This window comes from Rhinolophus ferrumequinum, chromosome 2 (assembly GCF_004115265.2).
Source record: "Rhinolophus ferrumequinum isolate MPI-CBG mRhiFer1 chromosome 2, mRhiFer1_v1.p, whole genome shotgun sequence".
NCBI lineage: Eukaryota > Metazoa > Chordata > Mammalia > Chiroptera > Rhinolophidae > Rhinolophus > Rhinolophus ferrumequinum.
The window spans coordinates 84,185,521-84,329,699 of NC_046285.1; the positions used below are offsets into that span (position 1 = coordinate 84,185,521).

Below are 144,179 nucleotides of genomic sequence, written 5' to 3' on the forward strand. Positions count from 1 at the left end.
ATCTTTATAAATTCACATATTTTGCCAAAAGTATACTAGCAGTCTCAATTCACTGGGACAAAAATGAGTACTTTTGTTCTCCACAGGTCACTGAATGATACTGTACAATTCAGAGAAGCTAGTCAAAGAAACTGAACTAGGTTGGAAAACAATACTGTGACATGTAAAAATGACAATTCACGGTTGAACTTAACCATGTGAATCTGTTAAATACCTGCCGTAAAACAACTCTTTGTCCACTAACAGCATTAACCTGCTTGCTAAATAAGGCTTTGATTTATAAGATGCACACATTTCCAAAACCATTGAACATCTCTACTTATAAATTAATTCACAGGATTTGTATAGTTGCCTTTTAGCTTCAGCTGGGTGTTAGCAAAAATAATACAAAATGATCCCTTTGCAAAGCAACAAATTTACCTTCCTTCCTAAATAAAAAACATCACATTAGATTAGATTACAACTTGTTAGCTTCTCCTCCACAAAGCCTGTGACACAAAAGAGGAGACAGACTTCTTGATTTACCAGGAGGAGAAATCTTTCGCTGTGGCCCATTGCTGTTACTTCATTGACAGACTGCTTGGGGCCTCAGGAAACTCAGGGCCTAGCATGTATTTTGCACCCAGAAATGTATGCATAGGGAAGGAAGAGCAATCCAGGGATGAGAAACCACCATGGTTCACTGTTGAGATAGCAGGATGCCGGGCGTGTGAGCTAAGCATATTTACCTCTGTACTACTAGGTTTCTGCAACTTGACTCAATTTGGGTAATTGGTTGGCAGACAGTAGCTGGGACATTTCACACAAAGATCTGAGTCTTGAATAACGTATCCTTTGCCAGGTTTTAATCCCTTTGTGGAAGAGAATGGAGTAGAGAGGGAACATAGCTGCCAGTAAAAATCACTTCACCCCCTCTGTCTTCTAAACCCTCATTCCCTGTTTACGAAACGTACTTTAAAAATGACTTTTCTCTCTTCTTGCACTAGTGGAAGAAATTGTTCTGCAGAAACCTGCAGTAAAGAGAGACTCCAAATCCAGCAAACGAGGCCTTCAGCGCAAAACAAAATGGGCTCCATCAAAGTCAAAATGTTATGTTTCAATTAAGTACCATGCTGGCTTTTTGATACCTTGTAAGACGTAATTTTATCTTCTTTGAGACAGTTAAAGTGTGTTTCAGTCCATTTCCCAGGAAATGGGACTAGGGATAGTCAAAAACCTTGCATTATTGAAGGCAAAGGAGCCTCACGTCAGTTTATCAGCTCAGTTGGGCTTATTTTTAAATATAGGACCCCTGTCCTATAGTCAAGATTTTCTCACACATGTGAACCATCTAAGTTCTATGTTGTTAGAGTAGCTTAGGTTGTCATAGACTACTTATCTAAGACAAACACGGGCTGAGATGGGCTTTTTTTTTTCTTCTTTTTTTTTTAATTAAGGCTCCTTCCCTTCTGTTGAGGAAAGAGGTGGCAAAGATTCAAGTGACCATTTCCCTTTCTTGGGAAGAGGTTTAGAAAAACTTAGCTCATCAGTTCCTTTTCAAATCAACATAGCATTATAATCAGATCTATAATACAAGAGGCAGAAAAATATTTATAAAACTGGGCATTCCTTAAAGATACAAAACCTTGCTAATACTAGGAGAACCGTACACAGGAGATGTTTAAAGAGGGATAGTACGTTCTTGGTTAAGTGAGGATAGGAAAAATCAGGCTACAGCATCTTACATGCTTTTTTTTATGTCAGACATGGTGCAGCTAGAAGGAGCTGAGGCCGCCGGATCCCTGAGGTGGACGGCTCAGCTATGCTGTTTGCCTGGAGGTTTGCAAGAGGCTTGTGGAACACAAACTGAGCTTTGTGAACTAACTATCCAGCAGCTGTTCTCCTGAGAGAACATAACTACCTGGCAAGCTTAAAGGCAAACGTTTTCATTCTTTTAATTCAATAGGCTGTGTTAAAATTAACAAAACCAGCCCAGAACCAACCAGCCCACCATGATGTAGTGCAAATCGCGCAGTAACAAAAGGCCATCAGAGAGGCTACACATTGGTCTCCAGTCCTAGCAAACGTCCCATTCTCTCCACATTCTTATCAATTGTAGCTTGACAGGTTATCTCCTTGGCACATTCCATAGGAAACCAGCCCCTCTCTCCATCTCGCAGTCTTTCCCCTTCATACCAGCCTGCAAAGAAAAACAGAATCCTCATGAAGCATTTGGATGAGTCTTGACCACGCTCGGCTCCGGGGAGGATATTGGCTACCACAGATAATGAAAGGTGAGGAGAGAGGTGGAACAGAGGGCAAGGTTTCAAGGGAGAATGAGTGACATACCAGAGACAGAACATGATCAGAGGCCCTGAAGTGAGGCAGCCGAGAGAGTGCATGAGCCTGGCTGAGCTGTGGAAGGAAGAACCTCTGGAAATGAGAACTAGGTCACTGCGGGAGCTGAGAAGGGAGGCTTTTCATGGTTCCTTTTGAATAACAAACCATGTGACTGTATCCCTATTCAAAAACATGTAAAAGCAATAAAGTGTAGATAGCGGAAAGGCACGTGCATAAGAAAACCGAAGGGATGTGGAAAATGAACATTAATAACAAAAAGGAGACTTCTCGGTTCTTCACACCCTGAATGCTAGACCGCCAGTGTCCCGTAAGAACACTTCCACTCACCATCACTGACACGTTGATAAATGAGGACCACGTCTGCCACCTGCAGGGAGAGTTCATCTGGCTGCTTGGCAGTAAATGATCTAATGATTTCCACCTGGGTTAGTGCTGCGGAGGAAAGAGGACATACTGAGCTTCCAGTAGCAAACGAAAAACAAAACAGGTACAAATCAATAGTCTACATTTACTCAGTCTTTCTGTGTAATTCAGGGCCAGCATTGATCCAAACAAGTCAGGCTTCTATCAAGGAGCAGAAAATCTTTTCCAAGAACTCTCTTACTTGGCTAAGAGCTTTAGAATTTTAGCAGCTCAGAATCGAAAGGCCTTTTATAATGTATGGACTCCCTCAATAATAGCCTGGAGAAGGAGTCATTAGTTATGTCACATCATGAAGCAGAAAACAGCCATTGTGCATTGGGGAAACCAAGGCAAGACAGAATAGGTAATGTGCCAAGGGCATGCAACTGGTGATAAAATCCGTAATATATCCAGTTCTCCAGGCTCTCATCCGGGATTCTGCCCCAACCCATCAGAAGCAGCACGTGGAGACTGCCGAAGAAGCTTAGAAATAAAGAGATCTGTAACCAAAAGTTAGGAAACATTTCAGGATTTCCCCAAAATGCTAACTCATAATAAAACAATTAACTTTGGGGATTTGGTAATGACTGATGTGACTTCATAAAACTTGATCCTCGGGAACTTTCACACCAATTACTTTAGCTTTGGCTCTAAGCTGAAAGCTATGATTTTTGCTCTAGCTAGGATAAGCAGTTTTGCTGCCCTAATTCTTTGAATTTGACCTTCCAGCTAGAATCAGCCAGAGAAGCATATCATCAAAGTTAAGGAGCCAATAATACCATGATACCACCCTGTACCACACCAGCTCCTAGCTCTCTAGAAGAATGAAATACATATTTTGTTACTATTATCACTTTAATAAAAAAAAAAGGTCAAAGGGAGTGATTATATTCTTTAAAGTTAAAAATGCATTTCAGCTTCGATTCAGTCAGTATGGAGAAGGCTTACACATGCAGCTAATGACCATGAATGTGCACCAGAGCTTTACAGTTCAAGCAGGGCTTTCAATGTATATTATTAACTTCATCCTCACAATAACCCTGTGTTGTACATGTAATGATGCACCTGACTTGCAGATTAAACAGGCTCAAGAAGGATATGCAACAATTCACCGTGTGTATACAACAAAGAACTGCACCTGGAATTTGAATTCAGACCCCTTGACTTCCAAAGCAGGGCTCACCCAATTCTGATGTAGGGTGGCAGGAGGGAAATCTTGAGGGAAACTTATAACGCAGGGAGGAATGTGGGATAACCATTAAGACGGCAGCGACCAGCAGAGGGCAGAACCCCTCCACGTTCCACCTTCCAGAGCAGACAGCTCCGACATACTTACAGGTTCGGTCCGGGGGCAGCTTCCCGCTGCTGTGTCCCAGCGCGGTTATCCAGCGGGCTCGATCACTCCTAAACACAGAGGGCATATCCGGTTGAGAGATTCAAGGTGTTAGACACAGCATGAAGCATGTTCTACAATGAAAAGCCATTTCCAAAACACAGGGAAGACATTCTCTATAGGGGTATGGGGCTGGCCTTCAAAACAAGGGTAAGAGTTTAAAAATGATAATCTGGGAAATCGAAAATAGGCCAAAAACTAGTCATTGTCAAAAAATACAGAATATGGCTAGTTATTCAGTGGAACTTCTTACATGACAGTTTAACATTTAATAAAGAGCTGATTACACTAACACATTGTAATCTCCAAAAGATGTTTAGTACACTTAGAATCTAATGTTTAACATTTCAAAAAATTAAATTTTATTTTAAAAATCTTCATCAGTCTCTCTCCACTCCCTCTCTTTCCACTCCCCACCCCCAAACTATTTTGGAAAAGATGAGAAACTTGACATATTTAAAGTTGTTTTGTTCCCCACACAACTAATATTGCCAAATATGAGCCTTATTGAAATAGAAATTCTTTGACCTTTTTTAGACTGTTCTCAAATGCTTAAAATGGTTTAATGAGTACAGCCAAAAATAATTCTTTAAGGAAAAAAAAGAAGGCATTTTATACAATAAGAAGCTATAGTTACATGGAACAAAGTAATAACTAAAGGATCAAAAGTTTCAGATAAGCAAGCACTACTCCATAATAAAATCACCTTCAGTTCTGACTTGGAAAAGTCAAATATTAGGATTGCAATTAAGTGAACCACACACACATCCATGCATACTTTGAGCTAGCTTAAGAAGCATTTATTAAACCCATATTACCTGGCAGATACAAGCACTTGACATCCATCATTTCATGTAATTCTCTCCAAAGCCCGTGAGAAGAATGAGAATACTACACAGAATTCCCGACATCTGCCATTCTAACCAACTTTTATTAGGTCCCTCTCCCTTCTTACGAAGGGATGCTTTTATGCCCAGGACTTGAACGCTTTTCTCCCTAAGAGCCTGCACCTAAAAGATGCTTCCCACTGTCACCTCACCATCACCCCCACATATCTCTATCCTTCCATGCAAACAGAGCAGACTTGTTACGGCGCTGGAACATGTCATGCTGTCCCACACCCTTTCCTCTTTGCTCGTCACACTCTCAAATATGACCTTCCCTCTGTTTTTACTGAGCTAGGCCCACTCATCATCACTGTTTCAAAATGTTCAACTGAAGAACATACTTAAAACACAGCACTGATCTTAACGTGTATACAGCTCTGTGAGTGTTTACTTAGGTATATCCAGGTATACACGCTGCCGGGTCAAGGGTTTCCCTTTTGCCAAGAGGTTCGCTTTTGTCGCTTTCCAATCAATCACCTCCCACAAAGGTAGCTACTGTTGGCATTTCCATCACCATAGACTAGTTTTGCCTATCCCGTCCTGATAGTGGAATCCTATAGTGTGTCCACTTTTGTATCTGGCTTCTTTGGTTCAACACATCCACTCCACACTGAAAACACAAGCCTCACCTCCTCCAGGTGCTTCCTGATGCGTGAACCCACACTTCTGTCCCATCCCACTCTGACACACCTGTTCCCACACACCGCTCTGCACAGCGCTTTCACACTCTGAGCCAACAGTCAGCCTCATGGAGGCAGGCATCTTGTACCGTTTCCCCGAAAATAAGACCCAGCCGGACAATCAGCTCTAATGCATCTTTTGGAGCAAAAATAAGACCTGGTATTGTATTATATTAATATATATTATACATTATATTATAATATTATATTATTTATATATTATATTATTTATATATTATATTATATTATATTATATTATATTATATTATATTATATTATATTATACCCGGTCTTATAGTAAAATAAAACGGGGTCTTATATTAATTTTTGCTCCAAAAGACACATAGAGCTGATTGTCCGGCTAGGTCTTATTTTCGGGGAAACACGGTATCTGTAAGGTTCACTGCATTATCGCCACTGTCTCTTACCAGGACATCACTCCCAAGAAGGCAAGAATTGGGTCTTGTTCTTAACACTTATGGAGCACTGATGTGCCAGGTGTGGTACTTTTTTTTCTATTTTGCAAGTATCATCTAATCCAATCTTTTCAACAATCGGGGAAGAAGACAGTACCATAATTATTCCATTTTTCCAGAGGACAAAGCTGAAGTCTGGAGTGTTAAGTGCCTACTCACAGTAAAACAGCCAAGTGGTGCAGTCAGTATAGAAGGCCTAGAGGTGATGTCCCCTAGCAGGTGCTTACAAAATAATGAGGGAAGGCAGGAGGCGTGGACACTGCAGTGTGCAGAAAAACAGGCTTCTTTTTCAAAGAATGAGGCTGGGCCTGGGCACGCTGGCGTGTCAAGGAGCAATACGCACAACTTACATAGGAATTGATGATACTGTCTTGCCTTTAAAAACTTTGGCTCTGCCTAATACAGAACAACAAAAGGCGTTAGGATGGTTTTAGCAGGAACAAGTAAAGCGCAACTTCCTTTAAAATAATCCCAAGCAAATACGCAAATATTTGATAGCATCTCTTTGTTGGGTAAGATCTATTTTTTTTAACTCAGGCTCAACTGGAATTTGCCAAGTATAAAGGCAACTGAAAACGAAAAATCATCTTACGGATGGAAGAGCTTTTCCCCAAGAGAAATCTAAGATGACCCATTTGCGTCTGTCTATACCCAAACAAGTCAGACTCACTCGTCTTTGGCTTCCCATGCCTCTCTCCACAGGCCTCACTGCTGTCTGCAGCCGTTCATTGTAAGATTTCCCCAGCCTGGCCCTTGTCTGGCATCGAGTGGCCAGTTTCAGCGGCAGCCTCACCCTGCAGCCAGTTTCCAGAAGTCCAGATGAAATCTTTCCCTCCTGTGGCATGCTGCCTGGATGCTAATGGCATCCCTTAGACACAGCGGCCCCTCACAGGGACTCCAGAGGACAGAACAAGACACTCCTTGTTGCCCTCGCTGAAAGGAGCCCCTTCTTGAAATGGCTTCAATTGAGTCAGAGGCTGTCAAAGCCGCACGACTTCCCCGGGGGCTTCCAAGAGCCCTGCCAAGGAGCTCCCTCCCGTCAGCAAGCAGAAAGCATTGCCTCTCTAAAGCAGGGAGGAGACTCGATATGAGAAGGCATTCTAAGAACAAGAATAAACCAGGCCACAGACATATCTATTCTTAAACTTAGATATCAAGTCCAGGGCTCACTCCAGACAGCTATGTTCTCCAGGGACGTTATGAAACAATCGACATGAAGTCACAATCCCCCCACACCCAGTTCATAGAATGTTTTTCCCTTTGTCCAAACAAAGCGATAGAATACACAGGGCTGCACTAATGTCGACCCGGGCATATCAACTTCTAAGACTCCACCGGCCACGCCTTTCTTCCGCGTTCACTGAGCACCTGCCTGGGCAGGGGCCCTGTGCGAGTCTGAGGCTGCAAAGTGAGCAAAACAGGATTTCTTGCTCTTCACAGCCCTCAGTGTGAAGGAGCAGACAGAGCAGAAAACAAACACGCCGCATGCGACGTGCTGGGATACAGTGCTCTACACAAAACCCGGGGAGAAAGACTGGGCTGAGAAGAGACTCTTTTAACATAAATATCTTAAAAGCAGTCCTTTCACAACCCCCAAGTTCTCTGTGCATAGCATGAAATGATGCATCGACAGTTCCCTACACAGGACTTACCTGTGGTAAACACCTTGCTCTGCCTCTCATGTAATTAATTAAGCATAGTAGATTTCAACTTAATTGCAGAAGGTCAGAGGTACAGCAAAGCTGGACTCTTCACTGAATAGCAGGTATTGGCTAGAAAAGATAGGTACCTACTGAGGAAGTGGAAAGCGAACTTTGAACAGAGCAGGACGGTGCATGAGAACGGAATGGAGAGCCCACTGAGGACTTCATCACTGACGGAATCTTCCTGATGTTTCAGTAGAAGCCAAGAGACCTCAGCTGCTGTCTAACCTTCCTTGTATCCTTCTTACAATGCCATTTGGTCGCATACCTTTTGTGTTCCTTCTCACAGCCTACAAATTTACCTGTATTCCTTCTGAAACTCCTATACCCATGGCCTTTGGGAAAAAAAGTCTCCCAAGCCTTCACAAGGAGCAGGAATGTGGAGAGGATGTTTGGTTCCTTCTCTCACACATTCAAAGAGATGAGTTCAATAAACTGATCTAGGAAAGAAAGCCCATAAGGTTAAGAAATGTCATCATGAACGCTGTGTGACAAAGCCTGAGAAAGCTGGACACCAGCTCAACTTACCTACTTTACAAAATCTGACCAAAGCAAAATAATTACTATAGCCCACTAAAAGAGTTCTCGAATTGAGACTTTGTGGCATGTAATAAAGGCAAATCAATCATTTCTTATTCATCATATTAAGTAGCTCTTGAGACCTCATCTGGTTCAGAATCCTGGAGTTCACCTAACGTGGGTCAATTATCTGTGGGATTTTCCTGGATAATGAAAGACCCATACCACCACCTGTCCTCCTGTTTTATCGGGGTCAGTGGTGAGGATTCCACAAGGGGAAGTATTCTGACAGGCTCCGTAAAATGTACAAGCCCATTACTGGGCACTGATTCCAGATTGAATGAGGAAAACACACTACAACTTGTAATAAACATATTTTTCCATATAAATTGTCATCTCCATATCGTGGGTTTTTCTTAAAGGATGAAGTAAACGAGTATGTCAGACATACTAGTTACAATTTTATTCCATCCCATTTACTTCCTGCTGGGAATTAAATCATTAACAGAAGCAGGAAGAGCGCAAAAGACTCCCTGCAAACAATGCCCCTTTATCAGGAAGCCCAGGAATCGCTTTGTCTGAATGGCTGACAGGACCAACCACATTCATTAGGCTTGTAGTTCCTTCTGTGAGAGAGAAACTTTGAGAAGAATCTTTGATTACACTTTAAGGTGATTATATCCGATAGCTAAATATAATGGGTGAAGAAAGTTTGCATTCATCACTGGACACGTCCTGATGTCCCATCACTGCATACACTGGACCGAAATGCTATCCAAATTCCACTGTGAATGCGAGATGCCAAGGACGCCACTTGCCGTGGCCTCTGGTCTGTGCCAGCTGCAGCTGTCTGTGCTTCATTTTAATGAAGGCAGACAAAGGGGGCTCTCTGGCTCCCACATTCCTCTTGAAAGACCCGGAGGGAAAAGAAATGACAGTGGTAAAACATTCTTCCTTTGTCCTTTTATATAAAAGGGTAAGCTTTTGTATTTTTCACAGACTACTGTCTCACTAACAGTACAATGACCTAAGATCTTCAACGGGCAAACTGATATAACAGAATATACATGGCTTCAATGTATATTCTTAAAAACACTTTAGCCACATCCTTAATAGCAAACGTTGAAAAACAAGTGGAACTTGGAGAAAACGTGCTCCAGCAGCACAAAAAGGATGGGAAAGATTGACATAGAGTCCGTATTTCCCTACATGTAGCTACTAGTCTACCTTACCTTGGATATGAAAAAGCTAAGTATATTATTAGTTGTAGATCAATTCCAAAACTATTTATTGGGAACTTGCTATGTACGAAGTGAGACGAGGACAAAACCAGAGCTGAGTGTGGGAATTAGTAATAAAACCGTGAGGCATTGACCGGACAGAAGGCCGCTATTGGGTGGGTCAAAAGTAAGCGATACATGGGTTGTTCTACGAAGGTGGTGGGATGGAAACGTGTGGAAAGCTGCGGCAGACTTGTGTGCAGGAAGAACTGGCCGATGATGGATGTGTTCAGACCCAGAAACATCAGAAATGAAACCAAGTCTCAAGACTGAACAATGCGAGCTGGTGTCGACTGTACCATTTGCAGAAATGTGCATGTTAGGGAGGCAGTGGGTAGCAGTGATGACTGGCTTTAGACAGCCTGCACGTCTGAAGGGAAAGCAAAGAGGAGTGGTTAGACGTGGCAGGAAAACTAAGGGAGCACAGGTAACAGGTTGAGACAGAAGTTCAAAAAGGGGTTAGCATGAGAGAGCTGATGGTCAACAACAGCCGAAAGTATTAGAGGTAAAGAAAGAGGAAGACTTGACTGCTGGATGTGGACACTTTGAAGTCACTGCTAATCTTCTGAGGGAGTGACCTCAACAGGGCGGCAGAAGAAGCCATACTGAACATGACTAAGGAGCAACTTGATATACGGTGACAAAAATCCAGAACGTCATCGACTCCTTTCATTCACTGTCACCCCAGCTCATCCAGTCCATGAGTCAGTCCTGTCGTCCCTGCCTCCCAAGTATACTGTTTCCATCTCCTTTCATGTACCACAGCCCAAGCCACCACCAGAATTCCCCATCCTTACTCCAGCGTGGCCCTAACTGTTCTCCCCATGGAAACTTCTGCCTCCACTCCAGTCTTCCAGGGAACTCCTGACTGAGGCTGATAAGGCTCTAGGTCAGTGCTTCTCAAGACATCTGTGGTGAAGAAACGGTCTTCATCATCCAAAGCCACCGTGAACCAAGCATTCGCAGAAATCCAGTAAAAATCAAATCCTGGTAAAACAATCCCATGCTTTGATGCTACACGAAGGTCAAATTACTGTAAGGTTACAACTGCTTCCCTCGTGCCAGGCTGGTAACGGTGTGAAGGCTGAAAGCCCACAGACTAACTACCCTGGGACAGCTCTGCTCTGAAACGCGCTGGCCTCTGCCGGCGTCTGGAACACCCATCGTCTCTGGACCACCACCCTCTCCCTGGTTTATTCACATCTAGCCACAATCACTACGTTCAAGGCCAAGTGTGACGACATCTAACACGTTTCCTTAGGAGTTCTGCACTGGCCGTGCCCTTTGCCTAGAGCATGCTGGCCGTGCAAACTGCTTCTTGTCACTCAGGGCTCAGTTCAAATGTCACCTCAAAGAAGTCCTCCTGCACCATCTAATTGAGAGAACACATCCCCATCCCCAGCACTCGGCATTCCCTCCAGGTCACGTCAACTGGCTTTGTTGTCTTCATGGCACTTATATATACATGTTTTTAATTGGATTGAAAAGCAATCCTTCCCCACTGGCCCAGCTCATTGCAGGCCATGTGCCCAAGCAGACTGGCAAAAGTTCACTGCCATGTACAGTCACTCTCCTTGAGAGGGGGAAGCACACAGGCATAAATGGCTCACTCGAACAGAAGCCCCCAAAGGGCAGGAATGGGGTCTCTGTACTATGCATCGCGGCACTTAGAATAGCACCTGAAAAGGTGCAGGTGCCCAATCAAAAGCACTGAATTAATAGGGAGAAATGAAGGCTGCTCTCTTGAGAAGTTCAGCTGTAACGGGAAGGAGATTCAGGGGTAGGTGGGGTCGGGAGCACTACAGTGGAGGACGGATGGGCGAGACAGAAAACATGAGAAAAATGAAGTAACCAGCGTGGCACACACAGCAAGCACTCGTAATTCCTGGGGACAAGATCGGCACTGAGAGGCTTCCTGGTAGAGGCAAGAGTTAGCATGGGCCCTGAGAAATGGGACACTGGGTAATTCGAGGAAGTCTGATGAGGGCATTCCAGGAAGTGGGGAAATCACAGGCAAAGGAACCAAAAGAGGTAGTTTTAAGTGGAAAATAATTTGGGGGATACAATATCTAGTTGGCATTCTATTATAAAATATTTCAAACCATATGATACCCTAAATTTACCATCTGAGTTTCTACAAACTACTTCCTTTTTAGAGTCTATGGACTTAAAAAAAAAAAAAATCCACATTTTAGTAGTTTCTCACGTTTAATGGCAACTGGTTCCCTAGTTTCCCTTTCAAATCCAGAACGGGGACAACTGAAGCAGCAAGATAGGGGCAGAACTGTCAATCGGCTGGTGGATTCTCAGTAACAAGGTTAAACTTTGTTACTAGGAAAAGAAACACTGGATTCAGAGCGCCAGGGTCTAGTCCCAGCTTTGGCAACAACTCACTTCCTGTGCAACATCAGGTAAATCACCTCACCTTTGTGAGTCTCGTTTTATATCAGAGGGGGAGGGGGGAGGAGTTGGACTAGAGATCTATTATATAATCAAGGTCACCATATTATTGTATTGTCCAAATAAGACACTTTTGAGAGTCAAAGAGGGTAGCACCCTTAATATTGCCAGACCAACAGAGATGATGTCAATCCTGGGGAAACGGGATTTACGATCACCTTACTCAGATGCTCCCTTCAGCTCTGAGGTTTTACCCTTCCCTAGAAACAGCCATGGGGTCCCTTCTTCGTGCTCTGTACCTGGCTCCGTGCCTGCGACATCCCAGATGCTCACCAAGTGTGTGCCCCATTTCCTTTGCGTGAGCTTTTCCACATTCTTTATGTCATCAAAGGGATCGATCTGTTCTTTCACAATGTCACTGTCGCGACTGTGGAATTGTCCTTGTACCAAACAGCTGTACCCGGTCTACTGCTGATTTTATATTTTGCGTATTCCCAGGTGGCCTCTACTAAAAATAGCTTTTCAAAGAAGGTACATATTTAAGTATGAACCCCATTCTTTTTCAAACCAAAGAATGTGCAGCCAAAGGATATACGTAGACTGGTGTGACATTCTGCAATTACTCAAGGCCAGCATGATGGTGAAAACCTTGTTTCCTTAACTAAATTGCTAACGACCCATACTAACCACATATAAAAAACAGAAAACCTACAAAACATATACTTACCCATGCATTTTGCATTCTACATAGACCAAAACTCTGACTGCTCAAAACCAGATAGACCAGTGGTGACCTGCATATTTCCAAACACGGCATCTAACAATTTGCTAGACTTTAAACAGCCAATTGTATGTTAAAGGAAAGTGCATCTTGGCTATATTTTCTTTCAATATCAGTTCTATTTTAGGCCTGGTGTGCTTAAAAGTATTTGCCCAGTTATTTCCTTTTCTCTGTAACTGAGATGGTGGTAGGGGAGAATGAGGGAATCACTCCTTCTGTCCGTACCCAAGGAGACATCTGCCCCCTGCCCCTTATGGAATGTTCTCTCGCTATTAATTAAGGAACTGCAAATATGAGTCATACCCATGGGGTTACGGGTGACATAACTAGACATTCTGAAAACATTTCTAACTGAGGAAATGAACATCCATTAAGCCCATGGCAAGCTTAAAAAGCAGGCGGGTAGAACAAATGCTACCGAGTGTCCCAGGAAAGGATGTTGCCTCAGTGAAGAAAGAACTGGGCATGTTGGCTTAATTCTTACTCTTTTCAAGTAATCTCAGACACAAGTGGTACGGATTACATCAATTATGAATAAGACAGTCAGGAAGAGCTCTGCTGATATGTTGGCAAGGTCTGAATAAGAAGCAAACAATGCTTATAAACACAGAGAAAAGGAAAACACAAAGCAAAACCAACTGCACTTTCACCCTTATGAACTGAAAATGACGAAAGAAAATCTCTAGTTTCTGAGAATTTTCTGGAACATCTGGGCAGCACTAATCTCCAAAGTGTTTGAACTTTTTCATCCTTAAAGTCATAGAAAATCCAAAGCTCAGACATAGCAACTTCTCAACAAGTGGTTTGATCACTTTTAGAGTTTGAAGAAATGCCTTCCTGGGCCCTGGTCTTGGGTGTGTCTCCTGCTGGTGTGTCACCTGCACACACGGGCAAGCACCACACCCACCCAAAGTCCCCTCTCCAGAGGGGCAAACACAGAGGGGCAGGCTTCGGAATGTGTCAGGGCTTCTCAGCAGTTTCATGGGAAGAACTCTGGGATCTTGAGGGAAAGGCATTGCTTTGTCTTATAAACAAACACGTAGGATGAAGCTCCTTTTTTTCTTCATCCCCTCTGTTAACTCTCAGGTTCCTTTGGAATACTCTATTTTGGCTGTTTTCAACCCTCAAATAGCTTTGCATTAACCTATCCTTCCTTGTTTTCTCCAGCTTTTGAAAAGTTATTTCTAGTGCCAAGGGATATAAAGTTTCTTAACGTTTTATATGAAGCCTTTTAACTTTAACCCCCACCCCCCTTTTGTTAATATATGTCTCTAATGATCCAGGAACACTGTTAGAATACTCTTAAAAAGTAGAGATATTGGTTGGGTTTACTTTCACTAAGATTTTATAGTCTCCGGATGGTTATTCACCAGCTGCTGATCCATTTTAATTACACCATGTGGGAACCTTGGAGGTCATGGGTGGGAGATGTGCCCAGGGACGGCAGAGGAGAAAGAATTAGGTAACCTCTGATTTCCTTCCGCTGACCCATTTCCTCACCCAACATAATACCTGCCTGTAATAATGGTTCTAAGAGCAGGTTTCCAGTGTCCAAACAAATAAATTGGTCAAGTGTATCTAACTGGACCAAATCACAATGCTGGACGTGAAAATTCTGCCCCCTTCCTTTCATCCAGCGTTAGGATGGAATGCACACTAACAGCTCGCAGAACTGCAGGCACAAACAGGATGACTCTTTAGCCTCTGCCTAAACTCTGGATGGGAAAGAGGATTTGTCAGCACGTTTCTCCAAACTGAGTATCTCTTTGGACACAAATCACTGAGCTTTTTGCTGTCTGCTTGAAAGGCAGGTGATGGAGAAATTACCTCAGTTCCATTATCTAAGAACACTTACGGCCTAGCCTCAAACTACCAATTAAGTCATATTACTAGGGCTCACGCATCATATCTTTTATCAACGATTAAAATAAAATAATTGTCAAGCCACACTCTGAATATAAAATTACATCACCTAAAAGACAGTAGTCCCCCCTTATCTGCAGTTTCGCTTTCTGTGGTTTCACTTACCTGTGCTCAACAGAAGTCTGAAAATATTAAACAGAAAATGCCAAAACTAAACAATGCATAAATTTTAAATTGCTCACTATTCTGAGGAGCGTAAAGTAATCTCACCCAGTTCCACCGGTCCCACCCTGGATGTGAATCATCCCTTTCACGTCCAGTAACTATCATCAGAAAGTCAATGTCTCAATGCCACATCAGTCACCTTCTTTCATCTCATTATACAGGCACTGTATCATCTCACAGGTCACAAGAAAAAGGATGAATGCAGTACATTAAGATATTTTGAGAGAAAGAGAGAGACCCCATTCACATAATTTTAATGACGGTATACTGTTATGACTGTTCTATTTGATCATTAGTTATTGTTGTTACTCTCTTATTGTGCCTAATTTGTAAATTAAACTTTATCATAGGTATGTATGTATAGGAAAAAACATAGCATATATAGGGTTTGGTACTATCCGTGGTTGCAGGATAGTATCCACTGGGGGTCTTGAAACATATCCCACTTGGATAAGGGGGAACTGCTGTACAATGCACCGTGCATCAGGATTCATGGAGACAAAACTAATATCCATCTCTCAAGACACTGAAAGGATCACAATGAAAAGCTGAGATCTATATAAAGCAGCTAGACCCAGGGCTTGGCACATAATAGGTATTCAACAAAAAACAGTGAACAGCTACTATGTACTGTTTCTACGGAGTCTGTAGACCGAGGGCAATTAGGTATGGAAGCCTGATACCAGGTACTCTGAGACCCTCTCCCTGTACATACTTACTGTGTCTCAGCCCCCAGCAGCATTTCCACTTTCTCGTTCGCATGGTTACTAAGCACCGTCAGCCTAAAGAGGTGACTGGCAGAGCTCTGTCGTGAATAAAGCATCGTGGAGCTGTTCTTCCCTGGAGAAGAAGTGACCTCTTCATTGTCACAAGACTCCACCAATAGCTGATCTCTTAAGGAATAATCATTGACGTTGTAACTTTCTTCACTATAAAGAAAGAGGAAAAGAACATGTCAATAATTCAGTGGATAAGACTGTGACATCGTCACTTTTCAAGTCACAGTTTGAGGGGTGATGGCAGGGGAGAGAGGGGAGCACAAGGAAAGAATGATTTATTTTAAAGTATGAACTGGAATCTGGAATTATAGCTACTGATCATGAATCAATATAACCCCCCAAATTAAACCTATTCATTACTATTTTTCTGTGATATACTAAATTGTATAAAAGCAATGTTTAAAAAAATAAGTGAGACACGCATGCATCATGGTAATGCTCAAATAAGGGCACATGCTCCCAGTCTTGCCTCCATCTGCAGAAGGAGGCGGGAATCCCAAACGTACCCATGCTCTGGGTAACAAGGCCTTGCTCCCAGCCTCCAAACCTCCAGGCACAGCAGGGAAGAAGAGCCCCTGAGGTCTGCTTGCTTCTGGCTGGACGCCCAACCCATCCTTCTCTTCAATGCGCACAGCCTTACCACCTGCTTCAGAGACCACAAGGACTAATCCCTCTTCCCCTGCTTATGCCCAAGACGCCCAGTTTTCATCATTACCCTGGACTCTCCTCCCCTAGCACTGTGAACAGAACTAATCAAGTCCCACCTCCCTGAGCTCCTCGCTGGTTCCTGAACCCCTTCCACTGTGTCCTCTGGAAATGCCCATCATTTAGGGCATAGGAGACTTTAGGGCAAACTCTCCTAAGTCCCTAGCCTCTTCTCTACACCCTCCCTTTACCTTCTTGCCTTAACAGAAACTTGGCTCTCCCTCGAGAACGCTGCCTCACCTGAAGGCTCTCTGCCTGCTTGCTTCTCATCGCTGCTTCCTGACAATGACCACTTCCTCCCCCCAAAATGCTCAGCTCTGAAGCTCATGCCATCAGTCTCCATCCCCTAATCACGGTCATTTCCAGGTCCAGGGATCACTTCTTATCCTCCCTCATGACTCAGTTGGTGGCTCACTGTCTCTCCCCAACACTACTTCTTTCTTAATTTCTATGTAGCAGATGCTTCCATTACCCTGGCCTCTCGGCTCCTTGATGTCCCCTTCTCTAACGATCTTGTCCTCTGCCTACTTCAGCCACCCCTCCATCATCATACCACAGACCTTGTGATCACCATCAACCACAACATCTCTGTAACCCCAATGTCAATAACCACTCTCTAACCAGCACCGTCTGTCTCTCCAACTCACCTCTTCTAATCAACCCCAATAAATCTTTTTTTTTTAATTTATTGGGGTGACAATTGTTAGTAAAATTACATAGATTTCAGGTGTACAATTCTGTAATACATCATCTATAAATCCCATTGTGTGTTCACCACCCAGAGTCAGTTCTCCTTCCATCACCATATATTTTATTCCCCTTACCCTCATCTCCCACCCGCCTTACCATCTGGTAACCACTAAACTATTGTCTGTGTCTATGACTTTTTGTTCCTTCATTTATTTGTCTTGTTCTTTTGTTGTTTTCAGTTTTATATACCACATATCAGTGAAATCATATGGTTCTCTGCTTTTTCTGTCTGACTTATTTCGCTTAGCATTATACTCTCAAGATCCATCCATGTTGTCACAAATGTTCCTATATCATCTTTTCTTACCGCCGAATAGTATTCCATTGTGTATATATACCACAACTTCTTTATCCATTCATCTATCGAAGGACATTTTGGTTGTTTCCATATGTTGGCCACCGTAAACAAAGCTGCAATGAACATTGGAGCACACATGTCTTTATGTATAAATGTTTTCAGATTTTTTTGGGTAGATACCCAGGAGAGGGATTGCTGGGTCATATGGTAATTCTATTCGTAATTTTTTGAGGAACCTCCACACTGCCTTCCATAACGAAACCCCAATAAATCTTTGTCCCACCACCGCCTACAAGACATTGACACTACCACCTTTCCGCCATCCTTAAACCCTTCATGTCCACTCATTCATGCTTATTCAATTATCCAGCTTGGATTTCTTGGTACTCGGGTATAATCACGCCTTGCATACACACTCATCTCCTTAAAAAACCCCAGCCCTGTTTCAATACATCTTTCCCTCTATTGTGAATCTGGACCCTTGCAGCTGAACATGGGAGAGCTCAGTAAATAACTCTTGAATAAATAGATGACTGTGCAATAAATCAGAATATATTTTAGGAACAATATCAGATAACTACTTTAATGATAAACACACATGTATGAACTAAAGGGACCTAAAAGAAATGAATAACCCTGTGCCCAGTCAACTATACTAGGAATTTCAGAATAGGCCATTTTGCTCAAGATTTCTTAGAATTTCTTTCATTATGTGGTGGACATCTGCCTGTCAACCACTCCCCTTGTAACTCTCCTTGAAAAACTTGATGATCTTTTCTAAAATTTAGTTTGATAGAGTCTCCCCTTGAAAAAAAAAAGCAAATACATTTATCATATATAAAAGCAAAAACTACCTTATGATCCCAGCCTTTTGTTGCTAGAGTCATAATCTATATTTATTGAAAGTTCACATGGCACGACCATTTCAAAAGACTCCTGAAACTGCCTACAGACCAGCACAGCCACACTGAGGATATATAAAGTATTTCTCATATCAAAATGAGGCTTATCAAAGCTCACAAGATTTTTATAGAAAGAGGAAGCAGGATAATAGGCTTTATAAACAAATAAGGTTATCTTTTTAAAAGACCATGTTTACCAGAAACAAAGCAGTCAGTTTTTGGCAGTGCAGAAAAAGTTTTTGATGTTTTTCTAGGTATCTCACATAGGGATTTGATAGCCCAGGACTCAAGGTAAAACAAACAAACAAACAAACAAACAACAGCAAAAATAAACAAAAGCAAAACCTCAACAACGTCAAAAACAAGAGAAAAAACAGTCCTCTCTCTGCACTTCTTGTTACTCTTGGTCCAATTCACAAGTTCAAAAAGACGACCTGTTAGTCAAAGACACCCATTTCCGGTGAAAAATAACTGTGCTTCAGAAAGAAAACCCCAAGTACCCTAATGCTGTGCACATGAGGTGGTTGTGTAGTGCTCTGAACAATGACACTGCATAGGCAGTCCCATATTTCCAAAGAAACAAAAGGCAAAGAAATGTTATGCTATAAAGCCATCACTCAAGATGACTCAAGTTCCAAAACATCTTCAGCATGAAGTGGTTTCACCCAGTACAATTCCAGACTAGGCATTCACAGGAAACTAAATGTAAACTAATATAAATAAACTACTGACGTCTCTTTTTTCCTCTTAATTTTCAGAGTTCACATTTTCCCCAGTGTCTGTCTAAATGTAAACAGTACCAGCTATTGTGTTTCATCCATGCTTTGAATCTTTGTCTTTAGGGGTTATTAGAGACGAAAGAAGCAGATAAATTAATAGCATGTTTTTAACTGTTCTCCTAAGTGGTAACAACTACTACGCCAGTAAGAGCGAGCGTGACCGTTGAGCCAGCGTATGCCAGGTTGGATGATAAACTGCAGCCACCTCATTCATCGCTATGTGAGTTCACCTCCAGGTGTTCATTCCTACACATCTGTACATCCGTCTCATTGAATAGGCCTGAATAAGGAATTTTCCGACTGTTTCGATTTCTGAATCCAAAAATAGGATGCAGGAAATCTGTCTGCCTTTTCTTAAAAAAACAGATTCAATAGCAGTCATCCAGTATCATTATTTTATCTAGACCTGTAAACTTCATCACGTAATAAATAACGTATACAACTTCTTCACTACTCTTAATGAATTTAATATTAACAAACTTAATTTAGCTCTAGTAAATTATTTATTCTTGTCCACTATTATTCAAACCCAATAAAACAAAAACTAAAAAGTAGCTCACTCTTGCTAGCCTGGTCATTGTTCTTCCTCTCTCACACACATACACATTTAGACAATCTCATAAAGTAAAGGTTCAAAACAAGCATACTTTCCCCTCTCCAAATCTGCTAAATACTGAATGAAATTCCTTCGCCTAGTGTGAATCAGCACCTCTCTCTCTCATGCTGATACCGAAGGATAAAATATGTGTTAAAATAGGTGCTTACGCAGAAGGCCGACGGGACAATCTACAGCCAGATGCAGCTATTCCCAACCCTACGTCCCTCCTCTGCTCCCCCATGTCCAAGCAGGACAAAGCAGGCTAAGCTGGGCTGGGAAAGAAACCCCTTTCCTGAGGGAAGTTGATGCTAATCAGACTTCCCCATGTTTGTCTCTATCGTTTAGCAAACATATGGTTTACATGGTCTCCGAAACAATTTGACTCATGTAATTAGGAAGTTAAATTGCTCAGAAAAAGGCAAATGGAAAAACCACCTTTCCTTGCATGGAGAGGTTTATATGTAGACTTCCTCTGATTGTCTTATATGTGCTCCAAGTTTACCAGCTGCTTGGTGCAGGCAGCGGCTCCTATCAGGTGCAGCAATCAAGTCTATATAAGTCTGTTGCTCTGTGGTATAAACAATGAAGGTTCTCCCTGATGAAACCCATTTAAAGTCCAGTAACCGTTGTTGAGATTCCCGTCTTGTCTTTTTTTTTTTTTTTTTAACAAGATAAAGAACTATCAGTAGAGAACAGGATATGGTGGTAAATACATACCACAATTATTCTTGCCCGGGGAAGGCATTCTTTTGTTAAGTAGCTCAGACAGTGTTTGGTTCTACTATACGTGACCAAGTAGCATGGTTTGAAACAATGATACACCTTATTGTGAATAGCGGCTTTCTTAAAAGATTATTATGGAGCCCTTTTAACTTTCTGTCCCATAAATTTCTAGAAAGGTTAGAATTTTCCATAACAGGTATATATTTATTACTTTTAAATCAGGACAGCATTTGACAACTACATACAACATACATTTTTAAAATACCCAAACTACACATACACTTATGTGGTAGGGAGTGTAGGATGACACACACCAACTTCAGCCCAGGAGTTACTCCGGGAAGAAAGAGGCAGAAGATGGGATAATTGCGGAAAGACTTTAGATACACCTGCAGTATCATATCAGGTTTTTTGTTGTTGCTCTTGTTTTTTAACTTTTTTATTGGGGAATATTGGGGAACAGTGTGTTTCTCCTGGACCCATCAGCTCTGACTTGTTGTCCTTCAATCTAGTCGTGGACGGCGCAGCTCAGCTCCAAGTCCAGCTGCCATTTTCAATCTTTAGTTTCAGGGGCACAGCCGACCATCCCATGTGGGAATTGAACAGGCAACCTTGTTGAGAGCTTGCACTCTAACCAACTGAGCCATCCAGCCACCCCCTATATCAGGTTTTTATGTTTATAAAGGAGATATCTTATAAATATGCCAAAAAAAGTCAGTATCTTAAATCTGGATGATAGGTATGTTAGTGCCTGATAATTTTCTGCATGATTGAAATATTTCACAATTCAAGGTAAAGATAAATTAAAAAGTAATAAATGCATAGAAGTGAAAACTACCATTAATTCCAGGTGTCTGTGGATGCCTAGGGGTGTAGCTGAAGTGACTACTGGACAATGGAATTTTTTTTCCCCTATAAACAACTGATTATTTGCAGATGACATCACTGACTGAAAATATATTACAAGATGAGAGTAAATTTGGTAAAGTGGTTGGGTTAAAAAAAAAAAAAGGCTTTCCTATATACAAATGACACTCAAAAACATAACACAAGAAGTAACCTTATTTATAATAGCCGCAAAACATATTAAATATTTAGGATTAAATTTATCAAGTTTCTGCTCTATGAAGAGAGCCTTCAAATACTGTACCTCAGAAGAAGGTGTGAATAGACAGGAAAGTTTGATATTATAGAAGTATTGATTCTTCCTAAATTAAGATATAACTTGAACACAATCCCACCAAAAAATACAAACGGGTGAAGAGGGGGAACAATCAAATTGATTCTAAAATACACACACAAAAATATAAACATATAAAAACAATCAGAAAGACTGAAAAAGAATGAGAGTGAACCAGCCTTATGACATAGCAAAAACATACGAGGGGGAAGAGTTAGATTGTAAAGGCCAGCTTTCCCACAACCCCCTGCTCCTCAGCCCTAACTGGGAGTTGTCTCACTTCCACCTTGGTGTTCGTTGGCTCTGCAACTTTATTTTAGAGCCCAAATCTGACAGATGGAAACCCAACCAGCACTTCAAATTCTTCCTTTTGTAAAAGAGTTAAATTAAATTTAAAAGAAAAATATGCTGTCCAGTATTTTCCAAAACAAAATACAATTTTCAGCATATATCGCCAAGATATTGACATTTATTTTATTACCTATTCAGTAGCTCCCGTTGCATAGGCTTTGTATAAAACATTCACACAGCTTCCCTATCTTGAAAAACCTTTGCTTGAATCTGCTGGTGCCAAGACAAATGTCTCCTCAGCTAGCAGCTGCCTGTGCCTATATATCAGTGAAATTGCTCCCCAAGGTCATCGTGGCCCAACACCCCACCAAATCCAATGACCTGGATTTCACCACCATTTCTGAAATCCATAGAATTTGAGCATGTTGAGTACCTGTGACCTCCTGAAACTCTATCTTCCTCTTCTATGGCTCTGTGACATTTCTAAGTCCTCCTTCCTTCAAGTCCTTCTCCAAGATTCTCTCCTAGACCCTCCTGCTTTTCTCTCGGGGGTTAATAATGACCCTGCCATTCTCCCAGTGTTCTGATCCATACAAGTCTGTGTGGTTTTGTAAGATCAAAGGAGAGTCTTCCTACTTTCCTTCATGCATGAGAATTCTTCCTCTGCAGATTTCAGCGTGTTTCTCTTCCCCACCTGAAAACATGATTTCTAAATCCCCATATCTGATCTTGTGCTTAACTGGAATAAAAATACTCGACAGTGAAACATTTTTGGGATGGAGTATATTGGACTTCACGGAAACTTATTTTGAGTTCTAAGAGGTCAAAACTTGCACAACCAAAGGTAATTTCAGAATTATATGAACAAATTTTCAGTGAAATAATAAATGACTGTAAAGAAATAAATATTTACTAATAGTTCAAGTACAGACTTGATTTAGAATGTCTATAAAAATCCCAGTTCTATCACTCACTCACTTTGTGATGTTGAGCAAGTTACTGATCCTCCCTTTCAGTTTTCTCAGATGTAAACAATACCAACCCCTTTGTATTGTTTTGAGGATAAAATGAGACAATACATTTACTATCTTACTGCATGTAAAGCCCTTATAATCATGCCTGGCTCACATCCAGTAAAAGTTAGCTATTACTTTTAATTTTCCTTACAGATCATCATGCATTTAAATTCCCTGACATTTTGTTGACAGACTGATAACTACAGGCGCTTTGCAAATGGGCAAGTGGACTTCCCATAATTACAGCTAAATACCTATGTCGAGAAATTGATAATTTGGCAAGTGTTCTGACCAGCAAATCAAGGCATGGTATTTATCCAGAAACTGATTTCAAATAGCCTTACTTGCTCAGTTCCTCAAAATAATTCTGAAGACTAACAAACACGCCACATGCTTCCTATTTCATTGTCAAGAATATAACAAACAGTACAGACAAGGACCAGATTTGTTGGTAAGATAAAAAGATCTGTTGTGATTCCTGCCACCAAATAGATGGCCAGTGACCCGCGACAGGACTAGAAAGCCCCAGTCCTGTCACCACGGAGGCGCTGAACCCATGGTCCTTGACAGAGAAGATGGGCAGATCAGAGAGGCTGTTTGCACCTTGCTGAAACTTACTCCCCGGCATAACCAGAACTAAACAAGAGCTGAAGAACAAGTACGCAGCTTCTTAAACCGGTAACAAGGTTACTCCAAATTACTGGAGTAATCCACACATTCCAATTTAACTTTACTTTTACCAACTTCCTTGAGTGAAAGGGAAAAATATACTGAATTCCCTTTTTTCAGCCACAGAGTTATAGTGTCTCCTACTCAATTGGGAGGGGTGTTACAAAAACATCACTACTACAAAAGTGTACATATGATTCCCATCAACTTATTAAAAAATAGAAGTAAATCAATGGTTCTCTCGCTAACTTGCCATCTGACATGGGTTCTTGCTGGGGAGGGAGAGGCATGGAGTTAAATGCATTTATCCTCAAGGCCATATTTCGGAGGCCTTAAGTTCAGGTCTGACCCCAGAATGCAGCATGACCTTCAGATGTATAGCAATGGCTAAAAGGGCAATCATTTGACCTTGAAAGAAAAAGACAATACTAGGAATACTAATGACACTCAGCATGTATCAGTCACTTGCTTGGCAGGGACTATTCACTGTGTTAAGAGCTTCACATTCCTCATTTAATTCTCATTATCTCATTCCATTCTCACAGAAATCCCGGGAAGATGATGGATTTTTATACCCATTCTACAGATGAGAATACTGGGGCTCTGACAGATTAAGATTAACATGTCCAAGATCACATGGCCAGGACTTGAGCCCAGTTCTGTCTGACTCCAGACATCACTAGTGTGCTCAGGCACCGCAGCTTTCCACATTGAATGGCAACGTCAACGTCTCTTACAGACTAGAGGAAACAATACCTTTACTCCTCATGACATCAGAGGAATCAAGGGTACGTGGAGTGGCCAGAGGAAAAGAGGAGGAGGAAAACGGAAATGGGGCTCTCATTTTTCTCCCACCCCATCTTACCATCTTGAATTTAGAACCTGACACCACAGTTGTCAAAAACAACCAAGTTTTATGCTCCAGGAATAAAAGCGCGATGAGTCAGAGAGTCTTATTGCCTTTCGTTTATCCAAGAGACTCTTAATTTCCCGAGGAAGGGGTTTATTCTTCAGAGGAAGAGAGACAATGTCAGGCGACTTCATCTTTCTATAATGGGAAAGACTTCCGAGTGGAAAAACTCAAAGTGGGGCCAAACCAGGTCATGATCCTTTCCAGGGAGCATGCACCACCTTAAGCCTGGGCATTCAATCCAGTTGGGAAAATGCAAGTTGTAACTTATATCACTGAACGTATGATAATGATCTGGTAGTATTCCATTCTAGAAAATCTTTTTTTTTTTTTAAACCCTGAGGATTTTGTCACGTGTCACAAAGTTCAAGTTATGTCAATATACACAATATTTATGGAACAGGAATCAGGAAGTGGAAATCTACTGTCTTGAATGTCTACAGGAAGGAAATGTTATGAAAAGGAATCTTTTCTTTACACTCTGATGCTAGATTAGCTAAAGGTAGAGGAAAGCTCACAAATGCAATTTGGTACTGGTTCTAATTTTCTTCCACAACCAGTACAACTATGAACACATTTAACCAAAACTTGCTTTGGAAAAGGTGTTTATCAAAACAAACAAAAAAGGCGCAAGTTTCTAGGCTATTGTGCCCCATGAGATTACAGGATGGGGAAAGGTGAAAATATTCTAGACAGATGAAGTCAAGAATAATGAACATAAAATAAATCGTTTAAAGAGAAGGCTCTAAAGTCAGAGACACATTAGAATCCTAGCTTTGCTGAGACCTTAAAAAGCAGACTTGACCTCTCTCTCTGTCTCAGTTTCCTCATCTGTAAAATGGAAATAATGCAAAGCTGCTGTGATAAATCAATGATATGTTCCATATACACTCTGAGGTCAGTGAATGGCATACTGTACACGCTTGATAATATAGGTTACCACTGTTATTACTATTACTACTTATGTAACTACAGGGAATACTGAAAAACACCATGGCTAGATCATTTGTGGGTAGAGAACTCAGGAAAAGAAAACAAATCCGAACATGATTATATTTACTGTTATAGATAACAAGACTAGACTAGATTTCAGCATTCTTTTGGTATTGTACCCAACACCCAAACCAGGCCCATCTATCTGTGTGTTTTAAAAGTGCTGAAGGACACACCTGGCCTGGTGGAAGCAAAAAGGCACTGCCGAGAACACAGTCAGTGCACCACAGCTGGATGACGAACACCAGACAAAAGAAAGTGGGTTCTAAATCTCCAAACACTTCCGTCTCCTTTGAAACTAATGCCTCCACATCTCCTGCCCCCTCACCCCTGCCCCCCACACACATTTATCCTGAAGGCAAGGTGCTAGTTCTTTTAAAGAGCTCTTCCTGTTTCCCAAACTCCTCATGTGTTAAGTGGTGTTCTTTGGGAAAGAGGATTTCCTAGTTGTGGTTGGAAATGTCTCTTATCTAATCTGCTGCGAGCCTCCCCTGCTTCTTGCCCATCACGCCCCAGTGTGCCTAGCCCCAAGGGATGCATCATGGCTGAACCCACACAATCATGGCTCCCCTGTTCCCCTTTGTCATATGCAGGCTTTCCCAGCCCCCTTTAGAACGACAAGTCTTGTGACCCAAGACTGACCCATGAGATACAAGAAGTTTTCTGGGGACTGTGTGGGAAAGGTTTTCCTCTGCTGATAAAAACAGAAAAGCCACTTGAGGAAAGAGTCCCTTTGGTCAGCCTCGGCTTCTCACCCTTGCCTCCCCCCTTCTATGTCTTTGAATGAAACGATGATGCCTGAACCTGCAGGACCATCTGCAACCACGAAGCTATAGGCACAGGGCACAAAAAGTAGATCTGTCTTTTAAAGAGTACAGCACGGCTGAAGGATAGAAAGGGGCTGGATTTCTGGGGACCACTGGACCCTGACTGTCCCCACGCTCAGTCTTCATGTTTGGAGAGAGATAAATGCCTTTAGTGTTTGAGCCATAGTTATTTGGGAATTCTATTACATATAGCCAAAAGCTTTCTCAGTGATCCGATAGTGAATCTCCCAAAGATAAATACGCAGAGTATGGAGCATTCCCCAAACTTACAGACTTCTTAGTGTGTGTGTGTGTGTGTGTGTGTGTGTGTGTGTGGTAGTTCAACATTTTTATTGCTTAAACCCTTTTATATGAGTATACTTTGACTTGCAGCTCAAAACATTAGTTGACACAATAGCACAAAATGAAAGCAAGCCAAAAACACTTCTTCCTCGATAGAGCATAGTCCTAATAATGATCTAGCCGTATTCTATAGGTAAAACTCCAGAGGACATAAGCCACATGATAAACCAATGAGGAGAGCCAGAGAGTTTTTGCCAAAATTAATTAAATATGTTTACTTAAAAATGAATATGTAATGGAACAGAATACAAATATCATGTATCTTTTAAACATAAAGGAGAATTCAAAGAAATTTTAGGTTGGGGTAAAATGGGAGGCTGCCCACTGAGTAATGCATTTAATAAAATTGTTTATATTTAGTCATCTGCACAATTGGCTGACATTCAACAGATATTAATAAATGATCATTATGGGCCAGGCACTGGGCTATACACTGAGGATTCAAACAGACGTGAATGCATACCGTTTCCCCAAAAATAAGACCTAGCTGGACAATCAGCTCTAATGTGTCTTTTGGAGCAAAAAGTAACATAAGACTCAGTCTTATATTATGTTATATTATACCCAGTATTGTATATTATATTATATTATATTATACCATATTATATTATACCCAGTCTTATATTATAGTAAAATAAGACTGGGTCTTTATTAATTTTTGCTCTACAAGACACATTAGAGCTGATTGTCTGGCTACGTCTTACTTTGGGGGAAACACAGTAGTAACACAAATGTTATGGCAGAGTAAGTACAGGGTTTTATGGGACCACAAAGAAGCAGAAATAAATCCACTCCAGAGGATGGGATAAGAACTGCCCCTTATCCAGATGTGAAAATTAATCTACAACCTAAACAATGAAAGGGACTTGGCCTAGAAAAGGTCTGGGATAGAGTGGAATTAGTGGGAGAGGGCAAGTATTTAGGCAGAGAAAGAAACATGTGCCAGGTCCTGGTGGCTAGAAAGGTGGTTCAGGGAGATTTTATGCTAAGTACTGGGTGGAAGGGCAGTTTGCAAGGGATGAACTGAGCGGATCTGTCTTTTCAAAAGCACACTCTGGCTGTGCGATGTAAAATGGAGGGAAGGATGCTGGCATGAATCCAGTTAGCTGGGTCTTACGGCAAATGCAAGGTGGCTGGTACAAGAGCAGCGGCGCTCTGAGAAGAGAGAGGCAGGTTCAGGGGCTGCTTACAAGACTGGTGACTGGCTGGAAAGAGAAGCGCAGTGAGGAACTGGGAGTCAAAGTGGTCTTTCAGGTTTATTGTGGAGCAGCCAGATAGACAGGGTGCCTTTTTACAGAGGAGGGAACAGACTCTGGAGAGGAACAGGTTTGAAGGCGAGGACTGCAATGAAGGTAACCTACGAGACCTCCGCATAGAGCTGTTCAAGTCACATGACCATGATGACATTCCAAAATTATGAAAAACAGCATCAATCGATGTTAAAAAAACAATAAAAGTATGTTCTGGAACTAGCTCAAAACATTACAGTGCAATTAAGGGAGGTAGTGGTGAAGGGCTGGGGGAGTGTACTGGGTTGAACTGTGACCTCCAAAAAAATACACTGAAGCCCTAACCCCTGGTACATGTACACGTGACCTCAAATAAGGTCTTTGCAGATGTAATCAAGTTAGGAGTAAAATGGGCCTTAAATCCAGTAACTAGTGTCCTTATAAGGAGAGGGAGATTTCAAGGAACACAGAGACAGGGGAGAGAAGAAGCCATATGAAAACAGAGTTAGAGGTTGGAGTTACACTGCTACAAGCAAAGGAATCCCAGAAGCAAGTAGGAGCTGGAAAAGGCAAGGTGGGTTCTCTCCTAGAGCCTTCAGAGGGAGCGTGGCCCTGCCAAAACCTTGATTTCAGACTTCTCCCTCCAGAACTGTGAGACAATAAATTCTTATTGTTTTAAGCACTTTGCTATAGCAACTGTAAGAAACTAATACAGGGAGAAAAAATTATTTTTAGCTGCAGAAGAAATTGGGAGGGAAGACCTAAGCCAGATATAAGGCACTGGATGAGAATAATAAGACAGTGAACGACCTTACAAGTCTTTTGGGCTTTTGAACCTATTTAGGTCTTGGATTCATTTTTCACATTTCAAAACTGGGGATAATAGTACTTAATCCCTAAGGCTGTACATGAGGTATAGTCTGCGCTCTTTAATGGATAATTATAAGTAAGTTATTACTAGGCAAAGAGAGCGTATTATAATAAGTTATTCATTAATCTATGAGTACAACATGGCCATCTATTCCTTTTTATTACAATATTACTGGTATTGCTGTGTCAGGCCTGATAAGCTTGCATACCTTCCTACTCTGAAGGCAATGCTGGTTGGCAGTTTGCCATCACTCTAGTACAGTGGTTCTCGACTAGAGGCACTTTGGTCCCCCAGGGACATATGACACTGTCTAGAGACATTTTTGGTTGTCACAACTGGGAGGAAAGTGCCATTAACAAGTAGTGGGCAGAGATCAGGTTGCTGCTATAAACATCTTACAAAGCCCAGGGCAGCCCCACAACAAAGACCTGCTAGGCCTCAGCAGCGCCAAATGGCGAACTCTGCTCTAGGAGGACCCAGGTAGTCTGCAGTCAAAGCATCACCTACCAAAGAATTCACTTTTTCATCCAAAATAGTTACACTGGTCATATATCCTTCTGAAATGTGGTAGAAGAGAGATTATTAATACAGTGACTCACAAACGGCCCAGAGCTAACGGAAACTTTAAAACTTCCTTCTGAAATTCTAAAAAAAGTGAAAATTCCTGTCCTAGAAGACAGCCCTGTGGTCACTAACCGCTCTGCAAGCACCAGCAGGAATGGCTCATGGCAAGCTGAGGTGGCCTCACACCCCAGCCATGTGTGGGCCGTGCTCAGCATAAACCATCTGCCAGGCTGGGGCGGAGGAGGAAGAGTACGTCTTCTCCCAAGCTGTCTCTCCCGGTAGCCGGCTGGGGATCCTCCCTAAAGCTGCAAACCACTAGAGACCTAGCAGCTAAGCTCCTTGACTGAACCCCGGAATTACAATTAGGCAGAGTGGTTGGATCAGTCCTACAGAACTGGCACAGGTAATTATCCTTTATCTGTACCTGGTCACCAAGCCTAAATTACTGCCGTGTTCAAAGCTGTTATATCTCCTTCGCTGCTGCCTCTGGCATGCGAAGCATTTGCAGTTGCCTCCTCGAAGCTCCAGAGTAAATACGGCTGTGCATACTGTACATTTTTAACCAAGCCTGTTTATCAAGCCTCTGTGCTCTGCTTGCCACCCTCACCACCTACTCAGGTCATAAATAAGTTGAGCCTCCTCTCCGAGGCAAGAGTACCTTAGAAATATGATGAGCTAATTGTAAGGGAAAGAAAATTCCAGTGTTGGTAAAGGCAAAGTTAGGTACCAGGTTGCCCTCTCCATTGGAGCTGTATATTTTGCTCTTCCTCTTCTTATAATACAAGCTCAAACATACTTGAGCAAATAAATGTGGGCTAGCTAGGAAAGCAACACTAAATGTCATGGCAAGATCTCGTCAGGGGACAAAGCACACTGCTAAGAAGAATAGCGTATAGCTTAACACTAACTTTCAAAAGTCAAAAGTATTTATTGGGTAGTTCTATGCAAGTTCAAGGATAAAAGTTGTACTATACTGGTTTAAATATCCTTAATGGCTTCATCAAGTCACTGAGGACATCATGAGCAATACTATATTTATGTCTAAAATTGTTTTGGTATATTTTATCATTAAAATCAAACGTTTAGGTAACGTTTTTGGTCCATTGAGACAACAAATATTTCAACAGCTGGAAGATGTTAAAAGTCAAGGGCTCTGGCTTTTGAACAGTCATATATAATTACTCTGCCCTAAAAACAAAACATCTCAAAGAAAGCCAAAGAAACATGGTATCTCATAGGAAACCAACAAAACAGAAAAATACAAAAATTATAATGCCTCTCTAATCTTTATTTGTAAAATTTACTTACGTACTAGAACTAGTTAAACTGCCCCTTGGTAAGAGAAATAATTTCTTCTTAAAGTTAGGGAAACACTATTTTCCTAAGTATGAAAAATAATCATCAGTATCTTTATGGATTTATCATAGTTGTATTATGGCTTTTCAGGGTAAACCATACAAAGTTTTCATTTAAGCTAGGCAGCCAAGAAGCTGAAATCATAATACAGTCTGACTAAAGGAGCAAAAGGAAAAAGCTCCACCTCAAATTTCAAATTAGTCAGAATTTCAAATTAATCTATTTCAAATTAGTCTGAATTTTCCAGCTAAAATGTCAACAACTCAGAAGTATTAGATTGGTGCAAAAGTAATTGCGGTTTTTGCATTTTTTTTTTTAACCTGTTAAACTGCAATTACTTTTGCACCAACCTAACAGAATTTAAATAAATACTTCATAAGTTTGGAAATTTATTTCACATATTCATAAAAGCCTGTTTCCATGATTCTCTTCACCTTGTCTAAATTGTACCCCATGGACTAGCCTTACTGCTATTATATACCAGCAGTTCAGCCCACCAGTATTGCCTTCGTATGTGGGAATAACATACCACCAATTTACTTTTTTTTTTCCCTCTGAGTTCATATTCTAGGAAAGATGGAATATTTATAAAGGACCAGCAGGAAAATATTTTACAATCCTACATATATTGAGTACAGTTAATAATGTTCCCTAGAGAAAGGCAGATCTAATATGTGTGAGAGAAAGAGAGAGAGAGAGAGAGAGAGAGAGAGAGAGAGAGAGAGAGAGAGAGAGAGAACTAGAAAAAATACTGTAAAGAAAAGGCTTGTATAGTATTCCTCCTGGATGTCTCCCAAGAGCTGGACATGCATACACAACCAGAAGACTGAAGTAAGAGGAATAAACTCTCTGCCAACCAACTAATTTACTTCATTTCCTTAAGAAGCGTGTATTGGAATATTGCTAACATCTTCCCAGTCACGGGGAAGTATTTTAGACTAATAATCATTAAGAGTAGTGGATTTTAAATTACATTACAAGGAGCACTAGGCTTGTGCCACAGCTTGTTCTCAACTAAAGCAACTTTTATCTGTTTTATACAAAAGCTCTATGGAGAAGAACTTTGAAAAATGCTGATTGGGAGTAAGTGTTATCTTGCCAGGGATGTCATGAAAACTTGGTGATATAAAAGTATAAAAATGCTTAGAAAAGTGGCTGGCTCACTGTAAAAGCTCCATATATATAGGCTGGCTAGAATAACGGTGCTGATAACGATTTGAGTCTTTATTCTACAGGTAACTTAGAGAAAATGAAGCACATGTGCTACTATGATTCCATGTGTAGAAACTATACATCTAACATCTCTGGCTTTTAAAGGATGATCACCTCGCTGAGGCATTTAAGTTACAGAGTGTACAGAGGACGTACAGCCAGCAACACCACGTAAAGGCTTACCTCTTTTTCTTGGTGATAATGAGCACGTCGTTAAAGAGGAAGAAGTAGACTTGCTGTCTGGATGTCCTTTTTGAGAAAAGCACAGTGTCTTCCACATAGGCTGTCAACTCTCCCCTCTTTACCAACCACCGGGAAGAGGAGACTAGAGGGAAAGGCTACAAAAAGAGAAAAACTCAGCACCCAAAGCGAAATTAAAGTCCATTTATCCAAAGTGAAATATAAAATTTGCATTCAAACAAATGACACATGTTATGGTATACATCATTATTTTATAGGTATATAACAGTGAAATATAATTAGAGAAGTGCAGTAATTCCTCAACAGAAAATGAAAAAGAACAATTTATTTTCCATCGTAAAAAAACCTATTCATTTGCCTATATGACAATAAAAACTCAATGAGAAAAGGTTATTGGGACAACCAAAAAGTATTCTTCTTCCACAAACTCTAAAGTGAAAAAGAAGATTGGTAAGGAGTCACTAAAAACAGAAAAGGCTAAAATGAAATCTAGCAGTATCAACTGCAGGTATTTTAAGTACCACAAATCAAAATCTAAACATATGGAGAACATAGATAGCGGTAATTAACAAGAGACAAATATAAAAGTCTGCACTCACTTTATGAACTAAAAGACTTTATCAAAAAGAAAGAGAATCCCCGCAAATTTTTGATTTGTCTACTAATTATCTACTTAGCCATACTCTGAAGAACACCTGCAATTACATGTAAGTTCATGTAAGTTCATCCCTGAAAAACATCATGCCATATTCTGGCTGGGGAAATGAAGTTTTTCCAAAGTAATCCATCTTAATCTCATAGAAAAGGCTGTACACAAGAAATTACATACATTTTATTTTTTAAATTCAGTTTCCAGTTTCCAACTGGAAAACTCTCAAAACCACAGAATAATCCTTACCCTTGAGAGCCCTTGTTTTTTTTTTAAGTTACCAGAGAAATGCTATTGCCAAAAATATGATTTAAAAAAAAAAAAACTATCCATAAAATAAGCACAAAATTTTAGTCACACAAAACATAACTGTCGTGTATAGTGCAACAAAATGTCTTCCTTTTCAGGGAATAATGATTATAAGTAGCTAAAGGAATCGAAGGTGTTAGGGGGGAAATAAGGCTAAGAAAGGATTTCACGTTTCTTCATAACTCTATAAGCGACATTTATAAGAAGATCGCTCATCAGTTATATGAGTATGCTATTTTCCTGAAGGTTTAAAAAGGAAGATGAAAGAATATGGCTGACCTCAAACTTGCAAAACTTGCTATTAAGGAAGTTCATAGACTTTCCAGCCCCCAAATCTCAAATCAGACGATTATCCAACAGGGATGGCTGAGATTTAAAAGGCCAACAGACAGACAGATTGCTTAGATACTTCTGGAGAACCCAACCATCACACAAAAGAGGTCACCACAAAGAATCGCGTGTCAGGTTGGGTCCTGCCAAAGGGCTGTAATTACCGAGAACACAATGCTATCTTACTATTGCATGTAACCCTACAGGATGAACCAAGGACAGCATTATGGTTAAGTTCCAGTGTACATGCCACCCCATGGCTGTTCTTAGTTTAGAGGAAAGGGGCAGAAAGTTTTAAAACTATTTTTGTTGTTTTTAAAACAGATGGATTTTACTCCGGGTGGTGAACACACAATGGGATTTATAGATGATGTAATACAGAATTGTACACCTGAAATCTATGTAATTTTACTAACAATTGTCACCCCAATAAATTAAAAAAAAAAACAGATGGATTTTTATGGACTCCTCACACTCTGCTAGGTACAAATCAATTTCTAATGAATGTCTAAAATTGATAGTGGCTTTCAATATGTCTGTGCTTGTTTTGGAAACAAAAATCCAATATTATCAACGCTTTTTTTTTATTCAGATTTTACTGTTAGAAGATTAAACTCATTCAAAAAGTCTTCTTTTTTAAAGAGGAAACTATGAAAATAACCAAAAGAAAAGAATCAGAACAACCCAAAATAAGCATAAGTGAATTCCCAGCGTTCAAAACTCTAAGACTAGAATCCAGGTGTGAAACAAAACCTAGAAAAAAAAATTCATGAACAAAAATATAATCCTTAAAGGAACTGATATAGTAACTCCCGTGGAGAAAAGACTCGTCATTATTTTTTGGGTTACTTAGCATCCTAGAAAACTGGCTTCTGCATAAAATTTAACTAATTTTACGAGCCAGAGAGACAAGAAAAAGACGCTGAAGAGCAAATTTTTTTTAAAAAATTGAGGTAATCATTTAAAAGTGTGTGTGTGTGTGTGTGTGTGTGTGTATCAGTGGCTTTTACTACATTCATAATGTTGTGCAATGATCATCACTAATTCTAGAACATTTTCACTACCATAAAAAGAATCGTCATATGCAGGAAGCAGTCACACTCCACTCTGCCTTCCCCTAATGCCCTGACAATTACTATTGCACTTTCTAACTCCATGGATTTGCTTATTCTGGACATTTGATATAAATGGAATTATATATGACCTTTTGAGTCTGACTTCTTTCACTTAGCATAACATTTTCAAGATTCATCTGTGTTATAGCATGTTATCAGAACTTCATTCCTTTTCATGGCTGAATACTATTTCATTATATGGCTATACCACCTTTTGTGTATCACTTCACCAATTTGGTTGACGGATATTTGGGTTGTTTCCACTTTTTGGGCTATAAGGAATAATGCTGCCATGACCGTTCATGTGCAAGTTTTTATTCGAACAACTGTTTTCATTTCTTTTGGGTATATACCTGGGAGTGAAATTGCTGGGTCATATGGTAATTCTGTTGAACTTTTTGAGGAACTACCAAACTGTCCTCTACAGCGCAAAGACTTGTTAACATCTTAGAATTCTTCAATTTTGTCTGTATATCTTGGACTTCTGCTTGCAAAGCCCCCAGACACCAAGCAGCAAACCCATCCACCAAACAACACACCATTATCCTACTCAGTCACACTTAAATCGTGGCTCATGGAGTAGCCTGGGAATCCTCAACTTCTCCACGTGCTGATTTATAGGGTCAGATTTTCCATTATAAGACCAAAAAGAATCCTCCCAACTCTGCGGAGGCAACTTTTAGAGAAAGCTGAAGTCTAGTGAGAAGAACCACGGGATTTGAGACACAAACTAAGCGCTGGTCTCTGATCTCAGTTTCGTGTTTTCCACACCTTCCTTTCTGCCCACCAAGTGTCTTGAAGGAACTCAAATCTGTTTACACTATTTCATACCCCTGTTCACTCTTTAACATGCTGCAACACACCCACCATGTCTGTGAAACTATCTGGCAAAGCATCCCAATGACACTTAAGTATGTGTTTACCAGGTCCTTTATATCTACTAGTTAATTTAATCTTCACAATAACTCCGTGAGGGAAAGTACGATTATCAACCCCATTTACAGGTCAGGAAATGAAGACAGGAAAGTTAAGCAATGCCCAAGACCATACAGCTGGCAAGCGGTGGAGCTACGGATGGAACTCAGGCAGGCCGGCTCCGGAGTCCATGCCTTTAATTTGTACTGGCTTCCAAAGTACCAATCCAGTGGAGTCTTTCTCCCCCGCTCATATTACCACTGTGCTGCACAGGGTACTCTTCCAGAAACTCACACATTTAAAAATGAAAAGCTTATGCAAGTGTGTTTATGCACACACACGCATACATACATAATGTATCACATATATACTTACACATGCGCGCATGTGGACACACACACGCGTGCACATTTTCTCTCTCTTCAAATTAGAGAAAGACCTGCATTATTATAGTCCTTGTTAAGAATGTGGACGCTGGAGTCACCTGCAGGGCTGAATCTAGGGTTCAGTAACTTCTTGGTGTATGACTTTGAGCACATGATTTAATATCCCCTGCTTCAGATTCCTCGACTCTAAAATGGGAATATTAATACCATACTTTATGGATTCCTGTGAGAATTAAATGGGACTGTGTGAAAATGGCACATAATAAATACTCATTCTTTTCATAGTGGTAACAGCTATGATAGTACCATAAACCAAATATAGCCACACAGAACTCACTACCTTCTCCTCAATGTCAGGATTCCCCATCTAAGTGGATGGTGTAGCTCTCCACCCAGCCAACCAGACTAGAGCCCTGTGTCCCCATCACTACCTCCCTCCTCCTGGCATCCTGCCAGTCTCTCCACATCTACTTCCAGTCTCCTAACTGCTTTTCTGTCTCCGGTCTCACATGTTCCCAACTCATCCTCCACATAGTTACCGTAACACTTTTTTAAGTAATAAATTTAATTCACTGTGTACAGGGCGATTAAAACAAACAAACAGACAAGTACTATTAAAAAAAGGGCTAAGTGAAAAATCTCCTTTCCACCCTGGTCGTTATCTACCCAGTTCCCACCCAATGGCTACTGCCCACCGCAAGGTAGTAACCATTATTAGTTTCTTCTGTCATTTTCCAGAGATTTCTTCTGATAAGCAAATTTTACATTCTTTTTTCCTACTGCTCTGCACGTTACTTTTTTCACTTAATAATACAGAAGAAAGCTTTCTATATCTGTACCTAAAATTCTCCTTCATTTTTTTTTCTTTTAGTTGCATAGTATTACATTATTTGTGTGTACTATAATTTATTTAATCAGTCTCCTATTAATAGATATTTAGGGGATTTCTAATCTTTTGCAATTAAAAAAAGAAGTCAGATGAGTAACTGTAGGTGTTGTGTGTGTGTGTGTGTGATTTTATACATTTATATCTACAGGAGAAATTCTCAGAAGTGAAAATCACTGGGTCATAGTAACTTGCATTTGTAATTTTGATAGTTATTGCCAAATTGCCCACTATTGGGGTTATAATCATCTCTCACACAAACAACATATAAAAGTGCCTTTCCCTATAATGTCACTGATAAAATGTGTTATCAAACTTTTGAATTGTTTACAAATCTAGGAGGGAAAATACATTATTTTACTTTCAATTAGCAATTTTCTTCTGCATGAAGTAAAGCATCTTTTCAAATGCTTAGTAGTCATTTGTATTCCCTCTTCTGGTAGAAGTTTTCTAATGTGCAAAATTCTAATGAGTTTTTTTCCTTATCTTTTTCTTCTCGTTTTGAGTTTATATGTTGGGAATATTAAACCTTTTGTCTATATGTGAGTTGCAAATATTTGTTTTCTAGTTTGCTACTTCCTTTTCCCCTTATTTTTTCCTCTATAGAAAAAGTTTAAAATTTTTCATATAGATGAATTATCAATTTTTCTGTTAATGACTTTTGGATTTGGAATAAGTTTGAAAGGCCTTTTCCATGTTGCTAAAGTCATCTTTACTAGACACACATCTGATTGTGTCACTTCCCTGCTTCAGTGCCTCCCAAATGACCTTGCTCAGCAACTCTTCTTGGCACACAAAGCCCTCCACATGAGCTTCTGCCTGCCACACCCATTCTGCCCTCTTGGATTCGCACCACAACTCTATCCGCACCGAGTGCATATAATTCCTGGGCTACAGCATCTGAAACCATGCCCTGTGCATTTGTTCCTGCTCTTTACTCCTGGAAGACCCTTCCTAACTCACCTCTCAAGATTCAGCTCAAACATACCTCTACTATGAAGCCCTGCCTGACTCCTCTGCCCTCTATCCCTCACTCTTAGAACTGACCACCCAATTTCATGTTCAGTGTTCTCAATAGTCTTCCACCTATTGTGATGGCTGCAGATTTCACTGCCTCCTTTATATTTCTGTAGTCTTCTAGGAGACTGTACGTTTCCCAAGGGCTCACGCTTTTGTCTTCCCGCTGCCTTCCACAAAGAAGGTGTCATTAAACTTGTTGAAAGAATGCATGTGCTTGGACAAATCACTTAATTTCTTTGAACATCCATCTTCTCATCTTTAAAATGAACTGAATAAAAATGTCCATTGTTAACCCAAAAGTGTTATGGAAATAAGATCCTAAGATTTTATTAGTATTTCTAAGTGGTCCAAATTAATTACATCATAAATCTAAACTTAGAATATTTTTTCCTTTAAGCTTGCAAATATTATACTCATTGAATCAAAAGAAGAAAATAACCAAAAACTGATGAACTCGGTTAATGTTAATCACTTATTTTTAAAGACCTTTGGGGTAAGCATTTTTCAATTACAAATTAATTTTGGGTTCTAGAAAAATAGAGCTTAAAAATACTTTAAATCAATGGATTTTCAGCAAAGAAAAAAAATAGTTAGGGAAGGATTTATCATCTTTAAAAAGAAAAATGCTTAGGGATTGGTTATCTTCATAAAGGAGGGAATTAAAAAAAAAAACTTCTGATGTTCACATGTATTTTTTCTCTCTTGGAGAGGGGGTAAAAAAAGGTCCAGATAAAGAGACCTTAGTAGGTGTAAAGAAAAAGAAGTAATTTTTAACCTAAGGAGATGGCTTGCTTTAACAAAAAGAGAAAGCCCCAGACTAGGAATTAACTTAGACTTGACTTTGATGCCAAACAAAATGTGATGTTGGCCAATTCACCTCCTCTCCCTGGGCCTCAGTTCTCCCTGCTCTAGGCCTCACGTGGAAAGGTGCTGGCTCAGGTAGTAAATGGCCATCAACTGTGACTGGATGGCCATCAGCTGTGGCTAGTTGGCCGTTAGCTGTAACCAGTGAGCCATTGGCCACTAATATAACTGCCGTGGCTACGCTAGCAGAAGAATGGGGGCTAGCAAAAAGATGGTGCTGAGCTAGAAAGCGTGGATTGCAATTAGCACAGTGGATTGCAGCTAGCAAATGAGGATGGTTGGCAGAGAGACATGGATAGCAGGTTGCGGATAGTGTGGCTCCTGCTTCCTGTGTCTCCAACCCAGCCACCAGCAAAAATATAGTGGTATGACTCCCCTATCTATGGCTCTGTGAGTGTTCCTTTTTGACCTCACCATGTCCTGCGTTCTTATGTGGGGAGCGGGACCAGAGACCCCGCAGGCCGCCCTGCACAACAGTACATCTCTATACTGAATAAAATTGTCTCAAAGGCTCATGTTGGCTGGAACATGCCACAGCTCTAAGCTACTCAAACGTTTTCAGGGAAATTGAATGCCCTGATGGCAAAAGAAAGTCATTGCTGTTATATGATTTATAAGTGAGATTTAATGGGGTTGTGGGGCTAGAGGAGGCGGGTGTGGTAGAATCAGCCAAAGGGAGATGTGTTAACGGTCCAGTTTGATGTGTTGGGGATTTTATCCAGGTGACGCTGATGGTGTAATGTGCCTGCTGTGGGATGACAGTAAGCCTATTATTACTCTGCTTGGTAGATACAGGAGCCACCAACATTTCTCAGGAGAAATTTTACAAGTAAAGGATAATTTTACCTTTGCTGTTGATGGCATGTCTCAGCTATACGAATTACCAGATATGTTTCCTAAAATATGTAGAAACAAATTACAGAAAAGGATAAGATTCTTTTTGAAAGACAGGAGAAAGATGGGTTTTGACAGTACTGTGAATTTCTGTACGAAGAGAACACTATAACTATTAAGTGTATGCGTGTGTCTGTGTTGTTTTTAACAAGTACCTACCTTTGTTTGTTTTAAGAAGAATTGTGGATGAGGTTTCTGCAATTAAACTGTTAAGATGCCGCGGTGGGAGAATTTACACTGATCTGCAAGTCAGGACATCTGGATCCCAGTCACAGTTCTAGCACCACTACAAGCTACCCTGCTAACAGCAAATTCTTCTCTGGGCTTTGTTTTCCTCATGTATAAAATAAAAGGGTGCCGCTGTACTCTATCAGTGGTCCTCATATTCTGTGACATGGCCAAGACTCTGCTGTGTGCAGCATGCCATGAAATGCTGATCACTCTAATTCCACTGCATGAATTAGAACACTTTTATTAGGTGGGTGCAAAAATAATTGCGGCTTTTGCAATTATTTTTAACCTTTTTTTTTTTTTTGAGGTGGAAAATGTTTTTTTTTTTTTTAATTTATTGGGGTAACAATTGTTAGTAAAATTACATAGATTTCAGGTGTACAATTCTGTATTACATCATCTATAAATCCCATTGTGTGTTCACCACCCAGAGTCAGTTCTCCTTCCATCACCATATATTTGATCCCCCTTACCCTCATCTCCCACCCCCACTCCCCTTACCCTCTGGTAACCACTAAACTATTGTCTGTGTCTATGAGTTTTTGTTTCTCATTTGTTTGTCTTGTTCTTTTGTTGTTTTTGGTTTATATACCACATATCAGTGAAATCATATGGTTCTCTGCTTTTCCTGTCTGACTTATTTCGCTTAGCATTATACTCTCAAGATCCATACATGTTGTCACAAATGTTCCTATATCATCTTTTAGTATATATACACAATGGAATACTATTCGGTGGTAAGAAAAGATGATATTTTCAACCTTTTAAACCACAATTACTTTTGCACCGATACCATAAAAAGAAGTATGAGCACTCACTTTAAGTTGCTTAATTAAATCTACATGGTATAAAACGAAATAGAATCATAACTGTGAGCATTCACATCCATTAAGAACTCAGCTGTGTGCCGACAAAGGACTGAGCGTGGCCTCAAGGTCAGCCCCAGTCCTTTTCTTCTGTGATCATCCTCTCATCTACTCCTGACCAGTGTCAGCCAAGCAGAACAGTCAGCACATATTCAATCAAGAATGATGGGACAAAACAAATTTGAAAAGAACAACCCACTAACAATACTTTTTGCAAACTGGAAAAGGAGGGTCCCTATCTGATTTAGAAGAACACCCTGCTCCAGATCATGGGATATCACTGTTTTCTAGGACACTTTGAGAATACTGAAGAAATCTCCTTTCCATACTAAAACGCTGTGATTTTTAACTAGGCTTTCCCCAAGTTTGGTGTGTTCCTGGGGCGGGAGGTGCTGTTCTAGTTAGAGAATACCTAACTCTGTGGCCTAGAAAAAGGTCCCTTTATGCGGTATAAGCAAAAGCAGAATCACCCTGAACATCTGCTACTCCTGCAAGCCTCTCTCTCACCAATTTATGGCCCTTCTCTGGAAAGTTAATTCCTTCAATTTGTTGCCCTCAACTGCCTCTCTATTTACATAAGATTTAAGCAGTAACAAGTAATAACAGTCATAAATCTGTTTATGAAAAAGTATGAGAATACCTTAATTTTAAATTCCAGCTGGGAGTTAATTGTGTACATCATTTCAGTCCTTTCCATCTTCCGGGCTCCTTCATTGCACAGACGAACCAACTGAGAACAGAATAATAAGGAGGGTTAAGAGGTCAAGGAGAGAAACCTCGCTCTGTGTGTGTGTGTGTGTGTGTGTGTGTGTGTGTGTGTGTGTGTGTGAGATACAGTGCCTGGCACATGGGAAGTGTTGATTCTTTTTTCATTTTTAAATTACAGTTGACATTCAATATTATTTTATATTAGGTTCAGGTACACAGCATAGTGGTTAGACACATAATGTAATTTACGAGGTGATCCCCCCCAATTAAGTCTACTACTGTGTTTTCCCGAAAATAAGACCTAACAGGAAAATAAGCCTTAGTATGATTTTTCAGGATGACATCCCCTGAGCATAAGTCCTAATGCACCTTTTGGAGCAAAAATTAATATAAGACCCGGTCTTATTTTCAGGGAAACACGGTACCTACCTGGCACTATATAGTTGTTGCAATATTATTGACTATATTCCCTATGCTTTACTGTACATCCCCGTGACTATTTTGTCACTACCAATTTGTACTTCTTAATCCCTTCATCTTTTTCACCCTGTCCCCTCATCCCGCGCCCATTTGGCAACCATCAGTTTGTTCTCTTTCTCTATGAGTCTATTTCTGTTTTGTTTGTTTGTTTCCTTTGTTCTTTAGATTCCACATATAAGTGAGATCATGGTATTTGTCTTTCTCTGTCTGACATATTTCATTTAGCGTAATACACTCTAGTCCATCCATGCTGTTGCAAATGGTAAGATTTCATTTTTTATGGCACAGTAATATTCCACTGTGTGTGTATATATATCTATATATATGTATATATATATGTATATATATATACATATATATATATAATATATGTAATATATATTTTCGTTACCCATTTTCGTTATCCAATCGTCTACTGATGGACACTTAGGTTGCTTCCATATCTTGGCTATTGCAGATCTTTCACAAGAAACAATTAGCACTGGGGAAGCTCCAGGGACTCATTTCTGACAGCTAAGGAGCTGTCCTATATTGGTCAAATCACTCCCTCTCCCTGGGCCTGTTCTGAGTGTCCTTGACACACCACACCCTTCGCACACCGGTTCCTCACACAGTCCGGGTCTCTATCCCTTCTGCTCCTTTTCTCTGCCCCTCCTCCTCGCTATCACCAGTGGGAACCTCACCCAACCTTAGGGCATGATGCACCTTTCTCCTCATTTCCAAATCAGAGCAGCTGGAGGCAAACTACCAACTTCAAAGGTAAATTCTCAGCAGAGCGGGAGGTGCAAAGCCCCTGAGCAGTAAACAGGATGCTGAAAAGGGAAGCCTTCAGCAGGTGGAACCTGATGGTCAATGATTCTTCAAGGATGGCCACAGGGAAATTCAGTTTCATGAGAACCACTGAATCATCTACAAAGCTAATGCATTCACAGCCCTCTGCCGAGTGCCTATAATATTGTGATTTATAACAAGAACTATATGGTTGGTCTTTGTCCACAGTTCCCAACATACAGCATGTAAAACCCTTGTAATTTACTATGTAGAAGCCATAGGGGCATCTTCAGTTATAATATGATACTCATTCAAAACAAGCCCCTTTCAAACACACCTGAGTTTATGTGAATGAGGTAACTTTCGAAAAGCCCCTAAGGACGGGATGGGGGCTGATTGCCAGGAGAATCAGCCAAGTGATTAGAAAGAGGGTTGGACATTTCACCCCATCCCCCAGACTTCTGGGGAAGGGAAGGGGGCTGGAGCTTGACTTGTTCACTAATGGCCAACGACTTAATTAATCAGGCATGCCTATGTAATGAAGCCTCCTCCATAAAAATCCCTGTACATCAGTTGGTGACTAAGAACATCCACATGCCAGGAGGTGTTACACCCTCAACACCATGGGGTCAGAAGCTCCTGTGCTCAGGACCCTTCCAGAACTCACCCTATGTCTTCATCTGGCTGTTCGTATCTTTGGTATCTTTTGTAATAATCTGGTAATCGAGTAAGTAAATGGTTTTCTTGTGTTCTGTGAGCTGCTCTAGCAAATAAATCAAACGGAGGCGGGGGTGGTAGGAACCTCTGATTTATAGGCAGTCAGTCAGAAGCACAGGTGACAAGCTGGACTTAAACTGGCAGCCCAGGTGGCAGGGAGGGTAGTCTTGTGGGACTGAGCCCTTATCCTGTGGGATCTGATGCTCTCTTCAGGTAGACTTATAACTGAATTGAACTGTAAGACACCCCGCTGGTACAGCAGAATTGCCTGGTGTGGAGAACCACCCCCACACGTGCACATTTGGCCATTAGAAGTGTCGGAAGTGAAGTATTCTATGAATAGAGTATTGATAATAAAGGAAATACACAGGAGTTTATCCTTTACAACGTACTTAACGCATAATTAGTTCAATGACTTAAACTAAAATTTGTCCAATTTCTTATTAATTGAAATCTGTACCAAATGTCCATAACAAGGTATACTGCCCATGAAGACAAATGTGGTTGTTAAAAATAAAAGCTGGAAATTTTAATTGGATTTATTTTTAATATTACTGCTTTATGAAGTTATATTATATATGATCACTGTAAAATAATAAATAAAATAAAGTAAATAATAAATAGAATAAACACATAAGTAAATAAAATAGGCCCTAAAAGGTTCTGACCTAATCCCACTCCACAGGATAATTGGAAAAAGGCTGGGTTACACACTTTCTCTTTTTCTCCTATGCTTATATGAACACGTAAACACACACATACGGTTTGTGCAGAAGTTTTTCCTTTATTTTTGTAAAGGGATCATTCTATGCTTGTCTGTTACTTGATTTTCTTTTTCACTACCAATATTTCCCTAATAGATATAACATGTACTGAAAACGTGTTTATTTTGTACCTGGCAGGTGTCAGGTACTAGGGTTCCAACACTTAATAAGGGATATACAATCTCGATCCTCACATACAATCTCGGTCCTTAGAGAAGGACAGAGGAGAGAAACAGTCATTATAGACTGAGATCTTAAAGGCAAAAAACAGGGGCGGTAGAGAGGACATGATAAAAGAGGAGCCAGGGGCCTCTCCCGAGAGGTCATTTGAGCTAAAAGCTGAAGGCAAAGAGGGAGGGCAGTGGCCCGGCAAAGCCAAGACCACACGCCAAGGGCCAACGATGGGAAAGTGCTGGTGTGCCAAGAAAGTGCAAGACCCTGACACACGGAAGCTGGCACAAGATAAAGCTGGAGAGACAGGCCAGGGTCAGAGCATGCAGGTTCTTAAGGTGTCTGGACTGTATTCTAAGTGCACAGAGAAGCCACCTGTAAGCTTTCAACAGGGGAGTGATAAGACGCTATTTGTGCTATGATCATATGGGCTTTTCACAGTGTATTTATTCAATCCCTATTGATGGAGGCCTAAATCATTTCCAACTGCTGAACAGATTTCTAGATTTGGAGGCTACATCAATCTGCTGTCACAGTGCATTTTTAGGTCTGAGTGGTCTGAAGAGTTCACTGATCAGGGACTGACAGCTAAATCTGATCGAAGCTAGCCACTGAAAATACCCTGGCTAGGGTGAGTGGCAACTTGAAACTGCAATATCTTGCAAGAGTTGAGACACGTCAGAGTGCAGTCCAATCGGGCAGCCACTGCTCAGGGCATTTGTATGCTTTCTCTGAAGGGAATATGCTCATAGTTTTCAAATCTATGCTCCCAGACTTGTTCCATCCTCCAGGCTCCACATCCAACTACCTAGATGACATCTCTTTTTGGAGGTCCCATAGCCACATCAAACTCAGAGAAGGACCAAACCTGTGCATCGCTTCCTTCCAGCCCCTACCTCCTGGCCCAGTGTTCTCTGTCTCCGTAATAAAGACCCCAGCATCACCCACGTCCCCAAGTCAAACACCGTGGTCCTCAAACACCTCCCTTTCCTTTGTCCTCCACCTCCAAGCAGTCATAAAGTCTCCTTAATGTTTCTGTCCCGCTGTGCACGTTCCTCCCTCTGCCCCGCCCCCTGAACTTAGGTTCAAACCCCTTCTCCCCTGGATTACTAGCCTCCTGATGGTCTGCTATCACTTCTGCCCTATCCTTATGTATCCTCCAAAAAATGTTGTCCATATTTCTAAGTTCCAATCTGATCATGAAATTCCGGGGCTTAAAATCCTTAAAAAGTCTCCCCACAGCTTTCAGAATTAAGTCTTAGCACAACCACGATCTGGCACCTACCTACTGATCCCTAACCTCTCACTGCTCTTATCTGGGCCTCAACCCTACCAAATTTCCAGCCAAGTGCCACACTCCATCCTGCCCACACAATTTTACACGTTTTTCCCTCTGCCCGATCACCCTTCATGCCACTCTACCCCACTGACCCCTTCTGATCTAGACGGATTCCCCTCTACTTCTCTTTCCGGACTCATCTTGGACATTACTTCTCCAAAAAGATTAGAGAGCAAAGATGGTAACATTTCCTTATTTGTAAGCCCAGTGCCTAACCCAACGCAGCACCTAATACACAACGATCACGCAGTAAATGTTTCTGTGTAAAACAAACTGCCTCCAGAGACAATGTATAAGTCACTTAAAAAAAAAAAGAAAAAGAACAATTCCTTTATAGTTATCCCATATTAAAATGAATGGGGAACAAATGGAATTATTAAGTTTGGGTTATCATCTTAGTTCCTAAACTTCCAAATATTGACTCCACTAGCAAAAGATAGTCATGCCACCACTTCAGAAAGCATATTAAAAACAAAAATGTTCCTAAAATATCTTAAGCAATGGTATCATCAGTGGACTCCAATTAATGACTATTTTGAAGGGATAAGCACTAATTTGGGTAAGTGTGGTCTGGTGATTTTATTAAAATCAGCCTCAGTATATTAAAGTCGGGGATTCCTTCAGCATCTGTCAAAGTTGTATTAAATTTAACTCACTGATTTTTTTTGTTTGTTTTATGCCAAATTTATTGGGGGGGAAGCTCAATCCCTCTAATAAACAATTATCAATTAAAACAAAACTAAAATCTTTTCAATCTATCAAGTTCACAAAGATTAAGACACTATGTGATGCCGGGAAGTGTGTAGTAAGATAGACGATTACAAAGAGTTCTGGTGGCTGTGGGCATGGGAACAACCTTTCTTCAAGGCCAGGGGAGACCTTTTAAAACACCTACATTTTTGTCCCAATAAACCCACTTCTCGAAATGTATCTTTCGAAGTAATCAGATGAGGATGATCATTTAGAATAGTAAATGAAATGAAGTATACATGAACGTCTATACACTAGTATTGGATAGAAACCTAACGTGAAGGCTATACAGTAGAATGACAATAGTCATTATCTTTGATAAAATTACTGATACATTTTATTCTCTGTCTCTTACTTAAATTTGCCAAATTTTTGGTACTGTACACTTATTAGTTTATTTTAAAATATATACCTTTGTAAACTTTCAATACATTCTTACAGAGCAGTACTCAGAGTGAAAAATAGAAATCTTATTAACTCCTCCTTTCCACATTCGGCCCCCTTTACCACAGGTAATGATGGTTGAAAGTTTGATGTGTATGGTTCTCGGACTGTTTCTATATATCGATAACATACACACGTGCGCATAAAAATATTTTATTATCTAGATGCCATTACACTATTCGTGTTATTCTGCAACTTGATGTTCCTCACTTAATAATATAGCTAAGAGATCTTTTCATGTTAATAGATATACGTCCAGCTCTTGGTAAATGGCTGAAGCAAAAGTCACAGGACAAGATTAAAGAGACTTGTTTTTTTTGCCACTAGGAGAAAGGCTTATAATTTAATACCGTCTCCAAATATAAGTAGATTTTTATGAGGTAAGAGTTAAAGCAGTTCTTCTCTTTCCACGGGAGAGTAAATAGAACAGAGCAGCAGGAAAGATTCCATTGGCATAAGAAACGATCTCTTGACCACCACTCCTTACACACCAGACACCACTTTGCACAAGCTGAACTATCAGATTCCCTAGAAACTTCCCTGCCCCCAGGTCCACCGCAGCATGTGAACACAAAATCGGGAAGTAAACACATTTTTCACTTAACAGAAATACCTTTCTTGTTTTTTGTTGTTTGACTAGGGCAGTAAGTCTTCCCAAGGCCCCAATTTCAGTTAAGTTGTCACAGTCACTTTAGAAACATGCATGAGCAATTTTACTGAAGTATTATTCACACTACAAATAAATTTCTTTAGTATTTTAATTATCAAAGAGGGATTGCTTTCCCCCCCCCCCAAAAAAAAAGGAAGAACTATCTAGAGAGACTTGCCCAAGTACCTTAGGTGGAGTCTGGTTGCAGAAACTCTCTACAATAAATAATGGGAACTCCCAATTTCTTTCATTTCAGATAAAACAAACAAGTGAAATTCTGCATTTTAATTCTGAACTGTAAATGCTCTAAATGCACAATCTTTCTGTTGAAAATGCTGATATGTTTTTCCAGAATCTACGAAACCCCATCAGTAACTTTTCACAAATGAACAAGATGAATTCTTGAGCTGGACATGTTAGTGACTTCAGTTTCTACATAACACCAGGAGACTAGGGAAATAATTCTGAGATTCATGACTCATGCTTGAAAGAGAGAAAGAAATGCTGCCCTACAGTGTAAACAAGTCATGGAACAGCATTTCTTCACAGAGAGGCTTTTTCATGCTTATAATTTATATCAAAGTTAGGCAACTCACTGATCTATGACATTTTGCCAGCCTTTCTCCTAAAGTACAATTGTTGAATCAAGTGAACAAGAGTTGCCTGAAGGAACATGGTCGTCTACTATAACAGTAATGTGAAATTCTCGAAAAAAATTAAATATCATTCATAGCCTAATTCAATAACTAGTTATTGCCATCTTCCTCTTTTCTCGTCTGTGTGAATCCTTTTTCAACTTCTCGGTAACCATCAAACAAAATTTGAAAAATCTCTTGCATGTCCAAGGCTAGAACGTTCTAGTAGCTTGTCCTAAAGACCCTCCCCTCCCCCACTCCTCCAGGAAGGCAGCACAAGGTTTGGGGTCCCAGAGGAGAGACCCACTGGCGGTAGGACTTCAAGTAACCTCGCACGTATCAGGCAGTTTCTTCACTTTGCGTTTCCCCAGTGGACATGCAGACCACTGAAGGGGCAAGAGATGAATTTCAGATTGTTATGATTTGAATGTTTTTATCGCCTTAAAATACATTTACTGAAATCTTAACCCCAAAGATGATGGTACAGGAAGTGGTACAGGAAGTTGGGGGAGGTGCTTAGGAGTCTGAGGGTAGAGCCTTCATGAATGGGATCAGTGCTTCATGAAAGGGACTCCAGGGAGCTCCCAGGCCCCTCCACCATGTGAGGCTACAACGAAAAGTGTGCAACCTGGAAAAGGGTGCTCCTCTGACCATGCCGGCACCTTGACCTTGGACTGCTCAACCTCCAGAACTGTGGGAAACAAATTCCTGATATTTATAAGGTACCCAGTCTGTGGTATTTTTTCATAGTGGCCCAAACGAACTGAGACACATATAAACTTATTTTTAACATAAACATATATGTCATAAATAACTAGCTCATAAAACCCATGACTTTGTAATTACTGGCAAAGGTGAGCATAAGTAAGATTGAGTCAATTCAAAGTTGACTAAACTACTTTGTAGTAATATGGTACAAAGACTTGCTCAATTCAAAGTGGTGCATAGCTTTACTATGTTTACGAAGCTTCTGATGCTATCATGCTCTTTGCTCTCCTGTGCCTAGCTCATACATTATCCTCATTGACTCCTAAACTTTCTACTGCTTTCTCTCAGCTCGATAGTCCGATCAGCATTTAAACGTATCCACATTTTTCTAATCTTTAAATGGAAAAAGCCCCTCCACTTCTCTTTCAGTGATAGCTTTCTCTCTCTTTCCACTCACAGCCCCTTTGTTGAAACAGCTAGCTGCACTTGCTGGCTGGCTACGTATTCACACCTCCCACTCATTCCTCAACCCACTCCGATCTGGCGTCCGCGCCCACCACTGACGGGGCACGACCTACCGGATGAGAAACCCCAGGAATGCTTCACTCATTATTTCACTCTATCTTTCAAGAGCACTCAACAGGGCTCACCTTCCTTTCACCGAATCATTTGCTATTTGCCAGGAACCTTATGGTTTTCCTCCCTCTTTGGTCGGATTCCTTTAGTTTGTTAAGTCTCCTCTGCTGGTTCCTTCTCCCTGAACAAGACAAATGTTGGTGTTCTTCATGGCTGTATCTCAGACTCACTACTTGTCTTCTACACACTGTTTCTGGGTAATCTCAGCTACTCTCCCAAAATCATCTTCAAAAACCACCCGGATGCTGATGATTCCCAAATTCATGTCTCCAATTCCAGTCTCTCCTCTGAGCTCCTGACCTATTTATTCAGCCAACTTGGAGATTCCATAGGAAACTCAATTACAACATATGTGAAGTGGAACTCATCAGCTTCTCCGTGTTTCTATTATAAAGATAAGTAAGAGCATCTATCTGGTTACCTAAGCCAGAAACTATATTCCTTGACTTCTGACCCCAATATGCTCACCCAATCAATTTCCATGCCTACCTCCCCAATATTAGAGGTTTGCTGCTCACCGTCTTTCTATCACATCACTGTCATCCCTACCCTAATCAACTACACAAGCCTCACAACTGGTCCCATCCCCATTATCACCTTCACAGGACATGAATCTGTAGCTTTTGCGTAATCTTAGGATAAGGTCCCCAATTCTCTAACATAGCGCCGCCCCCACCCCGAGTACTCTCTCCTAGACTAGGCTCCATAGTCAAATGAAGAACATTCCAGTTCTTCAAATTCTCCAACATTTTCTTGCCTTTGGATCTCTATGTATAACTGAGATACTCTCTGTCCCTTTATCCCTGGCTTACAGCTACTCTTGCTTTAGGTTCAGCGTAAACACTACTATGTTTTCCCCGATCTCATCACTCACCGTCCTTTATTGTAATTTCTATTTACTGTCTGCCTTCCCCTCTACAGGCAAATTCCACAAGGGGAGTAACCACAACTATCTTGTTCATCACTGTTTTTCAAGGGCTACTAGCATTATGCCTGGCTCAGTAGTCAATACTCAATAAATATTTATTTAATGAGAGAATGAATGGACAGCTTTTCAGACACCACCAGAAAATATCTAGGCTCTCAATGCAAGAAAACTGTCTGAAACAGTAAAGATACACATTTCATTTGAGTACAGCAAACACGATTTTGTCTTTCAGTTACTTAAAGAATGCTGTCCACATGGCTGTGAGCATTTACCAGTTTTCGGCATCAAACCCAGACACATTCTCTTCTGAGGAATTTGAATGATTTATTGGCTGATGCATTACTCGAGAGTTACCTTGCTTACTTCCTTTAAGGCCCTTTTGCAGACTTCATACTTGGGAGAGTCCTTAGGTGTTTTTTGACAGATAGTCTGCAATGAAGTAAAAGAAGAACAAAATCAATTGATTTGTTTTAGTAAGTGAAATAAAACCAATGTCAAGACATATCCTCTTATACAGAGCAAACGGAACAATGCTGAACAAAATATGATGGATGAGTATGACAATGACATTAAAATCCAATTACAAAACTACAAAATAGTCCTTAAACACACAGGATCCAAGGAAATCCAAGGAATGGCTAAGTAAGAAGATAGATTTCAGAGGTGGATGAACCTGGTTTCACATCCAAGTTCTGTCCCTTAGCTAGCTATTTGACCTTGGGCAAGTCATGTACTCTGTCTCGATAAGCTTCAGTTTCTCCACTGCAAAATGAGCATAATGCTAGCTACATCACAAGGTTGTTGCAAGGATTAAATGGCAATAGATATAAAGTTCTCCATGAGTGCCTGGCATATATCTGGCCCTCGATAAATGATAAAATTACTTTATCATCATTATTATTATTAAAGGTAACTAACAATATTTGTAGACGATACAACTGAATGCAAAAATCAAGAAAAAAAGGCTGCTGGATTTGCTCTTGATAGAGTTATACTGCAATTTTTTGTGATGGTAAAATTGAGCTCAAAGAGCGTCCATTCAAGGTAAACCGAATTACATGTAACTTTTGAAACTACTCATTTCAAGTCATCTGGACCATTTTAATTGTTTAAAACGTTCACCTCCATTAACAAGTTTAACTAAATCTCTAAATGAAGTAAAATTGAAGAGACTGTTTTAAGTACATTTAGATTCTGTCTAGGTGCCCAGATTCTCACACCTGGGACACAGATTAGGGCAACAGGCATGAAGCCTCAGCGGCAGGTTACTGGGATCTAGCAAACCACTGGTACCTGACAAGTAGATGAGCACCAGGCCGATAAATCGGACAGGTTGTAGGATTGCTCTATGTGATATGTGAGAAGCACAGAGTGTGCCACCTGTGGGTTTATATTAATGGTTCTCAATTTTTTTTTACTACGACCCCCTGTTAGAAATATGTTTAGACTGTAACCAATACATGCACACACAAAAATGAAACCACTTTTTAATGAAATAGTTAACCACATTATGAAGCATGTACACATCATGTACTGCATGTTCTATTCTACTTCATTTTTTAAAACACTGCTCATGATTCAAAAAAGCAACTTCACAACTCACTAATGAGTATGAAAACAGTTTGAGCAATCCTGGTTAATGTCCCAGAGAGCAGGCACGCTGAGTGCATAGTGTCTTCGCACACATCAATTTTATGTAAAATTTTGTGCATACTGAATTTTCTAGGGAGAATGACTACAGCTTTACTCAAAATCTCAAAAGGGTCCCAACCCAGAAAAATGTAGAGCCCACTGGGCAATCATGGCATAAACCTCCAACAACGTATGTTAGATTTTGAGTCCCAATCTATTCAAGCAATTAAATAGCGAGAGACTATGAAAGGCTGAGAGATCACAGCATATACAGAATCTAAAGAAACATGGCTAAAGTGTTTTGAGAAGGAGAAAAAGAAGAACCCTAAAAATTCATAACATTACAAAAAATGTTACACTTAGAAAGCACCCATTTCTTGTTAAAATATAGTAAAATTTGAAATATTTCCCTATATAAATCAAAGTTTCATATTTTTATAAAAATCTTAGAAGTCACATGAAATAAACCTTTTTTTTTAAACAACTTACTTCTGATAAAATCTTACAGCAGAAAGCACAGTAACTGTTCCTCAAAGGTATCTTAGAAAAATTTCACAATATTAATATAACTCAGCACACGCCTGTATACTATATTTATGAATTTAGTCAAGAAACATCGTCTATTATTGTCAAGCTTAACATTTACTATTTCATTCATTTTCATGCCAACCCTGCACGTACATATTACACTTAGATTTCAGATGAAGTTAAGCAATTTGCCTGAGATCATACAGTAAGTGGCAAAGCCAGGATTTGTACCCAAATCTGTCTTATTCCAGAGCCAGGAAAGGATTTCACTACACCAAGTTTACATGTCAGAGTCCCTTCTCTCAGAGTCCTGTGGGTGTTCAGATGGGAAGGAAGATAAACCTGGTTGGCGGAGAAACGAGTAAGGCGTTATGAAAAAAGGAGCACTAGAGCTAGTGCTTGTAAGATGTACTTGTTTTGATCATGTAGAAAAGGAAAGTTGAGAAGTGGAAGCCATGAACAATGTGAACAAAGGTGCAGAGTGAGCAAGTCAGGGCATACTTAGGAAGTCAGTTGGGATAGAACGTAAAAATAAACTTTTGTGAAGCCAAAAACAAAACTATTGTCTATGTCTATGAGTTTTGTTTCTTTGTTTGTCTTGGTCCTCTGTTGTTGCATTCAGTTTTATATCCCACGTATCAGTGGTTACCAGAGGGTAAGGCGGGAGGGGGTAATAGATGAGGGTAAAAGGGATCAAATATATGGTGATGGAAGAAGAACTGACTCTGGGTGGTGAACACACAATGTGATATATAGATGATGTATCACAGAATTGTACACTTAAAACCTATGTAACTTTACTAACCATCGTCACCCCAATAAACTTTAATAAAACACACACGCTCTCACACACACACACACACATACACACATGCACACACACAGAGACCCTTTTAACTCACCCACAAACACACAAAATAAGAGAGCTACATTTTCAAAATTCTGCAAGTTTCCCAATATTTATGTGGAGAGAAGATGCTGGACTTTTCTCATCCGCTTCGCACAATCTCACATAGAGGTAAGTAAGCGTGCTTGTGATGCTGAAGACAGTCTCATCCGCATGTGAAAGGGTAGCATCTTGGAACATTATAAGGAAGGGATCTTAGTGATCAACCTGAGGAAACTGAGGCCCAAAGACATTAAGTGACTCGCCCACGGTCAAGCGCCTAGTGGCTCAGCTGGAACCGAAATCCAGGACTCCTGACTTCAAGAAGTCAATATTCTTCCCATTTCAAAAAATGGCAAGTGAGTGATGTCATCTAAATTCTTCACAGTGACCACCCAAACCTAAATTGAAGATAATTCCCGAAGATAGACACAAGGGAGGCTTTCCAATCGAATAACACCTTCTCACTTAATTAGAGGATTTTATAGAGGGGTTATGCATCAATTTAAGTGGGATAAGAATAATTTTCTTAATCAGATTTATGGTGGTGCATTTATCTAGAGAGGAAAGAACCACCGGATCATGACTTACATCCATCAGCAGGGGAAGGCGGGTTACCCTCTGCATGGGGAGAATGAGAAAAGAGATCATGGGTAAGTTCCTGCAGTCTTCGTGGGACTCGATTCGTGTCAATACTTCTTTAAAAGATGGATTGGTCGCTCTGCGGGGAAACAAAAAAAGAAAGAAGAAACTTCAAAAAACTCCCTCCTCAACTTAAAAAGCAAGTAAAAATGTTATAACAAAATATTGTGATAAATTCATATATTATCGATGATTTTTAAATATACAGAACAACATGAATACATAATTACATAGGCAGACATAGATGGCTTGTCTGCCTTTTATAATCAAGACTGAATGTAAGATATAAGTTTAAGATAATGGTATGAACCATAAGATGGAATTGTATGAGCTAGAAATTTGTAGAAGTGGAAAGTAAACAAATGAAGAGGAAATGGTATCATAATGGTGAACGTATCAATCACAAATTAGTATACAAGCTAGACCTCATATCTCATAATCTATGAATATTCCATTAAAAAGATAACAAGTGATTTGTTTTAGGCCACTTCTGTAGCCCTAGACAATAATCTAAGAAAGAAATGTCAGACCGACTTTACTAAGTAGGAAGCTTTTGGATTTGCTCAAAGTTTCTAAGACAGAAAACCTTCTTACCATGTCGGCCAGAGTATTTCTTCTCTCCCAGTGACACAAGAACAGCAATAATACTGTCACATTTTTACAGACTTTAGCAAGATACACCAACATGTATGATCTTATGTGGAACTACCCATACAACTTTTAAGGGAGGCCAAGAGGGGATTCCAATAAGAATGGAGACCCAGAAAGGTTACTGATTGGCCAGGTAATAACCTGGTATTTGATGAAGACACAAGTCAAACCAAGGTCTCTCTGACTCTCTCACTTCACCTCACCCCAAGAGGAGCTCTGAGGGACTCCACTGTGACTTGCAAGGAGGACATGGGGAAGGGATGGTCCTGGATACTGTAATCCCACATTGGAGGGCAGGGGGTGGCCAAGAAACAGGCTAGTAGTGGCAATTGTGACCTTTTCAAAAAATACATATATTTTGAAAATTAGGTGATTTGGTTTAAGTCTGCTAAAAATAAGTTAGGAAATATCTAAAAGAGTAATTAAATTAAAAGAAATTACACAAACATGATTTAAGTTCACTTTCTTAAAATGAGTTTTAAATTTTCTTCTCTGCTAGTTTTGAAAAGATTTTTAGGAAGTTTAAAAAAAAAAATGAAACTCTAAACCAGTTGCATCTTTAAATCACTTAGGTATCAGCCACCCCCACCTCCAAAGATTCTGAATAAATAGTCGGCAATGGACCCTGGGCTTTGTTTGTTTGCTTGTTTTCAGATTCCCAGGAGTTTCCAAAATGCAGGTAAGGTTGGATGTCATTGCCCTAGGTGTAAATTCACATCAACTGCTACAAAGCTCCTGAAAACACAACTACTAATTCCCAGGTGAAAGCTCAAATGATGGTATCATTAAGCGGAATTAAATAAAACCTTTATTGTTTTCAGTTACATAATATACAGCAGCTCCTGTTCCCATTTTTTAAATCCTACAAAAAAAAAAAAAGAAAAAAGAAAACAATATGAAATTTAGCTCTAATTTAAAGCTTTCCTTTTGAACATGTAACTTGGTGTTTTCTAAGTTACAGAGCAACTTTTATATCAGCAATTCCCAGCAGGAATAGGGGGGTTAGGGAAAGTGAGGGGTGTGATTTCCCTCCTACCTCCCCCCAAGGGACAGGGCACCGTTGTAGGCATTTTTGGTGAACACAACTGGAGTGAAGGGATGTCCCAGTACCTCCTGGCCAGGGATGCTGTTAACACGCTACAACGTGCACGTCGGCCCCACAAGCTAGTTATCCAGCCCACAATGTCAGTAGTGCTAACAAGCCCTGCTTCGTGCTAAAACCCTCATTTGGGGGTTGGCAGCTGTGTGTCTCCCACCCTGCACAAGAGCTTCATGAGGATATGGAGGGGGAAGGGGCATGATCAGCCCTTCTCACCAACGCGGGGCTGTTTCTCCAGGCAGCCATCAGGTAAGCATCATCGGTCCCCACCTCATCACAGGGCTCACCCGTTGCAGGGATGCTGCCCAGAGTTCCGAGCTAAGGTCACAAATGCCACAACTAACAAGAGGGGATGAGAATGATAACAGCCCCAGTAGATCCCCAAACTAAGTTCACAGCAATGCACAACTGCACTGTAAAACAAACAGCTACTTGTGATAAACATGTCCCTCCAAAATAAAACAGTATAGACGTTTCTGAGTAATTGCTGACTCTTTTAAAGACAGAGATGGCTCTGAGTAGCCTCGATGGACAAAGGGAAAAGGTGTGGAGGGGAAATATAAAACTTAACTCTTTTTTGGTTTTATAATTAAAGTCTTTAAATACTTTTTGTTTGTTTGTTTTCCTTCAGACCTTCCCTTCTCAGACTACCCAGAGGGGAAAATCAGCTATTCCTATAAACAGCTTTTGTCATTTCAGTGAAGGAAGATTAGGATACTAGAGAAAACTCTGGATCGTAGGCACTAACTCAACCTACTCAAAAACTCTCTGGGCCTCAGGCAAACTACTTAATGGCCAGTTAAAGGTTTAGCAAACTGGGAAGGTAAAATGAAGCTCACAGCAACAGAACAATTTATTTAAAAAAAAAAAAAAAAGGCAAGGAACACAACAACAAACTATAACTTCATTAATTGCTTGAGAGAGAAAATTCTCCACAGACTAGATTTTTTCCTACTCAAAGACCCTCACTCTAAAAGCAATCCTCTTAAACATTTCTCGCTGGCAAATAGGAAGTATTTCTAAATATGATATAGGAGATCAATTAATTTCAATCAATGTGATTGAATCAATTACAACAAGGTGAGACAATTAAAGCTGTAACATTCAATATAGCTTACAACAATTTTTGTAGTGTTCGTTGTTGATAGACTTCATTTGTGCAGTATTTCACATACGGGTCAAATGTTGATGTTGTATGTTTTTCCACAATGTCACTTATGTCATCTATGAGGATATTATTCTGATGCCTGGCTTCCAACTCTGTAAAGAATCTGAAAAAAAACAAAGAACAGCATTTATACTTTTTTCTATATGCTTTAATTGACAACAGATTATCTTCACGTAATGTGATTATTCAGGGTTTGAAAATATCAACCGTCCCAGTACCAACTCAAAAAGATACAAGCAAAAAACTATTAAAAATGTCTAAATTTAAATCTATCATGTTGATACCTTATAACGTCAAGTGGTCAGTTTAAAACATTGATAATCCAGTGCATTCCTGTGCTTTCAGGTATATTTCAGAATATAGATTTCCCTATTTTTCAAGAACTACCTAATTATTGAGGGGAGAGGCTGATGCTTACATATTTTATTGTATTAGAAAGCATATGAGTAAAACGTGTAAGTAAGTGCTTAAGCAGCAAGTCTGAAATAAACCTAATTCTGTGTCTTTTCTGTCAAAATAAAAATAATCGTATTTTAAATCTAATAATATGCATGGCATTTAAGTATCTTCAAAAATTATTTAGATTGCAATTTAGGGTTGCCAGATTGTGTGTGTGTGTGGGTGTGTGTGTGTCTGCGGATATTGAGTTCAGTTAAAATTAAATTTCAGATAACAATGAATAATTTTTTTTAGTACAAGTATGTGCGAACTATTGCATGGAACTCAGGCATCTTGTATTTTATCTGGCAACCCTAGATCGCATCCAATTTTAACAGAACATCAAAATCAGGTATTTGTAATGGTGTCAGGTTTCTACCCAAAGTATTGCTGCTCAGAATGTGGTCCATGAACCAGCAGCACTGGTATCACCCACGAGCTTCTTAGAAATGCAAATCTCACCACCCACCTCCCCCAATCTGAACCTGCATGTTATCAAGATCTCCAGCTGATTTAAATGAACAGTAAAATTTGAGAACTGCTCGAGAGCCCATTTACTGCACACAATTTCAGAGAGGTAGGAAAATCTATTAGAAATAACTATCACACGAAGACCAAAGCACTTTCCAAAAAAGGGAGATGAAGGTAAAAATCAACAGTAATTTCTAATGTTGACTTCTGGAACAGTAATGTAAGGGAAATTTAATTTTCAATAAGCTCTTTAGAATTAAGTACATCACTGCTCCTTACCAGCTTGCTGGACGGACTCAGTCATAATCCAAGGCAGACAGTGAAGGCGACAACAGAAATTATATACAAGACAATAGTAAATATGGGCTACCCTTTGCTCACATTTATTCCTCAGTTATTTTCAAAGAAAATCCCGACACTAAGATATAAAGTAATCACAACAGTAGGAGGCTTTGGTTTTCTATATGTACATGTACATCAAACTCATTTTAGTATAAACTGTAGTATTAGCTTGTCCTCAATACTTATTTTAGCTTTTCAAGTTTCCATAGGAGCTTAAAAGAAAACTACATTTTAACTTCCTAGAAGAGTGAAATCATTTATACTCTGAGAAAGCACTGACATTTTTATTTCCTTTAAAAAGGACACAGAGAAAATAATCAATGACCGCTCCCCCCCCCCCCCCCCCACAGATGGCAACTGGCCTACTCATCCAAGCCCCTTGTTTTAAAACAGCAAGAGAAAAAACTTAAAGCAGACTTTGCTGGACCGTTTGCCTTTCTTTCCAACGGTATGAGGGTTAATGTGCACAGTTCTTAGATAGTAGGCCAGAAAACACACCAATATGTGCCAAAACCCAGTCAACGGCTTCATGACACTTTGTCAGGACTGAGTCTATTCAGATTCAAATAAAATATCCAACCTGCTTCTTCAAGTTTCAGCAATTTCAAAAACAACCAATTCTAAACTCCCAAACAAAAGCCATGTTTCTTAAAGGATATTTTCCTATATTGACTGGTCCCTGACTTAAAGAAATGTATGCTATATAAGGAAAGTAAGATAAACACAGATGATACAGAAAGATAACATTCTTGCATATAACTACACGTTGAGACATATGGGCATAAGCGTGTTTGCTGGTGGTAGTAGCTTTTTTTAAAATTACATGAACTATAGTTTTTTCATTGCGAACTATTTTTTATACATAACATAAAATTTGCCATTTTAACCATTTTTAAAAGTACAATTCAATGGTATGGATTCCATTCACAAGGTTGTGCAACCATCACCATTATCTATTTCCAAAATCTTTTCATCACCCATAAAGGCTATTCCCACTAGGCAGTTACTCCCATTTCCCTCTCTCCACAGTCTCCGATAACCTCTGATGTACCTTCTGTCTCTGTGTATGCCTACTGCAGAGATTTCATAGAAGTGGAATCATACAATAGTTGTGCTTATTGTTGGCTTATTTCACTTTGTGTAATGTTTTCTCAGTTCAGCCATATTGGGGCATGTATCAGAACTTTATTTCTCTTTATGGCTGAATAATATTCCTTGGTATGTATGTACCGTATTTTGTGTGTCCATTCCTCTGCTGCTAGATCCTTGGCCATTGCGAATAACGATGCCATGAACATTCGCATACAAGTGTCAGTTTGAGTCCCTGTTTTCAAGTCTCTGGGTTAGGTGCATACCTACAGGTAGAATTCCAGCTGCACGGACTCTGTGCCAACAGCAGTGTCCACAAGAGAAGACAGTATAATACCACGAACTGATACATAGGTAGCTGCGTTATATGTCAAGGGGAGATTATTTCATTAAATGAAAGTTGAGTAAGAAGGAAGCCTTCCCTCCTGACACAGACAGTGGAGTGGCCCCTGGGAGGTATGGACCAATTCATGACAGAACAAGATCTGTAACAGAGGCAGGCATACATGAAAAATCCTGAAGGCAGGACACAGGTAAGGGAGGGTGTGAGGCAGGTCTTCAGCGACAACAATGTCATGACTGGAAGCAGAGGGCCACAGCACCATGCAATGGGTGAACAACGTGGGCCCAGCCACGAATCGCATTCAAGAAAACGTGAGTAGTTGAGTGACGCTGAGATGTGGACCACAGGAGGAACAGGGGCAGATAATGACAGCTGAACAGCATGTCAGAGATGACTACAACGGTTTGACTGTATATACTAAGGAGCTTGAGCTTCATCTGTGGACCACAGGAATCCACAAGACAATTAATCACCCAATCAGGGAAAATTAGGGCAGCGGAGGGATGGATTCCAAGTGGGGAGAGACAGACTACAACCAGGCTACTGAGATGGTTACACTGGGCAAGTGACGGCAAAGACTGGCAGTGGGAAATTAAAAAGAGGGGACACAGATTAGGGAACGAATTTGGAGGAAAAGTGGATAGAATGGAGAAACTCATTGGATGGAAAAGTCAAGGAAGAATTTCTAGTTAAGGTTTCTACCAAGGCATCAAATTGGGCCATCAAGCATTCACAAAGACAGGGGTTTAGGAGGAGCAAGAAGCAAGCAGTGTAATTTTGCCTTGCAGATGTCAAACGGACAGCTGAAAATATGCATCTGTGAGAATTCTGAGCCATAGCAATTCTAGATAGTATGTAGTCAGAGGACCAGCTCATTTTTAGCTGGTTTTCATATACATGCAAAATATTTGTACTTTATTTTAATTTCAAGTGTCATTTAAGAAAATGTTTACAGAAAATTTAAAAAATAAGAAACCCTTCATAAGGTCTTTATCATGTAAATGTAAGAAATAAATATCTTAGAGGCAAGTGTCTTTTGCAGTTTCTTGTCTTTAGCTAACTGTCACAATCTGAAGGAATGCAACTATATAACCAAAAACAACAGTAACTTGGCTTTTCCAAATGAAAAGGAAAATTCATTTATCACAGTAAAAGGCTTGCCAAAGTACAAGATTAAAAACAAAGTACTAATGAAATACATGTTTATGCTACTTACTTTAATACGATATGAACCAAGCCACTCATCTTATATTTTGACATTAGCATAATTAAGACACAATTTAAAGCTTTCTGTGTTCAATTATCTATTGGTTATTTTGGCAAATTTTGCATACTTTACTAAGTGAGCTGAGCTACAAAAAGACCAAGAAAGTGTTACTGAAGAATGAGGTATTATTCCCATAACCAAGAATGCTGCTGATCCAAATAAAATCTGAAGCAAAAGTAAAACCATTCTGGTTCCCTGCATAAAACCTGAGTGAATTTGTAAAGTCATTAGGCTTATTTTAGGCACAACTTTTTAATAGAAATATACTTCAGTGCTATAATTTTTTCCAATTTTTCCTCTTTGTAGCATTACTAAAATGATCATATTTTCCAACCAATCATGTTATACAACCTCTCCCTCTTTTTTTTCTTTCTACCAAAATTCTAATCTTATCATTAAAGTCTAGATTTTGAGAAACTTCTGATAAACCAGAAAAGGCTTCCTGAAAACACTGCCTCCTAACTAGGAACACAAGTTAGCCCAGCTTGACTGCTGACTCACCATCACCACCTCGAATGAGTGCTTCAGAGATTGCGGCCTGCCCAGGTGAGCTGCTGGCTGAGCAGGCAATAGTCAGACCACCAAGAACACCAGGGCGGCCTCCCAGGAGGTGGGACTTCAAGGTGATAACTACAAGTCCATGTTTGAAGAGCTTGCTCATGGCCTGTAAACTCTCCTCTAATATTTCCTAGAACTTCATTCAGGCACTGTGTATATGCTTTAGGCTTTTTCTGGTTGCTTTATCAAGTGATAGGCTTAAATGTGGCACTGCATTTTTGGGGGGGAAAAACAAAGTCAACTGTGAGATAGCCACATAGTGCATGTACTTTTCTTAGCTTCACTTTCTCCCTTCGGTATTAGGCATAAAAGACCTACAAGTGTGAGGTGTAAATATCCCCATACCATTACTAACAGCCTTCTTAAAACTCAACTGGTAATATAACTGGCATATCAGATATGAGTGTTCCTGATAGCTCTTGAAGACTGTAGAGTCAATCCATCAATCTAAAGGGGAGATTAAAACTTATTTGATACAGACAATAAATCTGTTTTAAATCAGTCAAACCAACAAAATCTCCTTCCATGTGTCTAGCAGAGGATGACAGGCTTTTCCGATGTCAAGCAGCAAACAATCCAGAATTATGATCACCATTCATTGTGCTAAGTTCAGGGCTACCTGCTTCCCATACACTGCCTCATTTAATTTAATCCTCAAGCCTACTTTATGAGATGGCCATTATACCCATTTTACAGGTAAGAAAACCAAGGCTAAGAGACCTTATGTCAAAATTCAAAACAACTGAGCCTCCGTGTGAACCCAGAGCCAGGGCCTGTCTGAGTCCAGAGCCTGTCAACAAACCATCACACCTACAGCCTTTGCTCGCAGGTGCCTGCTCTTCTTGCCTGTCTGTTATTACGATCCAGCCCTCACACTAGACATCCAGCAAGAAGACTAACAGCTGAACTGAAAAAGAAATTAAAACTACTTTCCAAGAAGACAAGCTATGGAATCATCTCACCATGTAAATCACACACATCGTCATTGTCAAGACTTTCACAGTGGATTCACTCTGCGGCAAGGTGAGCAGGACACTAAAAAAGTCAACAACTGCCTGAGGTGAGCCTCCAGGGGACGGTCATGGCCAGTGGTGTGTTCTGGTCCTGCTCGACACAGTGTGAGCAAATAGGGGATTCTAGTTACCCTGTGAAACTCGGGGAGTCATTCATTTTGGCCTTTCCTGTTCCCTGCTGCCCTCCTCTTTGCCCCACTCATCCCTCAAGTCTTGGATTAGATTTCATCTCCTCCAGGAAGCTTTCTCTGGTCCTGGGGAGCTTGGTTAAGCTCCCCGATTTTATGTGCTTATAAACCCCTCTACTTCTTCTTTGGTATTCCTACCAAATCATAATATAATGACCATAATTAATTATATTGTGATTTGGTTTACACTTGCTCTCTTAGCAAGGACAGAGGCCATGGCGATTGTGTACAATACAACACTATGTGCCCAGGTCCTGGGCACAGTACCTGGAACATAGGAGATAGTCAAATATGTGATGCGAACAAGTCCAATTTGTGTTTTAAATAGAAAATTATAAAGATGAAACCTGGTCAAGAAATTTTGTTCTAGTGCTATTTTACCAAGTATGTAATACCCACAAATTGGTCAGTCTCTATCTACCTTGCTTTCCTCACTGGTAAGTCAAGGCAGCATATATTTGGGAACACATCTGCGAACCTCAAACTGGGTTCCCAGAACTACGGTAGGTGCAGTGAGGACCACCAGTGAAGACACAAACTCCCAGCATGAACGTTTACAATCCTGTCCAGTAAGGTCACAAAAATGAGACCCAAAGCCAGCTGCACTTACTGAAAAAACTACCAGATCAACTCTTGCCCCACCCAATTTAGGAATGATTCCAGAACAGCTAAGAAGCTCAGCACTCGACACTCACGCAGGGAGAGCACAGAAAGCAGGGATCTGGTTATAATCAGTGCTATCCTGTGCCCGTCTCAGAATGGCATCCTTTCAAGGTACTTTTTCTTCATTAATATCCATCTGCCTAAAGCAAACGCAAATCATTCCTGGACTTCTTCCTCGTCTGAATGAGCTGTCAATCTAAGCGGCTGCAGCATCCCAGAGAGGGTCATGTTCACTTATGCCGGAGACACGAAACATACCAGGCAGGTTTCACATGTCTAAAGTTGCTCTTATATAGTAAAGTGTCTTCACTAAACAAAGAAATATTCCAGATAAGTGGCAACCAACTATGTGCTGCTGGAAACATTTTCCTAACAGAACACCAATAGAACATCCTGTACTCTACCAAAATGAATTTATATTCTGCTGTGGATAAGTGAGATTCGGGATTGGTCTGGGGATTTTTTTGGTGGTCAGTTTGACACTAAAGATCAGAATCAATTTCTTTTAATACGTTGGATCAGGGATAGTAAAAGCGTGGCAAGAGTACCACCACGAACCCATGGCAGGCGTTACTAACTGCATGTGGCACTCTGCCTGGATTCAGAATTTGCACTCCAGGCAACTATTACCAGTCAATCAATACTGATGATGAACAAGATGAATTTCATCTATGAATCCGTCACTAGACAGACTAACACTGATAGGAAATCTGCCAATTTGACAAAAACACACAACTGTTTTTTCTCAATGAGTATACCCTACATCCTGATCTGGTACAGGTCTCACAAGGTTTCTTCCTTAGCAGACTATATGTTTTCTCACATTCTATGCTAGCATTTTCTTCTGGAATTCTATCGCCAGATTAATAATGAGGAACTAAAGGTTGAAATTACAAGTGGTTGGGAATGTGAGAAAAAACATGTTCTAAAAAAATATGTTCTGGTAGCCCTCCTTCCCATTCTGATAGCGACTCTTTGATCCTTAAAAGCTGCAGGGTGGGTTTTGATAAAAGATCCTTATCACCTTATTAAAACCTTTAAGATGAGCCTGGACATAGGGCAGAAGAGACTGAGGTGAAAGAAATAAACTAAGGGTTTTCTTATCCTGAATATCACAAAAGACAGAGCCTGCTCAGTAAATCCGGTTCCCCAGACCCATACAGTTCAAGGAACCCAGCAAATCCCAAAGGAGGAAAGTGAAGTGGGGGCCGGGGGAAGGGAAGGCAAAGAGAGACTACAGAACTAAGTGCCCCCAAGACTCCTCCGTATCAGGGCTTGGGTTTCCTTAGTCCTTCTCGCTGATAATGTACATGCCAGAAGGAGTATGAACAGGACCATACACAGACAGAAAAACAGTGTTTCAAAAGTCCTTGACATCCTAATACTATTAGACTGAGTTTTCACTTAAAAATGAGAATTTAAAGTATTTATCATCAGAATCGGCTTCGCAAAAATGAACTGGAGGAAAGGGTGATTGTTCCCATGGTAACATTTGGTGTACTTGATTCTTTTGTCCCAGCGCTACTCACATGCATTCATCCATATTTTAACTTTTCCCAGAAATGAGGATAATATCAATGGATGCCAGGAAGCATGCGCCAGCACTCTTATCAAAATGTCCGTAAAAGAAATGAAAGCCTGTGTGTGCCTGGGCTTGGGATACTCTGGGCTATTCCACACAGTTTGACAGTTCTTCATTATTTTTTATTTGAGCGAAACTATTTATTTACATCTCATGGAAAATCTCCCCCCCGAACCCCCAATTTTATATATGACCCTGAAGACTGAAATCTGGTTCACCCTTGGATCTCTAGGATCTAGCAAAGCATGAGCACTCGATAAGTGTGCTGAATGAATCAATACTACATACCTGTCCTTCCTCCTTTCCCCGCTGTTCAAGTGCCATCTTCCAAGGAGAAGAACAGTGAGTGATTACATGAAGCGAGTATCTACCAGGCCTGATTTAAGAACGACATTAAATTATCAGGGTGCTCACGATGGGCCTGGGGGAGCGGGGTGAGGTGGCACTGAATGGCTCTGCTGCTTGGCAAATATCAAAAATATCCAAGGTGGTTGTATACGCTTCTTACACGAAATCTGAAACACCGGGCTTGTAACTTCACGAATAGTTTTGCTAATCCATTGCCTGGCAAAAACTCTTTGAAAACTCAAAACCTAGAAAAGTTTTATGACTTCTGAGGAACTATTAGATGATAATTACAAAACCAATTCTGTGACCCTGTCACCTTGGCTGCGTGAGAGGGTTTTGCAGTGCACAACCCTCACTCCTCGTAACTACCAGGAGAAGCCGCCGGGCATGGGGGCTCTCTTCGTCCCCCCCTTGTTTTCTGCTTCCCACTTAAACAGACTCATTGTGCCCTTGCCATTTACCGTAAGTTGCCTTGAGCCTTTTGTGGACGCAGTTAGAGAATAAATTATAAATTATAAACAAACCAGGAAAATGTGGATTCTTGGTTGGGCTTGGAAACAGCACCGAGAATAAATTTATAGGCTACTGGAACAAAGTCAAGTCAAACAAAAAAGCCTTTTCACGATGAAGCCCCATTTCCTATTGTGGGCTGGTCGTTCCGAAATAACATCAGCAGAGGGGACAACACGTTTCTCTTCAGGCACTATTATTACCAGATCCTTATTAGGTAGCCCCATGGTATTTCAAGTCAGAATTCAATCCGAGGAAGAATAACATTTCAAGTTAACCCCAAATCTTTGCATCTTGGTTTTTCTTTGTTAAGTACGTTCCAAAAGGTTATCTTCCTAAATGAAAAAAAAGCTTCTATGGCTCCCATCAGGTTCATCAAAAAAAAAGGAACCAAGACACAGAATTTTGAACACTCTAGAGGTCAGTTTCTATAATATTCTAGGAAAAACGATGCTTGTCTGCAAGAAATAGAATCGCATGTCCTCTCTGACATTTTTCAAACCTGGTCTACCTGTCCCAGTATGCCCTTTTCAGACAACCCTCTCCTCCAACTTTCATCAGGGATTTTAAACATAGTACTTTCTTTTTAGATGGTTATTAACACTGTTTAGCAAAAGACAGAAGACTAGGACCCATGAGGTAAACAAGATCTCACCTTGGCTTTAAGTCAATCTGGGATCATGATGAGTTTCTGTTTCTTCATTTGGTAAAACAAAATGAACAACTGAGTGGAGACCGGACCAACCTTCAGTCCTGCCACACACAGCCATTAACTCAAGAAAGACCCCAGACAACACAGTGAGAGGGAAACACACCAGAAGGAAGAGAAAGAGATCCTACAGGCCAATTCAATGGGAGTGAAAAGAGAGATCGGTGACTATTAAGCCTCCAAATCAGCTCCTCAACACCAAAGAACAGGCTTCTCACTTTGTCTTTCCCAACCTTCGTGCTTTCCTTCAAAAGTAGTGATACGTGGCCTCTTACCTCACAACTAGATAATGATAACTGTATATGGTACAGTTATGTATCATATGATACAGAAAATGATAAGTGTATAAATGAATACACTTCCAGATGAAGTCCATTGCACACTGTACCATTACATCACACTCTGGAAAATCTACGCAGGGTATTGGCTACAGGTACAAGCTCTGGAGCCAGATGGCCAGGGTTCAAATCCCAGCCTCCTCTTTTACTAGCCATGGAGCCTTAGGCAACTTGCTTAATGTCTCCATGCCCTGTTTCCTCATTTGTAAAATGGGAATAATAATGGTATGACCTCATATGGCTCTCATGATGACTGAACAAATTAAAAACATATTATGTGCTTAGAACATGGTCTGGCACATGGCATATGTGCATTAATTACCATTTAAAGTGCAATAGAGTGCCTTTCTGTCCTATATGAAGTCACACAATTCACATGTCTTTTAAAGAACGCCACTGGGCTTTCTTGCCTGTCCAGTGCACTCTGTTCGAGGACAGCAAGCCAAGCTCCTCTATGTCCATCAATTAAATCTGGGGGATCAGGTGCAATACAATCCTGCCATATACCAAATCCTCTCAAAATCACAGGTATACACTTTCTCATCAACTTGTAAAAATGTTTAACAGGTATTTATCAATGCCAAAGTGAAAGGAAGACCTAGCTGCGTCCTCTTTAGGTCCTATGTGTCGTCGGTGCCTCCTCAGTGAGTTACAGATGGGAAAGCAATGAACCAGAGCAAACGAACAATTTTCTGCCAAGAAGTGGTGGAACATTTCTTTACATGTAAACACTGTTCTTGGCCGTGCCTCCTAATTATTGTGAGGAAGAAGAAGTCATGTCACAATTAAGAGGCTCTAAGCCAGGCAAGCCACAGACACACTTGGCAAAAACACAAAGGGCACCATGTTTATTTTGAAAGCCCCCCGGGGTAGGCTAACTAAGGGTCCTCAGAGATGTCCACGTCCTGTGACTATGTTGTCTTACATGACGAAAGTGACTATGCAGCTGTGATTCAGGACCTTGAGATGGGAAGTCATCCCAGATTATCCAGCTGAGCCCCATGTAATCACAAAGGTCCTTACAAGTGGGAGGATCAGAATCAGAGAGAAGAGGTAAGGATGGAGGCAGAAATCAGAGAGGAAAGAAGATGTTACGCAGTTGGCTTTCAAGATGGGTAAAAGGGTCGTCAGGTAAGGAATGCAAGTGACATCTAGAAGCTGGAAAAGGCACAGAAACCGATTTTCTAGAGCCTGCAGAGGAATCAGCCTCGGCATCACCTTGACTTTAACCCAGTGAAACAGACTTCAGACGTAACAACCTTCAGAATTCTAAGAGGATAAATTTGTGTTGTTTTAAACCATTGAATGTACAGCAATTTGTTACAGCAGCAACAGGAAACTAATACATCCCCTTTATCCATTTTCGATTCAAACCTCTTTGTGTTCTCACCTCTTGTTCCCTCCTAATATAGCCAATATCTAGTATCTGCATACCAGCCCCTTGATTACTCCTGAGCCTGACTTTAGAGCTTCATCAATTCCCGAAGGCTGGAGGCTCCAGACCCAGCCTCCTCCCCTCCCCTCCTCATTCATTCAGTGACTTTTAACTGAACACTTACCATCTTCCAGGCTCTATTCTAGGCACACAGAACACACAGAACAGAGAAATTCCAACAAAAATCCCAGCCTTCATGGCACTGACAATCTAGTTCCTAGGGCGGTAAGCCCTCCCTGTTCTACTGCCCTGGGGCCCTCCTGGAAGACCACCCAAAAAACTGTTAGCACCACTTGTAAAAAAGAAAGGAATAGATGACACTTTCCCTTAAAGATCCACTGAAAGACATTTTCAAAAGCAAGTGACTTTCACATGAGGTGATTGCAGAAAGGAGGAAGGGCACGGGTGAGGCGAGGTGTGGCAGGAGCAAAGACGGGAACTTGCAGATTGCGTCTGAGGAACGTGGTGGTGGATTTCAGGGTCTGTTAATGGAGGACTTTCAAAGGGGTCTGTGACACACACAAAAGTTGAAGAACCACGGGCTTTGTACAATGAAAACATCTAACACAGAAAGATGCACAAACACTGGGAAATTACTAGAAGATGAAAGTATACATGTAGCCTGGGCCCAGACGGTGAAGAACACAGAGTGCCATGTTAAGCAGCTCCAGTTCCTTCCTTAAGTAATAGAGAACCACTGAGATTTCTTGTATTTTAGGAAAGTAACTGTAGAGGTAGCAGGGCAAAGGATAGGACGGAGAGCTGAAGGCTGACCTGAAGTCCAAAGAAAAAGGCAAGAGACCAGCCACAAGTCTACACACATAATCCACTTAAGAGAAAAGGAGGCTGGCAGGTCTTTAAAATGTTAAACACCGAGTTACCATAGGACTCATCAATCCCACTTCTACGTGCATATCCAAGACAAATGAAGACATCTGCTCACACAAAAGCCTGTACACAAATGTTTCTAGCAGCATAACTTATAATAGCAAAAAGGAGAAACAGCCCAATTTCCACCAACTAATGAATGGATAAATAAAATGTGGTACATCCACACAACGGAATATTATTCAGCAATGAAAAGAAATAAAGTACTGACACGTTACGTCAATGAACCTTGAAAACATTATGCTAGGTGAAAGAAGCGAGTCATAAAGGACCACGTATTGTACGATTCCATGAATATGAAATGTCCAGAATAGTCAAAACCATGGAAACAGAAAGTAGACTGATGGTTGCCCACAGGTGGGGAAGTCTGGGGGGAAATGGGGACTGAGTGCTCATGGGTACAGCATTTCTTTTTGAGATAATGAATATGTTGTAAAATAGATTGTGATGCTTGCTCAATCTGTAAATATATTAAAAGCCACCAAATACAACTTAGATGGGTTATTTACATGGTGATAAAGCTCTTTAATAAAAAGGGCAGCACCTGGGAAATGGACAGAGGACTAAAAGCTGAGTACAGACTAATTCTGATCATGTATAGGACTCTCTCTTTCCTACTTTCCCACAGAATGGATTATGTATGTTTCCTCTCTTCCAGGATTTGAACAATAAAGAACTGTTCTGGTTGAGGCAAGGTCAGGAGGCCCAGAGTCCAGTTGTTTGGCTTCCCTGACACCCAAACTGGCCGACCCGAGCACGCCTTCAGGGAATTCCAGGCCCTGCGGAACGCTACCTGAAACCGCTCTGCAGACCCCGAGGGCTGAGAGAGATGGGAATGTTAAGCTTCTCTCTAGGAGCAGTGACAGGGAAGCCAGCCAAGATCTCCCGAGTCACATGAGGGGACTGGGGACAGTATGTCCACACCAAAGCAGCCCTGCCCCACTTCACAGGCCTTTAACCCAAGTAACAGCTGTCATCCTTCTGCTTCTTCACCATAGAAGAGTCGCCAGTAGAAGGGAGTAAAGGTTTCATTTATAGAAATGTTGGTTTTCACACCCTCCCATGAGGCTTTCAAAGAGGCTCAATGATGGCAATGTTTCAAAAGTCTTGCCTAGCATTCGATCACAACCAAGATGTGGCAGCCTTTCAACTTTCTTTAATAATGAATTTAGAATTACAAAAAACAAAATATGTTATCTACTCCTTTAGAGAAATGTCTACAGCAGATGTACTTCTTAAATCTACATTTCCTGCTGCCAGCCAGTAATTTATAAATCATGAACAGTCCCATTTCACCAATGTTTGTGTTCTGTTTTATACATGCACTCCTTCCTTCTCTTATTTCTCTACCAAAACCCTGGCCCCAAAACACGCATCTTCCGTAATGGTATTTTGCTCTTCATGGTAACCCCTTCTCCTCGTTTTCCCCTGCTTCAATCTGCTTTTAAAGAATCTACCAAATCTCCTACTAAAAGCTCTGGCCTCACCTTCCCTCTCCTCTGAACCATCAATGGGACCCAGCTGTCCAAACCAAATTCCTAACTGTTGGCTTCGACCCACACAACTTCCTCTCCAGAAAACCCACGGATGCACACCTCTGCTTGGTTCCTTCCCTGCCAGCTCTCTGAGCCACTATAAAGCCAGCTACCCGCCTGCACCCACCTACATACTGTGCAAGGACAATGCCATCGCAGAATCATCTTTTATTACTTGCTAAGAATGTCGACACTGGATCACTACAACTATGTCAGTCGCCAGGATACACAGTAGCTGGATTGTAGAAATGTGATCACTTATAGTCTGCAGGGAGTTTTTCATTTTCTAGATGTCCTTTATTTTTTTAACTGACGTCTTAATACTTGTGGTGCAAACTACTGCAAAAAACTAATCTGGACTTTGGCCAATATGCATATACACTCGCATTTGGTCACTTCTCCAGAAAAGAACCATATTCTCCGTCTTCGCTTTCTGCCACAGAAGCAGAGCTGACTCCTAGCTGGTTGTAGAAATTTAAGGAAAACCAAAGAAACTGCCTTCTTGTGGTTTACTCAAGGGACAGTTGCACCGTGATCCCTTCACAAGGTGACGGTCTCCGGTTTAAAAGGAATGCAGAGGCCTACACCTGTGGGAGGGAAGGGACTTGTTACTGAAGAGCTGAGCTGCGGGATCCATGCTCTGCTGAGGCACGTGACTTCTCAGGCTGTCAGCAGCTACTCTAGTTTCTGTAATACATCAGAAACTCAAAATGCCTTGGCACCAATACTAACAAGGTCAGCACGAATTTCAACTACAGAATTGTTATCTGTTATTACACCAGAGTTTAACTAGACCTTGTATAGTGTTTTACAGTTTACAAGTAGTTTTATACATCTTTTCATTAAACAGTAGTACTTTTTCCAATGGATTTCCTTAGAACTCATTATAGCTATGCAAAATAAATACCCACCAGTTTCTTTCTAAAATAAAACTAAACTAAACATATAGTCTAAATACTTTCTTTTCTTTGGCTAAGTGAAAAACCATAATTCAGCTATAAAGAATTGTTACATGAGAAGTAGTCTCTGAAACAAAAAATCATTTGTAGATTTTATTACTATTATTAATCAGTCACATATTAAAAAACAGAGGCAGTTAGCTTTATAAAAAGTATACAGAATTTATCTTTACTATGTTATGTCTAGGAAATTTTTTTTTAACTGAAGACTTTTGAAAAATATAATTGTTTTACAGTTTGCTTTTCTTTTACAAATCTTCTGGTTACTGTATATTATTCCTTATACTTTTTTGTTTGTTTGTTTTTTAAGATGAGCTTGAAGATAACAATAGAAAAAGAAGAGGAAAGTATTTTATTTCCTTGGAAAGTTAATGAACAAGTGGAGTTCTAGGTAAAAAGAACTAACATAACAGTCAAAATGGCCTGTGCTACGTGGCTTTCACACTCTGAGCTATACGGACAGGCCAAGTCAGACTTTTGATTACAGTTTGATTAAGTGTAGCTACAGGTCTAGGGACAGAGGTCAAAAAAAATCTAACCATTACCTGTAATAAAGACCTTTAAAACAAGATGAAAGGGATGCCATCATTGTTCCTTAGACTTTCAAAATTGAACTTTACCCTATAGTCTATGACAGAGTGGTAAATTTCATTTTTTAAACAGGAGATGCTAAAAGTATTACAGGTAGGAGACCCTTCTCTGATAAATCACACCTTGCCTGTCAAGGGTGTTATTACTACATCTAAAACCTCCAGAGTTTCAGCGTAAAAACAGTTTCCTTCATCTTGTTCATACAATACAATATAAGACCGGGTCTTACATTAATTTTTGCTCCAAAAGACGCATTAGAGCTGATTGTCCATCCGGCTAGGTCTTATTATTGGGGAAACACAGTATGTAGCAAAAATAAAAACAAACCTCTGGTTTTTCACTCAGTTCTCAGGAAAAGCAATATATTCTTCATCAGAAATAAGTTTTATTCATGCATCAATCTGTTCTTTGTCCCTGAAAAACTTCTCATGTTAATATCAAAAGAAAAAACATACAAGTTTTATTAACCTGCAAAACGTTATTTAAACTCCGAGGAAGAACTAATTGCGGCAGTTAGCATCCAGTTTTAATAAATGTATGATTGTAAAGTGTACATCTTTCATTATGAAGGCTTTGGAGTCTGCAAATTGCAATAACTGATACCTCTATAACAACTGCAATTAATCGGGACCATTTACAGTTCAATCATAGAAAGAATAAAGGAAGAAAAATGATACCCAGCCATCTCTTCATAATCTCAATGCAATCTTGCTGAACTGAAATCAGTAGAAAAGTCTGGTCAACTTATATCCATAATCTGAGCCAGAAGAAACTAGATGAGATGCTAAGTCCAATTATTTATAGCATGCTGGCAAAAGTCCAAGGCAGTACAATAATGAATTTTTAGAGGGGTCCGGGGAGGAGGAAAAAATAATCCATGGAAACCTTACTAATGAATTATCTTGAAATGGCATATTTAAGGTTATAGAAAGGTATTAACAGCACCTGGTTGAACACAGCATATTCTGATGATAGCCACAGTGTGCTGTAAAGCCTTAACAATTTTTCAAATGTTGATTTTGGCTACTGCACATGTGAAAATTGGTATAAACTAAGGCTCAAGTATGAGCCTTAGAAGCATTTTCCTTCAAAGTCACTGGTAGTAAAACATAGCCCATCCCTTACACAACAGCAACATGAAGTTATCATATAAAAACAGGTACCTTCTTTATGCAATACCTGTTTTTATAAAGGTACTATTTTTGTAAATCAAATCACTACCAGTGACCCAAAAACTCTTGGATGGTTTATGTTGTTTAAAAAAAAAAAAAAAGGCAATTTGGGGGTGGAAATGCTCCCCATTAGAGTGGATCTGCTCTATGCATTTGGACCTTAGGCCAACCTGCCTTTAAACACAACCTGCACTTCCTGTATTCAGAAAACAAATGAAACCAGGAAGGAGCATCTGTGTCCGGAGGGTCACAGTGGAACTTCAACAATGGAGACACCGTTGCCATCTAGAATGGAGCACTTCACCCCTCCTTTGCCTGTTTGGAAGTGATGCCAATTACTGTGATAATCCCCAGAAGGCACACAAGCCAGGCTGAGACTGAGGGGTTATGAAGGCCCGTCATTCATCCACTGATCCCACAGTTAAGTGACCCTTGGGTAACGACTTCTCGTGCAGAACTTTGTTATCTCACATCCACTGTACAAAATATGGAGCCTCGACAGTTTTCCACAAGAGATTAAAATCATTCATAAGTTATGTTGGCTTTTCCTTTATAAATATATAAAGAAAGAAAAGTTCGACGGGACTTGGCTTTAGAGCACACCATTCTCCTGGGTTTCCTCTATCTCCATACGCTACTCTTTCTCAGACTCCTTTGCTGGCCCCTCTCTCATTCCCAAGCTCTTGGTGTTGGAACTTCCCAGGGCTTTGTGCTGGGCATTTTCTTCTCTATCTCCAGTCTTTCCCCCGTAACCTCATCCAACACCATCCTTGAAATTCCATCTATACGCCAACCAGTCCCAAATAGGTCTCCACCTTCAAACTGCCCTCATCCAGATGTACGTATCTAACTGCCGGTTCAGCAGTGCCTTTAGATGTCTCATAGTCATCTCAAAAGGTACAGAGCACATGGAACAAATGACCACTTAAGAACTGAACAGTACTGTTAAATGTAAAACCACGGAGACAATGAAAAGGTCAATGGTTGTCAGGGGTTGGGGAGAGCGAGGGATCAATACATGGAACAGAGGACTTTTCGGGCAGTGAAACTATGCTGTATGTTACTGTAGCGGTGCATCCCTGTCATCACACACTTGTCAAACCCGCAGATGGACCACAGCCAGAGTGCACTCTAATGTAAACGAGGACGCTGGGTGATTATGATGTGTCGATGTACGTTCATCGAGTGCAACAAATGTGCCACTCTGTTGTGGGATGTTGTTACTGAAAGGCTGTACAAGCGGGAGGTCATGGGATATATGGGAAATCTCTGTACTTGCCACTCAGTTTTGCTGTAACCTAAAACTATTCTAAAAAACAAACAACAAAAAAAAACCCAAAAAATGATTCACCAGTGAATGAGCAAAGTGAAGCTCTCTAAAAGCGTATCATTCTAAAAGCGTATCGCTCAATTTCTGTTCCTCTGTTATCAGTGTGTAATAGCAGCATCCCACCTAGAAACGTATATAGTGCTTTTCCTAAAGATCTCCAGAAGAGAGGGTCCTACTCATCTTCCAGTAGCAGTGCCGTCTTTCAGTAAAGTGCCACCACTTTAAACTCGCTTACGTCAAATGGAATCCATAGGCACCTGGACTCTTCTCATGAGGTTAAAATTTAAGACGAGTTTCATGGGAACTTTCTTAACAAAACTTTAACCTCTTAGATTCCTTGACTAGTAATGTTTCCCACAAATTTTCCTTGGCTACTGGAGAAAGAACTGACCGGAGGGAAAGACATCCCCTCTATGCTAATAACCAGAACTAGACTCCACTCTACTCTTACTCATAGAATAGGAAAGAAAATGAGTTAAAAACACATAGCTTCATGACATATCTGAATACTCAACCTGTTCCTCTTTGTTCCCTCTTCTCTGAGAAGCCCTCCAAAACTAGGAGGGAGTTCTCAACTTAGTTCTTGAAGAGGAAAAATAAATTAATCACCACAACTTGTATTTACAGAAGTAGCCCCTGATTTGGTGTCAGCTGATAGAAACAAAGAATCACCCTCCCAGCCGGCTGGTATCACCACATGATTTATCCTCCAAATTGGGACACCTTTTGAGAATGAAAATGTACAATTAATAATTATACCCCCCAAAACTGAAATTATTCTGGACAAACAAGGATGTGCAATTATCCTAATAACATAAAGAGCACTAACTGTATATCAGGAACTATTCTGACTGCTTTTCATGTATTGACTAATTTAATTTCCCCAACAACCAAAGAAGTAGGTACCGCTATCATCCCCATTTTGCATACATGAATACTGAGGCACAAAGAAGTTAGGAAGCTTGCCCAAGGTCACACAGGACAAGAGGTAGAGCAGGGACTGGAACCCAGGCCAATTGATGATGCTGTTAGTTACTTAGTCACCATGCTATAGTGTCAGCAACACTATTCTTGGCAACATACTAAAAGTTTCAATTTTTACAACGTTTTAGAGCAAGCAATTAAAACTTAATTGTAGTTTTTCACAGTCTTGAGTTATCTCATCACTAGGAAATTTTTTTCTCTTGCATCTAATCAAAATTATTTCTGCTGTACCTTCGGGTAGAGTAAGAAGAAATAAACCCAACTAGAGCTAGGAAGGAGCTGGCTACTAAAGTTTTGTATTTATTCTCGGTATTTGTGGTAGTTACATTCTATAAAATTACAGTGAACAGTTACTGAATCCTGAACCACTGCTCACAGTGAAAATATAGGGTTAGGTTCCTACAAGCTTCTGGTCACGGCATTTCCATCAACTGATCAATACATAACCTCGCTTTATGTGTGTTTCCGTTTCAAGACATTTTATTTAATATGACGGTTGCTTCTTTAGTGCAGCCAACAGCACTGTAACTCATGCCTCACCGAAGCTTATCTAACACACGTATTTTCTCCATAAGACACGTCACAGCCTTCTTGTACTTAGAACTCTAGACAGCACTTCAGCACTACACTTGGGGGTCATTTTAAACAGCAAAATCAGCATCAAAAATAACAGAGAAAAGCAAAAAAAAAAAAAGTGGCATTAAATAGACTGCATGTCTGAATGACTGAAAAAGCACTTTAAGGACTGATTTAGGGGTTACAAATAAAGTTCAGTGGTAGGCAAATTTGAAACTATGGAATCTACAAATAATGAGTATCGACTGTACATGTCACTCACACAGGTATCAAGCTCCTGCAGCAGAAGGAGCCCCGAGACTTCAATACTGACAGGCAAACCTGAGTGCAAGTCCCCATTCAGACGCCCACCAGTTGGGGGGGGGCTGTAACTTACTTTACCTCCCTTTGAGCATTCCTTTTCTCATCTATAAAGTAATGATGCCCAAACCTTCTCTTCTTTGGGTCAGATAACAGCAACTGCAATAACTTTTCATCCTGAGTTTTATTTTCCATTTCTAATCATTTTTCACTACATAGTAGACTTTAGAGAGCTAAGGTCCCATAGGTCTCATATGCTACAGAGTCAGGCTAAATATTGCAACCTTGTTCCCATCTAACTGTAGCACGTAAAGTGGGACCTGTAGGCAGACTGACTCCTCTCAGGAGCTTGAATTTACACTTAATGAGAGAAAAAAGATGCAGAAGAGTGTATATAGTCAATATACTACTTTTTAAGAAAGGGGGGAACAGAAACAAACTTTGTGCTGAGTGAAGTAAATCATACAGAGAAAGACAAATGCCATATGATTTCACTTATATGTGGAATCTAAAGAACAAAACAAACAAGCAAAACAGAAACAAATTCATAAATATAGAGAACTTTTTGATGGTTGCCAGCTGGGAGGGGGGTTGGGGGCCGGTGAAAAGGGGAAGGGATTAAGAAGCACAAACTGGTAGTTACAAAATAGTCATGGGGATGTAAAGTAGAGCGTAGGGAATACAGTCAATAATGTTGTAATAACTACGCATGGTGTCAGATGCGTACTAGACTTATCAGAGTGATCACTTCATAAATCATATAAATGTCTAATCACTATGTTGTACCTAGTGATTATTGTATGCCAACTGTAACTGAAAAATAATTATTGAAAACTAAATAAAAAAGAGAAACTATTTGTGTTTGCTTATATTTGCACAAAGACATTCTGGAAGGAGAAACCAGACATCTAATACATTAACTGAAGGTGAGGGAGAGCAGGGCCGATGGGGAAGCGAAGGTGAGCAAAGCATCTCAGAATACAAGTCCACACCATCTGATAGTGTTTGCACTTTTAAGCCATGTAAATATATAACTCACTAAAAACACAATGAAATGTCCTTTCCTGGAAAATAATGAGCCAAGGTCAGAAGTCCTGGGTTCTGATTCTAATCAGCTGTGAGGCCTGGGGTACTGCCTGTAAGGTCCAGAATGGCACAGAGGGCTTCTAAGCTCCCTCTCAATCCCCAAATTCTATGGAAATAGCTTACTGATCACAAAACAAAGTAAAGGAGCAAACCGAGCTCAATTGTACCACAGTATTTTACTTTGAGAAATAAATTAACAGCAAGTGAGCTATATAGTTAGTAAAACTAACGATCTAACACGGTTGATACTTTTTATAATTTCTATTTCCCATTTCAAATAAGTTGGAAGTTTGAAAAATAAAACTGTAATCACGAGTTACAGAATTTTAACAAAACTAAACATTACATAAGAACATGATATAAAAGGACTTTCTAGTGAATCTGAAGTACAAATCAGATAAACTGACAGTATCCCAATCCCCCAGATCTATAAATTATTCAGAGGCAAGCGAATCAGAGTTATGTATTCAAACTAGAGGTATGTTTAGTATTTTGAACCATGACATAATCCAGGCTTTGTTATTCTTTAAATAAAACTCTTCATATTGCAGTTAAATGATCATTTAATTACATTGCAAAAATGTTGGTTTAGTACGCTCTGTTCCATACATCCCAGTTACCCATTGAATGAAATTACTTGCAAATACAAAATAACAACATATGACTAGTATAGTATTTCTGCATATACTTAGAGCCTACACTGAATTATATTTGAATTAAAACATCTGCTGAAGGTCATTAATCCTACGAGAATACTATGAAGAGAGAGCTTCTGCAGAAAGAAGAGTAATTAAGGGCTAGAGAAAGAACACTTCCTGGGTTCCCCGGGCCATGCCGAGGTCCTACTTCAGAGGGTACCCTGTTCCTCAAGCACCTGTTCCATGTTTGTTTACCTGGGATCTTACCTGTCATATTGGCTGTTATATTTCCAATGCCTAGCACACTGCCTGGTACACAGCAGCTGCTCTATGAATTATGCTTAAAAAAAAAACAAAAGACAAACAAACAAAAAAACTCCTTCCAAAATAATTTATCAAAGAATAAGATGTACTGCTCAATAAAAATGTCATATTCAGAGAAATGACTATTTCCCCAAAAAAAAAATGTCATTAATCATGTGCAACTGTTTATTGAAAGTTCCTGAATAGAAGAAACTAGATAGAAGATGCCTTGGCTTATTTCGGGAGTGTAGTAGGATAAGAAAAACAAACCAAAAAAAGACATCCAGTTATTTTTCATTTAAGACTCTGGCTATTTGACAGAGTAAAAGAAAAAGTTAACTAGATTCTGGTGCACAAGAGCGTGTGCAGCAGGCTATCACTGTATGTTTTAAATCCTGCTTATATATGCAGAACACATCCCAAGCAGCTACACCACAGACCAGCTGTACTGGGGACTTCTCACTGCACAGCCTTGGGCACAATTTGAATTCTTCACCGTGTATATTTTGGGCAATGGTAGGCGGGACCTATCGTCCACTGTTTCTTGGATTAAAGCCGGGTAGCTTCCTCTAGATGAATCAAAAGTGAGCCAGGCCAAGGAGGATGTACACAGCTCACAAGGAAAAAAAGCCATCAGTTTGTAAGGACCAAAGCAGTTTCTGGACAAGTCCAGCTTTTTATCATGTCAAACTTTGCCTCAAAACGCAATTCCAGGGTGGCCGGATGGCTCAGTTGGTTAGAGCATGAGCTCTCAACAACAAGGTTGCCGGTACAACTCCCTCATAGGATGGTGGGCTGCGCCCCCTGCAACTAAAGATTAAAAACGGGGCGACTAGACTTGGAACTGAGCTGCGCCCCCCACAACTAGACTGAAGGACAACGACTTGACTTGGAGCTGATGGGCCCTGGAGAAACACACTGTTCCCCAATATTCCCCAATAAAAAAAAATAAATAAAATAAAAAACTCAATTCCAGGCTTGTTAAAAAAAAAAAAAATCTCCACTAAGATTATCAAAATGTCATGCCACGTTTTCCTCAAATATGGTGTTCAAAGGTTCCTCGAGGAAAGGAAAAGTCAGCTTTGTTTCTAGTGCCCTCTGCCCCATCTGGTTTTCATAGCTTAGATGTTCACTCTCAGTAAACCATTTTCATATATTATCCTCCTATTAGCAGGTTACTGAAATCCTTACTCTAGCCAATCTTTCCCACATTAAGAAGAAAAGTACTGGCAATGTGTACAACTACATTTTTTCATACCATTGCTAAAAGGCTCTTACCACATCCAGGCACTAATGTAAGTCAGACTTCTGAGCCCACCCTCTGTGAGACCAACTTTCCCCAACCATACGCCATGGGGAGAATATAAGGTCTAGAAAAGGCACTGATCTGAATAAGTAATTCTCCAGGGTGAGCTGGTGATAACAGACTCACAGCAGGCGTGGACCTCAGGGCCCTAGTTTCAGATTCCTTTGTTATTCTGATAAATATTAGCTTCGTGCTGACAGAAAACTCACTTAAGAGCTGACGTGCAGAGGAATGAAGAGATCTGCCTAAGGATGAGACCAGGATTCCTTGCTCCAGCCTCAGGACAGAGAAATGTAATCATTTTTTACTAGTCGTCAAAGTTAGGAATTAGTTCATGGCAGCAAAGTCTGCAATAAAACAGGCAAAAGCAAGCCAACGTTTCTCCAGTTTCAACATCCTAGTTTCCGAATACAAGGGTCTTTAAAGAGTCCAAAAGAGTATGTTTTATTCAACAGTATGTGGGGGAAGAGTGTTTTGAGTCTACATAATTACACTTTCCCCCATCCCTCCCCAAGTTGGAAAGGATACTTCATGAGGAACAAGCAGAAAATCACCTACTGTGTATCTCTCAGAAATGTTTATAAAATGGTATTCTGATCTCTACATGTATTAATGGATTAAAATGATATTCAGATATTCTAAATTAATAAAATTACATTCTAATCACAAAAGCTGTTTTGTGGAAGTTGGCCAGGATATTGGCCAGGAAGACAGAAAAAGAAACAGGTTCAAGTTGGAGGCACTTCCTTACAGTGACCCCGGGGACAGCATAAACACAAATAAGAGAACTGAACTCTTTGCCCATATATAATGTGCTTTAAAACCTGCAAAAGATGAATTCTCAAGTGACTCTATCAGATGTTTCAAAATTAAAGGAAAGGTAGCTAAATTTGTTAATACAGCATTTTTTTGTTTTAAAGTCCTCCCAAAGATCTTTAACTTAATGCTACTTACTGACATCCAATAGAAGAATTTCATGGCTTAGTCTTCCTGCTCTCTGTTCGTTAGAATAGACTCAAGTAAAATTTCAACTTGAGAGAATGGCTATCACAGATGTCTTGGAAAACATCTTATTACCAGCAGATTTTTCAGAGATATCTACCTATATACCCAAATACATACATAAATATGTATAATTAAGTGTTGGGCATCAAATATACACAAGCTGCAAGAGAATAAGAAGTAGGAGTTACATGACAGGACTGCTTCAGCAGATAAACACAAACACTGCTATTGTGCCCTGTTCCAGTTGTTCATACCACTCTTCTCTGCTAGAAAAGAAAATCCAATGACCCGCCAATACAGAGAAAGTTTTCTTGCCACAAAGGGACCTTTGTTTGAATCCCCCACAAATGACAAGGTCAATTTTAACCAATCTTGACATTTCTATGGAACCTCTCCACCAAATTTTTTTCCAAGTTCAAATCATTTCCCGAAACCTTTTTGAAATCCAAAGAAAACTCTGTATAGATAAAGTATCAGTTAAGTTCTTGAACAAATACCATTTATGATACACATTTTCCTCAAGATATTTTTCTATAAATATACTTATAAAATCTAAAGTTGAAAGGCTTGTATGAGTTAATCCACATTCTTTAAAAAAAGTTAGACTCAAGATTGTGGTAATAATACACTGAATTAATAGTTAAAGCAGTATTCACCTGCCTTTCTTAGCATATAGAAAGTGATTTCAGAATTTTTTAAGAAAATCGTTATTTTCACAGCTTCTACCCAAAGTTGACATTTAAAAAACTTAAAATATTTTGCCATGAAGTTGTTCAGTATTTACATTACCACCTAAGGGGAAAAGAATTCTTTCATTTAAGTCCTAAGGAAGGCTTGCAAACTCATTCTCTGAGCAAGTTTGTGCTGGAAACAGGTTTTGCAGACGAAGGAGCAGAAAGTTATCATCTGAATTCAGTCAGCACTTTCCAAACCTTTTCTTCCTCAAATGACTGTAAAAGTATTCTAAGGAGTTTAATATAAGCTACTTGGATATCTTTTTCATGTTTATTGTATTGTTGCATGTTAGGGCATCTGATGACATGGGAACCACAGGACACTTTTATAATTAGCTTCTTTCTGGCGAATACTGCACCACTTCCACCATGGAGACCCATTCTGAGACTGCTTATGATAAAGACACTGGACAATATACCTCCCTTAGGGAACAATGGCCACAGGGAAATGACAAGATGCTGATGTCTATGATGTGCCAAAGGGCTGTCAGAAAACCAGCTACCTGCTCTTTGCTTTTAAGGTCCCCACATTCTAAGAGGTCAAGACAGTCAAATATGAGGTAAGCGTCTAATCACGCTCCATGACTAGTCCCATGGGTGATATACACCAAAAAGAGCACATCCTAATAATGTTCCAGATAGGTAACTCCTCACAGACGCCTAAAATGAAATTTAGTTCTTTAGACCGAACCCTTAACTGCACTTTAAATATACGTGTATTTTTGGATTAGTGGTCCAGAGGAACGCATTCTGAAGAATCAAAAAACTCACTAGTTTCAATTCCATTTAAATAAATAGATTAAGTAATTAGTTAATTAAGCAAATCCACATAATTAATTTCGGTCTCAGTGTCCTGAGCTGCAAAAAGGGAAACGCTGGTACTTCACAGGATGCTATAAAGGATTAAATCAGATGAAACAAGGAAAGTATTGGAAAAACACAAAAGTGATACCCAGATGCTAATAACAGTTAGAGGCGACATCTGCTGATCAACAGCAATCAGAAAGCTTAAAAAAGCTTACTTTTGAAACTTAACTCATCAACCGTCTTCCTGGTGCTTAAATCAAGTACTGGATTTAACTTGGCTAGATCACAAAGTTTACATTGAAATCGTTTCCACCAGCCAGAAAAACTGTGTGGTCCTGCTTGTTTAACTCACAACTGGCAGTCAAAAATCCATGTAATGGTTCAAAATCCACAGCTGTAAATGCGATGCAGATGAAATACTGCAACTAAACCCCAGCCATTGTTTCTTTTTCCACAAAATCCTACCCTGGTTCAAGATTGATAACAGCTAATGGCTAAGCTTGGTAACACTTTCATCTGTCCCAACCAGGACCACTATCCAAGTTTAAATCTCCATGTGACAACTCCAACTCCACAGACTCTTCTTGGAGCTTGCAAAAGCAATGCAAAAAGGCAAAAAAGCACGTAGTAGCCCCAAATGTCTGCGGAAAAATAACCAGAACAGCCTAATTGGCAGCTGGAGCACGTCAAGGCCTGTTCTGAAGCAATGATCCAAGGATTCTACCAGTCACGAGGCTGGGAGGAAGCAAACAGCTTAGGTTTTAGTCCTAACCTAAAACACAAATAATATGCTTGATGACTAGGGAAGAATCCATTTATTTTGACTGCATTCACTGTCAAAATAAAGAGGATCACTACAATGCTGTAAAACTTGCCATCTTTAAAAACCATTTCTAAAAGCATAGGCATGCAAATCATTGTGCTCGAATCTTTATAAAACAAGGCCTGTTCTTTAATCTCGTCTTAGACCAGTGCTGGCAGAAACAGGCACACGCACAAAAGTCAACACAAAATTCAGAGACATTTCAGAATATCCGATGTAGATGCTCAAAAGGACAGTAATAATATCAACAAAAGCATTGCTATTTGAGAGCTTACGTAGTGCTATGCTAAGCTGAGCACTTTACATGTATTATTTAATTCTCATAACAACCCTATGAGGTTGGCTATACTTTCACCTCCATTAAACTGAGGGAGCAACTAAGACTTAGAATTAATAACTACTTGCCTACCGTGTTACTGAAAGAGATTTTTTTTTTTAAGTTTGAGGCGTTATGTATTTGTGCTGTCATCTTCAGCTTGTTACTTCCTGCACAATTCAATCATGATAATGATGATAATATATTTGGACATAAATATTGTTGCTGAACAATTATAAAATGTTTACTTAATTTAAACTACTCCAGTCACCATTTGACAAAAATAGGGTGAAGGGTATCCACATGCGCCTGGCTACTAGTGCTGCCAAGGAGAGTGGGGGCAGAAGGCTTCATGCGTCAACAGTCACCTTGTCCAGCAGCCTTTTTCTCCCTTGTGCCTGGGTCCTCAGGTCCAGAGTTTATCGATTTTTCCCTGCTGCTGAGGTAAAGCGGGGCATCATCTAGCTGAAGAGGGGATACAGCTGAAGAGGATACAGTCAGAGCTGAAGAGCTCTGACTACTTCTCAGACGAGCTTTCACAGAACTCCTGTTTTTAGTCACACCTGTACCCCTGCATCGTTGTCAATTCCTGCACCTTCTACAGGTTCTAGGGTTTCCATCTGGTCCTTTCTTGGCTTTCTTCACCGGTTTACATTTTTTCAGATTGCCTGAAATAGTTCCTAAGCATCCAAGTGTTTTTCAGTTTCCAAAATGTTGTTGCTGTTGTCTTTTATTTTTCCTTTTTTTTTCCCCTTGAGTATTTGTGCAATGACTTTCCCATCATTTTTAATGGGATTTCAGAAGGGAAATGTGAAGCCACGTATCTACGTAATCAGTCATCTTTAGTTGGTGGACTCTCCCATCGGCTTTTACCAAGCCTTCAGATACCAGGGGTATCTTTTCTGCAGTCTTAACTAAAAGGATTGCAGAATCCTTTTATTGCAGAAACCTATTATTAAGACATCTGGAGACTATTTCTCTACTTGAAATGGCACATGAATACTTATTTCTTTTACTATTACTTCAAACACTGATCATTGATAAAAGTCGAACAAGGTGGACTAAAATACCCGTTATTGTAGAGTATTTGAGGTGAATTTCAAATGAAAGTCTTTGTCGGAACAAAGTCAAGGAATGTCACAAAAAACAGCTTTTGAATGTCCCTTTCTTTCAACTGTCAGCTGAAGAAGTTTACTTTTAGAAAGAATAAAGTTTCTGTGTTATATTAAAGGAAATAAGGCAATTGCTCTATTTACTAAAGATTCTGTGGTAAACTTATATTGTGTATTGAGTAAGGAAAGAACATTTGCTAATGAAAAACAATGGCAAAAGCCATACTTTAGGACAAAAATTAAACAGGTTCCACAACATAAACAGTTCCATATTCTCTGGACTAGTTAAATTTAATACGTTGCTCTTTTAAAATTTAGCTTTAAGAATTAGTCAGGAAGGATGAAATGCTAATATTAATACTGTAAAACTTTTGAAGGTATGTTATTAAGGCATTAAAGTTTAGAATGTTAATTACCAAATACAAAACACATTTCACAACACAGCTACATTGTGTCAGTATTTGAGTAAGATGTCATTATTTTGTAATAGGAAGGGATTACATAAAATAATATTAAAGCGTGTGCATTTAAATCTGTACTCAGTGTCCCATATTTCATTTTTAATATAATGTGTTTAGAACTAGGGGGAAAAACCTTCTGGAAAAGCAAGTATTGGGCGAGTCCCATTCCGAATGTTTACTATTATTGTAATTCACTCTTCCACACCAAGCAGGAAGTGGAGAATGTGGCATTAGTGACTCATTGTATGTGGGGAACAAATTCAGGTCCTCAGGACACAAAAGCAGAAGGATGGATATTTTTATTTTGTTTTGCAGAAACTGAACCCAAGTATAGTTTTAGTATGATATGATATGATATGATATGATATGATATGATATGATATGATACCGGGTCTTTAATATAAGACTGGGTCTTATATTAATTTTTGCTCCAAAAGATGCATTAGAGCTGATGGTCTGGCTAGGTTTTATTTTTGGGGAAACACGGTAGGACGGGACCAATGTAAGACCAGTAGGATTCCAGCTACCTCCCCACATACACCTTTAAAGAAGCTTACAAAGCAAACAGTGGCTGGGCCCATGGCACAGACAGAGAGGGTAACAGGAAGTCAGTCATTAAAGAGAAATCAAAGCCTCCACAACCAAGAAGCTTGAGAAAGGTCCACGCAGCTCTTATCTTATTTACTTCATTTCTGTCCCAACCCACAGGCTCCTTAGATGCTTCTGTGCCAAAATTCTGACCCAAGAAGGGCACTACTAGAATTGGATGGGACAATTCACGCCTGTTGGACATCATACCAACTGCAGAGCGTCTGGCACCTCTGGCCTCCACCTACTAAAGCCAGTAGAGCCCCCAAGTCCCAGGGGCAACCAAACATGCATTTCCAAATGCCCTTAGCGGGTAAACACAACCACCTCTACCACTTCAAAACTATTGTTACAAGCTCTAGTATGTCACTTAAGCCTTCAGTGTTGAGAACCACCTATATGACTGAAATCGACATCGCTAGCCAATCTGATTTTTCTCCTTTCAACTACACGCCCTTCCCCTCCTGCCCCACAGTCACTTCAGACTTGCCCAAATTTGAATTCCTTATCTCCATCACTAAGCCCCAACCTGTTTCTCTTGTATCCTGGCCAACACAACCACCATCCACAGTGAACGAGGCAGAAGCCTGGAAGGCGGACAAAACTCCTCCCTCTTTCTCACCAAGTCTTCTATGTTCTAAATATCCCTCAAGTCCTTTCTTTTCAACCTCCTCCTATCAGGTTCCCATCATCTCTGGCTACATTACTGGAATGGCCTCAAATCTTTCACCATCTTCACTCTCTCAGTAATGCAAATACCACACTGTTACCTCCCCGGCCACCAAGTCAGTCTTCTACTTAATGGCTCAATGTTTCCATAAGCCTTCAGGAAACAGTGAAAACGCCTCAGCAGGGAACACAAACACCTTCACCATCCACTCTCATCCTCACCTTTGATTCCCACCAGGGCCCTTTTATTCCCATAGGCCCTTAAACCCACAACCTCCAGCCTGACCCAAACTTGCCCATTTCAGGGCAAGTGCCTGCTCTGGGATGCCTCTGCAAACATACTGTGGATTTTCCACCAGCCACCTGAAGACCAGCAGCCAGTGAGCAGGTGCCATTAGCTGATATGCTCTAGAACCCAGGCAGCCTACAAAGTAAGAGATTCGGTAAGTGTTGACTGAAAGGAACAATTTTTATAAAGAAGAAAAGAATTTAGTAGGGACATACCACGGACATACCACTGATAAACAAGCACATTCCCCGAACCAGAATGATCTTGTCCCTGCCTCTTTTCAAATAATGTCATCTTACATAAGGGCTGCTTAGTGTTATTTATGGGCAATCAGTGAAGAATCTGAGCCACAATAAAGGGGACCAGATGCCATATTATTAACTTGAAGGTCAAGCATATTCTGACCTCAACCTACACTAAATATCCCATCACCTGTAGCTATAAATTTTCATTCGGTAAAACAATGGAGTTAATCCTGATAATACCACACTTAACAATGCCACGCACAATCAGTAATACCTACTTCAGCCACTGACCATTTGTTTTGTTCAAGATTTTATCTTACATTTTATTAGGACTGTAAACTCTTTCATGGGTAGCACATTAAATAGTTACCACTTGAGTCACTCTTGGAGATTAAATGCTGAAGTTCAACAAACAGGCATTACATAATAAATGGGCTTTGCAAACCTGAGCACTTTGTATTTTAAAAAGGCTGTATCTGAAATGAGTGTTTCAAACTAAATCAAATAAACTTGTGTAATACAAGTTATTATGATACACTCATGATTATCAGGAAGAAGCTGAACATTCTTAGTTGAAATGTATTACAACAGATCAAATATCACATAGGCAGCTATCCAAATTAAAGCATTGCATTTGAAATTAAAAAAAGAAAAAACAAGGAGAGGAAATTTCTTTATCTTTTAATGGAGGCTGAGAAGTTTCTGAGTTTTGTTTTGAATACAAACTAGGAAAAAAGGTTCAGGACAGCGTCTTCCTATAAGCTACTATAGAAATGAAAATGTTTAAACAAAATCATAAAAGATCTAAATTGTGTAAATGATAGAAATTAAAATCAAATTTGAATCTATAATTTAAATGAAATGACTTATTTCAGGATTAACCAATGATGGATTTTTTATCCCCATTTTATAGATAAGAAATGAGCTGAAGTAGCAACCTGCTCAAAGTTAATCAGGTACCAGAGGAGAAGAGACTGCTGGAGTCCCATCCCCTGACTATGCAGACAGAAGAGCGGTGCTGTCAGGGCCAAGGACTCAAAGCATCCTCAGGTCAAGAAGAACCGTCGTTACTCGATAATCAGAATTTACTAACAGCTTTCTCTGGAGCCATGGATACACTGCGAGAAGCTGACTGATGGCCATCTGATTCAAAGTACAATCCCACAATGGAGTAAAAACATGCAACCATGGTTTTCAAGAAACATATTCTAATTAAAATCATGACGTACACTTTACAGTTATGAAAACAATAACAGTTCTTGACAGTGATGGTGCTAATTTGGAGCTTTGTTTTCATTCAACCACAGTACAAGTTAAAATGAAAGAGACTCACTTTGAAAGCTAAATACCTTTTGAATAAGGACACACCATCTAAGGCTTTTGTTCTGCCCTACTCACTGAAAGGAGAAAAGAAAGTTTCATTTCTTTTACCAAAACTGGCAAGACTGGTACCAAAAGGACCAATGGAATGACCACAGGCAATAACCCAACTTCTGAAAGAGGACTCCCAAGGGGGAGTATGCATCACCACCTGCACACCACCGGCCCGCTGTTCCCTAAGGCCCAGCCGGTCCTCCAAACATTTTTAAGTATCCATGTCAACAACAAGATTGCCCGGATCTTTTCTTGTGCCAGAATCTGGCTTCTGAAGCTGCGCCACTATCATAAAATATTTGGAGAGTTCAGTGATCTGACCCCAATTTCCAGCTCTCTGACGTAGCCCTCACTCACATGCTAATCTGTTCAGCATGGATATTCAATCTTAGAGCTCAAAAGAAAAATCTACCTGTACACAGTGATGGAGCCAGCAGACACCAACATGTTATCATCACTGTCTATGGGGCTCTGCCCTGAAGTGACAAAAGAGCAATGTCCAGACTCAAAAGGAATACTCACTCATACCAGAGACAGATTCAGTCTCTGTGGGACCTGAAGACTGTACAATTTGCAGGCCGTCTGTTTAAGTAAAAAGTAGGCACAAAGCAAATACGGAAAAGTGCCCTTGCAAGTGAAGAGCCTTGAAGCTTATGCGTTATTAGTTGTACAGTAAACCCATCTTTGACCTAACCACATAAAATTGCCAATATTCAATCTATTTTGACCTACCAAAACAGCAACTTCATATGGTTCAATTTAGTATGCTGCTGGCACATAGTTCCAGTACAGACTGAATAATTCACTTGGAAGGATATAAGAGGTCACCACAGGTATACCAAGCTCCTGCACTCATTTAAAAAAAACCTAGAAAAACACACTGTTCCCCAACATTCCCCAATAAAAAATTTAAAAAAACAAAAATGACATGGAAAACTCTTCCAATTGTGTTATGGAATATTAAATTGGGAAAACCTACAGAAATCATTATGATCACTATAATTAGGATCACTACATTTTAAAAATAATATTTACATAGATGAACAAAGACAAGAATATAAAAATGTAAACAAAAATAATTTTTGTATTTGAATGGTATCATTGTAAATTACTTTTTTCTTTCCCAACTAAGTGTCGTTATATTATTGGCATAATTAAAAAGGAAGGATAATAGCAAAAGAGTAAGGAGAAGAAGTGGGGAAAGAAAAGGAATGAAGAGACCTTAGAAATAATTGTCTGCTGTAACAATTAATTACACACTTAGCATCTGTTTATACATCAACAACTAAAACATATCTATAATTTATTTCAAGAAATAAAGATGAAAGCCAACTGAGTGAATGAGAGACTTCAGATCTCTAAATGTCTTCCTTTTGGGATAACACAAATGTTTCTTAGTAAGTAATGTGTTGTGTTGATATGACCAAAGACAAACTGAACTAAACTTACTTTTTGCTTGCCTCACAGACGTCTGTAATATTGGAGAAAAGATGGTGGTTCTCTGTTTTGGTCATCGTATCGCTCAGTTCTTTAGAATTTTTAAACATTCGTATCAAGATCTCCAAGCTGAGTAAATATGAATGTTCAGAGGATATGACTTCAAAGATAGCCTGGTAAGAAGGAAAAAGAAATGTAATATTAATTCCTTTAATTGAAGAACTAAATACAGCTCTCACAATTCTACTATAAGAACGCCATAATACCTTGAAAAATACAAAAAGATTAGCATTAAGAAAACTGCATCCCCAAACTACTGTCTTTATATGAGGCACTCATACCCAAATCTTGAGAAATAGAGTCACGGCCCATAGTGTAAATATGAACAAATGAAAGCATTTCGATGACTAGAGATTGCATCCCGAGGTCATGCTTGGCAAGGAGTGGAATCTATGGAAGGAAGCTAGGCCATGTCATAAAATCTCAGTGTCACATTAATTAACCTTTGGGGTCATCTCCTCCACCCCTGCTTTCAAAGTATGCTGCTCTGGGACAGTGAGGATATATGGACATCACTTGGGATTCAGAAAAAATTTCTCACAAATACATTCCTTCTTTCCTCTCTCATGTGGGTCCTTTCTCACCCTCTGCTTTAATCTGCCTAATTGGCAGTCAACAACAGCAAATATTCTGGGTGTATTAAGAGAGCATGACTGTACCTACCCTTAAAAGGTTCTTATCAGCCACAGGAATTCTTTTATATAAACTCATATGAATTGAAAGTAACTCTGTCTGTTCAACAAGCCACCATCTCTGCTCTCACCGGTGTCTCAAGAAGAAGCGAAGGACCCTCTGCAAAAACTCTTGGTGTCAGGCACACAGTGGTTTTCCCGATAAGAGTTCATTAGATGAAATGCCAGTCCACATAGGTGGATGGACAGCAACACCCTGTGTAAGGAATTCATCTAGCTCCTTAACAAAACCAACTTCAGATCCTCCAAGAATGGCAACTCAGGGAGAATTCCTGCTCAGGGAGGGGAGGTGAACAACCTTGCAGGCCTGAGATTGACATCCTTCCCGGAGACCTCCCTAGTAACACTGCCATCATCACCTTGGCCTCCAGGGCTCTTCCCCTCAAGCCCTTGGCCCAGAAGAGGATTCTTCCCATAACTTCCTGTGTCACTGCTGAGGCGGGGTGGGGGCAGGGCAGATGGGGGCAGGGCAGGCACAGACAGATGCCCAGCTGCCGGTGGGTGGGCCATGTTTGTAAATCAGATTAGTGGTGCTAATCTCAATAGTCACCTCCCTTTTTAACATCCATAAACTTTTAGGGAAATCTTACTTTAATCTGCTGGTCTAGCCTTGGCTGTGCTCCAGGGATTTCAAGTGATATAACTATCTAAAGAGTAAAGAGTAAGAACTTTAAGTCTTACCTAACCTGTATCTTTGTGTAATTCTATTACACACTTATCAATGATCATCTCCAGAAAATGTAATGCAAATTAAAGAAGATTGTTACTTCCTAACCAAAAATAATGGATTTCAAGTTGTTGATGGATATGGCACCTTGGAATGACATAAAATATTTTCAAAAGTAAAGAAATGCTTTTATAATCAAATAAAAAACACTAAGATTTGAACAAAAAGATACAATGAACTATACAGAACAGATCACAGGAAAAGATGACTAAGCGGTAGTTTAATATAATAGGTTTAATATAATAATTATTAAAACACCCTGCAATTGAGCCATCAACTACTTAAAAACAAACCAGATTACACTTGGTAAAAATAGCTATATAGAAATAGAGAGGAACTCTAAGGTTAAATTTGCTGCTGTCATTACTTTTTTATATCACAAATCTGAATAAATATTTTCAAAACATAAGGGAACTAGGATAGGTTTAAATAGAAAAGGTAAAAAGAAACTAGAAATGTTCAAATGGAATTAGGACCGTAGAGAAGCTCTTGAATTTGTCCAGAAGGAGAGAAACACTGTTTATGCCAAAATATTAACAATAAAGAAAAAAGCATATCACCTGTCTACCATGTAGATTTTAAAAAAGGTGGTATAGAATGGAATATTATATAGTGGTTTGAATGAATGATCTAGACTGATATGTTTTAACAAGGATACATCTCAAAAACAATGTTGAATATAAAAAGTGAGTAAATGTGATATATAAATGATGTATTACAGAACTGTACACCTGAAACCTATGTAACTTTACCAACAATTGTCTTTAATTAACTAAACTTTATAAAAAAGTGAGTAACCAAAAAATATGTTCACAATCATCATTTATCTATATTTTAACACACAAACAGGTATATGTATATGAATATATGTACTACATGATTTAAAAACACAGATTGGAAGGAATACATCAATTCATAATTATAGTTGCTTCTGGGGTGGAGAACAAGGGAATGAAACTTAGGAGGAAACTTACTTTATTGAAAGTCTTATTTTTTTTACTTTAAAAATATGAAAAATAATTATAAATGTAATACATTTGTTAATTGTCAGTGATTGGTACACCAATGTTATGTACTCTTCTTTTTTTTAACATAAAAAAAATGGCACTATAATGTGCTTTTATATTTTTGCATTATTCCATGCCAACGAAATAAAAAAAGGATACCTCATGCCCTCTGTGGAATTAATGTATACACTTATATATATCCATACTAACATGAATAAGACAGGAGGAGATTGCTCTGAGAACTTCCCAATATTATTACAATGAGAAATTTTCTTAAAACTGCATTTATTTAAACTTCAAATTGTAAAACCCTATTATTATCTGTCTTATTTTTTATTAAGTGAAGTTTTAGCTTGGTATAATTTTAGATTTATAGAAATCTTGCAAAGAGGGTTCAGAGTTCCTGTGTTTCATTCAATCCATCTTCCCCTAACCAGGGTACATTACATTCTGTCTATAGACAAATGTATATACTTCATTCAGATTTCACCAATTTTTCCACTAACAGCGTTTTTCACTTCCAGGATCTAAAGTCTGTTTCATTTTTCAACATATTCCTTCCAGTTTAACTATCTGGACCAGATGCTTTGTTGTTTAAATTAATGTTGGGATATTTTCAAATTTTCTTTTCTGGGGGCTTATGTGTAGTTTTATTTGACAATGATCACATACTTCTTTTGTAGAAAGAACTCATTTTGTTCTTTTTATACATGTATTCATTTTACACATTTTCAAAGGAAAACATGTGGACAAGTGTACATAGTAGGTTAAAGCACATGCATTCTTCAAAGCTCTAAAGCATCTTCTTGGAAGAAAACGTACCTCTTGTCTCTTTCTTTCCTCCTGGCTAACTGTCTGAGATAATCCATTTCTTTTCACCTAGGGGGAAAAACAAAACTGTTCTGAGGTCATTCACTTTAACAAACAATTTCTTTATTATGTAAGGCACAACTTTTAAGCTATTCAAAAATGAATTAAGAGAAATTATGCAAAACGTTGAATTCAGCACATAGGAATTATGGGGTCTCACACCTCTCAAATAGTATTTAATCACATTAGTAAATTAGCACAGTACAATAATAAAGAACTGACAAGTGTCTAGAACATTAATCTATCAGGCTGAGCTAATCTGTTCCAGTCTCAGTTCTGGATATTCCTAAAATATGTATCAACTTAATCTCCCAAATCATAAATGCAGACATCTAACAGTAAACAAATGAAGCCACCACTCTGAGAGTTTACTGCCCAGGATCACACAATGACAGCGTAATGTTAATACCATTTTTCATACAGACTCCATGGAATACCAATGCTCTTTATAAAAAAACCCAATCAAAGAAGAAATCAAAGCTCTCTGCCCCAATTTCAGCAGTCTTTTCAGCATATTTAATTTTGACAAATAAGGATATTAGCCTTAGAGAAGCCACAGAACCCATAAGAAGCGAGAATATCAGTGTCACACTTAGAATACTGCCGTTGTGTCATTTAACTGAATCAGTGTCATCACTACCTCCATTGCCACACTTTTTTATTTGCTTGCTGAAGTTCCTGAATCATAATTCAGTTTCTAAAGCACAGATTCGAAGCTGGACCTTCATGAAAGGAGGACCTGGTGTCTCTTCTGGTACACCTGGCACTGAATCTGGCGCATGAAAGACATTCATGTTTTTCATTTAAAGGTTAAATTAGCAAAAAGTACGACATAAGTAAAATACCAACCAATTAAATCCTGTGCTTCAGAGAAAGAAAAGCAGTTAAGAAAGACAGTGCCCTCCCTTTGTGTTCGAAATTAATAGCAATAAAATAAAACAAATAAAATATAATAATATAATAAAATATAAAGGTCTTCAAACATTTTACTATCATATTTCCTAAAATTTTTTTAAAAACTACGTTCCCCTAGGCCCATTTTTAAGTTGACATCTCAAATTTTTCATCTTAAGCTTAAAGAATTTTAAAGATGCATTTTCCTGTTAATTGTTGATCTAGACATTTTTAAATGTGTGTTACTGTACTCTTCTAAATGTATCCTAAGGAATGTAAAAACCATATTGATTTGATATCCACCATCATCCATTTAAGAATAAACTTCCCTTAAAAGTCAGTAATTTTCCCTTAAAAGTCTAATCTTCTTTCTCCTTGAAATGAAATTTCTATGTCAATTTTCCCCCAAAATTTCATAATGTAATACAATTCTATGTGTTAGGGTATCTTATTAGTCACAGTAGTATACTTTGAAGCAAACACATGTTTTTAAATGTAATTTTCTAAAATTTCCTGTGACCGTTGAGCTTTAAGTATAAAAGAGACTCTTGCGGATTCTATAATCGCCACAAAACTCACCACAAATACCATCAGTAACCTTCGATCAAGGCAACACGATTACTTCCAATTTTAATGCATTAATCCCTTAAGCATAAAACATTACTGAGAATGCAACGCTTAGTAAGATGGGGGTTAGGTTATGGTGGCTTAATTAAAGGAGGCGTCATTGAAAACAATATTTCAAAATGACTACCTTTTATCTTGTGCCCCAGTGGCTTGACACTTCCGGGCAATGAACCCTACAATAAGCTTTGAGATGGGCAAGAGAGACGCCTTTCTTTAGTAAAATGGCAAAAGGGCAATTGTGAAAGGGGAAGTTGGAAAAAAGATACGGTGTAACACTTGCATTGCAAGATTCATTCTCAGTTTTAGGAAGGAGAATAACTAGGCGTGGAGGATCCGGAAAATGGCAGCCTTAAAACTATTCCTGTCCACCTCTCAGGAATGCATGAGGCTTCGTGGATTCCAGAGGTGTGATGCATACCCTAGTGTGAAGACCACGGTGAACAGTTCTCTATATCGTGCTGTCATGGAAACAAAGACAATTACACGTTACTGTCACTAATTTAATTTTTGGGAAAAGTTAGAAAGCAGTACAAAAATAGATAGAGCCCAAATCAGTGGTAAAATCAGCAGTCATCTACTAAACATTAACTGTCTGCCGGGAAATGTGCTAAGCACTTATATCCATTTTCCCATGGAACCCTCATAAAAACTCTAGAAAGCCGATGCTATTCTTGTCCTAATTTCACAGATGAGGATAACAATTTAGGCTTAAGACCCAAGATCGCGCAGCTAGTAGATAGCAAGGCCAGGACTTGCATCCATGCTTGTCCAACTCCAGGGCTCACGCTCGTAATTATGATATTAAATGCGCTAGGGCTCCCCTCCCCCTGCCCTCTATGAAAGGCAACCCATTTCTAGGGTTGGGCAATCACCACTAAATCCCTTTCTAATGCCAGGTCAGTATCAAGTTTCCATATGTCTTTTTTCATCCTCCCATATCATGGAATGTTCTTAGCTTTACCCACCGTCCTGACCCTGGGTCAGCCTGTCAGCAAGAATTCATGGCTAAAAAGGCTCCTTCATACATTTTAATAAGGGAGGAGACTGGCCAGAAGAATGAAACTGTTCAGAGCTGCTCCCGTTTGGTTAACCCTGAGCAGGAATTTCACAGTATTTCCTGCTTGACACAAAGTCCTGGCAGATCGATATCCAGGCACCATGCCCACAATCTCTGCAGGTGAGGTCATCAGCAAGAATTTCCACACCACTGGCATCTCCATCCAAAACTACTAATGAGTTCAGACCCGGAAATCTTACATGGAAAAGAATGAACCATGTGGGCGTAGAGACCTATACAGATGACAACTAGTTTACTGAGGGATTAAGAGTACTTCATCAGATTGCAAAGGAGAAAAAAAAATCCCTAGCAAAAGGACTTGGTCTTTTGAAGGGGAAGAGAAGGTAGTTTTTAAAAAGGCAAAGTATTAATGCATAGAATTTTATCTTTCACTAATACTAATACAAAAAAAAAGATAAAATATTCCTTTAACCAAAAAGCCATCAGTAAGAAACCAGTAGCCCGTTACAGAAGAAAAAAAAAAAATTCTAGGAATCATTATTGGATCATAAAAAAACTAAAGTATAACACATGCGGGGAGCCTTCCTAACTCCCCAGTTTGCTCTGGGGAGTTATGAGAAACCATTTCCTCCTGACTGGCTGCCAGACCACTGCCCCAAAGCCTGTCCTTCTCTCTCAGCCCCTCCATACCTGCACAGGGCAGGCTGGACAGGTTCTTCCTCTAGAGCCAAGGGGACTCATGTTATCCACCTGAGCCCTCCTTCCACGTTCAACTCTAAATTGAGTAGCAGCTGAGAGCAGGTACCTGCAGGTAATAAGGAGGTCAAGAGTAGGCAAGATTGCAGAGACTAAGGAGTTTGGAGAAATGAAACCAGAGGAAGGGGGAGAGAGTGATATACAAAGAGGGCCCCACAAAGACTGGCAGAAAGCAGAGAAGACAAAATTGGAGAAGGAAAACAGGAGCAAGGATCAAGCAGATAAAAACAAGAAAGGAAAGAGGGAGGGAGGAATAGGAAGGAAAGAAGGAGAAAGAATGGGTGCCAAGTTTTTAACAGTAAATACCTCTGGAAATTTTCTGATTTAAAAAACAGTGACCTTATCAGCAAACTTAAGTAAAATCACTGGAAGGCCCAGAATTTTTTTGCATAAAAAGAAAAAAAAAATGTGTGTATAAAGCATATATTTGTACCTATAGTTTAAAATCTTACATGCTTTCTGCAGTTTGCATGTTTTTGCTAAGAGAATCTAAAATATTACGTTTATCACATTTCTTCAAATGCTCCCCTTGTTTCCATACGTAGAAAATACAAAAAAATACTATATTAGCTTCGAAAACTGATTCCTATTGCGCTATCTAAAATTTAAAAAAAATAAAATTGTGCAGGCTCACTTTATTTTTAAAATATATATTTCCTATTGGTAGCACTGGCTGAATACAAATGGCAACACTTAGACAGTTGAAGCAACAACACTCCTTTAAAAGTCTCTTCTGACCTTGCCAGATCTTTCTTATTCCTCACTATCTCAGCCTGGCCTAAATTTTTTGTTTAAGTATGTCATCAATAAGTAGAATTGCGAAAGTAGTTTAATGAAACACTAGGAACTGGACTCAGTTTGGGGTTCTTGATTTTATATAATCTAACCAATTCACAAAACTGTTCAAAACTTGCCACAGCAGTTTCTAGACTCCAAGGAGAAAGTATGAATGCATGTCAGTATCTTCAACACTGTAAGTAGACAAAAATTAATTCAAATAAAACAACAAAACTGTAGTCCAAGACTACAGCTCTGACATCAGTTAAAAAATATGAACATATATATGTGGCTTGTCCAGACAGCAAATGCAGAGAACTCAGTAATGTTATAATAGTTTTAAACTTGCAATTATATTATATTTTTACTGCTGTAATTTGCATTTAAATTCTTCAACCATGAGCTCGTTAACTGATATATATCCCATATCCAAATGAGACAGAAATTAATAAATGGCTGACAACAAAGAACAGTACAAGATACTCCATGCATGGATTATGCTACAGTGTTTCCCCGAAAATTAGACCTAGCTGGACCATCAGTTCTAAAGCATCTTTTGGAGCAAAAAATAAATATAAGACCCAGTATAATATAATATAATATAATGTAATATAATTAATATAATATAATACCAGGTCTTATGTAATGTAATGTAATATAATATAGTGTAATATAATATAAGACCAGGTCTTATATCTTTGGTTCAAAAGGCGCATTAGAACTGACGGTCTTATTTTCGGGGAAACAGTATTGTTTAGTTGGACCCAAAATATAGTTTTTGAAATTTATAAAAGGGCTAACTCCCTAAAGTGTAGGCCCAAAAGTTAATTATTAGATACTCCATCTGAAATTCATGCTGGTTTTCTTCTCGGTAACTTGCAAATCTGATATTCTCAGATGACTATCCTATGAAGGAACAGCAGGCTTTAGGCAGAGGTCCCATTCCTGCACTCCCCACAGTCACAGGCAGCTTCACCTTTCAGAGAATTGTGTCAGGAAATCCATAAACTTTGTGTAATATTCCTTGGCCTTTGACTCCATTGACTAGAACAGGGTATGCGCCAAGTTTTCGAAGGCCCACATAGAGCCCCAATATTGCCATTGATACAAGGCCCATCTACAGGATAGGGCAAATCCTGCATCTGTGGAGAAAGCCAAGATTAAAAACACCAGTCTCTTGGCTGACCAGAGCATCATTTTCTATGAAACAAATAGGGATATGTTCTCTGGCCCTCCCAGACTTGACATTGTTTGTTGATAAGATAGGTACACATTCCTTCTATTTTTACCCACCAGCCAGGGAAACCAGAATGGAAGGGCCCCAAAAGACTGAACAAAAAGACTTGGAAATGTAGCCAGTTAAAAATTAGATTTGGATTTTTATAAGCCAAGATCACCGGGGCTCCATAAAGCACTAACGTACACTGCATACCCAAGTGAGCTAAGACCTTTATACTTTGCCAGTTTACCCACTTGCTGAAAACCTGCTGGTTATTCACGCCTCTTGGTGATTCCCTATTCACCGGCTTCCATGCTTAAAAGCTCATGTGGGAAGGGAATGAATTGTAAAGCAAAATTACACCACAGGACACAATCACTCTCAGGTCCTTTCTACAGACTTAACACAACCCAAATGGCCTCTGAATTACAAACGACCTAGAGTTCCTTCACCGTAAATAACATGGGGACAGCAGCTTTGAGAGTATGTTTGAAGTTCCTCAACTGAAAAAAATCTGCCAGGTCCAGAAATCATGTTCTCTGTAACCAGCCCCATGGGCTCTCTCCAGCCCCACCCTGTCCACGAAGAAAGGCCCTAAGGTATCACCCTACCATCTCAAAGGGCCAGAGATCTGTGAAACCAAAGATCTCATAAATAAGGTCAAGGTGGGGAGTGTCATATTTTTAGGGAGGGGTGGGTAAGCAGATAGAACACTACTTTTTTGTCGTTAAATAAGAGGTAGAAGACAATGGTTCATTCAATAAAATCATATGCTTAATTTGAAAATGTGCCCAGGGAAGTGCCAGGGACTTCCTAATTCATTTGTTCAAAAAACCGATCTCCTCTCTGATCTACTGCTGCTAATCTTAATCCTCACCAAAATTCTTACGTCTCAAGAAACAGCAAGCACTCTCAGTTCTCCCCTCCCCCCCTCCAGGGAACCTCAGATGTAGGAAAATGATGGCAAACTCTGATAAGCAGGCCAGGGCTTGAGGCTTCTGCCTCTCCTCCACGGGCTGCTTGCTGCGTCATCCTCTAAGACAGAGCCAGGATTCCTGAATGAAACCAAATTATTTCAATACAGATATGAGGCTGAGAGTACAAACCACAAACAGGTAGCTAATTAAAGGTACATGAATAAACTGTGACACTTTGTATGATTTAGGGGATAAGCGAGCATTACTTCACTGCAGCCAGCCCTCGCCTGCTCCTTACCCCTAGCTTGCCATTTCCGGATTCAGAGTTCTGCTCGGTAACCACTCTGATTTCTCAAACTGCCATGCTATCAATTGCTTGCCATGCACCAGAACATGAGAACTTCGAAACTTTATAACAACCCTGCAAAGGAGGGTAGCACTATGCATATTTTACAAATAAAAAACAGGATCATAGAAAAGTTAAGTCATTAGCCCTAATAAGGAGCAAAGCTGGGATTCAAACCCAGGCCTGTCTCCTTACCCTCAGAGGCTGGTTCTCAACCACCCACAGCACTCTGCAACACTTTTGAATTTCTCAGAGCTGTGATCTGCAGCTACTCTTCCCTGACTACATAAGATCCTCCCTCTGGATGCCCTGGAAACCACCTCTCTCCCTGGAGATGTAGTGAATCCACTTCTGCTGTATTGAAAGCTAAGCTGTCAGCGGGGGCAGCCTGGCAATTTAACTCACTGCTTGGTCCTGACATTTCTCCCACTACACAAGTTCCTCTCTGTGGCTTGTGGCTCTTACTTGCCTTCATTCCCCTGTGGGCTACTGAGCCTAGACCCAAACTTACGCATTCTCTATCTCCTAGATGGGCAAGAGATGCTGTTTTCCTTTATCTATCAACAATTTAGAAGGAAAAGTAAAGTAGAAAATACATGAAAAGCTGGTGACACAGAAGAAAGGATGAAAGGGAACCTGGTTTTAGTAGAAAAGGGCAACTTCACAAAATTGTTTAATAAAAGATGAGCAGTTTTACAAAGTGGAATGTTTAACGAAACATTGAGGAGCAGACCAGAATATCAGTGGTTAACAGCAGAAGGGCTTCGTAACGAAGGTAAAATCAGAGCAGATTTCGGTCTGAACCATTACGTTTAATTCTCTTAAGGAGAATTCAAATATAACTGTTTTAAAGAAGTGAATCAGCTGTACACTTTGAATCTTTAAATTGAAAAATTAGGAACGAACCAATGACTAACAATGGGGATTGGTTAAAAGAACCAAATACCTACCGATGTGGTGAAATACAGTACAGGCTTTCAAAAGGCTGCTGTGGAAGATAGTTTAATGATGTGGAAAATCATTCACAGTGATGTTAAGAGATAAACCAATGGGTTCCAAAACAGCAGGCTTAATGACATGAAAAGGTATTTAGAACATTGTTAAGGGGAAAATATGGGTAATAAGACAATCTTATTATTATTATTATTATTATTATTATTTTGCTTAAAAGAAAATAAAAATTCTGTGTACACTTTTAAAAAATGGTCTGAAAAGTCATACATCAAAATGTCAATAGTGGGGAGGAGGGATTTTAACTACTTTTCATTTTCTTCTCTCTTTCTATTGGCACTTTCTGATTTTTCTATAATACACGGGCCTTGGCTTTGTCATTAAAGCATCATTTTTAATTAAAGCTAAAATATGTTTCAAAGTCCCTCTCTCAAAAAACAAAAAAAAGTAGGGCGGACTAAGGGAATTTTTAAGGATGCCAACAATGCCTGCTTTCCTTTGTCGTTGCCCCCAAGGAAAGCTAGAGAAATGAGAGGTGACCATTAGCAGATGAAAGAAAGAAAGGAACGAAGGTAAAGAGGGCAATGAGAAAGGAAGATTTCAGTCAAGCCCAAATAAGCAGCGGCTTATGCAGCAGTGTTGAAAATGAGTGATGACAGGCAGGTGTGCAGGTGGGAGAGGGCAGAGGGGCATAACTGAGCATGACATCACAGACACACAGTGAAGCCGTGAGTCAAGCAGGGGTTGACAAAGACAGAGCAGGTCTGAGTGGCTCTTCTGGCAGAAGAGAACACCTGTTTGTAAAGGTGGTGCCGACACCTCCGTTGCTATTTTATTGTTGTTAGTTTTGCAAAGTGGTAGATGGACCGGAATGACCAACTCCAAAACAGTAACTTCCACTGACATTGAAGTTAGTTTCTTAGAGTTGCAATAAAAATCTAACCTGAGCAAAACCTGTTCCAAAAGACCGAGTAATAAAGTAAACTCATGTTTTACGTGGGATTTACGACACATGCAGTGGTTTCACTGGACAGGAATTACCTGATTGCGTGGAAGAGAGCTGAGAAACAGGCACAGAACCAGCATTATTCTTCCATTTACCTACGTATCAAACTTCAGTCAAGCCGTATTTTCTTCGTCGAGGGCTTCTATGTCCTGTTCTTCTTTCCATGTAGCCAATCTATTACAGTTTTGATCATTCTTTCTAGAGAGAAATTTTCTGACCTTCACTATTCTCTGTGATTTCTGCATCATTCATTTTGACATTTTTGTCCTACATTCTTTCAAAAACTAATTTAGACATTTCATTTCTACTGTCTTTTAAACCAGCTTCTAAGTTCCTGCAATACGTACAGGTCCTGGGTTTTAGGTTTGTTTTGTTTGCCCATTCATTACGATGTACAAATGAATTTTGAGGTCACACACACACACACACACAATCGCACACATGCACACATCCGGGGTTACAAGCTAAAATGTATGTCTCATTACGTTAGGCCACTGATACAGACCACAGCTACAATGTCAACTCCACCAAGTGTAAATTTACATTAGATATATCAGCCATGTTGCTTAACACTCCCATAGACCCCTGCAAGAAAAGCTGTTCTACTCAAAACTTCCAAGAAAGAAGTAGCCCAAAGTCGCCACATTTCATATCATAGTGCATCATGGAGGCCAAAGCTGATTAGAATAGAGCTAGTTAGGCACTTGGCCAAATGACAATAAAGTAACCTATTGGTGGGGGGTGGGGATTGAGCCAATATGATCCAATAGGGTTCTCTCTCAAGAAAGTGGGTAGTTATATATGGAAACTGAAAGGATAACATGAGATGGAGTAGGACCATGCTAGGTAACCTCAAGTATAAGTTATGAGAACTCAGAAAGTCTGAGTATGCAGAGCTCTAAGGAGAAAAGACAGGCATAGTAAAGAAGAAAAATAAGTCAATCCATGAGAAAAAGAGAGCCAACAGGAAGACAGTACTGAGTCATGATATTGACCAAGTATCAGAGGGAAATATGGCTCCTGCTCTTCCAGAGTCCTAGGCACATGTAGCCCTTATTTGGGGAAACTTGAGAGGCTGTTCCAGGTAATCTCAGGACCCCTATGAAAAGAGTAGGCGAGCAACCATATTTAACATCTCAGAGTCTCAGCTACTTTGATATAATGTACATAGAGAAACAGCACTTGCCCTCATGGTACTGTCACACGGACGACATAAACTGTAGTGAAATGACCGAATACAGTCCTTGGTGTACAGTAAGGTCTCTGCAAATTTTTGGTCAATAACTTAACTGCACGTAAACAAATTAATATCACGATGACCCAATGGCAGGTCCCAAAACTACGGCTATCCTGCAAGTCAACCACTTCACTGCCTGCTCACATTGAGACCTTGAACCCAGGTGGATATAAGGGCTCCCCATGGCTCAGCTGAGCAGACAACAACCATATTCCTTTGTACATCACTACCAGAAGCAGGGTTTCCGGCCACCCAAAATGGAAACTATTCCACCTTTGTGTTCCTGTGGTTGGAGGAGTGGCAGAGTTTATCTCCGACACCACAGGGGAGAATAATCTGCAATTTCCTTTCCCTGTCAACAGCACTTCCTTCTGCAGTAGCTGTCCACTGGCTCTATAGCCCTTATCTCAACAGATGTACAGATAATAAATACCATAATAACCTTAAGACATTAGAGTACAGACTAATCATGTAGAAAATCAAGTACCCTGGATAAATCGACACAATTTAAGAAACAAATTTTTAAGCACTTCTTCCATAGCTAAAGATCCAATAGGAATTTTGATGGTGACGACGTCTCCAATAATCTGGAGAAAAACCACTGTGTGGATGTGGCCCTTAGAAATAGTCCCATCACTGGACTCAGGGACGGGACACCACAGGGGACACCTAAGGTCAAGAGGGCAAATATAAGAATCTGATGGATGATTTGCACAATCCAAAGTTCAGTGGTATAGAGCCTTTCCCCAGTTATTGAGAACTCCTCAGAGTAATTGAGTCTTCTCTCCTTTTACCTAATGACACTGTATTTCTACCGACTGCTATTATTCTTGAAGGCACCCATCCACATCTCCAAAAGAAACCCCAAGTGGGGAATGAGGCTACAATTTAATTTGATTTCATAGTGTGCAGATACCTACCATGGGCTAACATAGTTTTAACCTTTGAATATGACAAGTTCCCTGATGTTTCAAAGACTTTTATTAAATCCAGGGTGTAGCCACACAACCATCAAGAATGTTTCTTTTAAAATAAAAATTAAAAACAGCCTCCAAATGGCCCCTAAATAAGAAGCTTCCTGGGTGTTTTCATTGCTGAGTAACTTCGTTATTTTCACTTATGGGATTAGGTTTTGCATTCATTCATTCATTCATTCATCCATTCATGCCTTCCTTCATAAATTCATCAAATTATTTACTGCAAGGCTACTATAAGTCAGGCACTATTTCATATGCTAAGAATATAGCAGGAAACAAAATGGACAAAAATCTCTGTCTTCATGTAGCTTTTATTCCAGTGGGAATAACAAAAAAAAATTAACAAAAAAAGTAAATCACACGGTATGTTAGAGGGGTAGGTATCACGGCGAGGGGTAGGTATCACGGCGAGGATAAGACAGGTTAAGGGGGTGTTAGGGAGAAAGCCATGTGGCTCTCTGAAAGAAGAGCTATTGTAAGCTAGGAGATAGCGGATGCAAAGGCCCTGAGACAGAGTTCACTTAGTATTTGAGGACCATTAGTGTGACTGAGGAACGAGTAAGATGGAGAAACAGATGCGTCCAGAAAGGTAACCAGGAAGCCAGATCACACAGCCTCACTGGCCACTGGAAGGCCTGGCCTTTTACTCTGAATGGAGGAGGCATCACTTGAGGGTTCAGAACAAATAAACAGTACCTCGGGACATTCTAAGGGGCTCACAGATCTAAAACATGACTATATAGTTGCTATAGGGAGAAGTGACTAAAAGGGACACAGGTAGATGAGGGCAGGTGAGCTGGGAAGCAATGGGGGTAACCCACCTCTGTGTTGGACAGGAAGACAGCAGCAGAGTGGCTCTGGTTCTGAAGGTAAAGGTGACAGGCTTTGCACCAAATTGGAAGTAGGTTATAGGGGAAAGAGAAGAGTGAGGAAGAGTTCCCAAGTTTTGGATTCTGCAACTGGAAAAATGGAGTTATTATCTGCTGAGAAACAGAAAAAAAAAGATACTGTGGAGGAAGCAGGTTTGGGTGGAAGAGAAGGGAGTGACCAGAAGTAACGTTTTGGACAGGTTAGCCTTCAGATGCCAGTGAGACATCACAAGAGAAGTTGGATATACTTGTCGGAAATTCAAGGGAAGGTCCCACCTAGGGATAGAAACTTGAACGTCATCAAAGCCTATTATGTATTTCAGGCCACAGATTGGATGAGATCACCAAGTGAGTGCAAAGATAAGAGGCACAAGGACGGAGCACAGGGACCCTCCAAGGTTTAGAGATCAGAGGAATGAGGAGGAGCTCACAAAGTACTAGGTGGATGCAAAAGTAACTGCAGTTCAAAGGGTTAAAAAAGAATTGCAAAAATCACAATTACTTTTGCACCAACCTAATAGATCAAGAAGCTCCATTGGACCAACTTTGTTTTAACTCCTCTTAACCCCCATCACCCCAAAGGGTCCACGTGCATGACATTTTCTGTGCCTGGGACACCTCCATCCTGGCCCCGCAACCCCCATCCCACCTTTGCCCAGACACCTATCTGGACACGCTTCAGAGGGCAGCTGTTGTCACCTCCTTTGCCACCTTCCCTCGACTGACAGCACCTTGCCCATTCCGGTGCCCTCCCCTTAGGATCTCAGAGCAGCACAAATATGTCCTTCAAGGCATCAACACAGCTGTAATTCTGCATTGATTTATGGGATTATTTGATGCTGTCTTGCCCTTCAGGGTGTCTGTAAGGACATGAAAGCAAGGTCTGTTTTTGTTCCACCTCTAGTGTCTAGAACAGGGGAGGACACGGTGTAGAGACTAGAGGAATAAAAGAATGGCTCTCATTGACTTTCTCTCAATGAAATAAGACCCTCTTCTCTAAGGCCCATGTCTAGGTTTCTGACTGAAATGTCTTCCTTTTGTACTTATGTCAACAAAATTTAAATCTCCCTATGCTCATTTCTTCCCACTTTCTTGGAGCACCTGTCTCTTTTCTCTGCCTCCCCTCAGGGCCTGGTGCACACACCCCCACACTTTCACATCCCATTGTTCTCTCAGGACAACCAATAACATAGATATTTGCATATCTACCACTCAATTGTCCTTTAATTGCTCAGTTCCAACCACAGTAGTTTTTTGGGGTTTATTTGTGTGTGTGTTTTTTTTTTCTCAATCTAAGGTATATAGTTTTCACAAGGGGTTCGATAGTCCAAGTTCCAATATTGCTATAATTCAGAAAAAGAAAAATTTCTAAATGTGATATGAACAACATGGAAACTGTATTCAATACACACATGGAGAGCTACAATAAGGTGCTCCCAGTATTTGGAAAGTCAAGAAAAAACAATGCCTTCAAACTGAAATGAAAAAAACAAAAATTATAATCAAATATTTACATGTATACTTATGTGTGCATTTTTCTAAGGAGAAGTTCCTTGGCTCATAGCTTTGATTAGAGTCTCAAAGCATGTATAACCCCCCACCAGAAGGAACGCTGGCGAAACATCCATCCATCCTATAGAATAAGGCAGCAGTTAAAAAGAACACTGAAGATCATCATATATAGACATGAAATGATCTGGAAGACACTTCATTCAGAAAAAAAAGTGAGTTATAAAATCTGTACAGCGTATCACTTATGTACACACATATAATCTTTATTTTTTCCCTTAAATGTATACACGTGGATTTTGAGAATGGTGTTACCAATTGAAAACGGGAAAGATTGGGATTGCAAATATATCAAAAAAGACTTTAGTCTTATCTGAAATGTTTAAACTCCTTTTCACATGGAGAACATGTTAGTGCTGCTCATGGAAGTCAAAATTAATTTTCAGAGATGTTAAGAGAACATTATAATAATCTAATTGTACTAAAATGGCAAAATCATACCGAGCCCCGTCCTGGCCCAGGCTCAGAAGGCCCCCAGCTGCAGCCCTTGTAGCTGCAATAAGGTCTCTGGTTGTGGTCTCAGGTCTAGGCACGTGAATTTCTGTTTCTGCTTATAGTGAAGCAAACATTCCAGGAGATTCTACTGTTCAACTTAAAAGTGTGGACGGGTACGTGTCTAAAGCTCTAACTAACTGTTTACACTATGAGAACTAAAACTAAGCCAGACATGAAAAAATGAGAATGTTTCTCTATTTTTTAAACACAAAAGATAAATATTTACAGCCTTGGGGACAGGTTTAACTGCAGTGTTGTGGTCATCTAGGAATAGGGGAGAATTAGAACTGTTCAAGGGAGGCATTTAATGGGGCCTAATCACCATCCAAGGTAAAAAATAATTTTATGACTATTGTGGTACAAAAACAAATGGAAAATTATACACTGAAGAGATTATCTTAAGCAGCAAGTCACTGGACAACTGAAAATTATTCCAGAAAAGTACGAAAATTTAAGGGAAAAGAATGAAATTGTCTATGACCTTTAAATGCATTAAGCATTTCTGCAAACAAAATGATATATAAATTTATTACATCTGTTTAGCTCTGATTTTTACTAGAAAAATAGTATGCCTTTCACAATAAACAGTATAAATTCTAAAAGAATAAGTCCCATCAGGAGAACTCCTAAGACTCCAGTGTCTGTTATATTATCAACTGAACGAAATTATATTCATAACAAAAGTGCCATTTTTCAAATTGTCCTTTCTCGTGTTGGCAATTCCAGAAAGTCATCCAGAGGCAAGCTATATGTGCCTTAAGAGGTGAGCCTAGCACTCAAGAGACTGAGATCCTAATTCTAGGTCTCCTATTACACTGTTAGCCACACTAAGGGCAGCTGAAGAAATACTTTGATAAAAATATAATAACCAGTCCCTGACTAAAGAGTTTAAAACTGTTGAGCAAACTGAGGAAATATTCAAAATATTGAATGTTACTGATAAAGCCACAGGTCAGCAAATACAAATGAAGAGTACAGTAGAGATGACTATATTAGGTGTTGAATTCAGTGGAAAGTTTGCCAGCGTGCTTGTTTTTGCCTCTGGAGCCTGAACACTCTTTTCAGAAGCACCTGGCGTGTCAAGGTGATAGAAATTATACAAACACACCCCATGGTGAATAAGTGGGGTCAGGGCACGGCTGGTGAGTGTGGCTTTGGTGCTGTCACTGAACTTAACAAAACAAACCCTGTTTCACAACAGTCATTTTTCAGTATATGCACAGTTTGTTATGGGGGGCGGGGCGGGGGTGGGGGGAGTCAGGATAACAAGCCAAAGGACTCCAGTCAAGATCTATCTTTTATTTTCTGTAATACTCAAATACTTCTGGGATCCCATTAAAGGAGGAAGCTTAGGGAAAACCTGAAGCTAATTTTGCATCCGGGACTCAGCCGCTACACACTTGGCACTACCTATAACAAGTACTTAGTATTCTATCCCAGATAATAACACAATCAGTACTTTTCTTCAAACCCATACGTTTTACCCAGAGATCCAAGAACTCTTGGCTTAATACCCTGCTATTTTAGGTGAGTGGCAGGGAGATTCACCTGTGTGTGGCAGGTTTCTTGTCTCTGGCACAAATCTCCAAAGGTCAAAAAAAACAAAAAAAAACAAAAAACAGCTTTTCAAGTTCAAAACCTCATATCCTTTCCATTATGAGCAACTCAAAACAGAGACCTTGATCCTTGAAATCATTTCTCATATACTAGTGTTTCTCAATGCCTAAAGAACAGCACAAAGTTATACTCCCTGAAATGAAGAAATCCTGTAGTTCCAATTAAGAATAGATAAATATACTCCGAGAATTAAATGAAGAAAGTCAGCCTATCTGCATCTTACAAAATTAGGAGCTTAGGTCGTGTTCCCTGCTACAGAGAACATCCGCCCTCTCCAGGAGAGAACAGGCTGTCTCTCCATGGACAGCCTGCTGGCAAAGCCCCACTGCTCAATCCATTCACCATTCATTCATTCACTGGAATCCAACCAGAGAAGTCTGTGGCAGTCTAAACTTTCATTATTCTACGCAAGTCCCATTAAAGGGCTCTCTTCAACAGTTCTAATTCTCCCTCATTCCTAGATGACCACAACACTACTAAGTCTGTCCCCAATGCTGTAAATGGAGAGCCACCTGTCACTTGTGTGCTTGTCCGATGAAACCAAAGGAGAGTTATCATAAGCAAACACACTAAAACAAATGACATTACAGTCTAGTCTTAAAGACCTTATGGAACAACCATAAATGACTGTTAATTGCCGCACTTCTAAAGTCTTTTGCATGCAGAATGTTTCTTACAGTCAACTGATAAGAAAAGTTGCATCATCCTGAGGTAGGCACGTGCTTGCAACAAAGATAAAAATTTGTAGAAAATAACAGAACCAAGAGCAGCTAATATTCACACACACACCTCCCAAGTAGAAAGTCAAGGTAGATGCTTGAGACCTAACCATTTGCCAAAAAAACCCTGTCCCACTTTCTTCCTGAGATCAAGGCCTTACTTAAAGCAGAGATCTGTGTTAAAATGATATATGCAAGATTAAATAGGGGCTACCCTACTAATGTGGTATATTAAAAGTTAAGCATGGAAAGATGTCGTCAAAAATATATAAAAAACAGAACTTTTCCAAGACCTGCCCCAAACTCTGAAGCCCCTTTACAAGGAAGGACCAGCGCATGAGGTCAGACAAAGAAATGGAGGTGCCGATCCTTTATGAAAAACATCCTGACATCATTCATAATTCATGAAGCCCGTTCTCTGTGCCCCAACCTGGACATACCAACTGCTAGGCGTCTAAAAAAGTAATAGCTCTTTTCATTGTTAAAATATTTACTTTTGTAAAGTCCAGAGTCACTTGCATCTTTTTGGTGGACAGAAAACCCACGTGGGAAGGACGGAAGAGAGCTTCAGGACAGTGATTACCCCTGGGGAGGAGGATAGGAGAAAAGGACTGGAGAGGAGGGTGGTTACCTGGATATGCCTAAAAAATAGAGGGCTGAAGTAAATATGTTTAAACGTTAATATTTGTTCAGTGTGGGCGGCGGGTACCTGGAAATCTAGTACACGTACATGTTTTTTCAATTCTTCTGCATGTTTGAAGTACTATATAATAAAAAAAATCAAAGTAAAATGTTTTAAACGTGAAAAGGAGACACAAAAGGCACAAAGAAAATGCATGCTGGTGCCAAAGTCCAATCACACCGCTGTGATTAAATGTGCTTGCCAAGCAACACTATAAATATACAAATGCCTCCTGGGAACAACTCAGATCTAAGATAACACACACTAAAGTCAGAACCCACTTTATAGTTTTATATTTGATCACTAGTCTTTTGATACCAATCCTATTACCAAAAGGCACATCGGTACATTTACGTTTTGCCAAATAAAACGCATGCCCATACTTAAAGTTGTACTGAAGGCTGCAGCATTATTTTAATGTGCACTTCTTAACCTAAATGAAAACTCCAGGAGGCGTAAATATGGCAGCCTGATCGTTCGTACTAAAGCTAAGTTGGATCAGAGTATGAGTGACACATGTCTGTTTAATGTTCAGAGAAAAACTGCAGGATTCCGGCTTGCGCTAACAAATGCAGTTGCTCTGCAGAAAGAGAACTCAAAAATCCACAGCCTCCTTCTCGAGGATTCACTACTGGATGGTCCATACCAACGATGGAATGATAGCCGTTCGGAGCCCACACTGCCTCTATGGGCCTTGTCCCCACTTGTCCCAAGTATCTGCTTTGATAGGTGCATATCATGTCATTAGATTAGGGTACATGGCTACCAACATGCCAGTTCTGTAGAGGGGTGTTACCACCTCACCGCATGCAAAAATCACAGAACTACCACAGAAATTGAAAAAGAGTGAGCATAGGGGCCAAGTCTGGCCCACAGATATTTTGTTGGGCTCACACAATATTTTTTTTTAAATCTGGAATTAGGATAATCCTTGTAAAAGCCTGGATTTCTGTATTCCTTTTTCTATCATAAATATCAGAAGATTTGGCAACACTGGGCTGGTGTGAGCTACGTGGCAGCTGCTCAATTTCTATAAGGCCTATTCACCCCTGTCCTCATCAGCCACCCCCTCTGTCCCGGCGACCCCCACTCACCAACAGCATTGATTCTCACTAGTTGTCCTGTCCCTGGAGGCATTTTAATCTGTGGCATAATACTAAGGGTGCCACACCTTGGCGGCACTGGAAATTAATAGATCCTCCTTAGAACAAAATTAGGGGGTGGGAGGGAGACAGGGAGAAAGGGCCCGGTGTCCAGAATTCTGAATTCCAATACGGGGTAGAAGACGGGAAGAGCCTGAACTGGAAGTTATCCCACCATCAAATACGCCATTTCCATGGTCCTATTTCTGAGCTCCAACACATACAACTCCTTTTCTCATACTGGTGGGCTCCCTAAATACATGCGATTCCTGACTCTGAACAACGCTCATTTCAGCTTCAGAGGGAATCACCTCTCTTCCTATCTTGCCTAAGGACTCACTGAGGTGTACTGGCTTGTTTCTTGATGCAATGCTCCCACCATCTAAGCCAGCCGTGGGAATTCCTTTCTACTTGGTAATGCATCAGATGCTCACAAATGCTGTGCCCAAACTCATGGCAAGTAAACGAAGCATCAGACTGTGACATCTGTTAAGCCAGGAGGAAAAGAAATTATGGCTAAAAACCAAAGATATTTGATGCAGAGAGAAGAAATTACTCATCAGTGCAAAAATAAGTGTCAGACGTTCGCACACAAAAGATGCACAGAGAAAGATGGAACAGAATGCCATTCATTAATCAACTTCAAGAAAATATAAATGTGTCTACATCAAATGAAATTTCCAAAGAAGAACTGTAATAAGCAGCCCACTGTGCATAGAGACATACACATGCTTACACACACATATGTAGGAGTATATCCAGCCACAATTATGATCAAGTTCAGGATTTATTGTTACCACTACATATACACTGCATAAAAAAAGAAGGAAAGATACCGAATAAAAAGAGTTTCCAGAATCCATCAGTCTCAAGGCACTTTATTTTATCAAAACCTAATTTTCCTTATCAGAAGTGTCAAACTTCATATTCTCACTGGTGTCTGCAGATTTTCAAGAAACATTTCACAATCGAAGAAGAGTCTGACTCCTTAGGGTTACAGAATCACCGGCAGAAAAAAATTAAAACCACATCCTCGCATAATTTCCATAACTTGGTTTTTTCACGCCTGCAGATAGAAAAGAAGGTAAACTCACTGCAGAGAGCTGGCTCCATGCAGATCTCAGCGGCTTATGGTGAATCACGATTTTTTCGTCTGACTTCGGTTCTTTGGGCTCCGATTCTTCATCAGAGTCAATGTCAAGGGCCTTTTCTTTGTAGTTCTGATATAGGACAGCATTTTCTGCAAGAAAAACAAACGCTACATGTCATTAATTGCCCCCCGCCCCCATCATTATGCTATCTGTTCTAAACAAACATCAGTGTTTATAGAACGTTTGGTTGCCAGCTTAATAAACAAAGAGACAAATGCATTTTGTCACTGAAGAGAATTCCAATAACCAAAAAGTAATTTTCTCATTCACACAGCTCTGACCCAAATTCATACATAGGGGAAGGGGAAGGGACCATACGTGAAATGACAACTGAACAAAATTTCCATGTCTCTGTCCACCACCCCCCCATGAAGGATAATCACACCTGTTAAATCACTGTTTTTTAGGTTAAACGGAATTCACACCCTACCTTGCCTTCAAGGTCCATCACCATTCATTTATCTGTTTAACATTTATTATAAATCTACAATGTGCCAAGGGCTGGGAGTAAACAGAAAATAAAAGACACTTCTTGTGCCCTCATGAACTAAAAAGTTAATGAGAAAAATAGTCACTCATTCATTTATTCATTCAACTGATACTGAGAAAATTCCAACTAGATGCCAACAACTGCTAGGCACTAGGGGTACAATAAACAAAAAAGATAAAAATCTGAACCGTCCTAGAGCTGACATCGGAATGAGGGGAGAGTGACAATAAATCACTTACGTAGTATGAGAGATGCTGATAAGTGTCATGGAAGAAAAAAAAAAACAGGTAAAGAAGGGGGATGTTACAAGGGAGACATGTAGATTTTAAACAGGGTAGTTGAAGAAGGCTTCATTAAGGTGACATTTAAGCAAAGACCTGAAAGAGGTAAGGAAGCAAGTCACCTGTACTGGGGAAAGAACATCCCATCAGAGGGAACAGCAAGTACAAAGGCCTTGGGGCAGGACTCTGCTTGGTATGTCTGTATGTACAAGGATCAGCAAGGAGGCCTGTGTGGCTGAAATAGGATGAGGGAGGGGAGAAAGTATAGGAGATGGAGATTAGGGATGAATAGAGGGCAGATCACGTAGGGCCTTGCCTCAATGCCATTGAAAGGACTTTGGTTTCTGCTCTGAGTAAGAAGGCAAGCCATTGTAGTGGTGAGGACACAATAATATCACACAAATACATAACTACACACTGGAAGATTTATATACAGATGCTCTGAGAACAGACTGTCAGCAGGGTGTGATCTAGTCTGGGCGTCAGAGGCGTGTCAATAATGAAAACCTAAGAAGCGAAAGCGGCAAGAAACAAAGCTAAAGGAAAAAGCATATGCAAAAGCCCTGAGGCAAATGGAAATGCAGAACCTTAGAAGAACAAAGGCACGGCAAGGTGCCTGAGCAGGGGTGAACAGAGGACAATGGGTGCTAGATGAGTTTAGGGAGATGAGCCAGACAGTCCAAATCAAACAGAGCTTTGCAGCCAATGTTAACTGAATTTTGTCCAGAGTACCAAAGGAATGAGTTTCTTTCACATTGTAGAGAGACGATTCTGTCCTGATTGCAATGGCAATCCACCGAAAAGAAAGGTTTGATTAGATTAGAGGAGCAAAACATGGGCTCCTTAGGAGACATCGGTTACCACTGAGGATGCCACTGAAGTGGTCAATGAAAGATAATGGAGCTTGGGTGATGTGACTTAGAAAGGATTGGGAGCGGCCGGGACATGGAGTCACAGAGAGGGAGGTAGTAAGGGTGCTTCCTAGACCTGCTGGCCCCACAGCTGGAAAGTAGGAGAGGGGAACACCAGAAGAGACTGAGCTTTCGTGGGGAAGATTAGCAGTTTGGTTTGGGACACACTGAGTTTGAAACCCCTTTCCCGTCTACCGAAGCAAGTAAATATCTGCCTTTTCTCTCAACTACTGTATGCTCCACGTGCAGTGTGATAAAGGAATACTGGGGTCTCTGTAAGATCTTATTGTTCTCTGTTCTGCATATGGAGAGCAGATTGTGAGGGGAAAAGACTGTTTCCCCTACCTCTAGTGCCCTTTAAAGTACTCAGCGGTTGGCACAAAACACATGCATACATTACTGAAACGATTCCTCCTTCATTCCCACAACAACACTGGCAGTATATTGTCAGCCTCACTTCACACATGATGAGATCGAGGCTCAGTGAGCTTAAGATGCTTGCTCAGTATCACTCAACAGAGGAATAGAGCAGTAGGATAGGGACCCAGATCCCACTTCACAGATTCTAACCATTCTATCACTCGGCTTCCTAAGTTACAAACTTGTTAGTCATTAACTGTAAGAATCCTGCATTCCTCGTGTACGTCTATGGGAAAAAGAATTTCTAGGTCATCATATTTGAAAAGAGATGAGAGGTTGAACAGAAACAGCTCCTTATAAAAGCAAACAACATAAAACTAGTTATAAAGAAGGGTGTGATCTAGTCTGGGGGTGATGTGTCCTCTAACTTAAAAAATGCTCAACATTTTTAACCCTTGAGGCAAAGGCCCCAGAATCAATGTCAAATTCCAGAAGATGCAAACCATCTCTCTAAATAGATATTAGGTCGATGCTCTGATCACTTCATGGTTAGAAAGTGGTACAAGAGGAAGCAAACTGGACTAAACATCACATCTGTCCCAGTGCTGGCTGTGTGACAGTGGACAGGTACTAAAGCTCTCAGAGTTTCCAGTTTCCTCAACTGTAAAATCAGGGAGATAAATTTAGCCAAATCAGCTACAACAATACTGCAATGCATCTGGGTTTCTTCTCCACAGAGAATAGTTTCCTAAGATTGGTGTGACGAAAAAATTTTTATCAACTGGTCATGTTTAAATGCTCTAATGGGAATGATATTTATAAGAATCACATGGGGAAATTATTTATAAGCATGGAGGTTATATATTTTATGAACTCTGGGTGATTTCACATTAGATTTACTTATAGAGAGGCACACCCTTCTTCATTATACTTTAATGGTTGGAAAATGTTAGTATTTCAAAGCATGACAGAAAGGAACTACCCTCACCACTACCAAACTCCACCAGCCCTACAAGGGCTGCAGCTGGGGCCGCTGCTCCCTTCATGCTCTTCCAGCTGGCTGACACTTGACCCATCTATTTACACAAAGCCCACTAATCTGATTAGGGATTGAACACCTGGTTGAAGCTGCTTTTGTTTCTGAGACCCTTAACAAAAATACTATATGGGTTACAAATTCTTAAGCATGTGTTTCTGGGGCCAGAAGAGTTAGATTTCCCCTAAATTGAAACTTGATAAGGAAAATAGGAAGTCAGAAATGATATACTAAAATGGGGAAAAGAGTATTATGTTAAAGGAAATATGATCTAAGGAAAAATGACTTGAGATCTAAATGCCCAACTCAGAACTAAAGAGCTAGAACTGGTTCTTACTTTTTCCATTTGGGGGGGGGGGGGTGGGGAGGGAAGGGAGGTAGAGACGGAGGCAGAGTAGAGAAGAATTTAAAAAGTAGAGAATTAAAAATCTCAGGATATTGGGCTGACAGTTATCAACTTACAAAGAAAGCCACTAGTTTTATTCACTGCTGGTATTGCTAGATAAAAATTTATCTTAGTGCAGTGCTTTGTGCTGTATAATTTTGGGAAGAAGCAGGACATTCTTCTCATCTTAAGTGTTTTTGTAACTGCGGTTGGATTTCAACGTATAATTGATATTCCACATTGAAACAGCAATAAAAGTCTGGAAAATCAAACACTTACCTTCCCCATCAAATGGTCCTTGTCCTTTCAGCATTTTTTTCTAAGAAACAAGAAAAGCAAAAAAGGAAAAAGCAAAGCAAACTATGTGTGAATGAGCCAAATAGAAAATACAACTATTTTTTTAAAAAGTACTTCTTTTATTGTTCCATTCATTAGATTTCCCAAAGCATACAGCAAATCCACCTTGGAGTGGTTCACTCATATGACTACTACAATTCACTAAAACAGTGAAATAAAATGTACAATGTCGCTCACACCCTGTCAAAACAGTTTTGAGAATCCTCAAATGACCAGCAAGCAGTTCAGCTCATTTCACTACTCATGATTCACTATCACTCTTAAATTGAACTTTGCTATACTTGCAGTTGAGGGGAAAAAAAAAAAGCAAACATAGAATGTTATGTAATTTCTCTAAGGCCATAGGATCTAAAATAAAACACGCTTGCTTGTGAATTACATATGCGACATTTATATAGACTGGTTCCAGTTCTCCAATTAATCAAGAAAAGATGTGGCTGCCAAAATGAATTTCTGTCCTTTTGCTGAGATCCATTTTATTTCTGGACAAGGCAGCGCATGCACATTCCAAAATATCCTTCTCTAGTTTTCCCTACCTCTTAATGTCATATTTGGCAATATTTTAACAAGTGCAACTCCTAGGCCTTTATCAGGGAGCAGCAATACCACACAGTTTACTGGAACCTGACATTTTGAGCTACCAACTTGTTAAATGCGCTGAAGGACAAATGGGCAAAAACGGGAATAAAATACAACCAAAGGCTATGTTGACAGAAACAAGTAACAAAGATGACAAATTATTAGTGCCTCTTGTGTCTTGTGATTCTGGCACCTGATTTAAATTCACATTTTTGCCTCAGGTATTTAGTACATGGTCACCACTCAAAAAAAAAAAACTCAATAATTAAATAATTAATGTAAATAATTAAAATAATCAGTGGGCTCAAAGGACATCAGTATTTTCCTGTATCAGCTGTGATGAATCAGCAACCACTGACTGACACCTCTAAACAAGCACCAGACAGCCTGACCAGAGTCAGGAGTGCAAATCCATGCCTGCTCTCCACCCCCTTTTCAGCTACCTGTATTAAAACTGTTCAGGACTCACACAGCCAGATACTTACTCTGCTGTTTTTTCCCTCATTTGTTCCCCACATTTTTGCCTGATCTTAGAAAGTTAAAAGAATAATAAGAGGTTCCCTTGCTCCCACAAAGCTGCATTAACTTGGGCTGTGCCTGCCAACTACAGAATGGCCAACACATACATGTGCACAGGTTTTATCAACAAACAACAGAATTAAAAGAGAATATAACTTCTGGTTTCCTCTGTGTTCCTCCTCCCCACTCCCAACCTCTTCACTTTGGACTTAGTGAATACCTGGGTGACATGCCACACTCCTGCTCACTCTTACCTTTATCCTTCCCAGGCTGGAAAACTTCTCTTTGTCTTCCATCACTACTTTCAGAACCGGCTGGGACATTCTGTTCTTCTTCTTCGAGGTGGTAGGACTGTCAAAATCAACACCACTGACCACCGCTCTGCGATAGGACGTGGACCGCAAGCCTCTCCGCAGAGACCCCGGGCTGTCTCCGTCGTTCTCTGCCTCGCTCTCGTCCTCTGCGGGGCCCAGAGGCGCTCCGAGGCCCTCCACCATGCTGCGCACCTTCAGGAGTCTCTTGTGGGGCTCCACATTCTGACTGTTGTTTTTACTTAGTTTAATTTCCGAGGCCAGGCTCTTCGGAATAATCTGTTGCTTCCCCACTTTGAGGGCAGCGGGGCTGTTTGTGCTCAAAACCACTGAATGATTCTCCAGGAACTCGTTCTCCTGTGAGGGCAGCCTTTGGAGGGGAAGTTTTTGTTCCACAGACCTTTTCTGGGGCGCAGGGGAGGGTCTCGAGGGTCCCCGCTCAGAGTCCTTCGCTGGCTGGTCGGATTGCAAACGGGAGCCTGTGGAGTCGGTATTAGGGGTAAACCCATTTGCAGGCGGCGAAGGCAGGGGGCTGGCAGTCAATCTAGTCGGGTCCCCCGGGCTGCAGGGGGCGGATGAATTAGGAGTCCGCGGGGGGCGCAGCGCCTCCGGCTGCGGCGCAGATGAGGTCACCGTTCCATTCGCTGGGGATTTCGGGGAGCCGCCCAACGCTGCTTTGGGGGCCTGGGGTGACTTGGGCCGTCGGAGCCGAGGAGAGACTGCCCTGTACTCTGGGGAGACCGTTCTCCCATTGGCCACGACCCTCGGATGGACGCACAGAAGCAGGGGACTCCTCTGGAACGTCCTGCCATTCGAGGTGGTGGGGACCTGGGCGGGAGTCTGAGCCGAGGGGAGCGGCTCTCGGTCCTCCACCGGGAAATCCGTGATCAGCAACCCGCTGGGGCTCTGGTAAGACTGAGGTCTCGGCTTGCTCCGGCCCAGCAGCTGGGGCTGAGGGGTTGACCGCCTCCGCCACAAAGGGGTTAAACTGTTGCTAGAAAAATTCACTTCACTCTCGCCGTCCATAGCGGGGCCTCGGGGGTCAGCCCCACGAGGAACAGCCCCCAGGTAGTCTTGCCTAAAGAGGAAAGAAATCACAGAACTTTGACTCCAGACAACCGGGCACGCCGTGCAGACTCGCGCGCTCGAGCTCGGCGATCACCCGGTTGCTGAGCGGGACACAACTGCGTGCCATTTACCCTCCCTTTCTCGGGCAAAAACTGCGCCCACCACTCTGCGCAATCCGGAACAGAAATCTGGGCTGCTCCCAAGCAGATTAATCCAATTACCTACTTGTCTCTCCCGCGCCCAAAGACCACCCGCACGGAAAAAGCCCGCCACCAATTCGCCGGGTGCAAGCTGATGCACAGTAAACTTCGGACAAGTTTAGCTTTCTTGGGAAACTCGCCGCGGACGCTCTCTCCGCCGCCATCCAGCTGCCTGCCCCTGTCGTTGGTTCCCTCGCGATCAAACTGCCCGGATCCTAGGCAGACCTACCTTCCGGGCTTTGCAGAGCCAGGGGCCAAGGTGCGCCCACCGCCCCGTGGGTGGCCCGGGTTCCGGACCCAAGCGCGGTGGCGGGAGCTCTGGAGAGCTCAGATGCGGACTGAGGCGTCGGCTCCGCCCCCAAGCGCGGCCCCGCCCTCAGCCTTGGCCCCGCCCAGGCCCGCCTCTGTCGAATACAGCCGCCAGCCAGTGCCTTTCAGCCCCGGCGTGCCTTTGATCCGGCCCGGCCTCTGTTTAAAACAGACAAGTACACCTGGGCTGGGTGCCGAGCTGTGGGGTTCCAAGCCTGACGATGCAGGCCGGAGGCTGCGGCGACAGCGGCGGCGGGCGAGTTACCGGTGCGCTCGGTGGTTGCTGGGAGCACAGCGTGGGAACGAGCGTGGGATCCCTGCCGGGATGCAATTTGTGAAGCCCTGGGCCCCGGGGGGTTGTCCCGTGTAGAAACGAAAATGCAGGCAGAGTAGGATTTGCGAAATACGTGAGTATGAGCGCATATCTCTACCGCAGACAGCCAGTCTCCTCTCAGCGTTCGGGTGGTCTTAAAACACAGATCCGATAGCCTTGCTCCCCTGCTTAAAATACCTTTTAATAGACTGTTAGGGTCGCTTGTTTGTGCCCAGAGTATTTCCGGAGAGAGACACACAGGCAGCTCGGAGAAGGAGTGCTGAGTGGCTAGGAAATGGAAAGGAGAGTTTTCATTCAATAATCTTTGGGTTTTGTGTGCTTTGAATCGTTGATGTTACCTATTAAAAATAAACGCATTTTAAATTACAAAAGTAGTATTGGTTTCCAAGCATACACAAAATCAAATTCAAAATCCTCTCCCTAGTCCTGTACGACAAGCCAACCTCTGCAGCCCAGTCTTTTCCCCATCACTTCTTCTTTCCCTTAGTCCATATCCACTTTGAGAGCCTCAGAACCTTCCCTTTTGTTCCTCCTTGACCTTTTGAATCATCACTGCATCAGAGAGTGCCTTCCCTGACCCCTGGACCTGCTTATTTATTTTCCCAGCTACCTATTCTCTTCCTTTCTACACTTATCACAATTTGCATATATATTATCCATACATACTTGTGTTTGTGTTTATCTGTTTTGTCTTCTTTAGATTGGATGCTACATGAGGGCAGAAGCCATGTTTATTTATTGCCCCTCTGTATTCCAGGTGCATAGTCAGGCTCTTAATAAATATTTGTTGAATGAATAAATGAAAGAAGAGTGAGGTGAGGACAATGACCAATGTTCTCCGACACCGAATAGTAGAAAGTTGGTTGTGCCCTGGCCAAGCTCCTGCTATCTTGTTTCCCCAAAAATAAGACCTAACTGGAAAATAAGTCCTAGCATGATTTTTCAGGATGACACCCCCTGAACATTAGCCCTAATGCGTCTTTTGGAGCAAAAATTAATATAAGACCAGGTCTTACTTTTTTGGGGAAACATGGTATGTGAGAAGAATAAGGCAAACTTGAGAAGACAAATGATTTGTAGACCATAAGATCTGTATAATTAATTCTATTAGCAAGACATATGGGCTGCTCTCCAAGCTCCCTTTCAGCATTCATGCATTCAGTAGGGATGTAGTGAGCATCCACTGTGTGCAAGTTAGGCTGCTTGTTTTTGCCTTAGATACATTGAAAATAATGGCCAAAAATACTAGGAGGAAATTAGATGGTGAGATGAAGCATGATGCTTTTCATGTTTCTTTATGCTTTTTTGTACTTACCAAATGCTGTACATTGAATACATATTACTTTGATCTGAGATATTTTTGTAAACTAAAAGAAATGGCTTCAAAAATTTTATCAGAAAAAAATTTTAGAAATTTACCAAATATTTTGGTTGGAAGAAATCTGGCTGATACCCAATTTTTAATACAGGACATTTTCCATACTAACACATATTTTTTTTACATTGGAAAAACGTAATAAATTTAAGTTAAAAAGTGCTTAATTAATGACAAATGAAATGTTACTTAATTCAGGACATAATCTGACTTATGATAAGAATGGTGATGTGAGAAGTTAACTTCTCTTCAAATTATATTGGTTCTGCAAGTAAATATAACTGTTGATTATGAAGAAATCGCAGTTTCTTCTTACCTCATTTCTAACCAACAACATAATGCCCACTAAAACATCACCAACAACAAAACACCAGGCTTTATTCCTTCACTGAGGGAAGCTTGGAAATTCACAGACCTAGTGCCTGTTTTAATTCAATCTATCATATCTATTCAAATATAAGACATCTTTGATTGTGTGTACAACAAAGAAAGGAAAAGGGGGCCCATTAAATTATGACACCATATTATCAATAGAATTTTTGTTTTGTACTCATTGAAACAGTGCTTTTTAGACTTAGACATAAATTTTTCAGTATTTGCATATGTAGAAAGAGAAATATAAACAAAATGAATTGATTAAAGTATTTCTAAAAATTCCGTATGCTGAGTCTACTTCCTCTGAATCTCTTTTCATACAAAGCATCAATTTGTGTGTTTTTCCACACAATATCATTGATAGTGCAGCATGTCTTTAAAAGGTACTCCAGTGGTGTCCCTGGGACTAGCTTCCTAGCCACTGACACTCGTTCTGCAGCTCTGAAGCTGGTTTTATCTTATTTGACTAAAAGCATGGTTTTCTTGTTCAACTGAATCGTATGTCACTACAAGCTATGCAACTTCTCTATTAATGGCCGTAAGGAAGTTTCTGACACATTAAAGTTCAATGCTTTATGATTGTCCTGTATGATTCATGAATTGATCGTATCAGCCTCTTATTGCTTTGGAATTTCTTTCACTTACTATGACACTTACTCTGGCAATTTCTGTTTCCTTTGACTGCACTTCTTAATGTATGGATTTTACACATGTAGTACTAAATTGCTTTGAACTCAGTTAAATGATGACAAATCAAATAGTTATGACCGTGTCCACAAATACAGAGGCAATGGCAACTATATTACGACTGCTACTTGGCCAATGGCTATTTCTTTGATAAGACATATCCCAGTTTCAGAGGTGTTAAAATGTAGGATCAAAATGCTCCTTAGAACTGGGGAAATACAGTATATTAAACTATCAGGAATGGTATACTCCACTGGTATATTCCAATGGTATATATATTTTTATTTAATTTTTAATTTTTAAATAATTAAAATAATGCCCACTAAAACATCAATTTTTTCTTCCAATTTTATTGAGATATAATTGACATATAACATTGTATTAGTTCAAGGTGTACAACATAATGATTTGATTTGATATATGTACATATTGTGAAATTATTACAATAATAAGTTTAATTACCATCCATCAACTCACAGTTTTTTCTTGTTATGAGAACTTCTACGATTTGCTCTCTGAACAGCTTTCAAATATACGATACAATATTGTTAGCTATAGTCATCATGCTGTACATTCCATCCCCAGGATTTATTTATCTTAGAACTATAAGTTTGTCCCTTTTGATCACCTTTAACCATTGCCCCCAATGACATATTGAACTATTAAAGTATTCAATGGCATAACGCAGGATACCAGAGGCTGAGATTCCAATTATTGCTACATTTAGTAAACAAAAGTACATTGATCTCCAATTATGCGTCTGGCATACCTGGCTAATATTTAAGTGCAATTTAACTAGTAGTATTGCTTTGCAGTTAACTAGTAGTAGCTCATGCACTCTTTCTTCGTTTATTTATACATTTCACAAATACTGAGTGAGTGCATTTAAGTGCCAAGCACTGGGCCAAGCCTTCCTGAAGCTTATAATGTGCCTGATTAACTACATCTGAAACGTTAAAATAATAATAATATAAGACACCCAAGCCGAGTAAGATACATGGTAATCTCCCAGTTCTGTGAAAGCCTTTGTGAAGGAGTCTGGATAGAACTGGTCCAGAAGAATAGGCAAAATATTCTGAGGTGGAGAAAAGAGAAGGGTATCCCAGAGAGATTTCCTAGCCTGAGCGAAAACAGGGAGGATAGGGCTGGAAAACTGATATTTATGAAGTGCCAACTATCTGTCAAGCACTATTATTCATTACACATAAATTAATCTCACATTAGCCTTGTCTCCACTTAAAATTGAAGATCCTGTGGCTCAAGAGTCCTTCAGCTGGTCAGTGGTTGAGTCAGAATCTTAACTCAAGTTTGTTGACCCCAGAGCCCATGTGCTCCACATTCCAGAATCCAAACTCACAAGAACAGTTTACATTGAGAAATTATGGGAACTCAGTTGACTAGATATGTTTAAGAATAGAACGTGGTATGTGACATAGGCTGAAGGGTCTCAATTTTACTTGGATGGCAACTGACACTCACTATTTAAACTCTACTATCCTTTAAAATAATAATCTGATGACACCAGTGTCAGAAATTATTTTAAAAAACAAAAAGCAGATTTGGCAACTAAAAAATTATATAGTCCTTGTGCACTAAGAAAAGTCACGTAAACCCTTAAAAATTGAGGGAAATTTTCTCTTAGAGGGAAATTAGAAAAAAATATTGAGAGATATATACATAACAGACAAAGTGTTACTATCTATATCATTCACAAAACAATAGGAAAAAGAAAACTAACAATGGAAAAACAAACAAAGACTGAGAATACACATTTTAGAAAAGACACAAGTATTCACTATATGTAAAAATATACTCACCCTCAATTCTAAAAACAAAATTAACAGTAATGAAATTATAATTTTTCATCCATTAGATTAACAAAGATTAAAAAAAAAAAGAGGTAATATCCACTGTTGGTAAGAGTTCAGGCAAACAGAATCTGGATCATCATTGATGGTATAAACTGGAACAAATTTTCTGTAGCACAATTACATGCTAGTAAGCAAAACCTTGAAAACAAACAAATCTTTGACCTTGTAATTTCATGAGCAGGAAATAATCCTGGGCGGATCTTGATGTGTGCAAAGAAGTATGTTCAAAGATGTTTATCGAAGCATTTGTTACTATGGCAAAAGATTAGAAGCAGACTAAGAGTTTATTGATAGGTGTCTAGTAAAAAAATTATGATGTACAAGGCAACCACCAAAAATAATAGTGTAGATATATAACTATTCATACAAAAATTCAAAATATATTAAGTGGTTAAAAAGGCTTCTGTAAACACATTACACAGAATGTCCTCCTTGAGTTTTTAAAGATGCAAATAACTACTATGTATATGACGTATGTACTTAATACCTAGATTTGGAATATTCAAATTGTTAGCATGTCCACCTCTGGACAGGAAAATGAAAGGTGGTATTTCAGTTATGTTTTGCTGTGAAACAAACCACTCCTGCACTTAGTGGCTTAAAATAGCAACTTATTTATTGTTTCTCACCATTCTGTGGGGAAGCATTAGCAATGGTTGTTCTGCTGGTCTCCCTGGCCTGCCCGAGGCTGTGGCCACCAGTTGTGGGGTAGGCTGGATTGAAAGGGCACAGGTAACCTCACTCACATGACTGATGGTCGGTGCTGGCTGTTAGCTGGGCCTTCTCAATTCTCCCTTTCTCGGAGCTTAAATGCCCTGAACAGACTTAGTGTCTCTGATTCCTGGTACGATGAAGGGATACGTCAAAATGACAAAGAACAATCTGGAGAGGATAGTTGAAAAAGTAGTTTTGAGCATTCATTCGCTCTCACAGGGAAAAAGCAGCTCCTAAAAGGAGACTTTCTACAGCACTTATAATAATGATATTTATATATATTATCCTGTGTTTCTTAAAACATTTTTTTGAGCACTTACAATATACCAGCCCCTCTTTAAAATGCTTCAATAATATTAAATAACTTAATCGTCACAATAACCTTATGAGGTAGGAACTACCAGTGTCTCCATTTTATCAATGAGGACACTAAAGCACAGAGAGATTAAGAAAGAACCCACACAGTCAGGCTCCAACCTGACTCCTAACTACTACACTATTGTCATGTCGTTTGTGATTTCGTTATTCATTTATATTCATATATTATTTTTGCAAGTACAACGTAAGCGCCTCAACGTCAGACTGGTTCTTTCTCTATCTCCTATCGTGCGTCAGTAATGAACAGATTGATCGGTTAGTAATAATGCCCAGCGTTAATGTCAGAGAGAGGAGGTAGAGCAAGGGAGTGTCATCCGATTTGAAGAGAACCACAAAAGCCTTAGAAAGGAAGAGGTACTGAAATAAAAGTCAGATCAGCAGTCTTGTTAGTCAACTAATATTTATTTAGCTCCTGGTTGGTGCCAGGCCCTGGGCTAGCTGTAGTCCTAAAGTAGGCACGATCCTTCCCATGGCCCTGCTAATAGTCTATTAGGAAAGAGGAGCCCTCAATGGCGTCTAATGCTATTGTTTGTTGGTCACTTAGTGCCCTTTCAACCAGCACCTTCAGTCTTGGTGGGCATGGGATTCAACTTGCAGGGCTTCTGGAGAAAGCAGGCAGTGTGAAAACAGTGTACAGACAGTCAAGTATAAGTGTGGGAATTGTGACAGTAAAAGGGAGGAGGAGAATAGGGCAGTCGCTGGAAGGAAAGGAAGAAATACGCAGTTGTATTTCAAGACTGGGGACACTTGGCTGCAAGTCAGAAAGCTGGCTTTAAGTTTCTGTCTGTCTCCTTCTTACTGTGGGAATGAGGACACGCCACTTAATCTGTCAGACCACGGTTTCTTCAACAGCAAAATGAAGTTGCTCCTTCTCCTGCTCCTCAGCACGGTTTGAGAAGCACTCGTATAGATTAGAATAATTTGATGTGGACGGTCCATTGTTGGAGGAAAATGAGATATAGAAGTAAGGGTGGGAGGGTGGAACAGATCATTGTACAAAAATTAGTTTCTACTTAACTTTTTCCCTATCTTGAGCAGCAAAAAATTAGAACAAAATGCGGTTATTTCTAACTCTAAGATAAAGAAAAAGGTTATAAGGAGAAAGGATTAGAATTGGTTGAAAATGGCTCAGAGGACACTCCTTGGCAGGACCTCCCTTAAGGAGATGGTAACAAGATTTGCTCAGGAGAGAAGGATTTCTTTCTTGCTCCCAGTCTTTGCATGCAGCATCCAATCGGCCGATCCATGACTGCAGCGAGAATGATTCACATGTGATATATTGAACCTCCAGGGACACTGTGTTTTAAAAAGAGGATGCTCTCCGTTCAATGACAGTGATTATCATCCCAGGTAAAGCACCAGGTCAGTGTGGAGAGTGACTCCCAAAACCGGTCAGGCCCCAGGACCTGCCATTTGCTGTTGTTCTTTGAATTGTGGGGATGAGTTAAACAACTGAGTACACTCTCTTCAGTGGGTTCTAGTCGGAGGTCACTGTATAGCTTGAAACAGACCATTCACCTCTTTAAACAATAGTTCCCCTGATAGTTTGGCTTTTTTTTTTTTGTTTTTCTTTAAAAATTTTAATGTGTTCATGTAGTAAGAATTGGAATTGTACAAAAGTGAAAAATATCTCCCTCTCCTATATCTAGTTTCCTATTTGGCCCTCTAGAAGCATCCATTGTTAATGGTTTGTTGTGTTTTATACATGTTCAGAATTATGGTGAGCATTAACATGCATATATATCCCCGCATACACGAGGCAGACACATCCATGTGCTAGCATCCTATGACAGTTCTGTACCTTATGATTTACCTGGGATATCGATTTGTGTCAATACTCATAGAGCAACCACATGGGTTTTAATGGCTTCATAGCATTAGGTATTCATAGCATTCATAGCAAATGGAATTGCCATTTTTGTAAGTCAGAAGCAGTCAAATACTAGCAAGTTCATACACTTCCACCTAATATTGAATAATTTATGAGCTACGTACCTATTGATAAACATTTAAATTATTATTATTATTATTATTATTTTGCAAAATCTGAGCACTAATAAGAAGAAAAAAGGCCCTTCCAGCTCTAAATTTCCATAATGCTTTGTTCCGTTTCCCTAATGCTTGGGGAAGGTAAGATTGTAAAAGAGTATACTTTATGGAACAAAGATGCAAGTATAGTTTGATTCTATTATGTGTAATTTAGAGTTTGCTCTTAATACCATCTTAATGGTAAAATCATACATGAAAATGCTTTAAAGCAGAATTCTGTTCCTTTGGGATAAAATAGATGAGGGGTGCCATCATCACTACCACTGATTTCCTTTGGTGATTATTTCCCAGGGTCTAGTTCACTTCTTTTCTGTCCTTTCCTGGACCCTGCTCTTTCTCTGGATTATCCTGACAGTATGTAGAATCACAATTTGTTTCATGAAATGTATTAAGTAATTTGAACAAAGAAGTATCTGAATAGGACACACTGTTCCTTTTGTGTGAAGAGTTTGGTGATTGCAAAAGAACTCAAGATAAAAAAAACAAAAAATTCTGTTGTATGCACTCCATTTTCCAGGTAAAAACTGTATCAGGAATCATGTGGGGATACTTAACACTGGCCAATACTTTCAAGTTTTCTCCTGCCCAGATTTGTTTGGAAGAAATCCAGTCTTACCTATCTCAAAAATTCAGCAGGGAAAAATAGCTGAAATAAATCAGACCTGTAATTACTTAATATTGTGTTTACTTAGACATTCTGGCATTTGGCTCAAAAGACAAAACTTTTAAGAAATGCCCTTTAAACTTAGTTTTGCTGTAGATTTTAAATTGGAAATAAAAATGGTAACAGAATAAAGCTCTATAAATCATACATATTTGGGCTCATTACTGGGCTACTCTCACCAAGCATTGCTAATAGAATTTGAAAAATGCTTTCCAGTGTTGAGATCTGCCACCTAGCAACCACTTTGAAATGCTTCCTGCGCTGGCCCAAGACTACTCAAAATGCCCACTTTTGAAATTGGTGGAGTGTTTTGCTGTGCATGGGCCACAGTCATTGAAGGGAAAATTAGAACTTTGTTTTTAGGGCAAAGACATACAGATTAGAAGGACTGTTCAATTGAACTGCTCAACTAGTTTTGGAATAAGGTTGGCAGATTTAATACAGATTAAAGATTGCATCAGACATGCTATACTCATAAATGCTTTGTTACCTAAAATTCAAATCTTACTGGGCATCCTGTATTTTTCTTTTTTTTGCTAAATCTGGCAACCCTATTTTGGAGAGAGTTTTGAAGTGCATAGCCGAGGAATATTTATAAAATGTGCATCACATACAGTAATTTGATCCCTCCAAGGCTGCTAATTTCATGGATCTAAAATACCTTTCCCAGGGCACTGGCTATTAAACCCGCAAGGGAGCCTGAAGCATAGGAAACCAAAGGTGTGGGTAGGTAGGAGCTAATGGAAGGGGACAAGAAATCACCCCAAGGTTGATTGCACCCAGGGAACCATCCAGGGGAAGGATGCACGCAGTGGATATCCATCCAGTGGATAGGAGCACGCAGGAGTGGGGAAGTGGGGATGCCCCAGAGTGTAATGGTGCATGGTGAGGAGAGGGAACTGACTAGGAATCTGGGCGGAAGTGGAAGTGGCATGACATCAGCAGCCATTTATTTTTAAGGGAAGAAGGAGGGGAAATGAAGTCCACTAGAGCAATTCTTGGCACACATTAGGTGCTCAATAAATATGTGTTGAACGAAGGAACACATAATCATTATAGAAATTCAAACGTTACAGAAAAATATAATACAGAATGTGTAATCTTCTTTAATCTGTTTCCTCCAAACAATACTTATTTTAGTCTCTTAAAGTGCACGAACAAGTCATTTATTTCCTGGAGAGTAAAAGTTTCATTGTAAATATGTTTTTTAAAAAATAATTAATTAAATGACACCGCAAAGAATGAAAAGACAAGAAACAGAATTTAAGAAAATGTTTGTGACGCATATAACTGGCAAAAGACTAGTATCTGAAATATGTAAAGAACTCATTCCAATCAGTGAGAAAAACTGGCAAGATACCTGAACACACACTTCATACAAGAGTAACTACTAAAGGCCAAAAATCATGTGAAAAGTGCTCTCTCATTTAGTCATGAGAGCAATGAAAATTAAAGCCACACAGTCATCCGATTGGCCAAAATGTTGAACTCTCACAATTCTATGTGTTGGTGAGGCCCCTGAGCAATGGTAACTCTCATATATTGTCTGTGAATGAATAAATTGTTTATTCCAGTGTAGATAACTCTGGATTCGAGTTGTATATAGAGCAATTTCCCTCCTAGGTATCTAATAGAAATCAATTAACATACCAACATTTGTAACATGCCTAAATGCGAAACTGCCTAATTATCTACCAACAGAAGAATGGATTTAAAAATGGGGTATACTCCCACTATGGAATTCTACATAGCAATGAAAACAAACTCACCACACCTGCAGGCAACAATATGGATGAATCTCACCGACATACAGTTGCAACAGGCTTTTGTCAGGGTTTCTATAGGGGATCAGCAGGTCATTTCAGTGGAGAGACTCCTCTAGTAATTTGGAAATGTCCCAACACTGGGATAGTTCCCACGAGACAGCCAGCTCCACCTGAAAGCTGAGGTGTCACAGGGGCTCGTGGGGAGAGGTGTATGTAGAGTTACTGTGGGGACAGAGCCCCAAAAAGCAGTTTCCAAGCTCTCAGCCTCACATAGAAAGGTGCTGGCTCAGGTAGTAAATGGTCATCGACTGCGATCAAATGGCCATCAGCTGTGGCTAGTTGGCCGTCAGCTGTAACCAGTGAGCCATTGGGCACTAATATAACTGCCGTGGCTAGGCTAGCAAAAAAAAGGGGGGGAGCTAGCGAGAAGATGGTGGCTGAGTCTGCAAGCGGTACAGTGAGGGTTGAGAATTGTGTTGTTCCTGGTTCCTGTGTCTCCAACCCAGTCGCCAGTGAGAGTATAGTGGTGTGACTCCCCTACCTATGGCTCCGTGGGTGTTCCTTTTCGGCCTCACCATGTCCTGCATCCTTATATGGGGAGTGGGACCAGAGACCCCGCCTGACACCCTGCACGAGAGTTACTAAAGGGCTTTGTGAGTGCCAGGGAAACATTCAGACAGTGGCATGGAATTCCTGGCATAGAGATGAGAAGCACATCTGCGGCTGAGGCTACCAGAACCTCTATGGCAGCTGGGTGCTGAGGCTCCTATGCCTGGCATCAAGAGGGCAAGTTCAGCTGCACGGGAAATCCTCCAGCATCTGGGCAGAAAGGGGCTGCAGAAACCTATGATGCCTCAGACTCAGGAGTCCAGGGAGGCAACAGCTTTGGGTGACTTGCGTGGCTCCTTGTCTCTGGCCGGGGTCATTGTTGCTATTCTTACCACCGCTGCTGTTTTTGCTGCAGTGTCTGTGGCCTTCTGTTCTTCCTCCCCCTGCTCCTCCCCCTCCCTCTCTGCCTCCCCCTCCCCCTCCGTCTCCCCCTCCTTCTCCCTGTCCTTCTCCTTCTTCCCCTTCTCCTTCCCTCTCCCCCCTTCTTATTTTTCAGTTACAGTTGACATTCAATATTAAGTTATATTAGTTTCAGGTGTACAGCATAGTGGTTACACGTTTCTATAATTTATGAAGTGATTCCCCCAGTTAGTCTGGTACCATCCTGGCACGATAGATACATAGTTATTACCATATTATTGACGACATTCCCTATGCTTTACTTTACATCGCCGGGACTATTTTGTAAATACCAATTTGTACTTCTTAATCCCTTCCCCTTTTTCACCAGGCCCCCAATCCTGTTCCCATCTGGCAACCATCCATTTGTTCTCTGTATCGATGAGTCTGTTTCTGTTTTGCTCGGCCTGGTTGTTCTTGAACTCTTAAACTTGTGCTCAATTCAGTTTGAGTGTTTCAGCCAGCACCTGCCTTTCTTTAGAAGCTGGCTGTCTCATCTTCTCAAAGGATCTCTCTAGCTCTGTTGCTGTTTCCTGCTATAGGTGACATATTCCTGGCCCTGCCTTCTTTTAGGAATAGCTGTGGGACCATGCACCAATCTGGCTCTCAGTTTTCACATCTGAAATCGGCTCCTACCTCATAGAGTCATGATTTCTGGGGGTGCTTTTATCCTTCACTACTGCTGTTTCTACCAGTTGTTATCAGTTTGTTCTCATGAACCACCAGGAGTTGGTTCTACAAACATGAAAAACATGCATTTTAAGGGTTTTTATGAGCGGAGTGGAGACGGAGTTTGTAGTTGTGAAAAGACGATCACATCTGAGCTCCACCATTTTCTAGGTGAGTCTCTGAGCGAGTCTCTAAATCTCACTGAGTTTTGTTTCCTTATCTTTAAGTAAGGCTGACAAACTAGACCTGACAATCACCCGGATTGGGTGTGAGCATAAAATTAGAAAGTGCTTATGAAAAATACCCTGTAAACGCTAATCAAAACAAAGGCAGACATTTTATAATTGATTTGCCACAGAGGCAGGATTCTCAAAGGCAAGTACATATAGGAATCGTCTGAGAAGCATGTTCAAATCTCTCAAAGTTAGCTCCCGTCTAGGCCACTCTTCCTCTGGTCCTCAGAAGATTTTCATTCTGTGGCCTGCCACAGGCCCCTGAATCTTCTGTTGGTTTGAAGCAAGAAGCCCTTGGACCTCACATTGAGAAAATGTTCCTTTCACTTTGGGTAATATTCCTTGTTTCACATGCAGATATTATTTGTTCAAAGCAATCCTTAGTATTTCCATATGAAATAGAGGGGATATCAACATTGAGTATCAAGTTAGGTATGCAAAAGGAGTTCTCTGGGAAGATTGGAAGGCTTTCCTGAGGATATGATAAATAGAATTTAAACAAGCGAAAAGGAGATTGTTTTTGCCAAAGCTCTAACATGTGTATGTGAGTATATAACGTAATATATATCTTTTTTCATGAACTAATTGTTCATATCCTTTGTGCATTTTTATGTTGCGTGGTTGATCCTTTTCTTATTTGAGCTCCTTGCATACCTAGAAAAATAGTCCTTTGTTAATTATATGTTTTGCAAATATTTTCCCAGTTTGTTGTCTCTTGACTGTTTATGTGCTCTTTGCTATACAGATCTAAATAAAATGTCAGTATTTTCTTTTACACCCTACTTAGAAAGGCCTATCCCATTCTATGGTATATAACAAAAAATACCCATGTTTTCTTCTGGGACACTTATGGCCGGAGGCGTGTCTTATCATAGGTGCTTTGCCACTAGTAGTAGGGACCTCAACAAACATTGTGTCCTTCCCTCCTTTCCTCTTATAGTGTATAAATCACTGAACCAAGTGTTATATGCATTGTTTTAATCACTTCCTCATGTATTAATTACTGTCTGTACTTTATCATGAGACCTAGAGAATCTTAAAACAAGTAGCTTTTCTTTTTCTATCTTCTGAAATAAATTTTTAAGTAGCACAAAACCTGTTTTTTGAAAGCTGAAAAGGTAACAGTGAAACTGTCTAAACCAGGATTTTTGCAGGGTAGTTCTTTATACACTTTTCAGGGTTATTCATCTATTTGGATTTTGTAGCTCTTCTTGAGTCAGTTTTGGTTTTCGTATTTTCCTAGATTCATTTAATTCTTCTCTTAACTGAACTGTCTTAATTTCCTCTGTTTCTAAGGCCAGTCATATTTTCTGTCCCATTTTTAATATTCTGCACTTGTGCATTATTTATTTAACATCGCCATACAAGCTTGTCTGATTAAATTTAGCATTGTTTCCCAAATGCTTCTCAAATTTATTTATCAATTCTACTGATCTTATCTTTTTAAATTTAATAACTTCTGCTTTTATCTTTAGTAATGTCCTCTGTTTTTCTTACTTTTTTTGGGGGGGGAGTTGTTTGTTCTGTTCTTTTTCTTAAAATTTCTTGAATTGAATAGTTTGTATCATTCACACTGATACACATTGTAACAAATTAGATCCAATCAGAAGAGATAAACCACAAAATAACTTGAACAGGGAAATTTTAATATAAAGAATTATAGACCACAATTAAAGTAATTAGAAATGGTGCAGTAAGAAGAGAGCTCTAAAGAATACAGGAACAGCAAATACTAGGAATGACCACTAACCACCCTTGGAATTTAGATGGAGCACCCAAGCAAGATATCACCTCTGGGAAAGTGGGTGCTGAGATCCAGATCTTGTTGAAGAAGGTGCTGCCCTGGCTCACTGGATAGTAGAGAAGTCACTGTTGTGCTGTGCTGGTGGAAGTTGCTGGAAATCTGCCCTCTAATGTGCTGGGACAAGCTACTCACAGGAAGGTGTCTTACTGGAGGCACTTTGCTACAAACCTCGTAAGGGGTTTACTAGGGCAAGTTTCTGGCCATGGGGGCCTTCTGTCAGTTGCACCCTGCAGGAGCTGAGCATTGTAGAAGCTAAAATTAATAGAGGAGCCTGCAGCTGGAGAAGCTGTCAGCACTGCAGGAGGCAGAAGCCCTCCTCTACAAAACCTACAAGGGAGAGTGCCCGGGGTGGGGGTGGGGGGCAGCTGACCTCTGGGTGCTACTGGCTGCCATGCACTGCAAAAGCTGAGCCCTCAGAAAGTTGCAAGTGCTGCAGGAGTCTGGCGCTGGAGAAAGCCACCCACTTACACTGTAGGAGCCTGCCTAACAAGTACACAGGAACCAGGAAGCAAAACCCTTTCTTTCTGTAATGTCTTTCCAGTACTCTACTGACACAGCTTCAGTGCTAGCTAGCAAACAAAAAATATACCGATATAAAGGGCCCAGGTCCATTTTCACAGAGCAGTCAAAAAGGGTCATCAAAATTCATGGAGACTGTACACTTAAAAAGAATGAGTTTTACTCTGTGTAGGTTATACCTCAATAAACTTGACTTTAACAGCAGAGAAAGAGATTTTAGTAGTTGCTTTTCCAGCTGTTAAAACTTCTTCTGACCTTAGCATGTACTCTTTTAATGGCGACAATGTCCTTTGCACCCTTACCGAGACTATGAATTTAAAAAAAAAAAAAATTTTGGTTTATTGGAGTAAATGTGCTTCCTGGGGAATATTTGTTGATTCTTCAGCATAATCCCTTTCCTTTGGACTTTTGGTCCAAAGTCAAATAGTCTTTTGGTCAAATAGTATTTGACTATTGATTTTTTTTCCTATTCATATTTAAAGGGTTTAGGATTAGAATTTGCCTATTAAAGAAACATGTTTGCCTTACTAGATCTTTTAGTCCATAATAAACGGAAAAGTAGAATTTTCCATTTTCCAGTTTTACGTGCTAGGTTGGGTGCTCAGTTGACTGTACAGATGAAACTTCCTGGGAAGTAGCTCTTGACTAAGCAATTACTTCTGAGCCACAATATACAGCGTTTTTGCCTTATGGAATCCAGGATCAGTACGGGGTAAGCTCCATTGTTTCCATATTCAGTGCACCAGCATAGCGGGAGAGCAAGTTCATAACCATGCCTTCAGACAAGGATTTCAGACCACAGAGGCCAGAAGGCCCCCTACCTATCAGAACAGTCCTGAGAGACCTGAGGAAACCTGGAAGAGGCCTGCCTTATCTGAAAGGAGCAGCTGTTACTCAGCTCTAGTCTATTGCTGCCACGTGGGAATGTGGTGGGCTCAGCACTGACAATGAGAGCTGCTGATTCAAGAACAGCCCGAAATCCAGATTTCTTTAAATGCAAAATCTCCCAATTTTTTAAATGCTGGCAACTAATTCAAAATTTTAAAAATATTATGTGGACCAACAATGTGTGGTCCTAACAAAACCCATCTGTGGCTTACCAGCTTGTGACCTCTGCCCTAAGACTTGTTCCAGACGATGCCAGACATTGAGAGAGGGTGGTAGTAAATCGAGGTTGCGTCACTCATAGCCTGGATTAATTTTATGAAATGTTGAACAGCTTCATTATCCCTCTCAGTGGTAATTTTGGACCAGAAATGCCTTTACAAAGGTATTACCTGGTCACTGTGATTGTGTCCTCGGTATCTATTCTTTCCCTCCCCTATTAATGCATAATGACCATGCGATTTGGGGCGGGGACTGACCCTCACACCCACACTTCTGGTATAATAATCCCCTTACCCACTGAATAGACAGAAACCCAGGCCTGAGCCAATTAGCAAACAACAGCTCCTAGACACACAGATCAGACCACAATGACTTTACTGGATGAGGTTTACAGATTTTAGAGCTAGAAGAGACTCTCTCTAGTCCTCAACCAGTCCAGTCACCTTACTTTCAGATGAGAAAATGAAACCCCAAAGAGATGTTGTGATTTGGTCAAGGATATGTAGCTGTTCACAGGTAGAATTGAGACCATAACCTTACTCTACCCCCTTTATTTAAGTGTATTATATTACCTTTAAAAACAAACATCTTTTTAGAGATAGTTAGGCTACATGGTGTAGCCTATTGCTGATCATTCTTTTGTAACTACTATTATTTATATACTTGTATTACTGTACCTAATACCTGCCTTATTACCATGTAGCATTTCATTACTATATGCCTCCCTCCTCTGAACTCAAGATATCACTTATTTTACAATTATGTCCGTCAAGAGTCTTTTAGTTACTAGAGGCAAAACATCAGTCAAACTTGCCTTAGACAAAACATTTTTGTTTAAATGCAGAAGTCAATTGGTGGCACTGCTGGATAAAGAGGCTTGTTGATGTCATAAGGTCTCCTGGTCTCTGCTGTTGGTGTGCTGGCCTCTTTCTCTTCTGGAGATGACTTCCTCTCCTCAGCTGGAGAAGATGACAGCCAGCAGAACCAGGCTTACATAATCATAATTTAGTTATCCCACGAGGAGACGTTCCTTCCCTCAAAATTTGTATATCGGTCTTAGAGAGAGTGTCTAATTGGACTTGCTTGTGTCCTGTGTGTACCCCTTGGACCAATGTCTGTGCTCAGAAGAATAGGCTATTATTACAGGTCCAGAGTGGATCTTGTTTCCACCCCTGCCAGGGGAAGGATGAGTTACTGTGATAGAAACCCTCATTAGGACATGGAGTTGGGGAGGTGTTCCCTAAAAGAAGGAAGTGGGAAAGGAACAGGATGCTGTTAAAGAAGAAGAGGGATGGGCAAGAGTATTGGGTATTTACAAATAATAGCTGTCAAAGTCCACTAAAGCAGTGAAACACCCAATATTGTTGTACCCAGTATGATTATGCTTGGGAAATGCAATAGGGTCCTGCTCAGTTCCTGTGCATTTCGGAGGTAGGCTTGGTCAAGGTCTAGGAGAGTGTACCCAGTGATGTCAAGAGTGGTTATTTATGTGAGGAAACTGAGGATACAGTCATGTGCTGGTTAACGACCAAGATACATTCTGAGAAATGCTTAAGTGATTTGTTGTTGTGAACGTCACAGAGTGTACTCACACAAACCTAGATGGCATGGCCTACTACACAACTAGGCTATAGGGGGTAGCCTATTGCTCCTAGGCTCTAAGCCTGTACAGCATCTTACAAAACAACAAGAGATTAAATCAAAGATGAGAAAATGATGCAATGAAGAGAGACGCGGTAAACAGACACATGAGGCTGCTGCCAGCATAACACGACATAGTTTTCTACAACAGACTTATTTTTTTACAAGAATACAGAGTATACTCTAAAATAATGATTAAAAATATAGTATAGTAAATACATAAACCAGTCACAGTTGTTTGTTCTCATTATCAAGTACCATGTACCGTACATAATTGTAGGTGCTATGCTTTTATATGACTGGAAACGCAGTAGGTTTCTTTACACCAGCATCACCACATACACCTGAGCAATGCGTTGTGCTATGACTTTACGACAACGTTACGACAGCTACAACTTTACGACAGCTACAACGTTATGGTGGCTACAACATCACTAGGCAATAGGCATTTTTCAGCTCCGTTATAATCTGAAGCGACCACCTTAGCACATGTGGTCTCTCATTGACCAAAACGTTTTGTGGGTACATGGTTGTACTCCAAGGAGAGATAAAGCTACATCAAGGACAGGTGGGGGTGAGAAGAATTGAAGATGAGGCATGGGAATGCTTTGGTGAGTTTTGCACAACAACCAGCTTAATTGGTCTTACCATAACAGCAGTCAGTTGCCCTCCAAATGGGTTTTTAAGTTATGTGAAAGCTCCTGACAACACTTCATTTTTACAAGTGTCAGATTGAGAGGAATTGCTGGGGGAGTGTGTAAATTGGTTTAAATTTTCTGAAGTGTATAATGTGTATGACCTTTGACTCAGCCATTCCCCTTCTCAGAATTTATTTTAAGGAAATATTTATACATGGACATTATGCTGTAAACTGTTATAAATAGCAGAAAGATGGACACAACCTAAGTGTCTCAAAATATAATACTGGGTGAGCAAAGAAATTATTACAAATACAAACAAAGGAGTATATTACAGGCCTTTAAAATGCTGTTGTAAGAGTATTTAAAGAAATGGAGATTTGTTCGTGGAAAAACAACTTACAAGTGATTTAGTATTAACTGACTTTTATTAGTTTTATTATGCTTTACTCTATACTAGATAGTTGTATTATCTGATTTAATCATCACAATTCTATATGGCAGGCATTATCATTTCTTTCCCATATTACTTCTTTGAACTTCATTTCCTTATCTATAAATGCTATATGGTTGAGACAGTCATCTAAGCTACATGCCTAGATCCAGAGCTCGCTCTGTTACTTACTATCTATGTGACTTTGGACAAGTTGCTTTTTTCATCACAACTTACATTTAAAAATGTGCTTTATATTGCAAATCAGTGCTCATAAGCACACACAAACATACAATATAAATGGAGACAAATTTCTAAACCAGTACTTATTCTTACTACCTTGGATGAATTCTGATATTTTCTATATAATTCAGTTTCTTCCCATTCTGATCTACTGTATTCTATTCCATTTTATTTATTTTTAATGATGGTTACAACCTACGAAAGAAAACCCACTAATGGTATTGTGGCTGCTACTTAGTAGATGCTCAATAAATGGCTGCCATTATTCTTGCTGTTATTATTTTCAGCAGTAGCAACAGCAGCAGCAGCATTGAGATTGGGAGAAGAGTTGGTTAAAGGCACTGTCTTTCAAAAACAGTAGGGGAGTGATAGATGCGGTTTGCTTGGATTGTACCATGTGCATTAGAGCCTGGAAGTCATCCCGAAACACAAGGTAAATTGCCACAATTACTATGATTCAGCAGATCTAAGGAAGCAGGTGGGTTTATTCTGTACTTCATAATAAACTTAATTGTCAGTGGTGGCAGAAAAGCTGGAAATTTGGTCTAGGGAGGCAGCCAATACTGAAAGAAGTGAGTCATAAGCTTGACAAACTTCAGAGGTCTTAGGTATTTTCAGTTACAGGTGACTGAAAAATCAAACCAGGCTAAAGGAAAAGAGAATGTATTGGCTGACATATGGAGAGATTCAATAGTAGATGGACTGGCTTCAGGTACTGTTGGATCCGGGTACTCCACAGAGTCCTCAGAAAACTGTTTTTCTATATATTTTGGTTATACTTTAATGTACTAGCTTCTCTCTCAGCCAGGTATTTCTTTAATCGTGGCCTCTGGCAACTAAAGCTTCTCATCTGGAAGAAAGAGAAAGTCTCTCCTGCCAAGTTCCAAAGAAAGCCTTGCTCTCTTTGACTCACATTGTGTTCCATCTTGGTCCCAATTGCTCCAGCCATTGGGATAAATTGCTGTGACTGGCCAGAATCCCCAGAACCATAGCGACTAAGTGAGAAAATGTCGGTTGTCAAAAGAAACCGGGGTGTACACCCACATCTTTTCTCACTACTACTAATAGTAGTAAAACAAGAAATGTCCTCTATAGTTATAGTTTGGAGCCAGACAGAGGGTCCCAAATCCATGCTGGCAGACTAAGTAGGTCCCAGTATCCCACATAAAATGAGTGGTCACTGGGGCTAAAATCCAGGCATGAACCTCAGACAAATGTTCAAGCAATAATAACAAAAGAGTTCAGAACTCCACTAATCTTTATGTGCTTTGCCCGCCTGGTGTGTGCAGACATCTAGTCAGGAGCGTTCTCCTTAGACGAAGAGGAAAGAAGAGACCTGGAGCAAGAGAACAGCATTGAACTAATGAGTACTTTCTTATTTAATTAAGAAAAAATTGTTTTTCAGGCAACCCTGCGTGGTTGGTAGGATTTCCATATACATACATGAGGAGACTGAGCTCACACAGCTAGAAGTGAAGTCAGTAGTATTTCAACCCAGCTCGTCTAAGCCAGAGCTCACACTCATTGCCCCTGCCTGAACGTTTCTTCCCATATTTTCCTGACTGGTGAATTCCCAAACACACTTACGTTCCCAGTACACTTAATTCACACCAGCGCTGCAGAATCTTTTAAATCGTTACAGTAATTAGTTGTTAGTATATCTGTCAGTTGTCTCTAATCTTTGTTGATCATGCACCCCGATGTGTCAAAACCTTGGGGGCAGCCTCCTCTGTATGGATTTTTATGTATTTATACTTACATATGTTTATAAGGATGCTCATTACATATTTATAATACTAACCTTGGCATTAATGTCAACACCTAGAGGGCAATGGCTGTGTGTCATCTTTATTCAGTGCTTAGCACAGTTCCTGATAGATTCGTATGCTATGGCGACAGGCTCGTCCAATGGAAAATTTTGAATGTACACTTTTGCACATGCTGATATCCTTGTCCATTATAGCTAGACACTTGCCGTATGTTATTCCAGAAAAGGTTATTATATTAACTCTAAAAGGTAGCCACTCCTTTTCCCATTTTACAGGTTCAGAGAAATTAAGAGTACTGAAGTAACACAATAGGTGGCAAAACTCATATTCTAATCCAGATCTTCAAACCCCCAAATGATGGTACAGCTAAACTCTATGCCAAGATCTATTTGACCGCATAAAGGGACAATGCATGAGAATAGTTTAAATTGATGCTGGTCTGGAGCACTTAGAATATATGGCTGCTAAATAATTAATAATGAGATAGCCTTGTATCATTGACATGTTCCCTAGTTTCATGTTTTGTCCTTCTAGATTGTAAGGTTCTTATGTGCCCATGATTTATTACTTTTTTCTATCCCTTCATACATTGCTTAGATGCTTAGCAAATGTTTTTTTTGTTTGTTTTTTGTTTTGTTTTTCTACTCAGCCATCTTGGATCTCTGTGCTGATTTATTTATTTGTTTATTTGTTTTCATTTTTTTATTAGTTTCAAGTGCACAGAACAATGTACTAGTTAGACATTTATCATTTATATCCCTCACACAGTGACAACCCCTCTTCCCCACTCTACGACCCCTCTGACATCACACACAGCCATTACATTTCCACTGTCTCTAGTCCTAATTTTTGGCTGGATTCGTTTTGAGAAGGACCGAGGAAAGGTGTGCCCAGGAGTGTGGGCACGTGGGATGTGGGGGGTGGAGAGGTGTTGGGCAGGTGGAAGTCCGTAACTAGAATTGATAATGGGCATGACTTCAGTCCACTCTCCACTTACCACAGACCAAGGCCGCTGAGCCTGAAAGTAGCCATGGAGGAAACGGTTGTTCCCAATTGCTTGATTAACATAGCAGGAGTATCTCATTGAAAAGAGAAACCTCCACAGAATATTAGGTACTAAGATTTCAAAGCTATTATTTAGTTGTGAGAGTGGCATAGAATCTATCATTCTGAGTTACCGAGGAGGTCTTTTTTTAAAAAAAATTCTTCAAGATGAATTGCCAGTAAAAAGTTAAAGGGCAAAACAAATGGAAAGATGTCAGCGAGAAAATGGTATCTATCGTGCTGACTAGAAGTTATGAAAAGCGAAGGGGCTTCTTAATAATGAAATACAAATCAAAGGTGGGTGGACATATTGTCCTATTTTAAATGCTACAACATGATATAAATATGGGAACCAGAGAAAGACTTAAGTAACACTGGAATCCAGAAATGAGAAAGTGTTTTAATTTGTTGATAGCACGTTTTTCTTTTCCCTTGCAACTAAACCATCTCTATCAGGCATAGTGCCTACTTGGAAATGAACTCATTTATCTACTGTGTTTTATAGGTGAAGTGATGGCATAAACTCTTTTTAGATATAAAATTGGAGACATTCCCTGGTACACACATGCCCGAGAACAACCCAGCTGTGCCCTCTAGTGATCACGCTGACTCTTGCTTTATTAGGAGACTTGAAAAACAATAAAACGAATTGACTCCAGGTTCCTCTTCTATTTAAGAAATTAGCAATCGCCACCCCACTAAACTTTAATTAAGGAAAAAAAATTAGCTTTCTGTGGGAGATGATTGCTACTGTGTAAAAGAAATTCTACTCTGGAAACTAGTATAGTTAGTGTGAAGCAAAAAGTTGTTTTTGTTCACTGGAGCTCCATTTTTCATCACTTCTAAATTCCTTTCTAAATTTGGGCCATTGGTCAGTTATCAGGGGATTGGATTTAAGCATAAAGTATTCGTCATAGATCCAATGTTGCAAATATATTGGATCAAGTTGGGACAATCATTTTTTAAATTAACCTTCCTTAGTACTTGTGATATATGTTATGGAAAGAGCTCTATCATGGTGGAGAAATTTTCAGTCAAATTTGACTCTTGGCTCAATTTCATTTTACCAGGAACATATGTGTACACGTCTCAACTTCTTTGCTTGGTTGTAAATTCCTTGTTTACAGGTCTTGTAATTCTAGAACTTGGTATTTTGCACTGTATCTCAAAGTGTGCCTTGCACACATTTTTTTTTTTTTAAACAATCACAGACTTACAGAAAAGTTGCAAATACTTTTTCTTTTTTTCTGGACCACTTAAGAGAAAGTTGCAAGTATAATGCCCAGTCTCTGCTGAATTTTTTAATGCATATTTCCTACAAATAAAGACATTCTGCTACATAACCACTACGCCATCAAAATCAGAAAATTAACATTGATATATTACTGTCGTGCGGGGCGGCCTGCGGGGTCTCTGCTCCCGCTCCCCACATAAGAGCGCAGGATGTGGTGAGGCCACAAAGGAACACCATGTAGCCATAGTCATACCACTATGGTCTCACTGGAGGCTGGGTTCACACGACATGCGACCTGCTGTCCGCTTTGCTGCCAAACGACTGACTCTCCTCAACTCTCCTCCTCTCCCCAACGCAGCCGCGGCAGTTATATTAGTGGCCAATGGCTCAATGGTTACAACTGACGGCCAACCAGCCACAGCTGACGGCCATCTACTACCCGAGCCAGTACCTTTCCACATGAGGCCGAGAGCCTGGAAACTGCTCTCTGGGGCTCTGTCCCCACAATTACTAAACCTAAATGTTAGAACTCACTCAGGCTGTACCAACTGCCCCAATAATGTCTTTTTACAGCAGAAAGATCAATTCCTGGATCATTTGTGGAAATTAGCTATTTCTCTTGGGTCTCCTTCACTCAGGAATAGTTGTTAAGTCTCTCTTTTTTTAACTTTCATAACCTTGGTAATTTTTGAAGATTACCAGCCAGTTGTCTTGTAGAATGTTCCTCAATTTGGGTTTGTCTGATGTTTGCTGATGATTAGATTTAGGTTTTACATCATTGGCGAAAACATCACAGAAGTGATGCTCCGGGTTTTTTTTTTAATCACTAAAAGAAAAGGAATGTTATTTATTTATTTATTTATTTATTTATTTATTTATTTATTTTTATTATTAGTTTCAGGTGTACAAATGACATAGTGACTGGACATTTACACACCTCATAAAGAGGTAACCCCAACAAGTCTACTACCCATCTCACACCATATGTAGCTATTACAGTAAGGTTGATTACATTCCCTATGCTGTACTTCACATCCCATGACTATCTTTTTAAATTGTAGTTGACATTCAATGTTACTTTATATTAGTTTCAGGTGTACAATGCAGTGGTTAGACATTTATATAATTTAAGAAGTGATCCCCCACAAGTCTAGTTTCAGCTGACACTCTACATAGTTTTTGCAAAATTATTGACTATATTCCCCATAGTATATTTCACATCCCAATGACTATTTTGAAACTACGGATTTGTACTTCCTAATCCCTTCACCTTTCTCACCCATCTCCCAACCCCCCCTCCCACCGAGCAACCACCAGTTTGTTCTCTGTATCTTTGAGTGTATTTCTATTTTGTTTGTTTGTTTATTATGTTCTTTAGATTCCACATAGAAGTGAGATCATATAGTATTTGTCTTTCTCAGTCTGACTTATTTCACTTAGCATAATACCCTTTATGTCCATTCATATTGTTGCAAATGGTAAGATTTCATTCTTTTTATGGCTGAGTAATACTCTATTGTATATATGTACCACAATTTCTTTATCCAAGTGTCTATTTATGGGCATTTCAGTTGTTTCCATATCTTGGCTTTTGTGAATAGTGCTACAGTAAACATAGGGATGCATATATCTTTTCAAATTAGTGTTTTGGATTTCTTTGGATAGATACCAAGGAGTGGAATTACTGAGTCATAAGGTTGTCTATTTTTAATTTTTTTTGAGGAACCTCCATACTGTTTTCCATAGTGGTTGCACTATGGAAAATCCCACCACAGTGTGCAAGTGTTCCCTTTTCTCCACATCCTTGCCAACACTTGTTGTTTGTTGATTTATTGATGATAGCCATTCTGACTGGGGTGAGGTGATATCTCATTGTGGTTTTGATTTGCATTTCTCTGATGATTAGTGATGTTGAGCATCTTTTCATATGTCTATTGGCCATCTGTCTATCCTCTTTGGAGAAATGTCTAATCAGGTCCTCTGCCCATTTTTAAATTGGATTGTTTATTTTTTGGTAAGGAAACCAGTAATGGTCCCTATAGCTATAGGACTAAAATTTCAGGAAAGAAAACAACGCTAGGAAGGAGGAAGGGAAAGAGCTTTCCTCTTTTGTTTTCTTGAAATGTGTTAGAATTAGTTAATAAATGAATGAATGGTGTATTAGTTTCCAAGGGATGTCATTACAAATTGCCACATACTGCATGGCTTAAAGCAGCAGATATTTATCATCTCACAGTTCTGGTGGCTAAAGGTCTTGAAATCCAGGTGTCAACAGGGCTATGCTCCTTTTGAAGGCTCTAGGAGAGGGTCCTTCCTTGCCTCTTCTTAGCCTGTGATGGTTGCCTGTCAGCTGCATAACTCCAGTCTCTGCTTCTGTCGTCACACAGTGTTCTTTCTGTGTGTCTGTGTCTCTCTTCTCTTCTTATGAGGACACTAATCATATTGGATTAAGGGCCCACTCTGCTTATTAACTTAACTAATTTTATCTAATTAACTAATGAATAAATGAATGAATGAAGAGTATTTAGAAACCAACATCTGGGAGGGAGGCACTCCTGTAATTTGGTCATTTTTAAGAAAAGTCTCCTCTATCTGACTTGTAGTTACTTAGGTTCCTTAGGGCTCTATCCTGAGTCTCTTTCTTCTTTACTTTTAATTTTCTCAACCATTTCCATGATTTCATGTAATATCTCTGTAAGTTCCAACGCTATACCACTTCCAACTTAGATCTGTCTACGAAGCTTCAGATTTTATGT

The 144,179-nt window shown here is 40.1% G+C and overlaps 1 protein-coding gene across 2 annotated transcripts; it reads right to left on the reverse strand.

The window, feature by feature from the left end:
• Positions 1-1,419: 1,419 nt before the first annotated feature.
• On the reverse strand, positions 1,420-118,918 carry ARHGEF26 (Rho guanine nucleotide exchange factor 26). 2 transcript variants are annotated; one of them, XM_033131354.1, is made up of 15 exons: positions 118,789-118,918; positions 117,235-118,369; positions 115,805-115,844; positions 112,006-112,151; positions 93,046-93,102; positions 89,750-89,910; positions 56,866-57,018; positions 53,947-54,076; positions 50,664-50,738; positions 41,250-41,339; positions 32,127-32,281; positions 15,669-15,878; positions 4,079-4,146; positions 2,668-2,772; positions 1,420-2,179 (listed from the first exon to the last, which is right to left on the reverse strand). In XM_033131354.1, exons 2-15 carry the CDS (start codon positions 118,315-118,317, stop codon positions 2,037-2,039), a joined length of 2,616 nt encoding a protein of 871 aa, XP_032987245.1. In that variant the 5' UTR covers positions 118,318-118,369; positions 118,789-118,918; the 3' UTR covers positions 1,420-2,036. The 2 variants fall into 2 exon arrangements, with proteins under 2 accessions (XP_032987245.1, XP_032987254.1); XM_033131363.1 differs by lacking the exon at positions 118,789-118,918 and adding an exon at positions 118,585-118,729.
• Between the last annotated feature and the right edge of the window lie 25,261 nt (positions 118,919-144,179).

What these genes read in the sequence shown, in the direction of transcription:
- ARHGEF26 (XM_033131354.1), bottom strand. Translation starts at nt 118,317, where the DNA reads ATGGACGGCGAGAGTGAAGTGAATTTTTCTAGCAACAGTTTAACCCCT. An exon ending in CCAGCCTGGGAAGGATAAAG is followed by an intron (nt 115,845 to 117,234) that starts GTAAGAGTGAGC and finishes CTTGTTTCTTAG; the next exon opens with AAAAAAATGCTGAAAGGACA. An exon ending in GTCTGTGAGGCAAGCAAAAA is followed by an intron (nt 57,019 to 89,749) that starts GTAAGTTTAGTT and finishes GTTTTTTTTCAG; the next exon opens with ATTCTTTACAGAGTTGGAAG.